The sequence below is a fragment of the Somniosus microcephalus genome, chromosome 4 (assembly GCF_052327205.1).
Source record: "Somniosus microcephalus isolate GS21.2 chromosome 4, FLI_Smic_1.0, whole genome shotgun sequence".
Classification (NCBI taxonomy): domain Eukaryota; kingdom Metazoa; phylum Chordata; class Chondrichthyes; order Squaliformes; family Somniosidae; genus Somniosus; species Somniosus microcephalus.
The window spans coordinates 81,416,388-81,560,566 of record NC_140990.1 but is presented as its reverse complement, the minus strand read 5'-3'; the positions used below and the strand labels follow the sequence as shown (position 1 = coordinate 81,560,566).

Genomic DNA, 144,179 nt, shown 5'->3' with positions numbered 1-144,179 from the left:
TTATACACACTCAGGCACTCTTCACTTTACTGTTATACACAATCAGAGGCTCTCTTCACTTTACTGTTATACACACTCAGGCGCTCTTCACTTTACTGTTATACACACTCAGGCGCTCTTCACTTTACTATTATACGCACTCAGGCTCTTTTCACTTTACTGTTATACACCCTGAGGCACTGCTCACTTTACTGTTGTACACACTCAGGCACTCGTCACTTTACTGATATACACACTCAGGATCTATTCACTTTACTGTTCCACACACTCAGGCGCTCTTCACTTTACTGTTATACACACTCAGGCATTCTTCACTTTACTGTTATACACACTCAGGCTCTCTTCACTTTACTGTTATACACAATCAGAGGCTCTCTTCACGTGACTGTTATACACACTCAGGCACCCTTCACATTATTGTTATAAACACTCAGGCTCTCTTCACTTTACTGTTATACACACTCAGGCTCTCTTCACTTTACTGTTATACACACTCTGGCTCTCTTCACTTTACTGTTATACACACTCAGGCGCTCTTCACTTTACTGTTATACACACTCAGGCGCTCTTCACTTTACTGTTATACACACTCAGGCTCTCTTCACTTTACTGTTATACACACTCAGGCTCTCTTCACTTTACTGTTATACACACTCAGGCTCTCTTCACTTTACTGTTATACACACTCAGGCTCTCTTCACTTTACTGTTATACACACTCAGGCAATCTTGACTTTACTGTTATACACACTCAGGCACTCTTCACTTTACTGTTATACACTCTCAGGCTCTCTTCACTTTACTGTTATACACACTCAGGCAATCTTGACTTTACTGTTATACACACTCAGGCACTCTTCACTTTACTGTTATACACTCTCAGGCTCTCTTCACTTTACTGTTCCACACACTCAGGCACTCTTCACTTCACTGTAATACACACTGAGGCAATCTTGACTTTACTGTTTTACACACTCAGGCACTCTTCACTTTACTGTTATACACACTCAGGCTCTCTTCAATTTACTGTTACACACTCTCAGGATCTATTCACTTTACTGTTTTACACACTCAGGCACTCTTCACTTTACTGTTATACACACTCAGGCTCTCTTCACTTTACTGTTATACACAATCAGAGGCTCTCTTCACGTGACTGTTATACACACTCAGGCACCCTTCACATTATTGTTATAAACACTCAGGCTCTCTTCACTTTACTGTTATACACACTCAGGCTCTCTTCACTTTACTGTTATACACACTCAGGCTCTCTTCACTTTACTGTTATACACACTCAGGCTCTCTTCACTTTACTGTTATTCAAACTCAGGCACTCTTCACTTTACTGTTATACACACTCAGGCTCTCTTCACTTTACTGTTATACATACTCAGGCTCTCTTCACTTTACTGTTATACACACTCAGGCGCTCTTCACTTTACTATTATACACACTCAGGCACTCGTCACTTTACTGTTATACACACTCAGGAACTCTTCACTTCACTGTTCCACACACTCAGGCTCTCTTCACTTTACTGTTATACACACTCAGGATCTATTCACTTTACTGTTCCACACACTCAGGCTCTCTTCACTTCACTGTAATACACACTCAGGGTCTCTTCACTTTACTGTTATACACACTCAGGCTCTCTTCACTTTACTGTTATACACACTCAGGCACTCTTCACATTACTGTTGTACACACTCAGGCTCTCTTCACTTTACTGTTATACACACTCAGGCTCTCTTCACTTTACTGTTATACACACTCAGGCTCTCTTCACTTTACTGTTATACACACTCAGGGTCTCTTCACTTTACTGTTATACACACTCAGGCACTCTTCACTTTACTGTTATACACACTCAGGCACTCTTCACTTTACTGTTATACACACTCAGGCTCTCTTCACTTTACTGTTATACACACTCAGGCTCTCTTCACTTTATGTTATACACACTCAGGCACTCTTCACTTTACTGTTATACACACTCAGGCGCTCTTCACTTTACTGTTATACACACTCAGGCTCTCTTCACTTTACTGTTATACACACTCAGGCGCTCTTCACTTTATGTTATACACACTCAGGCGCTCTTCACTTTATGTTATACACACTCAGGCGCTCTTCACTTTATGTTATACACACTCAGGCTCTCTTCACTTTACTGTTATACACCCTCAGGCATTCTTCACTTTACTATTATACACACTCAGACACTCTTCACTTTACTGTTATACACACTCAGGCTCTCTTCACTTTACTGTTATACACACTCAGGCTCTCTTCACCTTACTGTTATACACACTCAGGCTCTCTTCACTTTGCTGTTATACACACTCAGGCACTCTTCACTTTACTGTTATGCACACTCAGCTCTCTTCACTTTACTGTTATAGACACTCAGGCTCCCTTCACTTTACTGTTATGCACACTCAGGCTCTCTTCACTTTACTGTTATACACACTCAGGCTCTATTCACTTTGCTGTTATACACACTGAGGCACTGCTCACTTTACTGTTCTACACACTCAGGCTCTATTCACTTGACTGTTATACACAATCAGTTACTCTTCACTTTACTGTTATACACACTCAGGCACTCTTCACTTTACTGTTATACACACTCAGGCTCTCTTCACTTTACTGTTATACACACTCAGGCACTCTTCTCTTTACTGTTATACGCACTTAGGCTCTATTCACTTTACTGTTATACGCACTTAGGCTCTATTCACTTTACTGTTATACACAATCAGGCACTCTTCACTTTACTGTTATACACACTCAGGCTCTCTTCACTTTACTGTTATACACACTCAGGCACTCTTCTCTTTACTGTTATACGCACTTAGGCTCTCTTCACTTTACTGTTATACGCACTTAGGCTCTATTCACTTTACTGTTATACACACTCAGGCTCTCTTCACGTTACTGTTATACACACTCAGGCGCTCTTCAATTTACTGTTATACACACTCAGGATCTATTCACTTTACTGTTATACACACTCAGGCACTCTTCACTTTACTGTTATACACAATCAGAGGCTCTCTTCACTTTACTGTTATACACACTCAGGCTCTCTTCAATTTACTGTTATACACACTCAGGATCTATTCACTTTACTGTTATACACACTCAGGCTCTCTTCACTTTACTATTATACACACTCAGGCACTCTTCACTTTACTGTTATACACACTCAGGCACGCTTCACTTTACTGTTATACACACTCAGGCTCTCTTCACTTTACTGTTATACACACTCAGGCTCTCTTCACGTTACTGTTATTCACACTCAGGCACTCTTCACTTTACTGTTACACACACTCAGGCTCCCTTCACTTTACTGTTATACACACTCAGGCTCTCTTCACTTTACTGTTATACACACTCAGGCACTCGTCACTTTACTGTTATACACACTCAGGCACTCGTCACTTTGCTGTTATACAAACTCAGGCTCCCTTCACTTTACTGTTATACACACTCCGCCACTCTTCACTTTACTGTTATACACACTCAGGCTCTGCTCACTTTACTGTTATACACACTCAGGCTCTCTTCACTTTACTGTGATACACACTCAGGCTCCCTTCACTTTACTGTTATGCACACTCAGGCTCTATTCACTTGACTGTTATACACACTCAGGCTCTCTTCACTTTACTGTTATACACACTCAGGCTCTCTTCACTTGACTGTTATACACCCTGAGGCACTGCTCACTTTACTGTTATACACACTCAGGCACTCTTCACTTTACTATTATACACACTCAGACACTCTTCACTTTACTGTTATACACACTCAGGCTCTCTTCACTTTACTGTTATACACACTCAGGCACTCTTTTCTTTACTGTTATACACACTCAGGCTCTCTTCACCTTACTGTTATACACACTCAGGCTCTCTTCACTTTGCTGTTATACACACTCAGGCACTCTTCACTTTACTGTTATGCACACTCAGCTCTCTTCACTTTACTGTTATACACACTCAGGCTCTATTCACTTTGCTGTTATACACACTGAGGCACTGCTCACTTTACTGTTCTACACACTCAGGCTCTATTCACTTGACTGTTATACACAATCAGTTACTCTTCACTTTACTGTTATACACACTCAGGCACTCTTCACTTTACTGTTATACACACTCAGGCTCTCTTCACTTTACTGTTATACACACTCAGGCACTCTTCTCTTTACTGTTATACGCACTTAGGCTCTATTCACTTTACTGTTATACGCACTTAGGCTCTATTCACTTTACTGTTATACACACTGAGGCTCTCCTCACTTTGCTGTTATACACACTCAGGCTCTCTTCACGTTACTGTTATACACACTCAGGCACTCTTCACTTAACTATTATACACAATCAGGCACTCTTCACTTTACTATTATACACACTCAGGCTCTCTTCACTTTACTGTTATACACACTCAGGCGCTCTTCAATTTACTGTTATACACACTCAGGATCTATTCACTTTACTGTTATACACACTCAGGCACTCTTCACTTTACTGTTATACACAATCAGAGGCTCTCTTCACTTTACTGTTATACACACTCAGGCTCTCTTCAATTTACTGTTATACACACTCAGGATCTATTCACTTTACTGTTATACACACTCAGGCTCTCTTCACTTTACTATTATACACACTCAGGCACTCTTCACTTTACTGTTATACACACTCAGGCACGCTTCACTTTACTGTTATACACACTCAGGCTCTCTTCACTTTACTGTTATACACACTCAGGCTCTCTTCACGTTACTGTTATTCACACTCAGGCACTCTTCACTTTACTGTTACACACACTCAGGCTCTCTTCACTTTACTGTTATACACACTCAGGCACTCGTCACTTTACTGTTATACACACTCAGGCACTCGTCACTTTGCTGTTATACAAACTCAGGCTCCCTTCACTTTACTGTTATACACACTCCGCCACTCTTCACTTTACTGTTATACACACTCAGGCTCTGCTCACTTTACTGTTATACACACTCAGGCTCTCTTCACTTTACTGTGATACACACTCAGGCTCCCTTCACTTTACTGTTATGCACACTCAGGCTCTATTCACTTGACTGTTATACACACTCAGGCTCTCTTCACTTTACTGTTATACACACTCAGGCTCTCTTCACTTGACTGTTATACACCCTGAGGCACTGCTCACTTTACTGTTATACACACTCAGGCACTCTTCACTTTACTGTTATACACACTGAGACTCTCTACACTTTATTGTTATACACACTCAGGCTCTCTTCACTTTACTGTTATACACACTCACGCACTCTTCACTTTACTGTTATACAAACTCAGGCTCTCTTCACTTTACTGTTATACACAATCAGTTACTCTTCACTTTACTGTTATACACACTCAGGCTCTCTTCACTTTACTGTTATACACACTCACGCACTCTTCACTTTACTGTTATACACACTCAGGCTCTCTTCACTTTACTGTTATACACACACAGGCGCTCTTCACTTTACTGTTATACACACTCAGGCATTCTTCACTTTACTATTATACACACTCAGACACTCTTTACTTTACAGTTAGACACACTCAGGCACTCTTCACTTTACTGTTATACACACTCAGGCTCTCTTCACTTTCCTGTTATACACACTCAGGCACGCTTCACTTTTCTGTTATACACACTCAGGCACTCTTCACATTACTGTTGTACACACTCAGGCTCTCTTCACTTTACTGTTATACACACTCAGCTCTCTTCACTTTACTGTTATACACACTCAGGGTCTCTTCACTTTACTGTTATACACACTCAGGCTCTCTTCACTTTACTGTTATACACACTCAGGCTCTCTTCAATTTACTGTTATTCAAACTCAGGCACTCTTGACTTTACTGTTTTACACATTCAGGCACTCTTCACTTTACTGTTATACACACTCAGGCTCTCTTCACTTTACTGTTATACACACTCAGGCTCTCTTCACTTTACTGTTATACACACTCAGGCTCTCTTCACTTTACTGTTATACACACTCAGGCACCCTTCACTTTACTGTTATATACACTCAGGCACTCTTCACTTTACTGTTATACACACTCAGGCTCTCTTCACTTTACTGTTATACACACTCAGGCTCTATTCACTTTACTGTTATACACCGTGAGGCACTGCTCACTTTACTGTTATACACACTCAGGCTCTCTTCACTTTACTGTTATACACACACAGGCTCTATTCACTTTACTGTTATACACACTCAGGCTCTATTCACTTTGCTGTTATACACACTCAGGCTCTATTCACTTGACTGTTATACACAATCAGTTACTCTTCACTTTACTGTTATACACACTCAGGCACTCTTCACTTTACTGTTATACACACTCAGGCTCTCTTCACTTTACTGTTATACACACTCAGGCACTCTTCTCTTTACTGATATACGCACTTAGGCTCTATTCACTTTACTGTTATACACACTGAGGCTCTCCTCACTTTGCTGTTATACACACTCAGGCTCTCTTCACGTTACTGTTATACACACTCAGGCGCTCTTCAATTTACTGTTATACACACTCAGGATCTATTCACTTTACTGTTATACACACTCAGGCTCTCTTCACTTTACTATTATACACACTCAGGCACTCTTCACTTTACTGTTATACACACTCAGGCACGCTTCACTTTACTGTTATACACACTCAGGCTCTCTTCACTTTACTGTTATACACACTCAGGCTCTCTTCACGTTACTGTTATTCACACTCAGGCACTCGTCACTTTGCTGTTATACAAACTCAGGCTCCCTTCACTTTACTGTTATACACACTCCGCCACTCTTCACTTTACTGTTATACACACTCAGGCTCTGCTCACTTTACTGTTATACACACTCAGGCTCTCTTCACTTTACTGTGATACACACTCAGGCTCCCTTCACTTTACTGTTATGCACACTCAGGCTCTATTCACTTGACTGTTATACACACTCAGGCTCTCTTCACTTTACTGTTATACACACTCAGGCTCTCTTCACTTGACTGTTATACACCCTGAGGCACTGCTCACTTTACTGTTATACACACTCAGGCACTCTTCACTTTACTGTTATACACACTGAGACTCTCTACACTTTATTGTTATACACACTCAGGCTCTCTTCACTTTACTGTTATACACACTCACGCACTCTTCACTTTACTGTTATACAAACTCAGGCTCTCTTCACTTTACTGTTATACACAATCAGTTACTCTTCACTTTACTGTTATACACACTCAGGCTCTCTTCACTTTACTGTTATACACACACAGGCGCTCTTCACTTTACTGTTATACACACTCAGGCATTCTTCACTTTACTATTATACACACTCAGACACTCTTTACTTTACAGTTAGACACACTCAGGCACTCTTCACTTTACTGTTATACACACTCAGGCTCTCTTCACTTTCCTGTTATACACACTCAGGCACGCTTCACTTTTCTGTTATACACACTCAGGCACTCTTCACATTACTGTTGTACACACTCAGGCTCTCTTCACTTTACTGTTATACACACTCAGGCTCTCTTCACTTTACTGTTATACACACTCAGGCTCTCTTCAATTTACTGTTATTCAAACTCAGGCACTCTTGACTTTACTGTTTTACACATTCAGGCACTCTTCACTTTACTGTTATACACACTCAGGCTCTCTTCACTTTACTGTTATACACACTCAGGCTCTCTTCACTTTACTGTTATACACCGTGAGGCACTGCTCACTTTACTGTTATACACACTCAGGCTCTCTTCACTTTACTGTTATACACACACAGGCTCTATTCACTTTACTGTTATACACACTCAGGCTCTATTCACTTTACTGTTATACACCGTGAGGCACTGCTCACTTTACTGTTATACACACTCAGGCTCTCTTCACTTTACTGTTATACACACACAGGCTCTCTTCACTTTACTGTTATACACACTCAGGCACTCTTCACTTTACTGTTATACACACTCAGGCACTCTTCACTTTACTGTTATACACACTCAGGCTCTATTCACTTTACTGTTATGCACACTCAGGCACCCTTCACTTTACTGTTATACACACTCAGGCACTCTTCACTTTACTGTTATACACACTCAGACTCTTCACTTTATTGTTCTACACACTCAGGCTCTCTTCACTTTACTGTTATACACACTCAGGCACTCTTCACTTTACTGTTATACACACTCAGGCTCTATTCACTTTACTGTTATACACCGTGAGGCACTGCTCACTTTACTGTTTTCGACACTCAGGCACTCTTCACTTTACTGTTATACACACTCAGGCTCTCTTCACTTTACTGTTATACACACTCAGGCACTCTTCACTTTACTGTTATACACACTCAGGCACTCTTCACTTTACTGTTATACACACTCAGGCTCAAGTCACTTTACTGTTATACACACTCAGGCTCTCTTCACTTTACTGTTATACACACTCAGGCTCTCTTCACTTTACTGTTATACACACTCAGGCGCTCTTCACTTTACTGTTATACACACTCAGGCGCTCTTCACTTTACTGCTATGCACACTCAGGCTCTCTTCACTTTACTGTTATACACACTCAGGCACTCTTCACTTTACTGTTATACACACTCAGGAACTCTTCACTTTACTGTTATACACACTCAGGATCTATTCACTTTACTGTTATACACCCTCAGGCTCTCTTCACTTTACTATTATACACACTCAGGCACTCTTCACTTTACTGTTATACACACTCAGGCTCAAGTCACTTTACTGTTATACACACTCAGGCTCTCTTCACTTTACTGTTATACACACTCAGGCTCTCTTCACTTTACTGTTATACACACTCAGGCGCTCTTCACTTTACTGTTATACACACTCAGGCGCTCTTCACTTTACTGCTATGCACACTCAGGCTCTCTTCACTTTACTGTTATACACACTCAGGCACTCTTCACTTTACTGTTATACACACTCAGGAACTCTTCACTTTACTGTTATACACACTCAGGCACTCTTTACTTTACTGTTATACACACTCAGGCTCTCTTCACTTTACTGTTATACACACTCAGGCACGCTTCACTTTACTGTTATACACACTCAGGCTCCCTTCACTTTACTGTTATACACACTCAGGCTCTCTTCACTTTACTGTTATACAAACTCAGGCACTCTTGACTTTACTGGTTTACACACTCAGCCACTCTTCACTTTATTGTTATACACACTCAGGCTTTCTTCACTTTACTGTTATACACACTCAGGCACTCCTCACTTTACTGTTATTCACACTCAGGCTCTCTTCACTTTACTGTTATACACACTCAGGCACTCTTCACGTTACTGTTATACACACTCAGGCTCTCTTCACTTTACTGTTATACACACTCAGGCACTCTTCCCTATATTGTTATACACACTCAGGCACTCTTCACTTTACTGTTAGACACACTCAGGCACTCTTCACTTTACTGTTATACACATTCAGACTCTCTTCACTTTTCTGTTATACACACTCAGGCTCTCTTCACTTTACTGTTATACACACTCAGGCTCTCTTCACTTTACTGTTATACACACTCAGGCTCCCTTCACTTTCCTGTTATGCACACTCAGGCTCTCTTCACTTTACTGTTATACACACTCAGGCTCTATTCACTTTACTGTTATACACCCTGAGGCACTGCTCACTTTACTGTTATACACACTCAGGCACTCTTCACTTTACTGTTATACACACTCAGGCTCTCTTCACTTTACTGTTATACACACTCAGGCTCTCTTCACTTTACTGTTATACACCCTGAGGCACTGCTCACTTTACTGTTATACACACTCAGGCACTCTTCACTTTACTGTTATACACACTCAGGCACTCGTCACTTTGCTGTTATACAAACTCAGGCTCTCTTCACTTTACTGTTATACACACTCAGGCACTCTTCACTTTACTGTTATACACACTCAGGCTCTCTTCACTTTACTGTTATACACATTCAGGCACTCTTCACTTTACTGTTATAGACACTCAGGCTCTCTTCACTTTACTGTTATACACACTCAGGCACCCTTCACTTTACTGTTATATACACTCAGGCACTCTTCACTTTACTGTTATACACACTCAGGCACTCTTCACTTTACTGTTATACACACTCAGGCACTCTTCAGTTTACTGTTATACACACTCAGGCACTCTTCAGTTTACTGTTATACACACTCAGGCTCTATTCACTTTACTGTTATACACCCTGAGGCACTGCTCACTTTACTGTTATACACACTCAGGCACTCTTCACTTTACTATTATACACACTCAGGCTCTCTTCACTTTACTGTTATACACACACAGGCTCTATTCACTTTACTGTTATACACACTCAGGCTCCCTTCACTTTACTGTTATACACACTCAGGCTCCCTTCACTTTACTGTTATGCACACTCAGGCTCTATTCACTTTACTGTTTTACACACTCAGGCTCTCTTCACTTTTCTGTTTCCACACTCAGGCTCTATTCACTTTACTGTTATACACACTCAGGCACTCTTCACTTTACTGTTATACACATTCAGACTCTTCACTTTACTGTTATACACACTCAGGCACTCTTCACTTTACTGTTATACACATTCAGACTCTTCACTTTACTGTTATACACACTCAGGCACTCTTCACTTTACTGTTATACACACTCAGGCACTCTTCACTTTACTGTTATACACATTCAGACTCTTCACTTTACTGTTATACACACTCAGGCTCTATTCACTTTACTGTTATACACCCTGAGGCACTGCTCACTTTACTGTTATACACACTCAGGCACTCGTCACTTTACTGTTATAAACACAGAGATTCTGTCTCCAACTTCTCTGTTATAACCACACTCTCGAACTTTCCTGTGACACATTCACTCTTTCTTTCCACCTATTCTGTTAGTTACGCACACAGAAAACCAGGGCAGAGAGGAAAGATGGAGAGCTTGCATTTGTGGGAGAGGAGATGAGGGATCACCCGGTGTCCTGAGGTATATTTGGTCACCGCTGGATTCAGGTTGTGTGACAGTTGGACAAAATCAAATTCTGATGGAATATCATTCTAGTTTGGTTCAGGCCAAGTGAGCGAGTGTAGCCCTCCTCTCGGGGAGGGTGCTGTAGAATGTATGTTTTGTTTTGTATTCGCCCCTTTAATAGAGTCCCGAGTCCAAATGGTCCACACAGACCAATGAAAGAGTCGGCCCAGCACTGGGGTAACCACTTGCAACCCTTCTCCAATCTGAGCCACACCCATTTACCCTGGCCCTCTCTCTCCTGTATCCCTGACGATCTTTCTCCCGGCTCTGCTCTATTCCCTCTTGTACCATCTCCATGAACTGCTGTGTACAGCCAGTGACCTTCAGATCTCCGATCCCTGTTCCCCTGCAGTTTTGCTCCACGTCCTTAACCGGATCCTCGGACTCTTTCGGTGCCTCCCCCGGGAACATCTCCAGAGGTTTCTGGCCCGACCCGAGTATCTTCCGGCATTCTCCTTCTGATGCAGTGCTGCTTTCCCTCTGAACTTCTGGAGTCCAGCCGCGAGGTCTCCTGTGGTTGAATATATGATCGGGCTGAGGAACGGAAGTATTAGGTGGCCCTTCTGAAGGGCTGGGAAGGCAGTTTGGCAATGGTTTCAGTTGTTGTTTAAACTGTGTCTCTGCCCCAATCTCTCTCCCCTCAAAGCGACAAATAATTTCAGCCACCATTGCTGTGTCTCTCGGCTCTGTATCCTGTCCCCAGGCTTCGAGAATATCTGTTGGTGCAGGGCCCTCTGAAGACTTTCCGAGCTGACCCCTCGGTGACACAGGCCTGAGTCAGGGGTCACAGGCTGCACACACGGGGAATCTTTAGCGCTGAGCGGAGCCTGGAGACTGCCCGTGACCTCTGACCCTCACTGAATGTGAAAAACACCCAATCGCGGTGCTGTGACATGCGAAAAGCATTGTGGCGTCATCCAGTGCAGGGCAAAGCGGCGGCGGCCATGTTTGTGTGACGTGTAACTTCAATTCCCACCAAAGAACCGGTCTCCCTTTCTTAATAAAAAGCAGAAAATATGCGACAGAGATAAAGATACAGACAGCGATAATTGAAGCGGTTGGCGAGTTGCGCATATGCGAACAGTGCTCCCAGGGAGCAGCACGGCCCGTGGTCTACATAGGGCCTATTCTAACCCGCTGTGCATTGTGGGAATCTCTGTCCTTCATGGCCGCTTAAATCACTGACAGGGTGTGAGCCAACAGAACCACTGAATGGCAATTTATTCCAGCCACCCTAGGGGAAACTGCCAAGCAGAGTTTTCCTTACAGGCCAATAGCACTTCGTCAGATTTATTGCAGATTAACTAACGCACGGAAGTTCAATGAGGCACCCAGTGACCGGAACAGCAAGAATAGCGAAAGCGTTCAGAAATCTCTCTATTTTCTCCACAGATCTCCCGAAACATTCAACGAATTTTCTCGTTCATGTCCTCTCCCATTCGTGTTTCCAAAACCTCTGTTTTCAAGCTTGGAAAGTGGCATCTACATATGGTGAAACTTAAATAGAGTAATGGGTCGGAGGATTTGCCGAGCACCTCAATACATTAATTTCTTGGTTTTGAAGGAATACACGAGATGAAATAACACACATAGGTAGAATATGGGAACCAGATCCTGTCCCATTAACGGAGCGACCAGCAGACGGTTCCTGGCGCTGTCAGCAACCTGTTTCTCGGAGCTGATCTTAAATTTATTCACTGACCTGTCTGCAGTTCCTGTTTATGGGAAGTTGGGTTAGAGCAGTCCTGAATTAATATGCCGTGCAGCAGTAAAAGTTTTACATCGTTAAACTAAAGACTGGAAGAAGAAAGTCCATACGATTAGTAAAGAGTGGAGACAAGGGATGAGAAGAGACAGGCAGGCACGGAAAATGCATCGAAAGACAAAAGGTGAGTTGTGGCACCACAGACATGATTGCTGAAGTTCATTTTCAGTATAAATGCGAGTTGAAATCACAAACTAATATAATTCGGCCAGGGGACCTCACCTGTTCTTGTTGAGTGCTGCGTTTTGTTGTACTTTTAAGGAGGTTCCTGTGACTCTCACTGTGGAGGCTGAATTATTGCTTCTGGTTATCGGTGTGAGAGCGCCCTCTCAGTGTGGGTTTTTGTACACTAGGGACGTTGAATAGTTACAATTAATGCTCATTGAGGTTCAATCCAGATATTGGGCTTCTGTTGGCCACTGCTTCAAGGAGTCTCCAGAACTCAGTTCGGCAGAAAACCTTCCTGGTTTCCCATGGAAACAGAATGAAAGTGAGAGTGACTGCCCTTGATATCAAGGCAACATTTGACCGACTGTGGCATCAAGGAGCCCTAGTAAAACGGAAGTCAATGGGAATCAGGGGGAAAACGCTCCACTGGCTGGAGTCATACCTAGCACACAGGAAGATGGTTGTGGTGGTTGAAGGTCAATCATCACAGCCCCAGGACATCGCTGCAGGAGTTCCTCAGGGCAGTGTCCTAGGCCCAACCATCTTCAGCTGCTTCATCAATGACCTTCCCTCCAACATAAGATCAGAAATGGGGATGTTCGCTGATGACTGCACAGTGATCAGTGCCATTTGCAACTCCTCAGATAATGAAGCAGTTCATGCCCGCATGCAACAAGACCAGGCAATGACGACCTCCAACAAGCGAGAGTCTAACCACCGCCCCTTGACATTCAACAGCATTCCCATCACCGAATCCTCCACCATCAACATCCTGGGGGTCACCATTGACCATAAACCTAACTGGAGCAGCCACATAACTACTGTGACAACAAGAGCAAGTCAGAGGCTGGGTATTCTGTTCCGGATGTCTCACCTCCTGACTCCCGAAAACCTTTCCACCATCTACAAGGCACAAGTCAGGAGTGTGATGGAATACTCTCCACTTGCCTGGATGAGTGCAGCTCCAACAACATTCAAGAAGCTCGACACCATCCAAGACAAAGCAGCCCGCTTGATTGGCACCCCATCCGCCACCTTAAACATTCACTCCCTCCACCACTGGCGTACCTTGGCTGCAGTGTTTACCATCTACAAGATGCACTGCAGCAACTCGCCAAGGCTTCTTTGGCAGCACCTCCCAAACCCGCAACCTCTTCCACCTAGAAGGACAAGGGCAGCAGGCGCATGGGAACACCACCACCTCCAAGTCACACACCATCCTGACTTAGAAGAATATTGCCGACCCTTCATCGTCGCTCGGTCAAAATCCTGGAACTTCCTCCCAAGCAGCTCTGTGGTAGTACCTTAACCAATCGGACTGCAGCGGTTCAAGGCGGTGGCTCACCACCACCTTCTCAATGACAATTAGGTACGCCCACATCCCATGAACGATTAAAAAAATACGGATGACAGACAGACAGGCAGATAGGCGGACGGACGGACAGAACGTACTGATAACACATTTTTATTTCTTTACGATATTATTTTTCTATTCCTCGGTTTATACACAGGGAGACGAAGAGAAAGGAAGAGAAAACAACAGATTAATGACAAGACATTAATATATAGACAGGTGGATATAGAGATACAGAAAGACAGCGAGACAGACAGTCTGATAAAAAATTGTGCAGGCAGAGACATCAATGAGTGGAAGACAGTTGTGTAAATAGTGGAATGGACAGACAGACACAGTTGTATAAATAAATAAACCAGCCAAATAACAACGTTGGAAGGGCCCAAATAACGCAAACCCCAAACTCCATAATGGCCGCAGTCTCCCCACACTGGGACTCGCACTTCACCCGGTGCCTCCTCTCAGTGGCAGCTTTCGGGCTGAAGGGGAGAATTGGAAATGTTTCCGTCAGCACACGGAGACCCCGTCATTTCCTGAGTCAAACCAAGCGCCTGGTTTCAATGAGCTGCCGATGATCATTGAGGCTGTCTGTGTTTATCATCACTGCCCGCGGCCCCGCCACACAGGCTCCCGGACATCTGATCATCCGATCCCGGGAATGGGGGCGGATTCTGTCTGACTGTTACCGGCCTCACCCACAATGTCATGGACAGAAATAAACCCTTCGATTGAAGGTTATTCTTCAAAAGGATTCCCAATTTAACCGTGTTTTGAAACCGCTGCTCACGGTTAATAAGGAATCGATTTCAGGGGGTTCTTGATAATAAAACAGAATCCATTTTATAGCAATGGAAACCTGACACAATATTGTCGCAATGTCACTACCTCAGAGTAACCCATTAACGTCAGTGTACTCTCCAAATATTTTGCCTCTGTCTATGTGTCTGTGTCAGTGTGTCTATGGGTGTGTTTATCTGTCTGTGTGTCTATGACTGTGTTTATCTGTCTGTGTGTCTCTGTGTGTGTTTATGTGTCTGTGTTTCTATGTGTATTTTTATCGCTCTGTGTGTCATTGTGTGTATTTATCTGTCTGTGTGTCTGTGTGTGTATTTTCCGGTCTGTGTGTCTTTGTGTGTGTTTATCTGTCTGTGTGTCTCTGTTTGTGTTTATCTGTCTGTGTGTGTGTTTATCTGTCTGTGTGACTGTGTGTGTGTTTATCGGTCTGTGTGTCTATATGTGTGTTTATCTGTCTGTGTGTGTGTTTATCTGCCTGTGTGTCTATGTGTGTGTTTATCTGTCTGTGTGTCTATGTGTGTGTTTATCTGTCTGCGTGTCTATGTGTGTGTTTATCTGTCTGTGTGACTGTGTGTGTTTATGTGTCTGTGTGTCTATGTGTGTGTTTATCTGCCTGTGTGTCTAAGTGTGTGTTTATCTGTCTGTGTGGCTGTGTGTGTGTTTATGCGTCTGTGTGTCTATGTGTGTGTTTATCTGCCTGTGTGTCTATGTGTCTGTTTATCTGTCTGTGTGTCTATGTGTGTGTTTATCTGTCTGCGTGTCTATGTGTGTGTTTATCTGTCTGTGTGACTGTGTGTGTTTATGTGTATGTGTGTCTATGTGTGTGTTTGTCTGTCTGTGTGACTGTGTGTGTTTATGTGTCTGTGTGTCTATGTGTGTGTTTATCTGCCTGTGTGTCTATGTGTGTGTTTATCTGTCTGTGTGACTGTGTGTGTTTATGTGTCTGTGTGTCTATGTGTGTGTTTTTCTCTCTGTGTGACTGTGTGTGTTTATGTGTCTGTGTGTCTATGTGTGTGTTTATCTGCCTGTGTGTCTATGTGTGTGTTTATCTGTCTGTGTGACTGTGTGTGTTTATGTGTCTGTGTGTCTATGTGTGTGTTTTTCTGTCTGTGTGACTGTGTGTGTTTATGTGTCTGTGTGTCTATGTGTGTGTTTATCTGTCTGCGTGTCTATGTGTGTGTTTATCTGCCTGTGTGTCTATGTGTGTGTTTATCTGTCTGTGTGTCTGTGTGTGCTTATCTGTCTGTGTATCTATGTGTGTGTTTATTTTCTGTGTGTCTATGTGTGTTTTAATCGGTCTGTGTGTCTTTGTGTGTGTTTATCTGTCTGTGTGTCTATGTGTGTGTTTATCTGTCTGTGTGTCTAGGTGTGTGTTTATCTGGCTGTGTGACTGTGTGTGTTTATGTGTCTGTGTGTCTATGTGTGTGTTTATCTGTCTGCGTGTCTATGTGTGTGTTTATCTGTCTGTGTGACTGTGTGTGTTTATGTGCCTGTGTGTCTATGTGTGTGTTTATCTGCCTGTGTGTCTATGTGTGTGTTTATCTGTCTGTGTGTCTGTGTGTGCTTATCTGTCTGTGTATCTATGTGTGTGTTTATTTTCTGTGTGTCTAGGTGTGTTTTAATCGGTCTGTGTGTCTTTGTGTGTGTTTATCTGTCTGTGTGTCTATGTGTGTGTTTATCTGTCTGTGTGTCTAGGTGTGTGTTTATCTGCCTGTGTGTCTATGTGTGTTTACCTGTCTGTGTATCTGTGCGTGTGTTTATCTGTCTGTGTGTCTATGTGTGTGTTTATCTGTCTGCGTGTCTATGTGTGTGTTTATCTGTCTGTGTGACTGTGTGTGTCTATGTGTCTGTGTGTCTATGTGTGTGTTTATCTGCCTGTGTGTCTAAGTGTGTGTTTATCTGTCTGTGTGACTGTGTGTGTGTTTATGTGTCTGTGTGTCTATGTGTGTGTTTATCTGCCTGTGTGTCTATGTGTCTGTTTATCTGTCTGTGTGTCTGTGTGTGCTTATCTGTCTGTGTGTCTATGTGTTTGTTTATTTTCTGTGCGTCTATGTGTGTTTTAATCAGTCTGTGTGTCTTTGTGTGTGTTTATCTGTCTGTGTGTCTGTGTGTGTTTTTCTGTCTGTGTGACTGTGTGTGTGTTTATGTGTCTGTGTGCCTATGTGTGTTTATCTGCCTGTGTGTCTATGTGTGTGTTTATCTGTCTGTGTGTCTATGTGTGTGTTTATCTGTCTGTGTGACTGTGTGTGTTTATGTGTATGTGTGTCTATGTGTGTGTTTATCTGTCTGTGTGACTGTGTGTGTTTATGTGTCTGTGTGTCTATGTGTGTGTTTATCTGCCTGTGTGTCTATGTGTGTGTTTATCTGTCTGTGTGACTGTGTGTGTTTATGTGTCTGTGTGTCTATGTGTGTGTTTATCTGTCTGTGTGACTGTGTGTGTTTATGTGTCTGTGTGTCTATGTGTGTGTTTATCTGTCTGTGTGTCTGTGTGTGCTTATCTGTCTGTGTATCTGTGTGTGTTTATTTTCTGTGTGTCTATGTGTGTTTTAATCGGTCTGTGTGTCTTTGTGTGTGTTTATCTGTCTGTGTGTCTATGTGTGTGTTTATCTGTCTGTGTGTCTAGGTGTGTGTTTATCTGTCTGTGTGACTGTGTGTGTTTATGTGTCTGTGTGTCTATGTGTGTGTTTATCTGTCTGCGTGTCTATGTGTGTGTTTATCTGTCTGTGTGTCTGTGTGTGTGTGCGTGTATGTGTGTGTATGCGTGTATGTGTGTATATGCGTGTATGTGTGTGTATCTCAGTGTACGTGCGTGTTTTCAATGCACTACGTCAAGCATGTACTGTCCGCACGAGGGCGCTCTCTGATCACTTTTCAAAGATCCTGATCTGCATCTACAGAAAATGACTGTTTCGAGAGGTGCAAATGAGCGGGGAGAGGAAACCCCAGTTGATCTGATGAGATCCCTGCGCTCTTCCAGTTTCTTCAATTCCAGGCCCGGTACAGGCAGTGATCATAGGATCTTGATTCTGGAGATCAGACTGGAACCATGGAGGTGAAACTCTGCCTGACTCTGGTTATTGTCCTGATCACAGGTCGGTGATATTGGAACCATCCTATAACATTCTCCAATCCCCATCTCCACCTCCGCGTGATTATTCTCTTTCTGTTACTCTGTATAACCCGCGGTGTGCCCGCTGTTTATTTTCAGAGATCAGTAACGGAGACTCGGTGCTCCAGTCAGAACAAGGAGTCGGATCAGAAGAGGGTGAAGATTCAGCAATAACCTGCAGTTACTCTGTATCGGGTTCAGCTACAAACTATGGCTTCTTCTGGTCTCGCCAGTATCCCCACCAAGCCCCTCACTATTTGCTCAGAGCCGATAGTTATTGGAACAACGAGACAGCTCCGGGCTTTGAACACTTCAGCGGGAATCTCAACCGGACACAAGGCAGTTTTCACTTATCCATGAAAGACTTGAAGGTCACAGACATCGCCGTGTATTACTGTGCCCTGAGACCCACAGTGAATAAGGATCCCTCGGCCCTCATACAAAAACAGGTCGGCATAGGGGAAGGAGGGTGAGATGGGATGGGTTGTCGTGCTGTACCTCAGGAAAATACCAGGGATTGACTCCACGAGAGGTTATACAGAAAATGTAATGGGAAAATACAGCCTGATCCGATCGGGTTTCTCCAGTTATGTCAGTGCTGTCAGTGTTGGGATAAGAGAAATGTCTCAACCATTTTAACCCAGTTTGAAATTAAGACATTTCCACCACACTGTTGGCACAGACCTTCAGATCTCTGGGGTGAATAACGGGTTAAATGTCTACAAGTAGGTGTCCTGGGGGTGGTGAAGATCCGTCAGGTCATATTTTAAAAAGCTATCTCACCGGTGCCGAGGGCTGTCCACTTGTCATGTCCCTCGTAGTCTTGGGGCTCCGACAAGTAATGGAGCACATTGGCTGTGGTGGGAACGAAGTGATGCCGGGAATTGAACTGCTTTAGATTATTTTTCGCTTTTCACCTTACTGAGAGAGAGAAAAATAAGAGAGGGAGTGAGAAAGATACCGAGTTAATCAGTAAATGTCACCGAAACAAAGACACAGAGAGAGAGATAGAGAGAGGGAGAGAAATGGAGAGGAAAAGACACCGAGTTAAATAACGTGAGCGACAGCAAGACACAGGTATAGAGAGAGACAGAGAGCGACAGAGACAGACAGACAGACAGAGGGAGCGAGAGACTCACTCACAGAGCTCGGCAAGGAAAGGGTTTGCAGGGAGCCATCAATAATTGGTCCATAACTAACACTGATTGGTGCACAGCTTATGTCAGTTCCGAGAGACCAGCCAATCCTGTCCCTGGGAAACGCCCCCATTCTCCCAATAAGTGACGTCTCTCCCATATCAGAGGTTACTCTTTCATGTCAGACTAGAAGGGCCAACAGATTTAACGCGATCTGCTATTTTATGTCTAAATTTAAACCAGACACCAGGTGCTCCCCATGTTCCTTACTGATAATAATGGTCGCGCTGTCCAGTGAGTACATGTGTAAATGGTCACTGTGTGTTTCACGGATTATATTTACACCCAGACTTTTGACACATTCTGTGTTTTGTTACAGGAACGAGTGGCAAAGAATCAGTGTCCCAGGATCCGTCTGAATTAACGGTTAAGGAAGGACAGACCATAATACTGAATTGCAGTTACTCGGTAGCTGCTGCAACTCTGTTCTGGTACATCCAGAATCCCGGGGAAGCTCCGAGACATTTACTGAGGATATATAGCTCGGGAACGGTAGACCAGTCTCCAGATTTCCCAGGCCGGTTCTCTGCTGCTTTGCACAGAGACAGCAAAACGGTTCCTTTAAATATCACCGCGTTTCTTGTCTCAGACACCGCCGTGTATTTCTGTGCCATGAACCCCACACTGCTGTAGAGATATAGCGGATCCCGTACAAAAACCCACACTGAGAGTTCCAGTTAGTGATCACCAGAGGGCGCGCTCACCCCGATAAACAGCAGCGATAATTCAGCCTCCACAGCGAAAATCACGGAGATTCTTAAAAGAGCGACAAGTTACAACACTCAATAAGAACAGGTCAGGGCCACTGGGGGATTTTTAGGTGATTTCAGCTCGTATTTATAATAAAAATGAACTTCACAAATCAGTGACTAGTGGGGTACCGCAGGGATCGGTCCTTGGACCCCAGCTATTCACAATATATATTAATGATCTGGACGGGGGAACTAGATGTAATATCTCCAAGTTTGCAGACAACACAAAGCTGGGTGGGCGTGTGTGCTGTGAGGAGGATGCCGAGAAACTCCAGTATGATTTGGACAGGTTGGGTGATTGGGCAGATGCATGGCAGATGCAATATAATGTGGATAAATGCGAGGTTATCGACTTTGGTATCAAAAACAGGAAGGCAGATTATTATCTAAATGGCAATAGATTGGGAGAAGAGGAAGTGCAACGAGACCTGGGTGTCCTTGTGCACCAGTCGCTGAAAGTAAGCATGCAGGTGCAGCAGGCAGTTAAGAAGGCAAATGGTATGTTGGCCTTCGTAGCGAGAGGGTTTGAGTACAAGAACAAGGATGTCTTGCTGCAGTTGTACAGGGCCTTGGTGAGGCCACATCTTGGGTATTGTGTACAGTTTTGGTCACCTTATCTGAGGCAGGATGTTCTTGCCATGGAAGAAGTGCCGCGAAGATTTACCAGGCTGATACCTGGGATGGCAGGAATGACGTATGAGGAGAGATTGGGTCATAAGAACATAAGAACATAAGAAATAGGAGCAGGAGTAGGCCAATCGGCCCCTCGAGCCTGCTCCGCCATTCAATAAGATCATGGCTGATCTGATCCTAACCGCCAATCTACTATCACAGAACCATCTCCTGAATCTAACAGAATTAGACACACGAAATAGGAGCAGGATCAGGCTACACGGCCCCTGGGCCCGCTCCGCTACCCACAGGGCCATGACCGATCCGAACCTAGACTCATGTCCAAATTCCTGCCCGCTCCCCGTAACCCTTAATTCCCTTTACTTCTAGGAAACTGTCTATTTCTGTTTTAAATTTATGTAATGATGTAACTTCTACAGCTTTTTGGGGCAGCATATTCCATGGACCTACCACCCTCTGAGTGAAGTAGTTCCTCCTCATCTCAGTTTTGAAAGACTATGCCCCCTAGTTCTAGTTTCACCCATCATCGGGAACATCCTCCCCACATCCACCTGATCCAACCCCTTCACAATCTTATATGTTTCAATAAGATTGCCTCTCATTCTTCTGAACTCCAATGAGTAGAGTCCCAATCTACTCAACCTCTCCTCATATGTCTATCCCCTCATCCCCGGGATTAACCGAGTGAACCTGCTTTGTACTGACTCGAGAGCAAGTATGTCTTTTCTTAAGTATGGACACCAAAACTGTATGCAGTATTCCAGGTGCGGTCTCACCAATACCTTGTACAACTGAAGCAATACCTCCCTATTTTTATATTCTATCCCCTAGCAATGAAAGCCAACATTCCATTGGCATTCTTAATCACTTGCTGCACCTGCATACTAACCTTTTGAGTTTCGTGCACCAGGACCCCCAGATCCCTTTGTACTTCAGTACTTTCAGTTTCTTGCCATTAAGATAATAACTTGCTCTACGATTTTTCCTGCCAAAGTGCATAACTCTCACACTTTCCAGTATTGTATTCCATCTGCCAAATCTCTGCCCACTTACTTAGCCTGTCTATGTCCCCTTGCAGGTTTATTATGTCCTCCTCACTCACTACTTTCCCTCCCATCTTAGTATCATCTGTAAACTTTGATATGTTACAATCGGTCCCCTCCTCCAAATCGTTAATATAGATTGTAAAGAGTTGGGGACCCAGCACTGGCCCCTGCAGAACACCACTAGTTACTGATTGCCAGTCTGAGAATGAACCATTTATCCCAAATCTCTGCCTTCTGTTAGATAGCCAATCCTGTATCCATGCCAGAATATTACCCCCAATCCCGTGATTTTTTATCTTAAGCAATAATCTTTTGTGTGGCACCTTGTCAAATGCCTTTTGGAAGTCTAAATAAACTATGTCCACTGGTTCCCCTTTATCCACCCTATATGTTACTTCCTCAAAGAACTCCAGCAAATATGTCAAACATGACTTCCCCTTCATAAAACCATGCTGACTTTGTCCTATTAAATTATGATTGTCCAAATGTCCTGTTACTGTCTCCTTAATAATGGACTCCAAAATTTTACCTACCACAGATGTTAGGCTAACCGGTCTATAGTTTCCAGCCTTCTGTCTACTGCCCTTTTTAAATAAGGGTGTTACATTAGCAGTTTTCCAGTCTGCCGGGACCTTTGCTGAGTCCAGGGAGTTTTGGAAAATTATTACCAATGCATCCACAATCCCTACTGCCACTTCCCTCAAGACCCTAGGATGTAAGCCATCAGGTCCAGGTGATTTATCCGCCTTGAGTCCCATTATTTTACCGAGTACCACTTCCTTAGTGATTTTGATCGTGTTTAGCTCCTCCCCCCCATAGCCCTCTGTTTGTCCAGTGTTGGAATATTCTTAGTGTCCTCTACTGTAAAGACTGATACAAAATATTCATTCAGTGTTTTTGCCATCTCCATATTTCCCACCATTAATTTCCCGGTCTCATCCTCTAAGGGACCAACATTTACTTTAGCCACCCTTTTACTTTTTATATAACTATAAAAACTCTTACTATCTGTTTTTATATTTTTTGCTAATTTACTTTCATAATCTATCTTCCCTTTCTTAATCAATCTTTTTGTTATTTTTTGCTGTCTTTTAAAGTTTTCCCAATCCTCTATCCTCCCACTAGATTTGGTTACCTTATATGCCCTTGTTTTTAGTCGAATACTATACTTAATTTCTTTACTTAGCCACGGATGGCTGTCTTTTCTTTTACACCCTTTTCTTCTCAGTGGAATATATATTTTTTTGGAAGTTGTAAAATAACTCCTTAACTGTACACCATTCTTACCCTTTAATCTATTTTCCCAATCCACTCTACTCAATTCCGCTCTCATACCTTCACAGTGATATACCTATCAATTCGTCCAATAAAAAGCGACGAGTTAGGAACGTAACTAAAGGTTTTTATTGACTAAATAACAGAGCCCACCCTCGTGGGTGATCGGGTCCAACAAGGAGGAATACCAGCCAGTCGACTACCTTTATACCTGGGCAGGTAGGTGGAGCCATGGGCGGAGTCGGAGGTGGTCAGCCCAGGTATAACAGCGCGACAAGAGGCGACCTCGTATCGTGATACAACAGTGATAACGGCGATAACAATACAACAGTGATAACTATAGTGTAATGATAAAAGTGGTTTACCACATTCACCCCTTGTTTAGATTTGAGTCCGGCGGGGTGAAGTGTACTACCAGTTCTGGTATGTCAGTCTGTCCGGAGGCCTCGTAAGCCTCTCCGATCATCGCAGCGGCGGTGCTGCATTATCCGGTGTTAGTGCTGGTGTCTGCGTGGTCGGCGAAGGCTCGTGGGGTTCCGGCATGCCGTCTACCTGGGCTGGAATTGGGGGGGTGGTGGGGGGGAGTAAAGGTGGTGTCTCCGGAGTGCCCGAGGGTGCGAGGTCTCGTAAGGAGACAGTGTCCTCCCGCCCGTCTGGGTAAGCCACGTAGGCGTACTGGGGGTTGGCGTGCAGGAGGTTCACCCTTTCGACCAGGGGGTCTGTTTTATGGGCCCTCACGTGCTTTCGCAGCAAGACGGGCCCCGGAGAGGTCAGCCAGGTTGGTAGAGTGGTTCCCATAGTCGACTTCCTGGGGAAAACAAACATTCGTTCATGGGGGGTGGCGTTAACGGCAGTGCAAAGTAGTGACCGGATGGAGTGCAGCGCTGTCGGGAGGACTTCCTGCCAGCGGGAGGTTGGGAGGCCCTTAGACTTTAAGGCTAAGAGGACGGCCTTCCATACCGTCGCGTTCTCTCTTTCCACCTGGCCGTTCCCTTGGGGGTTGTAGCTGGTGGTCCTACTTGCTGCAATACCTCTCGCTAGTAGGAACTGACGGAGTTCCTCGCTCATGAAAGAGGAGCCCCGGTCACTATGTATATAGTTTGGGAACCTGAACAAGGCGAAGAGGTCGTTCAGGCATTTAATGACCGTGGTACTGGTCATGTCTGGGCAGGGGAAGGCAAAGGGGAAACGGGAGTACTCATCAACAATGTTGAGGAAGTACACATTACGGTCAGAGGACGGGAGGGGCCCCTTAAAGTCGATGCTCAGGCGCTCGAAGGGGCGGGTGGCCTTGATCAGGCTTGCTCTGTCCGGCCTAAAGAAGTGCGGTTTGCACTCGGCGCAGGTCTGGCAGTTCCTGGTTATGGTCCTGACCTCCTCGATGGAGTAGGGCAGGTTGCGGGCCTTAATGAAGTGGTAAAGTCTGGTGACCCCGGGGTGGCAGAGGTCGTTGTGGAGGGTCTGAAGTCTATCACTTTGCGCGCTGGCGCATGTAATTCGTGACAGAGCATCGGGGGGTTCGTTCAGCTTACCTGGCCGGTACAAGATATCATAATCGTAGGTGGAGAGCTCGATTCTCCACCTCAAGATCTTGTCATTCTTGATTTTGCCCCTCAGCTTGTTATTAAACATAAAAGCGACCGAACGTTGGTCGGTAAGGAGGGTAAATCGTTTGCCTGCCAGGTAGTGCCTCCAGCGTCGTACCGCCTCCACAATCGCCTGGGCCTCCTTCTTGACCGACGAGTGTCGGATCTCAGGGCCCTGTAGGGTCCTTGAGAAGAAGGCCACCGGTCTCCCCTCCTGGTTAAGGGTGGCGGCTAGGGCGAAGTCGGATGCATCGCTCTCGACTTGGAAGGGGATGGACTCATCCACTGCGTGCATAGTGGCCTTGGCAATGTCTCCCTTAATGAGGGAGAAGGCTGCGCACGCTTCCTCCGTAAGGGGGAAGGATGTGGACTTCATGAGGGGTCTGGCTTTGTCCGCATAATTGGGCACCCATTGGGCATAGTAGGCGAAGAGCCCCAGGGTTCTCTTAAGTGCCTTAGGGCAGTGGGGGAGGGGTAGCTCCATGAGGGGGCGCATTCTTTCGGGGTCGGGGCCGATGAGTCCGTTCTCTACTACACAACCAAGGATGGCAAGGCGCGAGGTGTTAAACACACATTTCTCCTTATTGTAGGTGAGGTTCAGCCGTTGGGCTGTACGGAGGAATTTCTCCAGATTCACGTCGTGGTCCTGCCGGTCGCGGCCGCAGATGGTGACGTTATCTAGGTAGGGGAATGTGGCCTGCAGTCCGTTCTGGTCAACCATCCGGTCCATCTCCCTTTGGAAGACCGAGACCCCGTTGGTGACACCGAAGGGGACCCTAAGGAAGTGGTATAGGCGCCCATTCGCCTCGAAGGCGGTGTACTGGCGGTCCTCGGGGTGGATAGGGAGTTGGTGGTAGGCCGACTTAAGGTCGATGGTCGAGAATACGCGGTATTGTGCAATCTGATTGACCATGTCAGATATGCGGGGAAGGGGGTATGCGTCCAGCTGGGTGTATCTGTTTATGGTCTGGCTGTAGTCGATGACCAGGCGATTTTTATCGCCGGTCTTAACGACCACGACCTGGGCACGCCAGGGGCTGTTGCTCCCCTCGATGATGCCCTCCTTCAGGAGACGCTGCACCTCAGAGCTAATGAAAGCTCTGTCCCCAGCGCTGTACCGCCTGCTCTTGGTAGCGACGGGTTTGCAGTCGGGGGTGAGGTTAGCGAACAGGGAAGGTGGCGGCACCTTGAGGGTGGATAGGCTGCAGGTGTTACGCGGTGGGCGGTTTAACCTTCGCTGGTTGTCGACTGTGAGTGGGGGGAGGGGTCCACCGTATGCTAGGGTTACACTTTGGAGGTGGGATTGGAAGTCCAGCCCTAGTAGGACGGCAGCGCAGAGCTGGGGGAGGACGAGGAGTTTAAAGTTTTTATACTCTGTACCCTTAACCGACAAGGTCACAGCACAGTAGCCGCTAATGTCCGTGGCGTGGGACCTCGATGCCATCGAGATTCGGTTGCGCGTTGGCAGGACAGGGAGGGAGTAGTGGCTCACCATGTCTGGGTGGATGAAGCTCTCCGTGCTTCCGCTGTCGAACAGGCAGGTCGTGGCGTGGCCGTTTACTTTGATGTCCATCATCGACTTGGACAGGTGGTGTGGGCGGGCTTGATCCAGAGTGACGGAGGCTAGCGTGTAGGTAAGCGAGTCGTTGTCATCTGCGGGCGAGGCGGTCGTCGGGTCCGGGGGCCCGGTGGCAGTCGGGCGTGGTGGGTAAAATGGCGTCTCCCACGAGGTAGGACAAAATGGCGGAGAAGATGGCTGCCCCCATAACTCACATGAGGCACTATTGGGGTCGGTTGCCTTGATCAAAGATGGCCGCCCCCATGACTCACGTGTGGGGATACTGGCCTCAGTTGCCGTGAAAGAAGATGGCCGCCCCCACAGTTCGCATGAGGCACTGCTGGCCTCTGAAGATCCGCTCCTGCAGGCCTTAGAGACGTGGCCTTTCTTCCTGCAGGTTGTGCAGGTAGAGTTCCTGGCTGGGCAGCGCGACCTCGGGTGCTTCTCCTGGCCGCAAAAGAAGCAGCCGGTGGCCCGATCGCGGGTGCCCGATGTCGGAGCCGGTACCAGGGGTGGCGGGCCCGGTCGGGTCCGGGACGCCGACACTGAGGTAGGTCCCGGGGGCGGCGCTGCGAAGGGTATTGCGGTAGGGGTCGGGCCCGAGTCCCAGGGTCGCGAGCAGTACCTGGAAAACGCCTCCTGGTCCTGATGGGCCACCTCCAGGGAGAGAGCGAGGGCTTCAGCTTTGTCCAGGTCGAGGTCTTTAGCTTCAAGCAGTCTTTGCCGTGAGTAGTCGGACCGTAGGCCTTTCACAAAGGCATCGCGGATATTATCCTCCGTATTTTCAACAGCCGTCACCGCTTTAAAGTCACAGTTCCTGCCGAGTGCTCTTAGCGCCCGTAAAAATTCAGCTACAGACTCTCCTGGCTGTTGCGGGCGGGATCTTAGGAGGTGCCTGGTGTACATGTAATTTACCGGGCTGCGGTACTGCTGTTTCAGTAGGTTGATAGCGGCCTCGTACGTAGTCGTGTCCTGTATGAGTGCGTATACTCTCGGGCTCGCTTGGGCGTTCAGAAGTCTTAGTTTGGATCTCTGCGGGGCGCCGGATTCTTCCAGGTAGGATTCGAAGCAGTCCAGCCAGTGTTTGAAGTTGAGGGCTGCGTTTGCTGCCTGTGGGTTTAGATCCAGGTACGGTGGTTTGAGGGCTTGCAGCCAAGCCGGCTGGTGTGGCTGTGCTTCTGGGAGGGCTTCTGGCTGGCCAGTAGTAGACATCTATTACCACACACAGTCTCCTTTATTCAAGCTTAGCACGCTTGTTTGAGATCCAACCTTCTCACCCTCTAATTGAATATGGAATTCAACCATGTTATGGTCACTCATTCCAAGGGGATCCTTTACTAGGACATTTTTAATTAATCCTGTCTCGTTACACAGGACCAGATCTAAGGTTGCTTGCCCCCTGGTCGGTTCAGTTACATTCTGCTCAAGAAACCCATCCCTAATACACTCAATGAACTCATCCTCAAGGCAGCCCTGCCCAATTTGATTTGTCCAATTAATATGATAGTTAAAATCCCCCATAATTATAGATGTTCCCTTATTACAAGCCTCAACTATTTCCTGATTGATACTCCGTCCAACAGAGTTGCAACTGTTCGGAGGCCTATAGACTACGCCCACTAGTGTTTTTTTCCCCTTATTATTCCTTACCTCCACCCAAACTGTTTCATTATCCTGATCTTTTGACCCAATATCATTTCTCTGTATTACAGTGATTCCTTCCTTTATCAACATAGCCACCCCAACTCCCCTTCCTTCCTGCCTGTCCTTCCTGATCGTTAAATAACCTGGTATGTTTAATTCCCAGGCATTGTTACCCTGCAGCCATGTTTCCGTAATGGCCACAAGATCATACCCATATGTAGTTATTTGTGCCATTAACTCATCTATTTTGTTACGAATGCTACGTGCATTCAGATAGAGAACTTTCAAATATGTTTTGTGACACTTAGTTCCTGCTTTTGCCCTTTTTATTACTTTACTTTTTACTCCATACCTTCTGCCCCTTCCTGACACGCTCTGGTTTTTAATTTCCCCACTGCTACCTAAGTCTATGACCTCCTCTGTTGTCATTTTTATTATTTGCTCTCTAGGAACCTCCCCCCCACTAGTTAGTTTAAAGCCCCCTCTACAGCCCTAGTTATATGATCCGCCAGGACTCTAGTCCCAGCACTGGCCAAGTGAAGCCCGTCCCAATGGAACAGCTCCCTCCTGCCCCAGTACTGGTGCCAGTGTCCCAGGAAGCAAAACCCATTTCTCCCACACCAGTCTTTGAGCCACGCATTTAACTCTCTAATTTTATTTGTCCTAGCCAAATTCGCTCATTACTCAGGTCATAATCCAGAGATTATTACCCTTGAGGTTCTGTTTTTTAATTTGACCCCTAGCTGCTCATACTCCTTTAACAGAACCGGCTTCCTAGTCCTATCTACGTCGTTTGTACCAACATGGACCACGACAACTGGATCCACCCCCTCCCACTGCAAGTTTCTTTCCAGCCCAGAGGAGATGTCCTTAACCCTGGCCCCAGGTAGGCAACACAGCCTTCGGGACTCACGCTCTCGGCTGCAGAGAACTCCATCTATCCCCCTAATAATACTATCCCCTACCACTACAACATTTCTATTTACTCCCCCCTCTTGAATGGCCCCCCATTCCACGGTGCTGTGGCTAGGTTGCTCATCCTCCCTGCAGTCCCTGCTCCTGTCCCCACAGGGAGTAAGAACCTCGAACCTATTGGACAAGAGCAAGGGCTGCAGCTCCTCCAGCTCTACCTCCTGGATCCCCATACCTGCCTCACTCGTAGTCACACCGTCCTGTCCCTGACCATGGGCTCCATCTGAATTAATTAACTTCATAGGTGTGACCACCTCCTGATACACAGAGTCCAGGTACTTCTCCCCCTCCCTGATGTGTCGCAGTGTCTGAAGCTCAGACTCCAGCTCATCAACACGGAGCTGGAGTTCCTGTAGCAGCAGACACTTGTCACAGACCTAATCACTGTGAGCCTCAATGGGGTTCACCGGCTCCCACATCTCGCAACAGTAACACATCACCTGCTGCATTCTATGTAATTAAGTAAATTTTTTATTGTTAGTTATGGACACCTCTGCCCGATTTTAAATGCTAGTATCCCCTTTAATTAATTGGATTTAAATTAAATCAATCCCTCTAATTACACCAGTTAAATGGTTTACCAACAGTCACTCTGCACCAGAAAGGCCTTATTAACTACAACCCACAGAGTTAAAGTTTGAAAAGAGCACCTAACACCCCACTTACTCTAACTCACACTTACCCAAACTCACAGCACTCTTTGATGACTCGCACTCAGTGCTTGCACGCACTAGGACTGGTCTTTCTATACTGTTTGTTTGTTTACAGCCAAATGAGTCACTCCTGCTGATTGGTTAGAAAACTGGTTTCCACTGCCTGCTGTGCCAATTTACTCCTACTGCAGTGTAACCTTGTTTCACTCTTCTTAAACCAACAGAATCCCAAACATTTAACTTTTCCCCTTTACTTAAACTGCTTAAGTAATCTTATCAAGAATGATTTAAAGAGAAATAACAATTAAAGAACTCTCACACTTACCCAAACTCACAGCACTCTTTGATGACTCGATTGGGCTTGTACTCGTTGGAGTTTAGAAGAATGAGAGGGGATCTCATTGAAACTTATAACATTCTAACGGGACTAGACAGACTAGATGCTGGAAGGATGTTACCGATGGTCGGGGAGTCCAGAACCAGGGGTCACAGTCAAAGGATAAGGTGTAAACCATTTAGGACAGAGATGACGAGGAATTTCTTCACTCAGAGAGTGGTGAACCTGTGGAATTCTCTACCATATTCTCTAATATATTCAAGAAGGAGTTGGATATATTTCTTAAGGCTAAAGGGATCAAGGGATATGGTGAGAAGGCAGGAACAGGGTACTGAATTTGGATGATCAGCCATGATCTCATTGAATGGTGGAGCAGGCTCGAGGGGCCGAATGGCCTACTCCTGCTCCTATCTTCTATGTTTGTATGTTTCTATGTCTGTGGCGCATTAACTCCTCTTTTGTCCTTTCTCCATTGTGTACATTTCTGGGCACCACACGTTAGGATGATGTCAAGGCCCTGGAGAGGGTACAGAGGAGGTTGACCAGGATGGTACCAGGGATGAGGGACTTCAGTTATGTGGAGCTATTGGAGAAGCTGGGATTGTTCTCTTCAGATCTGAGAAGGTTAAGGGGAGACCTAAATAGAAGCATTCAGAATTATGAGGGGTTTTGACAGAGCAAATATTTCCTCTGGCAAATGGGTTGATAATCAGAGGGAATAGATTTAAAATAATGAGCAAAGAAACTGGAGGGGAAATGAGAAGATATTTCTTCACAAAGAGGGTTGTTAAAATATTCAAGGCAATACCTTAAAGGGTGGTGGAATCAGATGTCATGGGAACTTGCAAAAGGCAATTGGACATGTACTTGAAGAGGACTAATTTGCAGGGTTACGGAGAAAAAATGGGATGTGGGACTAAACAGGCACGACGGGCGGAATGCCCCATTCTGTGCTGTAAGATTCTAGGAATCTACGATGCTCCTTCCGTGCCTGCCGGCAATATTGTGCAGTCCTTTACACATCTCCCCTGTCAGTGTCCCGGACCCATTGACCGCGGCCTGTACATAGGGTTTATTTGATCAGAGTATGTTGCTGGGCCAGAGACAGTTTATACACAAGGATCATATTTCACAAGACAGTGATTGTGTTCTTTACAACAGGCCCCAAGCACAGAGTTCCCCCAATGCCCATTGTCCTTCAGAATGTCTCTTTAATGCTGGATTTTTTTCTGTCACCATTAACAATCCTGATTTTCCGGGTTCCATTAACCAGGCAAGGATTTCGCTCGCACCCCCGGTCCCTAAAAGCGGAACCATTCCCCTATAAGGACACTGACTGTAGCCCAGCTCGGGGTGTTCCCATTCACTGGCAGCCAGCTCACCACCTACTGGTCTCACAGCACCACTGGGGACACAAGGAAGTGAGGTGAGAGCATCCTCAGACACGACAGCAGATTATTGAGGGCGGGGGTTAGAACGGGAGTCTTCAAATATCCACGGGCAGCGACAGTGCGGCACCTCAGCATCTGGGCTGTGTGGGGGATTTTCTGACAGGTTACTGTGGAGCAAACACATTTCATCTTTTCTCTCATTTCCAAACATGTTTTGAATCTGAATTTTAAACAGCAGCCGGTCTGAACTTTTCCTGTTTGAACATGTTTTTTAGATCTGAGTCTTGGAGATTCTGTCACTCAGCCGCTGTCCTCGGGAGTTAAGATAAAAGGAGTGGCGGTGACTTTAAGCCGTAGCTGTGGCACTAAATGGAGCACCATTTATTGTTTATGTTGGTACCGGCAACACCCAGACACACAGCCCGAGGTTATACTGTGGAAGGATCATGGTGGAGTTTAGCATAAAGCAGATTTTGAAAAAAAACGTTTCTCTGCAGAAATCCAGACCTCGACTAAATTCGCCAGTTTAACCATCTCGGTGCTGCAGCTGACCGACACTGCGGTTTATTACTGCGCCCTGAGACCACACTGATGAATACCAGTTAAACCCTGATACAGAAACCCTGCCGCTTTGTAGATCAGAGGCTCCGCCTGCTGAAGCTCACTTTGTGCTGTTTGCGGTTCCGGCCATCCTGAGAACTGTTCCCAAAGTCTCTCTTTTGTTGGTTGGGTTCAGTCTGTGCAGTTTCCGCCTTGTATTTCCTGTTACTCGCTGGCAACAGTCTCACCTGAATCACTGCCACCTTCATCTTCAGACTATTGACTGTTGCGCTTTTCCCTGTTTTCTGGATAGTTTTCTCTGAGTTTGCGCATCAGCTGGGGAATGGGAATCTCGCGAGGTCAAAGTTCGGCCGAGACTTCTTTATTCTCAAGGTGTTTGACTCCTCAATGGTTTATTACATCGTCACTGAATGTGTTCCCGCCGTTCAGTTCATGTCCTGCCGACTGGAGCGCCAGGTCTGAAGGCGATTCTGACTCGGAATGAGAACTGGTTTATATTTGTTTCACCAAGATTGAAAGTTCAGGTGCCCATTACATGAAAAGGGTTTGGAAGCACCGTCCCGTCGAATATCTATCATGAAATCAGCAGCACGATTATTTTTATTAATAATAAACATGATGTTTGCTGTTCCGTGCTGTCAATTGGATTGTTGCTGATTTCTCTCTTTTTATATCGACACTCTCCTGTGAAAAGTACTGACAGTCTCCGTTTCTCACCACACTGCCCGCTATCCTGTTGACCTTGTCACATTCCGGCAGTGTGTTTGTACGGGGCTCCCTCTGGTTCACTCTCTGTATACAGTTAAAGGCCGATCACCTTTACTGTGCATCAATAAGGTCTGTTCCGTGTACTCCACTATGGAGTCTCGTGCTTACTCGAAACGTGTTGCTGTGAACCAGGGCAGAAAGGAGGTAGACTGTTAACAACCACCATTTCCCTCCCCGTGTGATTTATTTCCGCGCCTCATGTTACTCTCAGGCAGACTTTAATCTAGCGGGTTCAGCAGGTATTTAGGGAAGGGGCTCATATTCCCCTCCGAGTTATTGACAACACAGTCGGATGATGGCGATAAGATATTATCTCGAAGTGACAATATATCGGTTTGAATGTAGATGAAGATGTTCAGTTTATTTCACTCACTGTCACTAATCAGACTGAGGCGGTTGACGGGGGTCGGGTTTGATTAGCCTTCTGATGGGGACACACAAGGGGAAGAGTTCCTCTGCTCATTCTGTGGAATTCTCCTCTGAAATTGTTTTAACGAAATCGCAATCGCATTCTTTTAGAATGCGTTCATTATTTCGTTAGTAATAGCGACCAGAGGAAACCTCAAACACAATGTGGACACCTCGGTGTAAACACGAATGTTACAGGAGAATGAAGTTAATGCTCTCGATGAGTCGTCACACACCAGCCTAAAATAAACACTCAGTGTGACAGATTCGGCCCCGGTGAATATAATCCCACAATTAAGCAATGCTGAAGTTTTCCTCAGACTAAGGAATGCCCTCATTGAGTGACGGCTCCACAGGTCGATAGTTTATGCTGTGACTGTCAGTGTATCTGATCAAACCCGCTATCAACCGGAATTATAGAGACAAACCTTGCCACTGTCTGCGGCAGCCCCGCCCACAGCTTCCGTTCGCTGCTCTCGCACTGACCCGCCTTGCCTGACCTGTGTCTTTGGAGAGATTGCTGCCGCTGTTACGGGACTGTAAACAGGAAGGAGGTTTTTGTACAGTGTCTGCCGCGTTTCCTCTCAGTGTGCGGCTCTATCGTACAGTAATACACCGCGGTATCCGCGCTCTCCGCGCTCTCAATTACCAATTGGCCGCGTTCGTCCGCAGTGGAAAGGTCCAAATTAATTCGCCCACTTCTCTTTTTACCAGCTGATGTCCGCATTATTACCCACTCCAGTCCCTGACTGGATCGCTGTTTGTACCAGTGCATGACGTAAAAGCTGGACATGTCATAGCTGCAGTTTATCTGCACCGAATCGCCGCTCCGGACTGTTATCGCAGCGGGAGACTGCAGCACCTGGTCAGCGAGACATCGACCTGTAAAACATTCAGATAATGAAACACCGGAGCAACGTGAATAAAAAAACACTGCGGGTTATTGAGCTCAGCTCCTGTACCTACATGTTAGCAGCACCAGAATAACGAGTGAAACATTCACTTGTACCGAGTAATACATCCTTGTAATTAAAATGTCAAGAGGAAAGCGGCATCAGAAGATCCCGAACCGAGTGAAGACATTGAACAGGCGGCTGATTAAAGTCAGCGCCGCCCAGTTAAAGTCTCAGTCACGTGGGTTTGCTGCTCTTGGATTGGCTGGAAATGGAGATTGTTCACCCGCGGTTCACATCCGGACATGTCAGTGGTCTAATGACCGGCAAGTTCCTCTCCTCCTTGTGGAGGGAAGTGAGGTGAACCCCATCCCTTTGTGACAGTGACTCTCTAAATGGACATTCCTGGCGCTGTGTGTTTGGAACCAAGTCAAACTCTATACAGCCCTTTCTTAACAGAATGTATGGAGCCTCTGGATCTGTGCCCCACAAAGGAGTCAACGCATCCAGGACAGTCTGATAAACCCTATCGTTACAGAATGTATGGAGGCTCTGGATCTGTGCCCCACAAAGGAGTCAACACATCCAGGACAGTCTGATAAACCCTATCGTTACAGAATGTATGGAGGCTCTGGATCTGTGCCCCACAAAGGAGTCAACGCATCCAGGACAGTCTGATAAACCCTATCGTTACAGAATGTATGGAGGCTCTGGATCTGTGCCCCACAAAGGAGTCAACACATCCAGGACAGTCTGATAAACCCTATCGTTACAGAATGTATGGAGGCTCTGGATCTGTGCCTACCGCAGTAACCGCTGATACCCCGCCTTTCTCTTACAGAGCGGACAGCAGCAATCCGGCTGCTCAGCATCTGGATTGTGTGTGAGGCATTTCTGACAGCCGAGCTGGGCTGCTGTCTGTGTCCTTGTAGGAGAATGGTCCCACATTTAGAGTCCAGGGTGGGAATGAAACCCTTGTCTCGGACTTGTAACCGGGAAGCGCAGGATTATTAATGGGTTTGGTTTACATAAGAACATAAGAATTAGGAGCAGGAGTAGGCCATACGGTCCCTCGAGCCTGCTCCGCCATTCAATAAGATCATGGCTGATAATCGACCTCAACTCCACTTTCCCGCTCAATCTCCATATCCCGTGATTCCCCTAGAGTCCAAGAATCTATCTATCTCAGCCTTGAATATACTCAAAGACTCAGCATTCACAGCCCTCTGGGGCAGAGAATTCCAAAGATTCACAACCCTCTGAGTGAAGAAATTCCTCCACATCTCAGTCTTAAATGGCCGACCCCTTATCCTCAGACTATGCCCCCTAGTTCTAGACACTCCAGCCAGGGGAAACATCTACCCTGTCAATCGCCTTCAGAATCTTATATGTTTCAATCAGATCACCTCTCATTCTTCTAAACTCCAGAGAGTATAGATTTATTGCAGGGTCAATTCATTCTCTATAATTCCGTTAGTTTTACCGTCAGGACACTGTTAACCGTGACTCCAGTGAGCTTTCCCCTCACGAGTCAGTTCACTGGTGAAATATCAATGTTGTCGGAATGATTTATAGATCCCTGATATTAGAATGATGACGTTTGCTGTTACTGAACAAACAGCTGAACAGATTAAAGAATAAACTCTCCCTGTAATTTAAACAGCGTTTCAAGTATTGTCCCCTTTCGTGGTTTGTACTAAAATGTTGTTTAAGTTCTACCTTTAAGTTCTGACCTTTTTCTGCCTTTAATGATTTATTTAAAGATCCATAATCTTCAGATTTTTGATTAACAAATGAGAGAGAATGGAGGAAACAGCCTAGCGGTGTTTTCGGGAATTTACCGCTCATCTGTATAAAGTGCCCGGGAGCAGAGCGCGGGGACCGGGATTGAGGCCCCCAGGGTGAGGTGCATGTTCTCATTACCAGGAGCCCAACATCAGCGGGGCTTGAAAAACTCTCCTTACAACTATCTCGCATATTAGCAAATGATGATGAACAGAAAAAGAAACACAATACAGGCAGTTTCGCTTTGTTTTTCGCCTCTTTAACCTCGATTTCCAGCACCAGTACAGTTAATGGCTTCAGAAATCAGATCTCAGGGTATGTCTTTCATTCACATTTTAATATTCCTTTCCCCATCTTCCACATCCTTCCACTCTCTTGTCCTACCCACTGGTTAATATCAAAATTCAATCCTTCGATATGGTGCATGTATTTTTGTGATGATTATTGACCGATGTACCGACCCAGCTCATTGTAGATTTCAAACAATAATCTTCAATTCATTCTAAACTGTACAAATCTATTGGCGAGACAACATTTAACTCACTGCCCGGGGCCGGAGCCAAACAATGGATAATGTGAGCTGACGCCCTCTGGTGGATATTCTGAGAACAGTCCAGATGTCGGCGGACAGGGTGTGAGGAATCCTGTGTGTATTCACTGACCTGTCTGCAATTCCTGGTTATGGGAAGCTGGGTTGGAGCGGTCCTAAATTAATATGCCGAGCAGCAGCAAACGTTTTACATCGTTCAACTGCAGATTGGAAGAAGAAAGTTCATACGATTATAGGTAAAGAGTGGAGACAGGGGATGAGAAAGACAGACAGGCACGGAAAGGACATCGAAAGGAAAATATGTGTTCAGGCACTACAGATGGATTTGTGAATTTCATTTTTATCATTTTGAAATCACCAACGAATGTAATTCCGCCAGTGGACTTCACCTTTTCATGTGGAGTGTTGTATTTTGTCGACATTTAGAAGGTCCCTGTGACTATCACTGTGGAGGCTGAATTATCGCTGGTTTATCGGCGTGAGAGCGCCCTCTGGTGAGCACTAACTGCAACTCTCAGTGTGGGTTTTTGTACGGGCTCCGCTATATCTCTGGAGCAGTGTGGGGCTCAAGGCACAGAAATACACGGCGGTGTCGGAGATCAGGGCATTGCTGATCGTTAGCTCGGTAATCTTGCTGCTTTTACTAATCGTAGAAGAGAATCGGTCAGTGAAATCGGGGTTCCTGTTTACTATTCCTGCATAGAGATAAAACACGTTCTGTGGAGGCTGTCGGGGTGCTGACTGTACCAGTACACATAAGGGTCAGTAGTGGTTGTTTTCAAGGTGCAGTTTAGTGTGACATTACTTTCCTCTTCAACCGTTACTTCAGGAACCGGCTGTTCCACTGCGTCTTGGTGGCTCCATTCTAATATAAAATAATAGTAATAGTCATCTCCATCACAATCATTATCAGGATCAGTTAACCAATAATCATAGCTGGGTTGCAGCCGTTAGGGGGAGAATGGATTTTAACTGGGGAGGAAATACTTACTGAGAAGTGATATGATGATGAGGAGCGGTGCGAGGCGGTTGCACATGACGGCCCCTGAGTCTGTAACTTTGCAGTCCTGGCAATCCTCTGTCGGAGCAGAAATACAGATCCCTGCCACACTGCACCACTGCAATGCCAAAGAAGTAACCGAGGCAGTAATCTCTCCGATAAGAGAAGGCGGGTCAGAGCGAGAGCAGCAAAGTGAAGCTGTGGGCGGGGCTGCCGCGGGCTTGTTACTGCAGCTTTGTCTCCCATCATTTCCAGCTGGTAACGGCCAGAAACACGTGACCACGGCGCCCTCTGGCGGTCACTCTGTGAACTTTACACTGTCAGGATAATAGATTGAGCAAAGTGTGAGTTTATCTATGGCGAACTTTCCAGCGTCCGGGTTTTGGGAGAGGCGGTTCAGACATATTAACCATTTTTGAATCTCTTTCTTTACGGCTTTCTTATAGCTTTAAGATTCATGTTTCTCACTCGTTGTTTCTCACTTTCTTAATTTTCTTTCCCCCTCCTTTCCACATTTGCTGTCCACTACACCTATTATTACATTGATTTTTCTCTTTCTTTCATATTTTCTTTACTGCCTTCGCTTTGTTTTCCGCTGTCTGTTTCAAAATTTCTTCATTTCAGAATTTCTTTAAATCTCTCTCTTCTATATTTCCTATTATATTTCTGTGCTCAGTCCCTCTACCCTCCGATTATTATAACCGGGCCCCTCCCAATCCCGTTGCTCCAAACACAGCAGAGCCTCGCTCCCCCTCGGGGCAGGTTTCTGTGCGGACTCTCCGCCTGTTTGTTACACTGTGGGCTCACGGAGCAGCGATAGGTGGCGCTGTCTGTCACTCGCGCGTCACTCACAGTCAGGGCACTGAGTTCATTGCCTCCCCCTGATTGAAGCAGTGACCCTCCCGTGTTGATCGGCCCCGCTTGTGGCCATCACCAGGTGCTGGAAGGTCTGATCCGGGTGCTGTCTGTACCAGTGCAGGACGCTAAACGCAGCGGCAGCGGAGCAGTTGATGGATACAATTCCCTCTTCACTAACAACCACCCGCCGAGGGAGCTGCTCACCTCATCCTCACCGCTCACATCCGCGCAGATCAGAGTGTAAATCAGCAGGGAAACTCTGTAAACCCGGAGCATTATCCGATCAGATAAAGAGGAGGCTGAAAGAATTGCACACAGAGCTCGGGTTAGAACTAGGACACGGATAACACAGTAAGGAACATGGGGAGCACAGGGTGTCTGGTTTAGATTTAGACATAAAATAGCAGATCGTGTTAAATATTTTGGCCCTTCTAGTCTGACATTAAAGAGTAAACTCAGATGTGGGAGAGACGGTCCTTATTGGGAGAATGGGGGGCGTTTCTCAGGGACAGGATTGGCTGGTCTCTCAGAACTGACACCAGCTGTGCACCAATCAGTGTTAGTTGTGGACCAATTACTGATGGCTCCCTGCAAACCCTTTCCTTGCCTAGTTATGTGATTGAGTCTCTCGCTCCCTATGTCTGTCTGTCTCTCTCTCTCTGTCGCTATCTGCATCTCTCTATATCTGTGTCTTGCTGTCGCTCACGTTATTTAACTCGCTGTCTTTTTCTCTCCATTTCTCTCCCTCTCTCTATCTCTCTCTCTGTGTCTTTGTTTCGGTGACATTTACTGATTAACTCGGTATCTTTCTCACTCCCTCTCTTATTTTTTCTCTCTCTCAGTAAGGTGAAAAGCGAAAAATAATCTAAAGCAGTTCAATTCCCGGTATCACTTATTTCCCACCACAGCCAATGAGCTCCATTACTTGTCGGAGCCCCAAGACTACGAGGGACATGACAAGTGGACAGCCCTCAGCACCGGTGAGATAGCTTTTTAAAATATGACCTGACGGATCTTCACCACCCCCAGGACAGCTACTTGTAGACATTTAACCCGTTATTCACCCCAGAGATCTGAAGGTCTGTGCCAACAGTGTGGTGGAAATGTTTTAATTTCACACTGGGTTAAAAAGGTTGAGACATTTCTCTTATCCCAACACTGACTGTTACGTCTCCAAATAGACTTTGGGATTGTGTTTTTGTCTCCCCCTAGTGTTCGACTATATACCTCCCTATTGTTCATTTGTGTCATGTGACGTTTCGTTGCCGTGTGCTTGTGCACTGACAGTTGAGTTTGAATTTGAATCGGAAAGCCAGTAAAAAGGGAGCAGCCTCATGGAAACTACATGTCTGGGGGTGTTTACTGTATCTGATGCTTACCTTCTCGGTTTCCCCCTTAGTTGGCATAATCTGTGAGCAGCTTTTATCACATGTTCTTTATGTTCGATCTATGCCACCATTTATTGATATTTGTGATACAAATCGGCCTTGTTTGATGTTACAATTTCTTATTTCTTATTTACTCTGTAGTTTCACCCTGTATTATTACATTGGATTATAACAATCAACGCCTCCTGTTTGGTGATGAGGGTTTAGCTATCTGTCGAATCATGGTCATGAGGAGGACAGAATAATGACAGCACTGACATAACTGGAGAAACCCGATCGGATCAGGCTGTATTTTCCCATTACATTTTCTGTATAACCTCTCGTGGAGTCAATCCCTGGTATTTTCCTGAGGTACAGCACGACAACCCATCCCATCTCACCCTCCTTCCCCTATGCCGACCTGTTTTTGTATGAGGGCCGAGGGATCCTTATTCACTGTGGGTCTCAGGGCACAGTAATACACGGCGATGTCTGTGATCTTCAAGTCTTTCATGGATAAGTGAAAACTGCCTTGTGTCCGGTTGAGATTCCCGCTGAAGTGTTCAAAGCCCGGAGCTGTCTCGTTGTTCCAATAACTATCGGCTCTGAGCAAATACTGAGGGGCTTGGTGGGGTCATTGGCGATACCAGAAGAGGCCATAGTTTGTAGCTGATCCCGATATAGAGTAACTGCTGAATCTGCACCCTCTTCTGATCCGACTCCTTGTTCTGACTGGAGCACCGAGTCTCCGTTACTGATCTCTGAAAATAAATAGCGGGCACACAGCGGGTTATACAGAGTAACAGAAAGAGAATAATCACGCGGAGGTGGAGATGGGGATTGGAGAAGGTTATAGGATGGTTCCAATATCACCGACCTGTGATCAGGACAATAACCAGAGTCAGGCAGAGTTTCACCTCCATGGTTCCAGCCTGATCTCCAGAATCAAGATCCTATGATCACTGCCTGTACCGGGCCTGGAATTGGAGAAACTGGTAGAGCGCAGGGATCCCATCAGATCGACTGGGCTTTCCTCTCCCCGCTCATTTGCACCTCTCGAAACAGTCACTTCCTGTAGATGCGGATTAGGATACTTGTAAAGTGGTCAGAGAGCGCCCTCCTGCGGACAGTACAAGCTTGACGTAGTGTATTGGAAACACGCACGTACACTGAGATACACACACATACACGCATATACACACAGACACACAGACATATACACACATAGACACATACAGACACACAGGCATATACATACACATATACACGCACACACACACATACACGCATACACAAAGACACACAGACATATACACACATAGACACATACAGACACACAGGCATATACATACACATACACACACACACACATACACGCAAATACACACATACACACATAGACATATAGAGACACTGATATATACACACACTGACAGATACACACGCAAAAATACACACGCAGACATATATATGCACAGATACGTATATGCACAGAGAAACATATACATACACGCAGACATATATATACATGCAGACATACACACACACGCACACAGACGTATATATACTCACAGACATATACACACCCGCAGAAACATAGCCATAAGTACGCCAGCATAAACCCATAAACACACAATGGTTTCTATATTGTGGAGTTTACCGACACACAACCGATAAACACACACATAGACACACAGACAGATAAACACGCACATAGACACACAGACAGATAAACACACACATAGACAAACAGACAGATAAACACACACACAGACAGATAAACACACACATAGACACACAGACCGATAAACACACACACAGACACACAGACAGATAAACACACACATAGACAAACAGATAAACATACACAGACACACAGACAGATAAAAACACACATAGACACACAGACAGATAAAAACACACATAGACACACAGACAGATAAACACACACATAGACACACAGACAAATAAACACACACAGACACACAGACCGATAAACACACACATAGAAACATAGGCAGATAAACACACACAAAGACACACAGAGCGATACAAACACATGGAAACAGACACATAAACACACACAGAGGCACACAGACAGATAAACACACACAGAGACACACAGACAGATAAACACACCCATAGACACACTGACACAGACACATAGGCAGAGGCAAAATATTTGGAGAGTACACTGACGTTAATGGGTTACTCTGAGGTAGTGACATTGCGACAATATTGTGTCAGGTTTCCATTGCTATAAAATGGATTCTGTTTTATCATCAAGAACCCCCTGAAATCGATTCCTTATTAACCGTGAGCAGCGGTTTCAAAACACGGTTAAATTGGGAATCCTTTTGAAGAATAACCTTCAACCGAAGGGTTTATTTCTGTCCATGACATTGTGGGTGAGGCCGGTAACAGTCAGACAGAATCCGCCCCCATTCCCGGGATCGGATGATCAGATGTCCGGGAGCCTGTGTGGCGGGGCCGCGGGCAGTGATGATAAACACAGACAGCCTCAATGATCATCGGCAGCTCATTGAAACCAGGCGCTTGGTTTGACTCAGGAAATGACGGGGTCTCCGTGTGCTGACGGAAACATTTCCAATTCTCCCCTTCAGCCCGAAAGCTGCCACTGAGAGGAGGCACCGGGTGAAGTGCGAGTCCCAGTGTGGGGAGACTGCGGCCATTATGGAGTTTGGGGTTTGCGTTATTTGGGCCCTTCCAACGTTGTTATTTGGCTGGTTTATTTATTCATACATCTGTGTCTGTCTGTCCATTCCACTATTTACACAACCGTCTTCCACTCATTCATGTCTCTGCCTGCACAATTTTTTATCAGACTGTCTGTCTCTCTGTCTTTCTGTATCTCTATATCCACCTGTCTATATATTAATGTCTTGTCATTAATCTGTTGTTTTCTCTTCCTTTCTCTTCGTCTCCCTGTGTATAAACCGAGGAATAGAAAAATAATATCGTAAAGAAATAAAAACAAGTTATCAGTACGTTCTGTCCGTCCGTCCACCTATCTGTCTGCCTTCCGTACTTTTTATTCGTTCATGGGATGTGGGCGTCCCTAATTGCCATTGAGAAGGTGGGGATGAGCCACCGCCTTGAACCGCTGCAGTCCGTGTGGTTAACCCACTGCCACAGAGCTGTTTGGGAGGAAGTTCCAAGATTTTGACCGACTGACGGTGATATATTTCTAAGTCAGGATACTGTGTGACTTTGAGGGGAACGTGGAGGTGGTGGTGTTCCCCTGCGCCTGCTGCCCTTGTCCTTCTAGGTGGTGGAGGTGGCAGGTTTGGGAGGTGCTGCCAAAGAAGCCTTGACTAGTTGCTGCAGTGCATCTTGTAAATAGTACACACTGCAGCCACGGTACGCCAGTGGTGGAGGGAGTGAATGTTTAAGGCGGTGCATGGGGTGCCAATGAAGCGGGCTGCTTTGTCTTGGATGGTGTCAAGCTTCTTGAGTGTTGTTGGAGCTGCACTCATCCAGGCAAGTGGAGAGTATTCCATTACACTCCTGACTTGTGCCTTGTAGATGGTGGAAAGGCGTTGAGGAGTCAGGAGGTGAGACACTCGTCGCAGAATACCTAGCCTCTGACCTGCTCTTGTTGCCACAGTATTTATGTGGCTGGTCCAGTTAGGTTTATGGTCAATGGTGACCCCCAGGATGTTGATGGTGGAGGGTTCGGCGATGGTAATGTCATTGAATGTCAAGGGGCGGTGGTTAGACTCTCGCTTGTTGGAGATAGTCATTGCCTGGTCTTGTTGCATGCAGGCATGGACTGTTTCATTATCTGAGGAGTTGTGAATGGCGCTGAACACTGTGCAGTCATCAGCGAACACCCCCATTTCTGACCATATGTTCGAGGGAAGATCATTGATGAAGCAGCTGAAGATGGTTGGGCCTAGGACACTGCCCTGAGGAACTCCTGCAGCGATGTCCTGGGGCTGTGATGATTGACTTTCAACCACCACAACCACCTTCCTTTGTGCTAGGTATGACTCCAGCCAGTGGAGAGTTATCCCCCCGATTCCTATTGACTTCAATATTACTAGGGCTCCTTGATGCCACACTCGGTCAAATGTTGTCTTGATATCAAGGGCATTCACTCTTACTTTCATCCTGTTTCCATGGGAAACCAGGAAGGTTTTCTGCAGAACTGAGTTTTGGAGACTCCTTGAAGCAGTGGCCAATAGAACCCCAATATCTGGATTGAACCTCAATGAGCATTAATTGTAACTATTCAACGTCCCTAGTGTACAAAAACCCACACTGAGAGGGCGCTCTCACACCGATAGCCAGAAGCAATAATTCAGCCTCCACAGTGAGAGTCACAGGAACCTCCTTAAAAGTACAAAAAAAACGCAGCACTCAACAAGTACAGGTGAGGTTCCCTGGTCGAATTATATTAGCTTGTGATTTCAACTCGCATTTATACTTAAAATGAACTTCAGCAATCATGTCTGTGGTGCCACAACTCACCTTTTGTCTTTCGATGCATTTTCCGTGCCTGCCTGTCTCTTCTCATCCCTTGTCTCCACTCTTTACTAATCGTATGGACTTTCTTCTTCCAGTCTTTAGTTTAACGATGTAAAACCTTTACTGCTGCGCAGCATATTAATTCAGGACTGCTCTAACCCAGCTTCCCATAAACAGGAACTGCAGACAGGTCAGTGAATAATGTTAAGATCAGCTCCGAGAAACAGGTTGCTGACAGCGCCAGGAACCGTCTGCTGGTCGCTCCGTTAATGGGACAGGACCTGGATCCCATATTCTGCCTGTGTGTGTTATTTCATCTCGTGTATTCCTTCAAAACCAAGTACTTAATGTATTGAGGTGCTCGGGAAATCCTCCGACCCATAACTCTATTTTAGTTTCACTATATTTAGATGCCACTTTCCAAGCTTGAAAACAGAGGTGTTGGAAACCCACAACCGAATGGGAGAGGACATGAAGAGAAAATTCGTTGAATGTTTCGGGAGATCTGTGGAGAAAATAGAGAGATTTCTGAACGCTTTCGCTATTCTTGCTGTTCCGGTCACTGGCTGCCTCATTGCGTTCGTTAACCTGCAATAAATCTGATCAAGTGCTATTGGCCTGTAAGGAGAACTCTGACTGTATGGCAGTTTCCCCAAGGAAGGCTATAATAAATTGCCATTCAGTGGTTCTGTTGGCTCACAGTGGCAGCACGGTGGCATAGTGGTAAGCACTGTTGCCTCACAGCGCCAGGAACCCGGGTTCGAATCCGGCCTCGGGCGACTGTCTGTGTGGAGTTTGCACATTCTCCCCGTGTTTGCGTGGGTTTCCTCCGGGTGCTCCGGTTTCCTCCCACAGTCCAAAGATGTGCAGGTTAGGTTGATTGGCTATGATAAATTGACCCTTAGTGTTAGGGGGATTAAATACATGGGGTTATGGGGATAGGGTGGGATATGTGTCGGTGTAGGCTTGATGGGCCGAAATGGCCTCTATCTGCACTGTGGTGTTTCTGTGATTCTGTGACACCCTGTCAGTGATTTAAGCAGTCATGAAGGACAGAGATTCCCAAAATGCACAGCGGGCCAGAATAGGCCCAATGTAGACCACGGGCCGCGCTGCTCCCTGGGAGCACTGTTCGCACATGCGCAACTCGCCAACCACTTCAATTGTCGGTATCTTTATCTCTGTCGCATATTTTCTGCTTTTTATTAAGAAAGGGAGACCGTTTCTTTTGTGGGAATTGAAGATACACGTCACACCGCACGTCACACAATCATGGCTGCCGCCGCTTTGCCCTGCACTGGATGACGCCACAATGCTTTTCGCATGTCAGAGCACCGGGATTGGCTGTTTTTCACATTCATTGAGGGTCAGAGGTCACGGGCAGTCTCCAGGCTCCGCTCAGCGCTAAAGATTCCCCGTGTGTGCAGCCTGTGACCCCTGACTCAGGGCTGTGACCACGGGGTTCAGCTCGGAAAGTCTTCAATGGGCCCTGCACCACCCGATATTCTCGAAGCCTGGGGACAGGATACAGAGCCGGGAGACACAGCGATGGTGGCTGAAGGTATTTGTCGCTTTGAGGGGAGGGAGAGAGATTGGGGCAGAGACATAGTTTAAACAACAACTCAAACCATTGCCAAACTGCCTTCCCAGCCCTTCAGAAGGGCCGCCCAATTCTTCCGTCCCTCAGCCCGATCATATATTCAACCACAGGAGACCTCGCGGCTGGACTCCAGGAGTTCAGTGGGAAAGCAGCACTGCATCAGAAGCAGAACCGGAAGATACTCGGGTCGGGCCAGAAACCTCTGGAGATGTTCCCGGGGTCGGGAGGCACCGAAAGAGTCCGAGGATCCGGTTAAGAACGTGGAGCAAAACTGCAGGGAAACAGGGATCGGAGATCTGAAGGTCACTGGCTGTACACAGCAGTGATGTTCACTGAATTCATGGAGATGGTACAAGAGGGAATGGAGTAGAGCCGGGAGAAAGGCCGTCAGGGATGCAGGAGAGAGAGGGCCAGTGTAAATGGGTGTGGCTCAGATTGGAGAAGGGTTGGAGTTGGTTACCCCAGTGCTGGGTCTACTCTTTTATTGGTCTGTGTGGACCATTTGGGCTCGGGACTCTATTGAAGGGGTTAATCCAAAACAAAAAATACATTCTATAGCGCCCTCCCCGAGAGAAGGGCTACACTCGCTCATTTGGCCTGAACAAAACTAGAATCTTATTCCATCAGAATTTGATTTTGTCCGTCTGTCACACAACCTGTATCCAGCGGTGACCAAATATACCTCAGGACACCGTGTGATCCCTCATCTCCTCTCCCACAAATACAAGCTCTCCTTCTTTCCTCTCAGCCCTGGGTGTCTGTGTGCGTATCTAACAGAATAGGTGGAGAGAAAGAGTGAATGTGTAACAGGAAAGTTCGAGAGTCTGTGTTTACGTCTGCGTCTGCGCTCACTCAGAGGTCGAACCCCAAGCCATCGTAAACACCTTCACCAAAGCATACGAGAGCATGGGCCTTACACTAAACATCCGTAAGACAAAGGTCCTCTACCAACCTGCCCCCGCCACACAGTGCTGCCCCCCGATTATCAAAATGCACGACAAGGCCTTGGACAATGTGGACCACTTTCCATACCTCGGGAGCCTACTGTCAACAAGGGCAGACGTCGACGAGGTAGTCCAACACCGCCTTCAGTGTGCCAGTGCAGCCTTCGGTCACCTGAGGAAGAGAGTGTTTGAAGACCAGGACCTCAAACCCGGCACTAAGCTCATGGTCTACAGGGCAGCAGTGATACCTGCCCTGCTGTATGCCTCAGAGACATGGACCATGTACAGCAGGCACCTCAAAGCACTGGAGAGGTACCACCAATGCTGCCTCTGCAAGATCGTGCAAATCCATTGGCAGGATAGGCGCACCAATGTCAGTGTTCTTGCTCAGGCCAACATCCCCAGCATCGAAGCTCTGACCACACTCAATCAGCACCAATGGATGGGTCACATTGTCCGCATGCCCGATACGAGACTCCCAAAACAAGCGCTGTACTCAGAGCTCCGGCACGGCAAGAGAGCTCCAGGTGGGCAGAGGAAACGCTTCAAAAAAGTGCCCCATCCCCACCGACACCTGGGAATCCCTGGCCCAAGGCCGCACAAAGTGGGGGAGGAGCATCCGGGAAGGCGCTGAACACCTCGAGTCTCTTCGCCGGGAGCAAGCGGAAGCCAAGCGCAAGCAGCGCAAGGAGCGCACATCAACCCAAGAACCCCACCCACCCACCCCCTTCAACCACCATCTGCCCCACCTGTGACAGAGACAGTAGGTCACGCATTGGACTCATCAGTCACCTGCGAGCTCATTTTTAATGTGGAAGCAAGTCATCCTCAGTTCCGAGGGACTGCCTAAGAAGAAGAAAAAGATAACAGAATAGGTGGAGAGAAAGAATGAATGTGTAACAGGAAAGTTCGAGTCTGTTTTTATAACAGAGAAGTTGGAAACAGAATTTTGTGTTTATAACAGTAGAGTGAAGAGGGCCTGAGTGTGTATAACAGAAAAGCTGGGGAGGGAATCTGTGTGTGTAACAGAACAGGTGGAGAGAGAGTTAGTTTGTGTGTGTAACAGAAAAAGTGAAGACCGTCCATGTGTGTGTATAAAAAAAAGCCTGTGTGTCGGATAGGCCACAGACTCTTAGAATCATTTCCAGGCTTTGTGCTACCCAGTGTGTCTGTGTCAGATGTCTAACAAACGTGTGCTTTACTCTGTATCTAACAACTGTGTACCTGTCGTGGGAATGTTTGATGGGACATTGTAGAGGGAGATTTACTCTGTATCTAACCCGTGCTGTACCTGCCCTGGGAGTGTTTGATGGGACAGTGTAGAGGGTGCTTTACTCTGTATCTAACCCGTGCTGTACCTGCTCTGGGAGTGTTTGATGGGACAGTGTAGAGGGTGCTTTACTCTGTATCTAACCCGTGCTGTACCTGCCCTGGGAGTGTTTGATGGGACATTGTAGAGGGTGCTTTACTCTGTATCTAACCCGTGCTGTACCTGCCCTGGGAGTGTTTGATGGGACAGTGTAGAGGGAACTTTGCTCTGTATCTAACCCGTGCTGTACCTACCCTGGGAGTGTTTGATGGGACAGTGTGGAGGGAGCTTTACTCTGCCATGTGCTGTAGTCTATGAGGCTGTGATGGAGCAGAGCCCTGCTCTTCATTAGAGCCTGACCTGTGACTATAACAGACCATAATATTAGAGGAGACAGCGAGGTGCGCTCGGGCGCTGTGCAGTCATTCCGCCTCTGGGTCTTGACATGAAAAGGCAGGGGTAAAGGCCTCTTTACTCTGATAGGGCACTGGGTGGCGCAGTTGCTCCTTAACCGAAGGGACTTGGGGTCAAACAACCCAGGCAGGACGGGTGAAAAATACCTGTCAGGGAAACAAAACAAACTGTGATAGGGAAAATGGAGCGGTGTGGAGGAGCCTTGGAGAAAGGAATTCAGCAAAATCCAAATAAGTCCATTTGTCATTCCAGATTTATTAACAATTTCACAGAGAAGAATCTACAGTGACGTTTTTAAAACGTTAACACAAAGTGAATATAACAACTGAGCGTCACATTGAGACCAGAACACAGGCGGTCTGAGCTGCCAGCTGTCTGTACAACTGCAACAGACACCAGAGAGAGAAAACAGGGGCTCTACATAAAGGGAAGGGAACAATTGTGAATTAGGAATGAGAAAAGTGACTTATTTACACATAAAATATTCAAACAACGGTGAAACTCTAAGATACATTTATATTATAGCCACGATTATCTCAAACATTTCAAACAGAGAGACGGAAATCCCGGTAATGATTTTCTCAGCTACACATTCGGATCTATTAACTGAAGGCATTTGACTCTGAGAATCACCAAGAGGGCATATTTTATTTTCAGGACACAGAGATGTTAATAAACAGATGAGGAAAATCCACTGCGGCTGAAATTCAACCGTTCACTTGACCTGTAAAAGAGGGATAAAAGAATGAAACAGAGATTTAGTGATTTGGGGCATTTATATCAGGGTTTTTTTTATCAATGAAACTTTTAGAGATTTGTCCAACCGCTTCAGTCAGATCGAAGTGTGAGTGGATTGAATCTTCTCACCTTCATTAGAGTGACGGCAGCGCTGTAGGAAATGCTCAGGAAGAACAGGATGATGAATGTGGAAGCGGTTGTCCAGATGTTGCTGCTCTCTTCCTCATAGTCTTCAATCAAGATGTGGTCTGAGGAATCTACAGGGATGTAGAGGAGGAAATATATTCAGATCCTTTATTAATCCAAGATATCATATTATTATATATTCCCTTCTTTTCCTTAAGTATAAGTTTGTTCTCTAATTTAATTTTAAAGTATATCTTGTGTTAAGTTAATCACTCTCAGCAATATATCTCTGTTCCTAACTCCACAGTCGCTCTTCCTTTATGATCCTCCTATAGTCCATGTTGGAAAATTTATTCAATGACACACGCTAATTGATTTTGCATCAATTTCATACAATCTAACATTCAGAAATAATATAATGAAATATCGAGGGAGGTTTACTGATTGATATCGATTATTTTAACGATAGGTTTAGATAGCTACTTACTTGGAGACGGTCAAGGGGGCTGGGTAAGAGAGCAGATGTGAGTTATAATCTTGTTTATTTATTGGTTATGGCAATGATCTGAATATAATTAACTTGTATCAGTTTCCAACACGAACAATGATTCAGTGTATGTGTAGGACCAGAATAGAGAAATGTGAGATGTTATGCTATCAAGAATTATTAATTCAGAACAATCATTGGAAACTGTGTTCATTCAAAAAGTGCATTTTAAATCTACATTCGTCTGTAGCCTGGCATTTTTTGCGTGCATTCATGTTTGCGTTTGTGTGTATGACAATCTCTTGTTTTGTTTTAGTCTGTGTTTGTGTGTTAATGTGTGTGTTGCTCTGTAAGTGAGTCTGTGTGTGTTCAAGTGTAATTATCTGTGTGTTGGTGTGTAAGTTTGCATGTTTGTGTAATTCTATTTATGTGTATTTATGTGTATGTATATGATTATGTGTAAGTGCGCATGTACTTTTGTAAGTTTGTGTATGTTTATGTGCAAGTCTTTGTATAAGTGTATGTGTTTATTTGTAATTGTGTGTGTGTGTGTAAGTTTATTTGTAAGTGTGTTTATGTTTAAGTGTGTGTGTGTTTTTGAGTAAGTGCGTCCATGTGTAAGTTTATGTGTACGTTTATGGTTATGTGTAAGTATTTGTGTATGTTCAGGTTGAAGTGTGTGTGTGATTATGTGTAACTGTGTGTTTGCATATAAGTGTGTGTGTGTTGAGTGTGAGTTTATGCATGTGTAAGTGTGTTTATGTTAATGTGTGTGTTTGTGTGTGTTTTAATGCGTGTGTTTGTGTGTGTTTTGTTTAAGGGTGTGCGCGTGTGTATTTCCACTACTGTTCAAAGTTTCAGAGAGTATCAATAACTGGGCCTAACAATCACGATGTGTATTATATTCTGGGTATGTGTAATATTCTATGACAATGTGTTAATGCGTGCGTTTATGTGTAAGTCTCTGTGTGTGTTTATGTGTAAGTGTGCACTTACACAAAACACACACATATACACAAAATCGTAAACGCACTTACATATAAACACACACACACTCACTTTTACATGCATTCTTCCCCGCTCTGTGTAAATGTGTTCTGTGTGAGACACAATGTGACGTCAACCAATGAGACTCAAACCATCAGGGACACAACCATAAGAAATCCACAGAGGATTAAATCACCAGTTCAAAATTCGGCAATTAAAATTCAATTTGTTACTTTATGAAAAACAGGGACAGATATACCCCAAACACTAGTTAAAGCTAAGTTGTTGAATAAATATTTATTTTACAATATGATTTACATCTGGCAATTTTAACATTTTTAGACTGTGAGTTAAAGCTGACTTTTTACTGATGTCAACTGTGTTCATATAATAGAGATTGGTTCACCTCCCCTCTCTATGTTGGGGGTGTGGGGGTACAGTGGGTTAACAATTACCATTCCTGCTCATGCTCGTGGGGGAGTGGGGGTACAGTTAATTAACAATTACCCTTTCCCCTCTCTCTGGTGGGGGAGTGGGAGGTACAGTGGGATAACAATTGCACTTTCTCCTCTATCTGCTGGGGGACTTGGAGGTACAGTGTGTTAACAATTACCTTTTCCCATCTCTCTGGTGGGGGAGTGGAGGTACAGTGGGTTAATAATTACCCTTTCCACTCTCTCTCTGGTGGGGGAATGGGGGTACAGTGGGTTAACAATTACCCTTTCCACTCTCTCTCTGGTGGGGGAATGGAGGTACAGTGGGTTAACAATTACCCTTTCCCCTCTCTCTGGTGGGAGAGTGGAGATATAGTGGGTTAACAATAACCCATTCCCCTCTCTCTGGTGGGGAGTGGGGGTACAGTGGTTTAACAATTACCAATTTCCCTCTCTCTGGTGGGGGAGTGGGGGTACAGTGGGTTAACAATTGCCCCTTCCCCTCTCTCTGGTGGGGGAGTGGGGGTACAGTGGTTTAACAATTGCCCTTTCCCCTCTCTCTGGTGGGGGAGTGGGACTTTCAGTGGGTTAACAATTGCCCTTTCCCCTCTCTCTGGTGGGGGAGTGGGGGTACAGTGGGTTAACAATAGCCCTTTCCCCTCTCTCTGGTGGGGGAGTGGGGGGTACAGTGGCTTAACAATTGCCCTTACCGCTGCCTCTGGTGAGGAGTGGGAGGTACAGAGGGTTAACAATTACCCTTTCCCCGCTGGTGGGGGAGTGGGTGGTACAGTGGGTTAACAATTACCCTTTCCCCTCTCTCTGGTGGGGGAGTGGGGGTACAGTGGGTTAACAATTACCCATTCCCCTCTCTCTGGTGGGGAGTGGGGGTACAGTGGGTTAACAATTACCCTTTCCCCTCTCTCTGGTGGGGAGTGGGAGGTACAGTGGGTTAACAATTACCAATTCCCCTCTCTCTGGTGGGGGAGTGGGGGTACAGCGGGTTAACAATTGCCCCTTCCGCTCTCTCTGGTGGGGGAGTGGGAGTACAGTGGGCTAACAATTGCCCTTACCACTGCCTCTGGTGGGGGAGTGGGGATACAGTGGGTTAACAATTTCCCTTTCCCCTCTCTCTGGTGGGGGAGTGTGTGGTACAATGGGTTAACAATTACCCATTCCCCTCTCTCTGCTGGGGTTGTGGGGGTACAGTGGGTTAACAATTACCCTTTCCCCTCTCTCTGGTGGGGGAGTGGGGGTACAGTGGGTTAAAAATTGCCCTTTCCACTCTCTGTGGTGGGGTGCGGGGTGTACAGTGGGTTGGCAATTGCCCTTTCCCCTTTCTCTGGTGGGGGAGTGGCAGTTACATTGGGTTAACAATTACCCTTTCCCCTCTGTCTGGTGGGGAGTGTGGGTACAGTGGGTTAACAATTGCCCTTTCCCCTCTCCCTGGTGGGGAGTGGGGGTACAGTGGGTTAACAATTACACTTTCCCCTCTCCCTGGTGAGGGATTCGGAGTATGGTAGGTTAACACTTGCCCTTTCCCCTCTCTCTGGTGGGGTATGGGGGGTACAGTGGGTTAACAATTGCGCTTTCCCCTCTCCCTGGTGGGGAGTGGAAGTACAGTGTGTTAACAATTGCCCTTTACCCTCTCTCTGGTGGGGGAGTGGGGGTACAGTGTTTTAACAATTGCCCTTTCCCCTCTCCCTGGTGGGGGTACAGTGGGTTAACAATTGCCCCTTCCCCTCTCTCAGGTGGGGGAGTGGGGGTACAGTGGGTTAACAATTGCCCCTTCCCCTCAGGTGGGGGAGTGGGGGTACAGTGGGTTAACAATTGCACTTTCTCCTCTATCTGCTGGGGGACTGGGAGTTACAGTGGGTTAACAATTATCTTTTCCCCTCTATCTGGTGGGGGAGTGGGGGTACAGTGGGTTAACAATTACCCTTTTGACTCTCTCTCTGGTGACGGAATGGGGGTACAGTGGGTTAACAATTACCCCTTCCCCTCTCTCTGGTGGGGAGTGGGGGTACAGTGGGTTAACAATTACCAATTCCTCTCTCTCTGGTGGGGGAGTGGGGGTACAGTCGGTTACCAATTGCCCCTTCCACTCTCTCTGGTGGGGGAGTGGGGGTACAGTGGTTTAACAATTGCCCCTTCCCCTCTCTCTGGTGGGGGAGTGGGAGTTACAGTGGGTTAACAATTGCCTTTTCCCCTCTCTCTGGTGGGGGAGTGAGAGGTACTGTGGGTTAACAATTGCCCTTACCGCTGCCTCTGGTGGGGGACTGGGGGTACAGTGGGTTAACCATTGCCCTTTCTCCATTCTCTGGTGAGGAGTGGGAGGTACAGTGGGTTAACAATTACCCTTTCCCCTCTCTCTGGTGGGGGAGTGGGGGTACAGTGGGTTAACAATTACCCTTTCCCCTCTCTCTGGTGGGGGACTGGGGGTACAGCAGGTTAACATTTGCCCCTTCCCCTCTCCCTGGTGGGGGAGTGGGGGTACAGTGGTTTAACAATTGCCCTTTCCCCTCTCCCTGGTGGGGGAGTGGGGGTACAGTGGGTTAACAATTGCCCTTTCCCCTCTCCTTGGTGGGGAGTGGGGGTACAGTGGGTTAACAATTGCCCTTTCCCCTCTCTCTGGTGGGGGAGTGGGGGTACAGTGTATTAACAATTGCCCTTTCCCCTCTCTCTGGTGGGGAGTGGGTGTACAGTGTGTTAACAATTGCCCTTTCCTCTCTGGTGGGGGAGTGGGGGAACAGTGTTTTAACAATTGCCCTTTCCCCTCTCACTGGTGGGGTAATGGGTGGTACAGTGGGATAACAATTGCCCTTTCCCCTCTCCCTGGTGGGGGAGTGGGAGTTACAGTGGGTTAACAATTGTCCTTTCCCCTCTCCCTGGTGGGGAGTGGGAGGTACAGTGCGATAACAATTCCACTTTCCCCTCTCCCTGGTGGGGGAGTAGGAGGTACTGTGGGTTAACAATTGCCCTTTCCCCTCTCTCTGGTGGGGGAGTGGGGGTCATTGGGTTAACAAATGCCCTTTCCCCTCTCTCTGGTGGGGGAATGGAGGTACAGTGGGTTAACAATTGCCCTTTCCCCTCTCTCTGGTGGGGGAGTGGGAGGTACAGTGGGTTAACAATTGCCCTTTTTCTCTCTCTGGTGGGGGTTACAGTTCGGGTTCGTGTGTGGCCTCATTTCAGATCCCAGAGGGTGCGATGCTGCAAAATAAAACTGGCCCCAATTCTAAAGCGATGGACAGCACGAGAAACAGGGACACCGAGATCTAAATGTGCTGCGTTTGTTTGTCTGAAATGGGAACTTTTTGATTGCCCCCACCGGGAGGAAAGTTGCTGAAGTGACTTTGAGGAATCCTGTCATGAAAGAGCTTCACTCTGTCTCTAACCCGTGGTGTATCTGAGCGGGGAGCGCTGGCTGTACAAGCCTTGGGCCCGAGACCGGCAAATATGCTGCTTCAGATAAACAGCCCTCCCCTTGGCAAAAATGGGAAACAAGATTAATTGAGCGGCTGTGTGTGTAACTGACGATTGGAAGAAAAGGCCTTTATTGGTTTTATTCAAGAACTGAAATGCAATCGAGAGATTCTCATTGACAAGAATTGACGGTGTCCATCAGAACAAGGGAAATGTTGACAAAACTGGGTTTACCGCTGGATTTATTGACAGTTCTGTTGATGATCTTCAAGGGGATCGCTTCATGTCCCACCACACAGGAGTAGGAAGCGCCGCTGGCCCACTCCTCCGCTGCAATGGATAACAGGCTGTACATGAAGAAGGAACTGCTGCCGTTCTCCGCCATCACCTCGGTGTTCTTGTAGTTGCCGGAATTCACCGGCTTGTCATTGACGGTCCACTTGACGAAGATCTCTCGGGGGGAGAAACCTCTCACTAAGCAGGTGAGGGTGACGAACCTCTGAGCGGAGACTTCTTCTGCCGGGGGCAGGAGGACAGACACGGCCGGTTCCCGCGGATCTTTAGCTGCAGAACAATCACAATAAAGGTCAATAAACTGGAGAATTCCAGAGACAGTGAAACCGGCCGTTAGACGTGAGAGAAATGTGCTTTGTGCTGAATGTTAAAGGATCCCCTTTTCCCCCCTCTGTGTCTTGTCCGGTTTTCTAGCCCGGAGCAGAGGGGGATACAATCCCTCTCTCTGGGGGCTTGAAGAGTTGGACTGGAAAATGATATAGAATTTACAGCATAGAAACAGACCATTCGGCCCAACTGGTCAATGCCGCTGTTTATGCTCCACACGAGCCTCCTCCCATCTTACTTCATCTAACACTAATAACATATCCTTCTATTCCTTTTTCTCTCATTGACTTATCCAGCTTCCCTTTAAATGCATCATCTCGGGTCCCAGAGGGTTTAGTTAGTGGAATTACCCATTGAATTATCAGGGCGGTCCATTAAAACACTTAATAGAACGAATTGCGCCTTTGCACCATCACCGGAAATAGTCAGTGTCTCACTTATTGCTACAATCTCACCGCTCACCTTTTTCCTTGTGGATGGAACCTCTTATAGGAGTCGGCATATCCTGATGGCTCACCACGCAGGTGAACTCATCCCCTCTCAGCCAGGCTTGTGTCGAGATGTTGAAGTTGCTGATCACGCTGTTGGGAGCCTCTCCGGGTTGGACAGCAATCTCTGATTTCAATGTCTCCTTTTCTCGAGTCCAGGACACGTTGACTCCATAAGGAGCATTAGACACGACGCAGGTTAAGGTCACCGTCGCCTCCAGTAAGTCCTGTTCTAGTGACGGTTGCGGAAGAGTGATTTCTGGATCGTTGCATTGGGTCTCATCTGTGAAGCAAAAATGAAAGTCAAACAAAGCTTCATCTTCAGAATCAGGACACCAGTATTCCGCCTTCACTCTCTCAGGGAGAATAAATCACCTTTGAGATAGCAACCTCTCGTTGTTGCTTAAACACCATCGTTATTGGAAGGACAACGAATTGACAACGATTCCGGGAGACTCTTTAACATTTTCTGTGTATTTGCTCCCAGAGCCACCTGGAATGGGCTGTGAAGCAAATACCCGGCGTAAAAAGTGAATACATTCGGGCGCAATTGTGTTACGCACTGAATAGCGCTCTTCCTGAAATCCCTTCTACGCCCGTCTACAGATCCTTGTGCCCGAACTTCCCGCTCATTATAATGTCTCCGCCCCCAGGGTCAAGAGCTCTACACGAAAAGTACACTGGTTCAAAACGAGTGTCAAATGAAACCCAGGATTATAGGTGCAACAGGAAACAAAGTTAACTTTCTGGTGTCTTGTTGCGATTATGGGGTGATGAAAATGTGCGGGAACCAGTTGCAGCCCCTTCAGAGGAGAAGTGAAAGTTCGGGTGAATGGGGTTCCAAGGGGTCTTTGTGGAGAATAATTTGTAATGCCAATGTGAAGTAATTTGTTAATTTCTGTCAGTAGTGAGCACTTAACATGTCTGGTGAGAGAGTCAGAAGGAAATATGACCGCAGGGCAGTAATAACAACATAGGAACAGGAGTAGGCCATTCAGCCCATCGAGCCTGTTCCACCATTCAGTGAGATCATGGCCGATCTGCCCCTCAACACCATCGACCCGCCTTGTTTCTGTAACCCTTGATACCCTTGCCTAACAAACATCTGTCAATCTCAGTTTTGACATTTTCAATTGAGCCCCAGCCTCAACAGCATTTGGGGGGTGAGAGTCCCAGATTTCCACTACCCTTTGTGTGAAGTGCTTCCTGACATCACCCCTGAACGGCTCAGTTCTAATTTTAATGTTCTGCCCCTTGTTCTGGACTCCCGCACCGGAGGAAATAGTTTCTCTCTATCTCCCCTATCAATTCCATTTATCAACTTAAACACCTCAATTAGATCACCTCTTAATCTTCTATAATCAAAGGAATACAACCCTGTTCTGTGCAACCTGTCCTCATAATTTAACCCTTTCAGCCCCGGTGTGATTCGGCTGAAATTGTCTTGCACCCTCTAAAGCCAGTGTATCCATCCTGATGTGCGGTGCCCAGAATTGGACGCAGTTCTCTAAAGAGGGTAGATGTCCTTTCTAGCAGTGGGTCCCGGGACAGTCACCAGTGAAGGGTTCCAGACACCTACTGCCGCTCCGAATATGATCAGCCAACCAGGATAAACCTGAGACCGAGGACACCTCATGTATTCTCTGACATCAGAGCAGAGGTAAATCTTCGGCGAGGTTATGGAATCCAGAACCGTGAGGAATCCTGATTCAGAAGATCGTGGGTTCAAGTCTCACTCCAGAAACTTAAACACAAAATGTGAACTGACACTCCCAGTGCAGTACTGAGGGAGCGCTGCACTGTCGGAGGTGCCATCTTTCAAAGGAGATGTTAAACAGAGGCCCCGTCTGCCTTCTCAGTTGGACGAAAACGATCCCATGGCACTATTTCGAGGAAGAGAAAGGGAGTTCTCCCAGGTGTCCTGGCCAATACTTATCCCTCAACAAACATCACCAAATAATAAGATTATCTGATCATTATCATGTTGCTGTTTGTGGGACTTTACTGTCTGCAAATTGGCCACCACGATTTCTACATTACAACAGTGATCACATTTCAGGAAGTATTCCTTGGCGGGAAAGCGCTTCGGGAAAGGCACTATGTAAAGGCATTTCATTCTTAAACATAGAAACATAGAAGATAGGAGCAGGAGTAGGCCATTCGGCCCCTCGAGCCTGCTCCGCCATTCAATGCGATCATGTCTGATCATCCAAATTCAGTACCCGGTCCCTGCTTTCTCCCATACCCGTTGATCCCTTTAGCCTTAAGAAATATATCCAACTCCTTCTTGAATATATTTAATGAATTGGACTCTACTGACATCTGCGGTAGAGAATTCCACAGGTTCATCACTCTCTGGGTGAAGAAATTCGTCCTCATTTCTGTCCTCAATGGCCTACCCCTTATCCTTAGACTGTGACCCCTGGTTCTGGACTCCCCAACCATCGGGAACATCCTTCCTGCATCTAGTCTGTCCAGTCCTGTCAGAATTTTATAAGTTTCAATGAGATCCCCTCTCATTCTTCTAAACTCCAGCGAGTACCAGCCCAATCGACCCAATCTCTCCTCATATGTCATTCCTGCCATCCCAGGTATCAGCCTGGTGAATCTTCGCTGAACTCCTTCCATGGCAAGAACATCCTTCCTCAGATACGGCGACCAAAACTGCACACAATACTCAAGATGTGGTCTCGCCAAGGTCGTACAACTGCAGCAAGACATCCTCATTCCTGTACTCAAACCCTCTCACTACAAAGGCCAACATACCATTTGCCTTCTTAACCACCTGCTGCACCTGCATGCTTACCTTCAGCGACTGGTGCACAAGGACACCCAGGTCCCGTTGCAATCCCCCTTCTCCCAATCTATTGCCATTCAGATAATAATCTGCCTTCCTGTTTTTGCCACCAAAGTGGATAACCTCACATTTATCCACGTTATATTGCATCTGCCATGCTTCTGCCCAATCACCCAACCTGTCCAAATCATCCTGGAGTTTCTCGGCGTCCTCCTCACAGCACATATGCCCACCCAGCTTTGTGTCATCTGCAAATTTGGAGATATTACATCTAGTTCCCTCGTCTAGATCATTAATATATATTGTGAATAGCTGGGGTCCAAGGACCGAGCCCTGTGGTACCCCACTCGTCACTGCCTGCCACTCAGAAAAAGACCCGTTTATTCCAACTCTTTGCTTTCTGTCTGCCAACCAGTTCAATATCCAAGTCAATACCTTGCCCCCAATCCCATGTGCCTAAACTTTACACGCGAATCTCTTATGCGGGACCTTATCAAAAGCCTTCTGAAAGTCCAAATACACCACATCCACTGGTTCTCCCTTATCTATTTTACCAGTTACATCCTCAAAAAATTCCAGTAGATTAGCCAAGCACGATTTACCTTCTGTAAATCCATGTTGACTTTGTCCGATCCTGTCACTGTTTTCTAACTGACTGCTGTTACATCTTTTATAATTTAAAACAAAAATTAATTGATGGGATGTGGGCGTCGCTGGCTACACCTGCATTTAGTGCCCATCCCTAATTGCCCTTGAGAAGATGGTGGTGAGCCGCCTTCTTGAACCGCTGCAGTCCATATGGTGTAGGTACACCCACAATGCTGTTAGGAAGGGAGTTCCAGGATTTTGGCCCAGCAACAGTGAAGGAATGGTGATACAGGTCCAAGTCAGGATGGTGTGTGGTTTGGAGGGGAACTTGTAGGTGGTGATGTTCCCATGTGTCTGCTGCCCTTGTCCTTCTAAGTGGTAGAGGTCGCGGGTTTGGAAGGTGCTGTTGAAGGAGCTTTGGCGAGTTGCTGCAGTGCATCTTGTAGATGGTACACACTGCAGCCACAGTGCGCCAGTGGTGGAGGGAGTGAATGTTGAAGGTGGTGGATGGAGTGCCAATCAAGCGGGCTGCTTTATAATGGACTCTAGCATCTTCCCCTCTATCAATGTCAGGCTTACCGGTCTGTAATTCTCCGTTTGCTCTCTACCACCCTTTTTGAATAGTGGGGTAACATTAGCTACCCTCGAATCCATGGGTACTGTTCCAGATTCCATCGAATGTTGGAAGATGACCAGCAATGCATCTACTATTTCTAGGGCCACTTCCTTAAGTACCCTAGAATATAGATTATCAGGCCCTGGGGATTTATCGGCCTTCAATCCCATCAATTTCCCTTACACCATTTCCCTACAAATACTGATTTCTTTCAGTTCCTCCCTTTCATCAGACCCTATGTTCCCCGACACCTCTGGGAGGTTATTTGTGTCCTCCTTTGTGAAGGCAGAACCAAAATATGTATTTAATTGGTCTGCCATTTCTTTGTTCCCCATTATAAATTCCCCTGATTCTGACTGCAAGGGCCCTACGCTTGAGTTCACCAATCTTTTTCTCTTCACATATCTATAAAAGCTTTTACAGTCAGTTTTTATGTTGCCTGCAAGCTTACTCTCATATTCTATTTTCCCCTTCTTAATTAATCCCTATGTCCTCCTTTGTTGAATCCTAAACTGCTCCAAATCCTCAGGCTTACTTCTTCTACTTCTTCTAAATTCTTCTATTTGATATTGGAAGAAAACACAAACAGCATGATTGTAAATTAGAAATAGAGCTTTCTCGGGGTAAACCTGAGACTAAGGACACCTCACTCATTGTCTGACATCCCAGCTGAGGGAAACCTTTCTGGAAGTGCTGGAATCCTGAACCGCAAGGAACCCTGAGTCAGCACTGACATCGGAAGGGAACACAAACTGTATGATTGGAAATTAGAAATAATTCTGTGCTTTTTACTAATTCCAGTAAAATTCCTGACTGAGATCGACGCTCAGAATGATCTGGGACTTCTCGGGGTTGTGTCTCTTACCCTGAGATCTGGAGATGTTTCTGCTTTGGGTGACCCCTTGATGAGAGACCTGGCAGGTATAGACCGAGCCGGCGAACCACTGCCCGACGGGGAATGTCAGCCGACTGGTCACCGAGAAGTTCCCGTTCACTTCAAAGACAGGAGAGGTGATGATTCCCGAATCCAGGAGTTGTCCATTCTTCAGCCAATTCACAGTCAGTGACTTTGGATGGAAATCGATGATTGAACACACGGCGGTTGCAGACCTGCTGCTGATGATTTCTTCACTGGAACTCAGGGTGAGGATCACAGTTGGATGATGTACCACACGATCTGCAAGAACATACATTTTATTGGGATTATTTGTTCCAATCCAAACAATTAAGAACTGTAAAGCGTTTTTTTTACATAGAATCTAAAACACAGAAACAGGTCACTCGGCCCAACAGGTCGGTGTCTATGCTCCACATGAGCCTCCTCTCTCCCTACTTCATCTCCCCATCAACATAACCTTCTATTCCTTTCTCCCTCCTGTACTTATCTAGATTCCCCTGAAACGCATCTCTGCTGTTCACCTCAACCACTCCCTGTGCTGGTGAGTTCCACATTCTTCCCACTCTCTGGGTAAAGAAGTTTCTCTTGAATTTCCTTTTGGATTTATTAGTGATTATTTTATATTTATGGCCCCTAGTATCGGGCTCCTCCTCGAGCAGAAATATTGTCTCTACATCTAACCTTTCAAACCCACTTCATAATTCTAAAGACCTCTATTCGGTCACCCCGAGAGAAAAGATCCCAAGCCTGTTCAATCATTCTTGACAGTTACAATTTTTCAGTTCTGGTATCGTCCTTGTAAATCTTTTTTTGCACTTCTCCAGTGCCTCTGTATCATTCTTGTAACATGTAAACCAGGCCTGTACACAGTACACTAAGTGTGCTATGTAGACCAGACCTGTACACAGTACACTAAGTGTGATTATGGAAATCAGACTTGTACACAGTACACTAAGTGTGATTATGGAGACCAGACTTGTACACAGTACACTAAGTGTGATATGGAGACCAGACCGGTACACAGTACTCCAAGTGTGATATGGAGACCAGAACGGTACTCAGCACTCTAAGTGTGATATGGAGATCAGACTTGTACACAGTTCTCTAAGTGTGATATGGAGACCAGACCGGTACACAGTACTCCAAGTGTGATATGGAAACCAGACCTGTACACAGTACTCTAAGTGTGATATCGAGACTAGATCTGTACTCAGTACTCTACATGTGATATGGAGACCAGACCTGTACACAATACTCTACGTGTGATATGGAGACCAGACCTGTACTCAGCACTCTACGTGTGATATGGAGACCAGACCTGTACACAATACGTGTGATATGGAGACCAGACCTGTACACAATACTCTACGTGTGATATGGAGACCAGACTTATACACAGTAATCTAAGTGTGATATGGAGACCAGACCTGTACACAGTACTCTAAGTCTGGTCTAACCAAGGTTGTATTGAAGTTGAACATAACTTCTCTGCTTCTCACAGTTTCCCCCTGTATCCCACAACACTAACCTGGCATTTTGACGCTCCAGTCCGACCCACTTTGTCGAACCTGGCAGTAGATTGTGCTGCTCCCCACCTCTGACTCGGTGATGGTTAACTGGCTGCTCAGGGTGTAGGTTCCCTTCTTGTTGAACACTGACGGGTAGGTCTTCAGTCCAGTGGTGATCGGCTCTTTATCTTTCTTCCAGGAAAGGCTGGTGATTTCTGGGAAGTAATCCATCGCCAAACAGCCGTACGTGACTGGGCCGCCGGTGTTGTGTTGTTCACAGGACGAGAGCAGGGCGTACAGAGTGGGAGGAGATTGTGTCGCTGGAAAAGAATGGCCAATTGAACAAGTTAGACTCTGTAATCCGTGCTTACAACATAACCAGACAACTCGAAATGTGACGACAGGATGAACTGATTCCATAATTTGCCGATCAAACCTAGATCAGTATTTGAGTTTCTGTGAGTTGTGAGACCCAACGTGAAACTTCATGTGACTCCAGTCTTGAACATAAGAAAAGTCAGAAGTCTGAAAGGGGCATTCTGTCCATGAGGCCCCTTTATACCGAGTGAATGCCGGAATATTGTATCGTGAACTTTCTCCAGCTCTTGATCCCCTGTTATGGAAAACTCCTCTCATTCCCCAACCACTTTCACATTAGACTCTTTCACATTCTGTCCACTGAGCTCCTCTCTACATCCTTTTGCTGTCATCTTCTTATTATCAGCACAGAATCAGGCCATTTCGTTACATCAAAGTCTCATCATCTCTCCATTGTAAGATGCTGCCTTAAAACCTACCTCTTTGACCATACTTTTGGGCAACTGGCAGAGTAACTACCCACCATACTAAGGAAAAAAATTGATATCTCCTTACGTGGCTCGGTGTCAGATTGTATCTGCTTACACTCCTGTGAATCGCCTTGGGAGGTTTTACTACTTTAAAGGCGCTATATAAATGCATGTTGTTGTTTTCAGGGGATACACTTTTTTGAATAGCGGTGGGATTCGTTCTCCTAATCACACAACTCCTACAGCTAGATATACTAGTTGTATTACCTTTAAAACAAATCCCAGCATGTTTATAGAGCATGACCAGAATTATAAAATAATACAACTTTACAGCACAGAAGGAAGCCATTCGGCCCATCACGCCTCTGAAAGATCTCTCCACCAATTCACTGCACCTTCTAATTCCCAATTTCTCAAATGTTCAACTTTATCAAGCTATTATGGATTATGCATGCAGCCCTCTTTCTGATAGGACATCCCCTGTCTAACAGCCCCCTGTGTAGAAAAGTGGAATAATACGTTTTCCCTTCATTCTGTTGCTGCTGATTTTAAATCAGTGCCATTTACTCACTAACTCACCGACCCGGGGAAATATGTTTCCAGTATCCCTTCATAAAACCCTTCATAATTCCAAAACCCTTCTATCAGACCTCATCTAAATCTTCTCTGTTCCCTTGACAATAAAGGACGTTTACAATAAATGGTTGAAGTCTCCTTTAAAATGTGAACGGAATAATTAAGCGTACAGATTTGAATAGGGAACTTTTGCACAGCCTGGTTTCTAAGATTCAAGCTTTAGATGAATCGGGATTGATTCGATTCTCTTTCCTTCTCAGAATTGGAGGAAGAACGATGCAGTGTGATTTGTGCTCTATCCCATTCTACTGAATGGATGTCTCCTGACTTTCCTCCTCCCACTCACTCAATTAAATAATCTGAATTAAATACGATTCCCAAAGCCGGTTATATGGAACAATGCTCTTTAAATGCTCCAGTTCATTTTCCAAATTACTTTCCAACCACCCACCAGTGAGAACAGGCGCTGCTTTCTGGGTCGTTACAATCACTTCTTGTTGCTGTTTATACCGAACATAATCTAAACATTGGGACAGGTTTCTTCTCTAAATATCTAATATTGGCAATCCTTAAACATTATAAATCGATTGGTTATCAACGGGTTCTATGCAAGTAACTCATGTGCTGACTGCTGATGTGGGCAACTCTCGCTTCTGGTTTGTGCGGATAACTCAAACATTGCGGCTTATTGGTCAGATACTGAAAGTTCGGTCTACAGTGTGAAGTAACAGAGAGTGTTGATGGTAGTGCTGCAGTAAATGTCGTACATATAGACTTACAAATGGCATTTTATAAAGTATCTCAATAAAGAATTATTCGAAAAATAGAAGCACATGGGATTAAAGGGGTGGAGGTAACTTGGGTACGTAATTAGCTGAGGGAGAGGGGGCAAAGCGTCGTGGCGACGGATGTTTTTCTGACTGGAGAGAAGTATGAAGTGGGGTGCCCCTTGGGTCGGTATTAGGTCCATTGCTTTTCCTGTTTCCTATATAAATTACCTGGACTTGTTTATAGGGTGTACAGTATCCAAGTTCACGGAAGAAACAAAACTTGGCAATGTAGTTACTAGTGAGAAGGCTAGCAGCGGACTTCAGGAGGACATAGAAAGACTGGTGAAATCGGCAGACATGTGGGTGATGCACTTTAATGCGGATAAGTGTGAAGTGATGCACTTTGGGAGGAACAACTGGGAGAGACAGTATAATTTAACTGGTACTATTTTGAGGGTGGTGCAAGAGCAGAGGGACCTGAGGAGCATATTCCCAAATCTTTGAAGGTGGCAGGGCAAGTTGATCAGGCGGTTAACACATTGTGTGGTATACTTGCCAATGTAAAAGGGGCATTGAATACAAATACAAGGAAGTCCTGCTAAACCGTTACAAATCAATGGTTAGGCATCAGATGGAGTAGTGTATACAATTCTGACCACCACAATGTAGGAAGGATGACAAGGCCTTGGAGAGGGTGCAGAGGAGGTTGACCAGGATAATACGAGGGATAAGAGACTTCAGTTACGTGGAGAGGTTGGAAAAGCAGGGATTGTTCCTTAGAGCAGTGAAAGTTACGGGGAGACCTAATAGAGGTGTTCAAAATTGTGAGAGGTTTTGTCAGAGCAAGTAGGGAGACACAGTTTCCTCTGGTGAGTAGGTCGGCAACCAAATGTCACAGATTTAAAATAATTGGCAAAAGGACTAGAGGGGAAATTAGGGCAATTTGTTTTATCAAACAGAAGGTTGTTAAGTTCGGGAATGCACGAGGCAACTGGACATGTATTTGAAGAGGACTCATTGGAGGGTTACGGGGAAAAAGCTGGGATTTGATTCGGCAGCTCTTTCAGAGCCAGCAGAGGCAAGACGGGCCGAATGGCCGCTTCTGTGCTCTGAGATTCTGTGATTCTACACGGCTCCGCGGAATTAGTTCTTCCCGATTTAATGGAAGGAAACGCTTAATAATGTTGAACATCTTTATCAGATCTATTTAATTGTTTGTTATAATGAAAGAGGATATTTAAAATAAAGGAACTGAGGAATTTGACTCAAATTAATTCAAGCGGATCCCTTCACAGAGTCTTCAAGCTTGTTGTGAATGACGACTCGTCGTAGGCTGGCTGTTTCTGTTTAACTGTTTCACAGAGGTGCGGCTCAGTGACTGTGAGCCTTGTGCTGTGACCCAGTCCAGTAGCTGAACCTCACCCGAGTTTGTTACCTTCTAAAATAAAACAATTGAACGAAATAACTCTTTCGAAGATAAGGTTCCCATGATGGTTATTTGGAGCGGGAGTCTCGACATTCTCCATTTAAATTCTCAAAATACCTTCCAGCCTCCCATCAGATCAGAACAGGCGCTGCTTTCTGGAGCGTTACAGTCACTTCCTGAAACTGTTTATTCTGAGATCAGGATAAGGCCAATCTCATGCAATCATCATCTGATACTCTAAATGTTTAAAGTTTATCGATTCATTAAAAATTGGACAGATAATGTCTTGCAATAAGGTTAAACACAATTAATGTGCGACTGTTTCATCGGAACAATGGAAAGTTTTATTTTTATATATCTGCTTCGAGAACTCGCACTTTATTAGTTCGATGCAGATTAAGGTTCCTTGAACAACACGGGACAAAGCACTCACAGATCTGTTACAGTACAGATAATACAGAGTAAAGCTCCCTCTGCACTGCCCTGTCATACGCTGAATGGTCAGATATGGCAAGGGATTGAATCCGAGCAAAGCCAAGTCTATACTGCACTGTCAAACACTCCGGGTATGGCACCGCGCTGGAAAAATACAGAGTAATCTCCTTCTTCACTGTTCCATCAAAGAGTCACGGGCAGTTACAGCACGAGTTAAATACAGAGTAAAGCTCCCTCTACATTGCACAATCAAACATACAGAGGGCAGATACGGCACGGGTTAGAAACTCATTAAAGCTCCTTCTACAATCTGCCAGAAGGGTTTCTGAATTGCTCCTTCTGAATGTCACAAACTGAGTTACTGAGCCCTTTTCTGAGGCGCCTCCTCAAACTTAAAGTCAAACTATCGCATTTCTCACAGATACAAGCTTCGGAAAGGAGTCGAATTGTACTCCATGAGATATAAGAGAACAACCCAGCAGGTTTACAACCAGTCAGGAGGATTCCTGATTCTCACACAGTGGGCAGGCGCACAGAAACAGAACAGACAGAAACGGTGCAACAATCGAGCTCTCAGCTGATAGATCTGTTCAATCTGTCAATTTCAGTGAAGCTGATTTCTAATTGCTCCTTTGTAAATTTGCGGCCACTCATGTCTGCACGTTTTTTGAATTAAACTGATATTAATATGATAAACGTTATTTGACTTCCAGCCATTTCTCCTTCCTTGTCTATAATCTTACAAACAGAGTAAGATGTAGTTTCCCTGTAAACAAGTTTAATGAAATAATTCACATTCCAGGGTAATTTGCTGCATATAACAGGGACTCCGTGACAGAGTAAGAATTGAACAAACCAGGAGACATTTACATTGAAAACCGGTTACTCACTGGTTTAATGTAATTTCATAATTAAATATAACCTGGAAAATAATCAAGGCAAAACACGAAGTTAATTCATTAAAATCTGCGGCGACACCTTCTCGAGCTGAGCGCAGCTGAGAAAGACATGTATTGTTTCTAAATTAATTTTAGACATAATTTAAAATTCTCTCCAACCCTTAAGATTTTGCAGTAACTGTAATCCTATCCAGTATACAACGCAATTGTGGGAGGTCATTTATGCTTAATAAATTCGCCCTGATATTTTACTCTAAGTTAATATTGATGTTAGCTGATGATATGCTGCAGTATAATAAAATTAGTTAATATTAACTTTAATCCTGTTTCTGTCTGGTAACTTGTGAACTGTTAGGTTTTCAATTAAATAAACATGGCACTTATCAATATTAAAATATGAAGACTCATTAATAGTTCAAGACATTCAGACAAATATATTAATTTCACTTAAATCAAATCACATTTGAATAGTTTAAAATGGTCACTAACTTCGAATACAATCCCACTCGCTATCTACACACTTGTAAACTCTGCATGTTTCTGAACTCTCTGATACAACATAAACTCCATCTTTTCTCAGAGTGGATTTCACATGATGGATTTAGGAGTGGACTATTTTACATAGCTCAAAGTCTGGCCATGGTCACATCTCACTAACTACCGATGGACTGTAGCACCGTATGTTTACTAAAGGAGGGCTCTCGGGGTTAAACATTGCCCTAAATCTTAACGATAAAAAATATTTTTATGAATTAAGAGACAACCGGCCAGTTTGCAGTCAGTAACAGATTCTTCGCTATTTAATAACACAGACAATCTGTTTATATTTTACTCCCGTAATTCACACAATGCCCGTTAATTAATTATTAAATATATTCTGCTATTTATTGGAAATCAGTTCCAGAATGATCAGTGTAAAACTGGCGGAGAACAAATCATTCAGACCATCTGCGACACTGAAATTTAATGAGCAAATGGAGGCGAGATTTTGTTGATCAATTTAACATTAATGAGAATTAAACATATCTCTCAGATGTAATCTGTTCACGGTCTATAATTCTATCCCCTATACAGCACAGCTATGGGAGACAGGATGTTGTTGTTAAATTCAAAACTAATATTAATCTTTTGTAATTAATTAATCTGCTTTAATGTCAATGGGTTATTTTTCCGTCTTCAGCCTTACGCAGTCTGTACCTTCCTTGAATTTAAATAGAATCATATGAACAATTCTTTGACTGCCAGCGACCTTTACCACTCAGCCTATGATCTTAAAACTGTTTAAGATTAGTTTAGTGATTATTGTCTCGCTATCAAAGAACAAATAATATTGAAGGAATAGCATGGTTTCCGCTGCATAGTACGAATTTAATAACCCGGAAGATTTATTACATTTACAAACTGCAATTTATAACTCGCATTTAATGCATAATTAAATACAATCTGTAATTCATCTGTGTAAAACAGGGAGATAACAATTAATTTCAAACCCTCATTAAACTGAACACTGCGGTGGAAATCAGTCTGCTGTTATTAAAATAGTTTCAGACATCATCAGAAACCGTATCCAGCGTCTACAATTTCCCGCTCGCGTTAATTGTGACCAGTGCACAGCAGAATTGTGAAAGGCGAATAAAGTTTAATGCATTAATATTAATTCAACAGCATATTGAGTGATATTGAGCAATATTACCGCATGATAATCGTTTGAGTTATATTAATTTAGCTCTCCTTCAACTTGCAAATTGTTAATTATATAATTCGTAATTACAGTAACGTTTCACCTATTAAATATGAGCACCGTAAACCATAGATTAATAGTTGAAACTGTAATACACACTTAAATAAAAACATGCATTAAATTATTTTGAATGATTTTTGATTTATAAAACCTACTTGCTGTCTGCCTACAATCATCTTTCAAACAGTTTTAAACAGATCAGAAAACCTGCAGTAGTTCGATGTCACCGAGATTAAACATTGCAGAAACTCCAAACAGTTTCACAAATTTTGTTATTCAAAGTAAGCCAGGCACACACTCTCCTCAGCAGATAAACAGCAACTCACATCACCGAGGGTCTGAATCCCGCAACAGAACGTTTTGTGGAGAAGCAGCTTATTTCTATAAACCCTTTCAGCAGAATCAAATGTAACATTGCAAAAAAATTCAGTACAGCATCCAGCGAACGCATCTATCACTGAACGAATTAATTATTGAAATAAACATAAATGTAAAATAATGACAGCAGAATTATGAGTAGCTGGATCATGTTTAATAAATTAATATTAATCTAGCATATTATTTTAATATTGTGTGATATTACAACATTATACCAACTTAATTATATTAATTTAAATCTGATTCGGGCAACAAATGTGTTAATTATGTAGTTATAAATTACAATAACATTTCACATCTTAAATATGAGCATTCGTCAACTTTTGATTAATAGATGATATTGAAATTATCACAAATAAAATACCGTAAAAATATTAAATTTATTTATAACCTCTAATTATTTCTGTGTTCTGCTTAAAATCTTCTTTCAAACGTAATTAAAAATCATCTTTGCATTTGATCAGAAAACCTGCAACCACGAGATGTCACCGAGATTAAACATGTTAGATTCGGCAAAGAGTTTAACAACCGTTAGATATTTAAAGCAACCCAGGCGCACAGTCTCATCAGCAGATAAATACCAAATCACATCAATCGGGGGCTCAATCCCTCAACAACATATTATTTCTGGAGAAACTGTTTAATTCTATTTATCCCTTTGCAGCAGAATCAAATGAAACATTGCAAAAAATCTCAATACAGCATCCACCTAACCCACGTTTCAGTGAATGAATGAATTACTGAAACAAATACAAATATAAAATAGATCAAGAAATACAACAGTTACTGAAAGAATGAATGTTTCTTACCTGCAGTCACCGTCACCATGGTGCCTTGTCCCCAGTAGTCCATGACGCCACAGTGTTACACTCCCTGGGCTGGGTCACACAATAACCGGCTCTGCGTAAAACAGACAGAAATCCAATATTAGTTTAAATATTCACATCCCAGAGGCAAACTAAAGTCATTATGTGCCCATGGATACTTTTCACTCTTTATAAAATGCCCTGATGTTTTATATTTCAGAGTAACCCATGAACAGTTATTGAATCACCAATTGATCAAAGATTAATTATCACAGTTTATCTATATTAAACTGTGCTAGTAGACAGAGCTGGACACAAGTAGGTCTTCACTGCATCTACAGTTGGATTGTGAAAGCGAGCACTGACGCAGACTCACTCAATTAGTGCTGAAGGTTTTTGTATTGAGAGTAACTGCTGTGCCACCCAGGACAGGACGTGTACCCCATGCACAGTAATAGATGGCGGTGTCTTCGGTCCTCAGGTTCTTCATGTTCAAAGCGAAGATGTTGTTTGAAGTATCTTTGGACGCAGTAAACAGGCTCTGAATCCCTGGGGCGTAGTTACTGTTTGATGCACTGTGGTAGTAAACCAGCCACTCCAGCCCCTGTCTGGGAAGCTTCCGGACCCAGTACAACCAGGCGTGGCCAAGAGTGAACCCGCTGGTTTTGCAGGTCAGTCTCAGGGAGCCTCCGGGACTCCTGGTCTCTGCCTCTGGCTGAGTCAACACGACATCCGACTGGACACCTGTAAAAACAATCAAAATCCCCGAGGATTAATCCTGGTGAAATGATTCCTGACTCTGTGACATTCCAGAGAGAGACTGACACTGAGACAGTAACAGTGAGAGACTTGGACAATAAAAACTACTCACCGGATAAGAAAGCCAGCAACAGACTGAGAGAAATCGCCGACCTCATCCTCCTGGCAATGTGTGGGAAATGCTCCTGACAAGAACTCACTGAGCAAACCCGCTCCCGGACTGTGGTATTGCGGTCCCAGTGACCGGCAGTTAAATACCCGGTAGAAGGGGGCGAGGTTACAGGCGCCGCCTATTGATCCCCTGATAGAGGCGGATACTGGATCCACGTCACACCTTCCACATCACCAACAGAATGGACTCACATCTGGACTGTCAATGAAATCCCCTTATTTCCTCACTCCTTCACAGCGGATGTGAATCTCTAATATTAAATTACATTATCAGAGTCTAAGGAGACTGCCAGTATGAGTTATTCCACCTTCCGCTACACATCCCTTCACTCTGTACCAATAAGGTATCCTTTCGGTCTATGTATCTGAATGCGGGAGGTGGGTAATGTGATTCTATTTACAATGTGGATGGCTATAGTTACACTGGTATCAGGAACACAGTATATCAGAACATAGCGGTCTGTTACAGAATATCTCAAGAATAAATGCTTCATCTCCCGCTGAAACAGATCACAAACTGGGCATTTCTCTGCCCTTTGGTAGCGGGGCTCTGAGAGGGCTTGTTTGTAATTCAAATCAGCACAAGTAAACCTGCACCGTGCGCGGCTGCTAATCGGTAATAAAGGAGCCCTTCGTTTCAATCAGGCTCACAACTGTGTGAGAATATTCAAGGAAGTGCAGCGGGTTCGAGACAATTCCATCTATTGTTTTATTTCCTTTGCGATTCCCACTGATCTCATTACACCGTGGGTGTGGAGTCATTACAATCTCTCTCCAGCACTTCGTGCAGTGCTCAATAAACCGACTGAATTATCTAGAATTTTCTTTATTAGAATTTTTTTCAATGAATTAGCGCACGGATCAATTTACTTTTTCCTGACCCTATTTTATAATAGTGCCAGCAAGGAATTTACCGAAAATCATCCTTTAGATGTTATAACTTGTCAAACGTTTCTTTCTTGTAACAGCGGTGCAGAATAATTGAATGTTCAAGTAGTTAAATCTCCGCTTGTTTCTCAATTCATATTCACGCCAATCTGACCCACACAGCCCAGCCGACTGCAGTCAGCGAGACTCGAAAACCCAATGTCATTTACAGGAAGCATCTGGGGTTCTGTGTAGTGGATCAAAGATCTGCTTCCTCACTACTGACTCCTTGGCTGAAAGTCAACTTCAAACCCTGAACATGGTCAATTAGGCCGATTTATATACAAACCTACCCAGCAACAGTACTGGAGTTAATGTTAATTATTTAGTTGTGTAACTATTTGTAACTGTTCCAACCTCTCAGGATAGGAAATATATCCAGCGTCTCAGACATCCTGTCAGTAGCAACAGACAGCTGGAGGGTCTGTCCAGCACGTTACAATCCTTAGACAGACAGACGGACAGGCAAACAGACAGACAAACAGACAGACCACCTCAGAGAGTATGCAGCTGAAGGGGTAAACTTGCACGTTGGCGTGGATGGATGGATGTTTTTGTTTATTCGTTCCTGGGATGTGGGCGTCGCTGGCAAGGTCAGTATTTATTGCCCATCTCCAGTTGCCCTTGAGAAGGTGGTGGTGAGCCGCCTTCTTGAACCACTGCAGTTCGTGTGGTGAAGGTACTCCCACAGTGCTGTTAGGTAGGGAGTTTCAGGATTTTGACCCAGCGACGTTAAAGGTTCGGCGATATACTCCGAATCAGAATGGTGTGTGCCTTGGAGGGGAACCTGGAGGTGATAGTGTTCCATGTGCCTGCTGCCCATGCCCTTCTAGGTGGTAGAGGTCGCGGTTCTGGAAGGTGCTGCCGAAGAAACCTTGGCGAGTTGCTGCAGTGCATCTTGTAGATGGTACACACTGCAGCCACAGTATGCCGGTGGTGGAGGGAGTGAATGATTAAGGTGGTGGATGGGGTGCCAATCAAGCGGGTTGCTTTGTCCTGGATGGTGTCGAGCTTCTTGAGTGTTGTTGCAGCTGCACTCATCCAGGCAAGTGGATAGCATTCCATCACGCTACTTACTTGTGCCTTGTAGATGGTGGAAAGGCTTTGGGGAGTGAGGAGGTGAGACACCCGTCACAGAATACCTAGCCTCTGACCTGCTCTTGTTGCCATAGTATTTATGTGACTGGTCCAGTTAAGTTTCTGGTCAATGGTGACCACCATGATGTTGATGGTGTGGGATTCGGCGATGGTAATGCCATTGAATGTCGAGGGGCGGTGGTTAGACTCTCGCTTGTCGGAGATAGTCATTGCCTGGCTCTTCTGTGGCGCGAATGTTACCTGCCACTAATCAGCCCAAGCCTGAACGTCGTCCAGGTCTTGTTGCATGAGGGCATCGACTGCTTCATTATCTGAGGAGCTGTGAATGGCGCTGAACACTGTGCACTCATCAGTGAATAATCTTCATTTCTGACCTTATGTTGGAGAGAAGGTCATTGATGAAGCAGCTAAAGATGGTTGGGCCTAGGACACTGCCCTGAGGAACTCCTGCAGCGATGTCCTGGGGCTGTGATGATTGAATTTCAATCACCACAACCATCTTCTGTTGTGCAAGGTATGACTCCAGCCAGTGGAGGGTTTTCACACTGACTTCAGTTTTACTAGGGCTCCTTGATGCCACATTCGGTCAAATGCTGCCTTGATGTCAAGGGCATTCACTTTCACCTCACCACTGGAATTCAGCTCCTTTGCTTATGTTTGGACCAAGGCTGTAATGAGGTCGGGCGCCGCATGGTCTTGGCAGACCCCAAACTGGGCATCAGTGAGCAGGTTATTGGTAAGTGCCGCGTGATAGCACTGTCGATGACATCTTCCATCATTTTGCTGATGATTGAGAGTAGACTGATGGGGTGGTAATTGGCCAGGTTGGATTTGTCCTGCTTTTCGCGGACAGGACATGCCTGGGCAGTTTTCCACATTGTCAGATAGATGCCAGTGTTGTAGCTGTACTGGAACAACTTGGCTAGAGGCGTGGCTAGTTCTGGAGCACAGGTCTTCAGCACAATAGCCGGGATGTTGACAGGGCCCATAGCCTTTGCTGTATCCAGTGCGCTCAGCCATTTTTTAATATCACGTGGACTGAATCGAAATGGCTGAAGACTGGCTTCTGTGATCGTGGGGATCTCGGGAGTAGGCCGATATGGATCATCCACTCGGCACTTCTGGCTGAGGATGGATGCTAACGCTTCAGCCTTGTCTTTTGCACTCATGTGCTCGGCTCCATCATCATTAAGGATGGGGATATTGATGGAACCTCCTCCTCCTGTTAGTTGTTTAATGGTCCACCACCATTCACGACTGGATGTGGCAGGACTGCAGAGTTTGATCTGATCTGCTGATTGTGGGATCACTTAGCCCTGTCTGTAGCATGCTGCTCCCGCTTTTTATCATGCATGTGGTCCTGTGTTGTAGCTTCCCCAGGTTGGCAACTCATTTTTAGGTACGCCCGGTGCAGGCTCTTCTACACTCCTTATTGAACATGGGTTGGTCCCCTGGCTTAGTGGTAATGGTAGAGTGATGGGTATGCCGGGCCATGAGGTTACAGTTTGTGGTGGAATACAATTTTGCTGCTGCTGATAGCCCACAGCGCCTCATGGATGCCCCGTTTTGAGCTGCTAGGTCTGTTCTGCATCTATCCCATTTACCACGGTGGGACACACAACACGATGGAGGGTGTCCTCAGTGTGAAGATGGGGCATCGTCTCCACAATGACTGTGCGGTGGTCACTGCTAACAATGTTGTCATGGACAGATGCATATGCAACAGGTAGATTGGTGCGGACGAGGTTAAGTAGGTTTTTCCCTCACCACCTGCCACAGGCACAGATATCCTTCATGACTCGGCCAGCCTTGGTGTGACCGAGCCACTCTTGGTGATGGATATTGAAGTCCTCCAACCCAAAGTACAATCTGTGCCCTTGCTGCTCTCAGTGATCCTTCCAAGTGGCGTTCGACATGGAGGAGTAATGATTCATCAGCTGAGGGAGGGCGGTAGGTGATAATTAGCAGAAGGTTTCCTTGCCACTGCTTGAGCTGAAGCCATGAGACTTCATGGGGTCCGGAGTCAATGTTGAGGACTCCCAGTGTCACTACTTGCGGACTGTATAACACTGTGCCGCCACCCCTGGTGGGTCTGTCCTGCCGGTGGGACAGGACATACCCAGGGATGGTGATGGAGGAGTTTGGCTGAAAGGTATGATTCTGTGAATATGACTATGTCAGGCTGTTGCTTGACTAGTCCGTGGGACAGATCTCCCAATTTTGGCACAAGTCCCCAGATGTTGGTGAGGAGAACTTTGCAGGGTTGACTAGGCTGGGTGCACTGTTGCCATGCCCATATCCGGTGCCAAGGTCGATCATCTGGTTTCATTCTTATTATGTTTTGTAGCGGTTGTATACAATTGAGTGGCTTGCTAGGCCATTTCAGAGGGCAGTTAAGAGTCAACCACATTGCTGTGGGTCTGGAGTCACATATAGGCCAGACCAGGTAAGGGCGGCAGATTTCCTTCCCTAAAGGACATTAGTGAACCAGATGGGATTTTATGACAATCCGATAGTTTCATGGTTACCATTATTGGTACCAGCTATTAATTCCAGGTTTATTTAATTAACTGAACTTAAATTCCCCAGCTGCCGTGGTGGGATTTGAACTGACGTCGCTGGATCATTAGTTCAGGCCTCTGGATTACTAGCCCAGTGACATTACCACTACTCTGCCGTATATAGGAATGGATGTGTAGTTGGATGCCTGAATGTTTTGATTACTAGACCGATGAACGGATGGATGGACGGATCGATGGATGAGTGGATGAATGGATGGATGGATGGATGAATGGATGGATGGGTGGATGGATGGAGCTGAAAGATGATGTATGACATCCTCATGTTTATGATGGTCTACTTCCTAACATGATGCAGTTCCTTGACTACTTTTGTATCAGTATGGCGCCTCCTGATTTTCTGTGTCATTTTAACCTCTGCGGTATCCATAACCAAAGACCTGAACTTCACCAAGAGAAGCGTGAAAGTATCATAGGGTTACTGATAGTCCCTCTTTGGCGATGGGAAAAAATCCTCTCCAAGATATAAAGCGAGCACATGACTGGGTTGAGAAGAGGCACGTGTAATATTTGGAACATGTGGTCCTTTCATATACAACAAAGAACTTCATATATCCTCAGTACGATAGCAAAATACTGCAGATGCTGGAAATCCGAACTACATTTCCTCCCACCCCGCCTTCTGTAAGGACTCTATTCCATTCTCCCAGTTTCTCCATCTCCACCGTATCTGCTCCGACGATGCCACCTTCCACGCCAGTGCTTCCGACATGTCTTCCTTTTTCCACAACCGAGGATTCCCCGCTACCGTGGTTGACATGGCCCTCGACCGTGTCCGTTCTATCTCCCACACTTCTGCCCTCACCCCTGCCCCTCCCTCCCGGAACCACGATAGGGTTCCCCTTGTCCTCACCTTTCACCCCACCAGCCTCCACATCCAATGGATCATCCTCTGCCATTTCCGCTACCTCCAAAGTGATCCCACCACCAAACGAATCTTCCCCTCCCCTCCCCTTCCAGCATTCCGTAGGGACTGCTCCCTCTGAGACACCCTAGTGCACTCCTCTATCACCCCCAACAGCCCTTCCCCTTCGCCTGGCACCTTCCCGTGCAAGCGCAGGAGATGTAACACCTGCCCCTATACCTCCCCCCTTCCCACTGTCCAGGGCCCCAATCACCCCTTCCAGGTGAAACAGCGATTTACTTGTACTTCTTGCTATCTAGTATACTGTATTCACTGCTCACGATGTGGTCTCCTCTACACTGGGGAGACCAAATGCAGATTGGGTGACCGCTTTGTGGAACACCTCCATTCAGTCCGTAAGGGTGACCCTGAGCTTCCGGTCGCCTGTCATTTTAATGCACTGCTCCATTCCCACTTGGACCTCACCATCCTTGGCCTCTTGCATTGTTCCACGGAAGCTCAATGTAAACTCGAGGAACAGCACCTCATCTTCCGATTAGGCACTTTGCAGCCTTCCGGACTCAATATTGAGTTCAACAATTTCAGATGATAAGCTCGGCCCCTATTACATTTTTACTTATATTTTTTTTCCACCCCTTTGTTTTGGATCTTCCCTTCCCCCCCTTTCCTTTTTTTCTCTCTCCCACACCGCAGCTGTCTCTTATCCTGCCAGTACACTTCACACCTAATCTTGCTGTCTTTTGTCTCCACTGTCCTATTACCATCTCGTCTGGTTTTGAATACCTCTTAATGTCTCTTTTACTTCTTTTACTTCTTTTGTTCGATCGCAGCCCTGCCTTCGATCTATTTTATTTCCTTTCCAGTTTGAAAAAGGGTTAAACCCGAAACGTCACTCTAATTTCTCTCCACGGATGTTGCCTGGCCTGCTGAGTTTTTCCAGCATTTTCTGTTGTTATTTAATATATCCTCACCCGGGTTACTTCAATCACATTGCAAACAACGAAGATCATTGGATGCATGTTTTTCCCCTTCCCTACCTAAATCCTTGCTCCTCTGTGAGACTGGTGCAGTCACACTATTCTGAACACACGGATGAAAGAAACACGAACTGTGCCTTTGTTTACCGCCATATATTCATTATAAGCCTTTGCCTCATCAAATTATATCCTGTGAGTATTGAACATTGTGGTCGCAAATTACCTTTCTTTAAAGTATTTAAAAATAATAAACCTGTGGAAAAAATGTTTTAATTTTAATTAATTCACCACTTACCTTGTAAAAAGCAGGCCTTATGACTGCTTTATAAATGTGTAAATTCTGGAGACTTACCCTCCCGGGAAAACCTGCAAAATAACCTAAGTTCGATGCGCACGCGCTGCCTCTCCTGCACACGCGTTCCAACTCTGATCTCCTACTTTCAGGGGAACGGAAGTGCCGGTTTCCCACACATGCGCAGTGTATGCAGGAAACCGGCACTTCCATTGGGCTTACGGGTGAGTACCCCATGTGTACTCACCCGTGGAGACCCGAATTTCTGGGTACATCATCTAAGCAGGGCTGATTCGGTGAAGGTGCTGCATATGTATGATAGCAAAATACTGCAGATGCTTGGAATCCGAAATAACAACAGAAAATGCTGGAAAAACTCAGCAGGCCAGGCAACATCCGTTTGAGAGAAATTAGAGTTGACGATTCGGGTCGAAAAAGGGTTTCGACCCGAAACGTCAACTCTAATTTCTCTCCACGGATGTTGCCTGGCCTGCTGAGTTTTTCCAGCATTTTCTGTTGTTATTAAGGTGCTGCATATGTTTACTGGATCACAAGTTTTGAGCAATATTACACCGTCAGTGCTCTATGGAATATGGTTAATGTGAGGCCCTATTTCTCAGAAGGTTGTAATTTCGTTGTGTGACTTGTTTATGTTCAGTGTTTTTTTATAGATTCATGGAAAACAGGTCTCACGGCTGCTGTCTCGGGATAATCATTTCAGCACTGGACTCAGAAATGGCCTGGGCTGATCCACCGATGGGGGCCTCACTCACCTGCATAGGTACATTGTTCAGATCTTCCTTTCATGAAATCATTGTATTATTTCACAAGTTCCTTTGCATTTTTTCTGTTATCTGTCTGTTTTATTACCTCTCTTTACAATGATGTTTCCCCATCAGTAGAGTTTTTCCCTCTGCTCTTGTCTCCCCATCGCCCCATTCCCTTTACAATCCACATATTCCCGAACATTATCATGCTCACTTGTGAGACTGTGTAGCTTGAAGTCTGTGTGTGCAGTCTGACCTTTATTTACCCCCTATATTTGTTTTACTCTGTTTCACTGCGCTCAGTCACACCTTTATCTTTCGCCCTCTATTGTTGTCTCTCTGTATCACTGTTCTCACTCTCACCTTTACTTAGCTCGATCTGTTGGATTGTCTCGGTATCACTGTGCTCAGTCTCACCTTTACGTAGCTCGGTCTGTTGGATTCTCTCGGTATCACTGTGCTCAGTCTCATCTTAATCTATCGCCCTATGTTGGTGTCTCTCTGTATCACTGTACCCAGTCTAACCTTTACTTAGCTCCATCTGTTGGATTCTTTCGGTATCACTGTTCTCAGTCTCACCTTAATCTGTCGCCCTGTGTTGGTGTCTCTCTGTAACACTGCACTCAGTCTCACCTTTACTTAGCTCGGTCTGTTGGATTCTCTCGGTATCACTATGCTCAGTCTCACTTTATCTACCTCCATCTATAGATTTCTCTTTGTATCGTTCACTGTGCACAGCCTCACCTTTGTATCTATAAACAATCTGGTATCAGTAAAAGTGATCGTGATGCTGTCGGATTCTTGTAAAAAACCCAGTTGGTTCACCAATGTCCTTTAGGAAAGGAAACCTGGCATCCTGTCTCGGTCTTTGTCTATATGTGACGCCAGTCCCCACACCAATATAGTTTACTCTTAACTCTCCTTTGAAGTGACCTGACAAGCCATTCAGTGGAAGCAAACCGCTCAGACGAGTAGAACTGCAGTGGTTCAAGTAGAAGGCCCACCAGAAAGGGGCAACTTGGCGATGGGCAAGCGACGCCCACATCCCGAGAATTAATAAGGAAGCGAAAGCTTTAACAGGCAGTAGCATTAATTTTTGTTTGCTCGCAGAGATTGATTGATACGCTTTCGTTAGGAAAGGTTATTAAGTGTTACGGGATCAAGGAGGGTAGCTGGAGTTGAGATACAGATGCGTCATGATCTAATTGAATGGTGGAGCAGGCTAGAAGGGCTGAATGGCAGACTGCACTTCCAATATTCCTGTAAGACACATTGTGCCGAAAGGCAGAGCAAGATCCCACAAACAGAAATGTGACGATGACCAGATAAGAGTTTGATTTTTGTTAGTGTCGGCTGAGGAATAACTATTTGCCATGACACGGGTAGAAATCCCTCCAATCTTCTTCGAATAGCTCTGCGGGTTCTTTTACATCCACCTGAGAGGAGAGACTGAGCCTTGGTTTAAGGAGGGTGACTATCAACTCATGTTACTTGCTCAAGTTTCTGGAGTGCGGCTTGTGCTCTGCAAACTTATGACTCAGAAGACAGAGTGTTGCCTCTAAGATAAGGCTGGCACAAAACGGCCGTGTGAAAGCGAGACGGATTTTACTGTGAGGGCTTGGCATTTTATATTTTCTTTCACATTTCTGGCCTCCTTGAGATTCGGGCCTAGATTTTAATTCTTGCAACATCAAGCAGGATGTAGAAGGAGCGCAGAACACGGTGTGAGATCTTGAGTGTTGACGTAGGGGAAGTAGAGACGAGATGCACTCGCTGATTCCAATGCTCGGGAGAGGCGACACTTTGCTCGCTTCAGACGCCATCAGTTGCGTTGCCCGGGCGGTGAAAGAGCACACGGGGCACTCTCGGTTGAAATGGAGACCGTGTTATTGCCGCTGACTCTCTGGGTTTATTCCCAACGTATGTACCTTGCCGCTTTCTTAAGGTTAGTCTGTGTGTGTGTAACAAAAGGATGGATTAAAATTCCAGCTTAAAAACAAAATATTTGCAGGTGTTGCAAGAATTATGGAGACCACAGCATTAACCACTCGGTTATGTGACTATCCCGAGTTAGGGTTTTTTGGTCATTTTTCCACCGAAAAAAATTGGAATAAGAGCTACTTTTTAAATATATTTACACAAGTTGAAAATAATCAGAGAGATGAAAAACAACCAGAGGGGAGCTGAGTGCTTAATGCAGCGAGTTGTTATGATCTGGAATGCATGGCCTGAAAGGCTGGTGGGAGCAGGTTCAATAATAACTTTCAAAATGGATTTTAATATTTACTTCAAAGGGAACGATTTGCAGGGCTTTGTGGGAGGGCAGGAGGTAGGTGGCAACGCCGGCACGGCAGATATTTAGTGGCCGTGGTTAGTTGACCTGCTCCACAACGAAGTTGTTTGCTCGGCCACTTCAGCGGGCGTTCAGAGCCAACCACATGATGCGGGATAGGAGCCCCATGTAGACTGAATAGGACGGCAGGTTCCCTTCCATTAACTACTTTGTTGCGCCATTTGGGTTTATGCAAACATTCATCAGTTTTCACAGTGTTTTCTGGCGATGGTCCAGCAATTGCCGGATTTATTAAATTCAATCTCACAATCTGCTCTGTTGACATTTAAACCCATCACCTCTAGGTTGATGTTGGTTGAGGGATAAACATTGCCGGGGATACTGGTGAGAACTGGTGCTGTGGGATCTTTTACGTTCGCCTGAGAGGGCCTCGGCTTAACGCCTCATCCGAATGTCGGGACCTCCGACAGTGCAGCGCTCCCTTAGTCCTGGCACTGGGAGCATCGGCCCAGATTATGGGCTCAAGACTCTAGAGTGGGACTTGAACCCAGAGGCGAGAGTGCTACCGTTGAGCCAAGTGTGGCACCTATTCAGTTTCCATGAAAAATCATTACCTTCTGATTATCCTGTTTTAATAGAGGGGCACTCGATCGGGGTATTGAGGCAAACGCCGGGCATTATCTCGGCGGCCGAAGGGGACGCCGTGGAACTGCGGTGCGAGACTGGCGCAAATTTGCCCGAGCGGGACTTGCTGTTGTGGTTTAAACAAGAGGAGATAGAGAGCGGCCCCCTGGTGCTGATACTGAGCACCAAGCGGAAGCAGCGCAACAAGGGCAGGTATGAGCTGATCATCCGCAACAAGAAGAAAACATCCTTAAGAATCCAGAAAGCCGAGATTAAGGACAGCGGGATTTATTACTGCGTCTCCTAGCGACAGGAGCCGACATTAGAGACGCTCATGTTCAGAGACAGGGTCAGGGTCATTGTGGAGCCAAGTAAGGATCAATACTAATATTCTCCTTTTCATTCACTTTCTTCTTCATTCTTTTTAACGGTTTTTACTTCCTGCCCTGTCTCTCCACCACAACACCCAAATATCAACTATGTCCTGAGGATCTGAACCCATAGGCGCCAATAGGCCCCTGCCTGGATCTTTCACCGATTGCTCGCTCTTTCATATGACCACCGGAACACAGGAGCCGGAGAAGGCCGTTCAGCCCATCGGGCCTGTTCCGTCAAATCATTGCTGATCTCTACCTCAACTCCATTGGACCTTATCCCTAACAGTTGACAATTTCAATTGACCCCGAGCATCCTCAGCCATTTTGGGGACGAGAATTCCAGAGAAATGTGAAGTAACACATTATGGTAGGAAGAATGAAGAGAGACAACATAAACGAAGTGATACAATTTTAAAGTAGGTTCAGGATCAGAGAGACCGTTGAAGGTGGCAGGACAAGTTGAGAAGGCTTTTCAAAAAGCGTATGGGATCCTCAGGTTTATTAATAGATGCATAGAGTACAAAAGCAGGGATATATATGCTAATCCTTTATAAAACACTGCAGTATTGCATTCATTTCTGGGCACAAAACTTTAGGACGGATGTCAAGGACTTAGAGAGGGCGCAGAGGGGAATCACTAGAATGTTACGAGGGCTGAGGGACTTCAGTTATATGGAGAGGCTGGAGAAGCTGGGGCCGTTCTCCTTAGAGCAGAGAAGGTTAAGCGGAGATTTAATAGAGGTGTTCAATAGGTTTTGATGGAGTAAAGAAGGAGAAACTGTTTCCAGTGGCATAAGGGTCGGTAACCAGAGGACAGAGATTTAAGGTGATTGGCAATTGAACTAGAGGCAACGTGTCGATTGTTTTACGCAGCAAGTTGTTGTGATCTTAAATGCACTGCCTGAAAGCGTGGTGCAACTTTCAAAGGGGAATTGAATAAATGGTTGAAGGGAAAAATATAGAGTTATGGAGAAAGAGCAGAGGACTGGGACTGACTGAATTGCTCTGTGAAAGTTCTGGCACAAGCACGATTGGCAGAATGGCCTCCTTCTGAGCTGCAATCTTCTACGATTCTGTGATTTCCACTAACCTCTGTGTGAAAAACTCTTTTTGATTTCACTCTCGAACGGCTTAGCTTTAATATTAAGGTTGTGCCCCTTTGTTCTGGATTCCCCTACCAGAGGAAATAGTTTTTCTCAATGGATTCCCGTTAGTATTTTAAACAGCTCAATTAAATCATCCCTCAACCTTCTAAACTCAAGGGAATCCTGTAGTCATAATTTAGCTATTTAAGCCAGAATATAATTCCCCTTTTATCAATTGTCCTTTGCACCTGTACTTGGGTCTTTAATAATCCGTGTATCTGGACTCCTATAACCATCTATGCGGAACAAAAGTTTTTCTCAGTTTCTGCACGCTGTGGGAGTATTAACCTTCAGGGGTCGCTGACTTTCACCATTATTTTTCCAAATCTGCTGCTCGTTAACCTGTCTTGTTTATTCCACCAAAACCAGCCCTGTTGAAAATTATATTAATCCAATGGTTAAACGAACATTTATTTTGCTGTTGCTATGTCTGGCGGGTCCTGTGCAGATGTACGTTTTCGAAAGGTAGTGAAGGTTAATATATATTCTTCTATTTCTATGTTAATAGTGTTCCAGATAGTGACGTTATCAAATTCCAATTACAGAGCTCAGCAAATATTCCAGGCCAAAAAACCACCTCTTCTTCCCTCCAAGAGGCGCTCTGACTGAGGGCGGCGACCTGACTGAGGGCGGCGACGCAGCCGCAGTTTGCTTGGTGACGGATTTCTATCCGAAAGAAATGACCGTGTCCATGAAGTCTTCGTCCTCCGCAGTCAGGGGGTTGGGATCAGCCCCTCTGTACACGGGAGACGGCAGATACACAGCGGCTGATTTTCTACCGATAGACAGATGGAGACCCGGGGATGTGAACGATTGCAAGGTGGAACACGTCACCGCGCCTGACGGGACCGCCCTGCAAACAGATTATGGAAAAGGTGTGTTTCAATATTTTATTGATCCCATGATCCATTGGACTTTATTAATCCCGAGCAGCAGATAACAGCCGTGGCGCAGTTATTGCGCTCTCGCCTCTCAATCTGAAGGTGTTGGTTTCGAGTCCCACTCCAGAGACTTGAGCGCATAATCCAGACTAAAACTCCTGGTGTAGTACTGCGGATGAGACATTAAACCGTAGACCGCGTCTGTTCTCTCAGGTGGACATAAAAGATCCCACGCCAACCATTTCGAATAAAACCTGGGCAATATTTATCCCTCAGCCAGTATCACACAAAAGAATGATCGAGTCATTTAACTTATTGCTGTTTGTGGGAGCTTGCTGTGTGCAAACTGCCTGCCGCGTTTCCTACATTACAACAGCGATTACATTTCAAAAGTACTTCAATGTCTGTGAAGCGCTTTCTTACGTCGGAAAGGTGCTACAAATTGAATTATTTGTTATTTAACAACCAAAGGTCACCGGGAGGAAGAAAGAAGGGTTCATATCGCACGCTAACTTTCCAAATGAAGTCACTGTTTTGTTGGCAGTTGCTGCAGTCAGTGTCTCACACTTCAGAGACCCACAAAGGGCGAGTTCGTTCAGTGCGTTGAGCGAGGGGTCCTTGTTGGTCAGATATGCGGGACAACTACCGACACCTCGTGATACCTCTCACCCCAACCTGCACAGGCCTTCAGGGTCTCGGCTGTACCTTTCCGACAGGCAGCACCATGGACAATGCAGCGCTTGGCCCCGTCCTGTACCGAAGTGTTAGCCTAGATTATATACTGGCACCCGGGACTGGGGGAAACCATTGAAGTTCATCCAGGAGACGGAATACAGCGCCGTGAAAGTGCGAGTATTTCTATCTCTGGTGAATGTCGATATGTTCTTCTTTGATTTCTCAGCGAGTTGTGAATCATGTGGATATTCTATACATTTCTGTTTAGGACCGGAGCTGCAGGACTGTTCAGAGAAGATCCCTCGGAATCAATCCATCGATTCGCGAACTGAAAGGATGCCACAGGCCGCGGGTGCGTTCAGGTTTTTATTCACTATCAAATGAATAAATTGTCGGATTGAATATTTCGTCCCACGGGTAATAGCAGATCCCTAACTATATCGAATGAGTTGGTTATCATGTCCCAATCCAAGGATTTCAGCACAAGGTCAACTGAGGGAGCGCTGCACCGTCGCTGCACCAACTTTCGGATGAGACGTTAAACGGAGGCCTTGTCTACCCTTCCAGGCGGATGTAAAATATCCCATGGCACTATTTTGAAACAGAGCAAACGTGTTCTCCCCGGTGTCCTGAGCCAATATTATGACGTGAACCACCAGGCTAACAGCAGAATATCTGGTCATTATCATATTACTGTGTGTGAGATCCTGCTGAGCGCAATCTGGCTGCTGCGTTTCCCTACATTACAACAGCGACTACACTTCAAATCTCTTTCTTTCACCATTCTGCTTTTATTTATTGTGTCTTCCCCCATTATAATAATCCGAGGCGTTGAGGAGTTTAAACATTCACATTTCCTTCTCCCCGCCCCCATCTATTATCAAGAAATTAATGGAACGTGCTTTGCAAATAATCTTTCTGGAAACACAAACAGCATATACGGATTTCTATACATAGAGGGGAATACATGCACCTAGGTACGAAACACACACTGTCAAACACACAGACATACGTACAAACACAAATACGCACACATAAATGACACACATACCCACATAGACACAAAACACACAGATAGACACACACACACACAGAAAGACACATACACACAGATAACCGACACACACATACACATAGAAAACAGACACACACATGCACATATATATAGCCACACACAGTCACGGATACAAATACACACACACACATACACAAACGGATAGACACATGTGTAAATATATGCGATTGTGCTGAATCTTTTTGAAAATAACATTCTGTTGATATGTTGTCAATTCAATATTGGGTGAAGTTGTTTTAATCTCACTGTTCTATCTCCCGCGAGGCAGGGTTGACTGATATGGGATTGTCCCTGCTCTTCATCAGACTGCTCTTGGTCAAAACACTCGTCATCAGTGTGCTCATGACTGCACGTGAGTGGCACGTAAGGTAAAATTGTTTGAAATGCACAGATGAGCAGGGCGTGGGAGAGCTGAGATTAAGTGAGGCACTTCTAAATGTTTGCACGCTCATAGCACTCGGATACAAACAGACCACGATATCTGAAACTTTGAATTGCAACACTCTTCAAGTGAAATACACTATCGGAATTCGAAATCTATAGCACTTCTGAATTCTTTTATCTCTATTAATTCTTCTAACTGCAGCCCAGATATAAATGAAGGACAAAAGTAAACCCGTCGGGCATATGCAACAATCTAACAGCTATAAGGAAAATTCCCCCCCTGTCTTCAGTCCAAAAGTTATAAGATATAATTAATTCAATTTTTATTTCCGATCATTGGTTTTTTTTGTCCGGTATTAACCACTGGGCCACTGCCTAATGTCAGGCCGGACAATATTGGGAGACTCACGCTTCGAACTTTTTTCAGTTGGCAATATATTGACAATCTGTTGCTATTTGGAGTTAGGATGAATTATTGAGCTACAAAAGAGGAGTGTTATGATGTCAAACGCAGGCTATGCTTGACCTGGGATTGCTGAATTGAAAAGGGTACATGGACCTTTAGTCTGTATGTAACCATATTATGTCTGAGTTTAGAGTATTTGATGGAACAGAATAGATGAGATATATTCCCCATATAAGCGATGATGAACCCGAAATCGTGGTGTTTTATGTGGCAGAAAAAATGAAGCTTCGAGTTGTGCTGTACGTACCCTGGGAGTGTTTGATGGGACAGTGTAGTGGGCACGTTACTCTGTATCTAACCGGTGCTGTACCTGCCCTGGGAGTGTTTGATGGGACAGTGTAGAGGGGGCTTTACTCTGTATCTAACACGTGCTGTACCTGCCCTGGGAGTGTTTGATCGGACAGTGTAGAGGGAGCTTTACTCTGTATCTAACCCGTGCTGTACCTGCCCTGGGAGTGTTTAATCGGACAATGTAGAGGGAGCTTTATTCAGTATCTAACCCATGCTGTACCTGCCCTGGGAGTGTTTCATGGGACAGTATAGAAGGAGCTTTACTCTGTATCTAACCCATGCTGTACCTGCCCTGGGAGTGTTTAATCGGCCAGTGTAGAGGAACCTTTACTCTGTATCTAACCCGTTCTGTACCTGCCCTGGGAGTGTTTGATCGGACAGTGTAGAGGGAGCTTTACTCTGTATCTAACCTGTGCTGTACCTGTCCTGGGAGTGTTTGATGCGACAGTGTAGAGGGAGCTTTACTTTGTATCTAACCCGTGCTGTACCTGCCCTGGGAGTGTTTGATGGGACAGTGTAGAGGGAGCTTTACTCTGTATCTAACCCGTGCTGCACCTGCCCTGGGAGTGTTTAATCGGACAGTGTAGAGGGAGCCTTGCTCTGTATCTAACCTGTGCTGTACCTGCCCTGGGAGTGTTTAATCGGACAGTGTAGAGGGAGCTTTACTCAGTATCTAACCCGTGCTGTACCTGCCCTGAGAGTGTTTGATCGGACAGTGTAGAGGGAGTTTTACTCTGTATCTAACCCGTGCTCAACATCCCCAAATGAGAGCATTTTGCGATAGAGGAAGCTGCTCCGTCTTCCAAAACTTTCTGAGCCCGATATTTGAGTCTCTAGTGGCACGCTGTAAATTGAAATTTACATTGCATTTAACCCACGCAATACCTGACATCAGTGATATTGGTGGGACAACGTAGTGGGAGCTTTACCCTGCATCTGAGCGATGTTGTATTGGAAAGTGAGATGGCTGTGGGAGTGTCGATGGCGCGTAACACTTCACTTAAAGCAAATGGTAACTGACGTGGAATCGCTGGAGCGAAAGAAAGAGAGAGAGAGAGATAAAGAGACACAGACACACGCAGAGACAGACACAGAGAGAGAGAAGAGACGGAAACAGAGGGAGTGAAAGAGTGAGATAGCGACAGCGACAGTGAGAAAGAGAGAATGGGAAAATTGAATATTCACGTATAACCCAATAATTGTTATTAGCGCTCCAAACATCTTGATTTTGCACTTACTCCGATTTCCTTTTATCCTTCTCCAGAACGGCATGGGCGGACTTTCAGAAACAGGAGTCTCATGATGGTACAACCGGCAGAAAGCACATTGTGCTTTAACCTTTGTCAGAAATAATCGTTTTAATTACAGCCAAACAGTTTTGAGCTTTCCTCAGTCACTTTCTGTCGAACGCCCTTGTTCTTTCTCGTGCCACAGCATTTGTGAACCGACTGTGAATTTAGTCTTTAAAGGCAGAGATTCCTGCTGGTGTTTGTGCACGGACTGCGTCACTGTGAACGTTACTTTGCTTCACTTCGTTTATAATGACATTCTTTCGATTTTATTGATGTTAAAACGTGGTATCAGACAGTTGGAATTTAATAAAAGGATTTAAAATTAAGGTGATCTTTTGTTCTGTCGCATTCCGTTAGATTCCTGATCTGTCTCCTTATTTTGGTCAGAGGTGTTTATACTCAATTTACATGTATTTTGTGAAATTTATCAATCTAAGTATTTTGTCTACCTCTCTTTGTCTAACTTCTTTCTGTTCCGATTCCCACATGTTATGTCCATGCAGATTACTAAACTCTTATCCCAGTGTCTGTAACTACTGATAATTCGCATTATCTCGCTGTGTCCACGATGTGAAAATGACCACAACCTGCACCAACCAGTTTAGTTAAACATCCGGTAAAATTGGGAGAATTTTAGAACTAGGACGACGGGATGACAGTTACTGTTGCTTCGCTGAAAGTGTCAGCGAGATTTGATTTAAGGGCCCTCCGCTGCTAAATACTGCATTAAGGTGAAAGCAAACGCCCTAACTTTATCAGAAAATATGTGAATACACTGGAAAAAGAGTCACCCCGAAAAAAACTTTGAGTTTGAAGGGCAAAAATTGATGTAATATTGTTTAATATTATTTTACTTACATCAGAGGATTCCCTTCTACTGAACCTGACGATAGTGCCCAGACTCCATTAATGGTACAAAAACTAATAATTATTGAATAGAGCAGCAGGTCCATCAACGAATCTTAAAAGCTCTTGGCCGCTGAGATCTCCCAGTAAAGCGTTGACCTGTCCTTCACTGTCAGATGTTGACTGTCTTACCTTACATTTCACGCGCTTTCTGGTTGAATGTAATATTTCCAGGATTGCTATCCTCTCTGTCTTTTTTCAACTGCAGTCATCGCTTTACAACAACCCTTCTCCCACTCTCACACACACCGAAAGGGTTACAGAAAAATTATAATATCTGATGCTATCGAAGATTATGCTGCCAAATTCCACTTGCCTTAATAAGCACCAGATGGAAACCGTTGCTCAGGGTTCCCAACCGCAAGATATTTCATCATGGAATTTGATTTTTATCAATACAACTGACATCCTGCTGTTCTCGGTTTTTCTTGCACCCAAAAAACTAGGTCATCAAAAGCCCTGTTTTGCAGGATGTGGTAAAGAGAAGATGCAACAGAGAGATTGAGCGGCTAAATGAAGCTTACTAATCTTAACGGAGCAGCTCTGGGTTCAGCCTATGCAGCAGGCTCAGAGGTAGAGAGTCCTTAAGGATCTGGGCTGAATTACTGTTTGCAGATTGGTGCAAAGCGCCTCCAATTCGCTCCCTTAAAAGACCCCATTGTTCAGGCGCGAGGGCCAGTCAAGTAATTAATATCATTTTAGTCAGCCTGGATTTGAGACCCCAGGACTTGCAATATTTAATATGCTGTATATAGCAAACAATGACTGATAGGAAAATGCGCTCTGGTCGATCCAGACCGACCAACACGTCACAAATTGCCAACGAAGTAATTTTGAAATATAGTCACAGTAGTCAGGTAGCAAACGCGGTAGCCAATATGTGCAAAGCAAGATCCCACAACGAGCAATGTGATGATCTGTTTTTGTGATAAATATTGGCCCACGACTACGTTGCTTTTTTCGAAACAGTGCCTTGGGATCTTTAACATTCACCTGAAACAGCAGACTGGTCCTTGGTACAACATCTCATCTGAAAGACGGCACCTCCCTCAGTACTGGCATCGGGAGCGTCGGCCCTGGGTTATGGGACTCGAGCCGTTGAAGTGGGTCTTGAACCCACAAGCTTCTGATCCAAAGGCGACAGTGAGAGCGACTGAGCCACGGCTGACACTTACAGACAAGGGTGGGTTCCCTTGAACTGTCTGTAAGTGTCAGCCGTGGCTCAGTCAGTCTCACTCTCACCTCTGAGTCAGAAGATTGAGGCACTTTCTGCGGCAGTTTTGTTTCACTGAGATTTTATAGCACTGTGATACTCAACCCGCAGAAATATTCGGCCAACTTCTGGATTTCAGCTCGAGTGATCGTTAAAGGAAACTTTTTTTTGCGTTGGTCCGACCGGCCTCGAATCTTCCCTTGGCAAAATCCGCCTCCGCTTTCCTGCTGTGTCCCGGTACAAAATAAATCGCGGAGCTTGGTCCGTGTGCTGCTGGTACCAGTACAGATGGGAGTCACTGTAACTTGTGTAGTTACAGTTTATTTTCACAACCTCGCCTTCAGTGACATGAGGGTGTGACACCGAATCTGACTGAATCTCCCCTGAAATAAAAGTTAACTGAGGGTTAAATACAATATTGAGATAGAAAGCGTATTAACATCACATTTACGCAAACAGATGCAAGGCATGGCCATACCTACCGATCACCAGCCACATTATAACGAGGTGACGGTAAGACATGGGCTCTATTGTGTGTTAAGTGACAACCGTTGGCAGTTCTATTTCCTGTTGCAATCTGTTATACGGAGTAAAGTGAGAAACTGTTCGACAGGAAGGTATAACAGAAGGTGTGGAAGTAACTGTTTCTGATAAAAATACTGAACGCATTACTTGGGTAACAACATTTTAACAGGAGTAATGGGTGGTCATATGCATATTCTCTACTTCCCCATACGTCATCTGACCGCATCACTCAAAATGTCACTCAGTACATTGAAGGAGGAAAGGCACAGATTAGGGGAAATGGTAGAGGGGAGGAGTTGCCTTAGTGATTAAGGATGAAATCACTTCAATTATAAGAGAGAAGAAATAGAGAAGGAATTAGGACTGTACTGGGTGTTGTGTACAGGCCTGCTTATGAATTGGTAGATTGTATAAATGCAGAGAATAAACAAGCGTGTAGTAAAGGCAGATTAGTTATATTGGGGGATTTTAACTTTCACATTGATTGGGATAAGCAGATTAGTTCATGACAGAAAGGTAGTGAATTTCTTAAGTCTGTTCAGGATAGTTTTTTGCAATAATATGTCCGAGAACTAACAAGGGGGCAGCCAGACTTGATTTAGCACTGAGTAATGAGCCAGATTTAGTTAACAACCTAAAGGTGTGTGAATATTTATCTAATAGCGATCATAATATGACCGAGTTAATTGCAGTGTTTCAAAGGGAGGTACACGAAACAGCTACTAAATTGTACATTTAGGTAATGCCAACTTCAATGGGATGAGACAGGCGTTGTCCACAGTAAACCTGGCAAATCTGTTACATAGAAACATAGAAGATAGGAACAGGAGTAGGCCATTCGGCCCTTCGAGCCTGCTCTACCATTCAATGAGATCATGGCTGATCATCCAAATTCAGTACCCTGTCCCTGCCTTCTCCCCATATCCCTTGATCCCTTTAGCCTCAATAAATATATCCAACTCTTTCTTGAATATATTTAATGAACTGGCCTCCACCGCCCTCTGTGGCAGTGAATTCCACAGGTTCACCACTCTCTGGGTGAAGAAATTCCTCCTCATTTCAGTCCTAAATGGCTTACCCCTTATCCTTAGACTATGACCCCTGGTTCTGGACTCCCCGGCCATCAGAAACATCCTTTCTGCATCTAGTCTGTCCAGACCTGACAGAATTTTATAGGTTTCGATGAGATCCCCTCTCAATCTTCTAAACTCCAGTGAGTATTACCCCAATTGACACAATCTCTCCTCGTATGTCATTCCTGCCATCCCAGGTATCAGCCTGGTGAATCTTCACTGCACTCCCTCCATGGCAAGAACGTCCTTCCTCAGGTAAGGTGACCAAAACTGCACACAATACTCAAGGTGCGGTCTCACCAAGGCCCTGTACAACTGCAGCAAGACATCCTTGTTCTTGTACTCGAACCCTCTTGCTACGAAGGCCAACATACCATTTGACTTCTTAACCACCTGCTGCACCTTCATGCTTACCTTCAGCGACTGGTGCACAAGAACACCCAGGTCTCTTTGCACTTCCCCTTCTCCCAATCTATTGCCATTCAAATAATAATCTGCCTTCCTGTTTTTGCCACCAAAGTGGATAACCTCACATTTATCCACATTATAGTGCATTTGCCTTGTTTCTGCCCAATCACCCAACCTGTCCAAATCTTACTGGAGTTTCATGACATCCTCCTCACAGCATACCTCCCACCCAGCTTTGTGTCATCTGCAAATTTGGAGATATTACATCCAATTTCCTCGTCCAGATCATTAATATATATTGTGAACAGCTGGGATCCTAGGACCGATTCTTGCGGTACCCCACTAGTCACTGCCTGCCACTCGGAAAACAACCCGTTTATTCCAACTCTTTGCTTTCTGTCCGCCAACCAGTTCTCTATCCAAGTCAATACCTTGCCCCCAATCCCATGTGCCTTAATTTTGCACGCTAACTTGGCAAATCTGTTACATAGAAACATAGAAACATAGAAGATAGGAGCAGGAGTAGGCCATTCGGCCCTTCGAGCCTGCTCCGCCATTCAATGAGATCATGGCTGATCATCCAAATTCAGTACCCTGCCCCTGCCTTCTCCCCATATCCCTTGATCCCTTAATGGGTAAAACGAGAGAACATCAGTGGGAGTTGTTCCAAAAGGTAATGTGATACTGTAGCGGTACCACCGAGTGTCCCTTACTTGTTACACATAATTCCCTTTAACTTTAACTATGTTTATATACAGTTTGCATGCATGGGGCGTTGCCCCTTTAAGAACGCGACCTAATGCAATGACATCACGTCGCGCACCACATGACTCACCCAAATGCGGGCTAACGCGATGACGTCACGTTGTGCATCACGTGACTCACCTAAACGCGAGCCGGCCCAGCTCGGCCTCCCACTCCTGCGACAATCGCCAGCCTAGCTCGGCCTCCCACTCCTGCGGCAATCGCCGGCTCAGCTCGGCCTCTCGCTCCCACGACTTCGGCCGCAACAGCTGGCTGCAGTGCCGGGTGCCGGGAGAATGCGATTACGTCACCTCGCCACTCACGTGACTGCCCAAGCACGGGAAAATGCGATGACGTCATCACGCAATCCACGGGAACTGCCGGGTCAGTCCTCGTGGCGTCCCCACTGGGGAAAGACCTGCTCCATGACTCTCCTGCATCGTTCTACGTTGTTTGCTGTATTTCATCTAATTCAACATTAAAATCCTGTTTGTTGTTCTTCCGATTCAAGCTCCGTTATTTGTTAGGAATACACCTATTCCTACATTGGTGACCCAACGACGTGAGGACAGGAACTCATCGAAACCTACAATTGGTGACCCCGTTTTCCGTGAACATTTTTCACGGAAACAGTGCACAGCCTGAACCCCATCTCTGTGAACGATTTCAAAGAGGAAGAGCACGGCGAACAACATCCGACAAGCAACAACCGATGAACACCAATTCCTACAATTGCTGACCAACGACAGATGGTGACCCCGTCTTTGCGAATGTATTCGCAAAGGAAGCGCAGCCTGGAGGTGATCCCGTTTTTCACAAACGTAACGCAGTTGGACCCCAATTTTTTGTGAACGATTTTCACAAAATAAGCACGCCATGGAAGCACCAGCCGTTTCGCTGACGCAAACCGCAATTCAGGGAGCAACAACCACCCTCGTGCTTTATTCAGGTAGAAGCCCCGTTCGCCAAGAACATTGATGCTGTGCAGACCAACGAGGTCTCCATATTCAACAGCTCTGCCGCCTTACGGATCATCTTCCTCCACGACCTCTCCTAACGCAACAGCAAGTATGAATCCCTCCAAGCGCGGGTTCCGCAGATTTTCGGGCCCACAAGATCGGAGTGCGCCCCCGCGGAGATGCCACGAGGACTCGCTCCTCATGAACCATGAGGACGCACACCTCGCAACCCACGAGGACCCATCCCTCGCAAACCATGAGGACCCATCCCTCATGAACCACGAGGACCCATCCCTCGCAAACCACGAGGACCCATCCCTTGTGAACCACGAGGACCCATCCCTCGCAAACCACGAGGACCCATCCCTCATGAAACATGAAGACTCATTCCCCGCCGACGACGCACCAGCCCATCAGCCTGCTGGTTGTGTTTTCTACCATGCTTTTCAGCACGAAAGCGAAGCGTTGCCACCCTCCCGGCAGTTTTCACCCTCAATCAACAATAACTAGAAGCATTGCCACCCTCCCGGCAGTTTTTCCCCTAAACCAACAACTAGAAGCATTGTCGCCCTCTCTACAGTGTTCCCCTCAACAAACACAAACATCGAGGACGGGTCCAACCGGCATCCCGCAGCCACGATCAGCCACGCGAAAGTTGCTGTCATCACCGATCACTGATCAATGCAGCAACGGTTCACTCACTTCTGTGTTACCATAGTAACACTACGGCACGCACTGTTCCGTGCGTTCCCAACTGATGAAGAGTTCGTTCGCCTGTCGGCGAGTTCACCGACCTGCCAGGACCCACGTTATTTCCTCCTGGATTGCCCGTTCGGCGTTCCTGCAGATTTCGTCAGACTGAGGACCTTCTTCCAACAATGATGGAGCCATGGTCTACGTCTGCCCAACCTGCCAGTCACTATTATGTGACCAGCTGTTTTGCCCCAGCGCGCGCTTCAAACCACGGGCTGCAGAGGTCACACATCTCCACGGTCCTTCGCATGACTGAATACGTTTTATTCGCCATGACGCATGCAAGGATCCACTCACAACCAGCACCTTTTGACCTCGCCCGCCAAGTCCAGACAGCACGACCGCCGAGACCTTCGGACATCCATCGTCGTTACGGCAGGCCAAGCACGATCGCCCACCCGACCGCCAGTCACCCAGCAGTCTCTGTCTCAAGACTGCAGGAGTCGTTCGAACAGCCTCGTCAGACCACCTCATCTTTTGTCGTTCATTAAAGCGAATTCTGGGGGAGCACATGTAGTGCTACCACCGAGTGTTCCTTACTTGTTATACATAATTCCCTTTAACTTTAACTATGTTTATATATAGTTTGTATGTACGTGGCATTGCCCCTTTAAGAACGCGATCTGACGCAATGACATCACGTCGCGCATCACGTGACTCACGCAAACGCGGGCTAACATGATGACATCCCGTCACGCATCATGTGACTCGCCTAAATGCGAGCCGGCCCAGCTCGGCCTCCCACTCCCGCGACAATCACCGGCCTAGCTCGGCCTCCCGCTCCTGCGGCAATCGCCGGCTCAGCTCGGCCTCTCGCTCCCGCGACTTCGGCCGCAACGGCTGGCTGCCGGGAGAACGCGATGACAACATCGCGCCATTCACGTGACTGCCCAAGCGCGGGAAAATGTGATGACTTCATCACGCAATCCACGGGACTGCCGGGTCAGTCTTCGTGGTGTCCCCACTGGGGAAAGATCTGTTCCACAACTCTCCTGCATCGTTGTACGTTGTTTGCTGCATTTCATCTAATTCAACAATAAAATCTTGTTTGTTGTTCTTCTGAGTCAAGCTCCATTATTTGTTAGGAATACGCCTATTCCTACAACACCAGATTATACCCCTAATGAGCAAGAGCTCTATTTGCCAAAGAACAGCCATGGACGATTGAAGAGGTAAGGGACAACATATAACTAGAAGAAAAGGCATACACAAAAGCTAGCACGAATCATAGAGCCTGGAAAAAATACCAAGAACAAAAAAGGGTCTCACCAAGGCCCTATACAACTGTAGCAAGACATCCTTGTTCCTGTACTCAAACCCTCTTGCTACAAAGGCCAACATACCATTTGCCTTCTTAACCGCCTGCTGCATCTGCATGCTTACCTTCAGCGACTGGTGCACAAGGGCACCCAGGTCTCATTGCACTTCCCCTTCTCCCAATCTATTGCCATTTAGATAATAATCTCCCTTTTGAAACAAGGGTACCACAGTCCTCCGGCACCACACCTGAAGCCAGAGAGGATTGGAAAATGATGGTCAGTGCCTCTGCTATTTCCTCTTTTGCTTCGCTTCACAGCCTGGGATACATTTCACCCGGGCCGGGGATTTATCCACTTTTAAAGCTAATAAACCCCTTAATACTTCCTCTCTCACTATGTTATTTCATCTAATATTTCACACTCCTCCTCCCTGATAGCAATGTCTGTTTCGCCCCTCTCATTTGTGAAAACAGACACAATGTATTCATTATGAATCCGACCAACGTCTCCCACCTCCACACACAGATTACCCTCATGAACTCCCATACGCCCTACCCTTTCTTTAGTTATCCTCTTACTCTTAATATATTTATAAAACATCTTTGGGTTTTCCATAGAGATGGAGGTAAAAAGGGAGGGGTGGTCAGAGTATTGATTAAAGCAACGATTACAGCAGTGAGGAGGGATGATATGTTGGAGGGATCATCAAACGAGGCCTTATGGGTCGAATTGAAAAACAAAAAAGGGGCGATCACAATGCTGGGAGTGTACTATAGACCGCCAAAGAGTGAGAGGGAGATAGAAGAGCAAATGTGTCGACATATTTCTGAGAAGTGCAAAAATTATAGGGCAGTAATAGTAGGGAATTTCAACTACCCCAATATTAACTGGGACACAATTAGTGTGAAGGGTATAGAGGGTGTGGAATTCCTAAAATGCATCCAGGGGAACTTTTTTAGCGGGAAGCTTGAAAAAGCTTCAGAGACCAGGTAAGGCCTCAGACCGTGGGTGTCGGCGGGAGGCGCGAGCGGGAATCTTGAAAAAGCTTCAGAGACCAGGTAAGGCCTCAGACCGCGGGTGTCGGCGGGAGGCACGAGCGGGAAGCTTGAAAAAGCTTCAGAGACCCAGGTAAGGCCTCAGACCGCGGGTGTCGGTGGGAGGCGCGAGCGGGAAGCTTGAAAAAGCTTCAGAGATCCAGGTAAGGCCTCAGACCACGAGTGTCGGCGGGAGGCGCGAGCGGGAAGCTTGAAAAAGCTTCAGAGACCCAGGTAAGGCCTCAGACCACGAGTGTCGGCGGGAGGCACGAGCGGGAAGCTTATGAAAGCTTCAGAGACCCAGGTAAGGCCTTAGACCACGGGTGTCGGCGGGAGGCGCGAGCGGGAAGCTTAAAAAAGCTTCAGAGAGCCAGGTAAGGCCTCAGACCGCAGGTGTCAGCGGGAGGCGCGAGCGGGAAGCTTAACAAGGCTTCAGAGACCGAGGTAAGGCGTCAGACCGCGGGTGTCAGCGGGAGGCGCGAGCGGGAAGCTTAAAAAGGCTTCAGAGACCAGGTAAGGCCTCAGACCGCGGGTGTCGGCGGGAGGCGCGAGCGGGAAGCTTAAAAAGCTTCAGAGACCCAGGTAAGACCTCAGACCGCGGGTGTCGGCGGGAGGCGCGAGCGGGAAGCTTAAAAAGCTTCAGAGACCCAGGTAAGGTTTACCAATCTCCAGTCTCCGACCTCAGAGGGAAGGAGAGAGGTAAAAAGTAATCCAAGTGTGACGTCACCAGAAAGTGGGTAAGTGATTGGTTGGTGAGTATTTCTCTCTTTTGAAGCTTAAACTCTGTGGTTTATAGTTTCTAAGGTGCGATATTCATCATCTAGAATCGGGGCAGCGGGTATTTAATAATAAAATTAATAAATTTAATTAATTACATAGAATGGGAGATCAGGTGATGTGTTGCTGCTGCAATATGTGGGAGCTGGTGAACACCATTGATGCTCACAGTGATCACATTTGCAGTAAGTGTTGGCTGCTCGAGGAATTCTGGCTCCGCGTTGAAGAGCTGGAGTCCGAGCTTCAAACACTGAGACCCATCAGGGAGGGGGAGAGTTACCTGGACTCTGTGTATCATGAGGCAGTCACACCAATTAGATTAATTAAGTCAGATGTAGTCCATTCAAGTGGGGGGAGATAAAAGAAATGTTGTAGTGGTAGGGGATAGTATCGTTAGGGGGATAGATAGAGTTCTTTGCAGCCGAGAGCAAGAGTCCTGAAGGCTGTGTTGCCTGCCCGGTGCCAGGGTTAAGGACATCTCCTCTGGGTTGGAGAGAAACTTGGAGTGGGAGGGGGAGGATCCAGTTGTCGTGGTCCATGTTGGTACCAACGACATAGATAGGACAAGGAAGGAGGTTCTGCTGAGGGAGTTTGAGCAGCTAGGGGCCAAATTAAAAAGCAGAACCACAAGGGTAATAATCTCTGGATTACTACCTGAGCCATGTGCAAATTTGGCTAGGGTAAATAAAATTAGAGAGTTAAATGCGTGGCTCAAAGCCTGGTGTGGGAGAAATGGGTTTTGCTTCCTGGGACACTGGCATCAGTACTGGGACAGGAGAGAGCTGTTCCATTGGGGCGGACTTCACTTGGCCAGTGCTGGCGAATCGAATAACTCGGGCTGTAGAGAGGGCTTTAAACTAATTAGTGGGGGGGGGAGGTTTTAAGAGAGCGAAAAATAAAAATGACAGCGGAGAAGGCAATAGAGCAAGGTAGCAGTGGGGGAATTAAAAACCAGAGCGTGTCAGGAAGGGACAGAATGTATAATGATAAAGGTAAAGTACTAAAAGGGGTAAAAGCAGGAATAAATTGTCAGAAAACATATACAAAAGTTCTTCATCTGAATGTACGCAGCATTCGTAACAAAATTGACGAGTTGACGGTACAAATAACTACACATGGGTATGATCTGGTGGCCATTACGGAAACATGGCTGCAAGATAATCATCACTGGGAACTAAACATACAAGGGTGTTTGACAATTAGGAAGGACAGACAGGAAGGAAAGGGAGGTGGGGTTGCTATGTTAATCAAGGATGGAATCACTGCAATAGTCAGAAATGATATTGGGTCAAAGGATCAGGATAGTGAAATAGTTTGGGTGGAGATAAGGAATAAGAAGGGGAAAAAGTCACTAGTGGGCGTAGTCTATAGGCCTCCTAACAGTTGCAACTCTGTTGGTCGGTGTATAAATCAGGAAATAGTTGGGGCTTGTAATAAGGGAACAGCTATAACCATGGGGGATTTTAACTTTCATAATGACTGGACTAATCAAATTGGGCATTGCAGCCTTGAGGAAGAGTTCATAGAGTGTATTAGGGATGGGTTCCTTGAGCAGTATGTAACTGAACCAACCAGGGGACAGGCAATATTAGATCTTGTCCTGTGTAATGAAACAGAATTAATAAAAAATGTCCGAGTAAAGGATCCCCTTGGAATGAGTGACCATAATATGGTTGAATTCCAATTCAGTTTGAGGGTGAGAGAGTTGGATCTCAAACCAGCCTACTGAGCTTAAATAAAGGAGACTATGAAGATATGAGAGTAGAATTGACTAAAGTGGACTGGGAAAACAGATTAAAGTGTAAGTCGGTACAAGAGCAGTGGTCTACATTCAAGGAGATATTTCACATCTTTCAAGATAAATATATTCCACTGAGGAAAAAGGGGAGTAAAAGAAAAACAGTCATCCGTGGCTTAGTAAAGTAATAAAGGATAGTATCCGACTGAAAACAAGGGCATATAAAGTAGCCAAATCTAGTGGGAGGATAGAAGATTGGGAAGCATTTAAAAGCCAGCAAACAATAACTAAAATATTAATTAAGAAAGGGAAGATAGATTATGAAAGTAAACTAGCCAAAAATATAAAAACAGATAGCAAGAGTTTCTACAGCTATATAAAGGAAAAAGGGTGGCTAAAGTGAACGTTGGTCCCTTAGAGGATGGGACCGGGAAACTAGTGGTGGGGAACATGGAGATGGCAAAGACGCTGAACAAATATTTTGCATCAGTCTTTACAGTAGAGGACACTAAAAATATCCCAACACTGGATAAACAGGGGGCAATGGGGGAGGAGGAGCTAAAAACGATTAAAATCACTAAGGAGATGGTACTCAGTAAAATAATGGGACTTAAGGCAGATAAATCCCCCGGACCTGATGGCCTACATCCTAGGGTCTTGAGAGAAGTGGCGGTAGAGATTGTGGATGCATTGGTGATTATTTTCCAGAACTCCCTGGACTCAGGAAAGGTCCCGGCAGATTGGAAAACTGCTAATGTAACACCCTTATATAAGAAGGGAAGTAGACAAAAAGCTGGAAACTATAGACCAGTTAGCCTAACATCTGTGGTTGGCAAAATGTTGGAGTCCATTATTAAGGAAACAGTAACAGAGCATTTGTATAAACATAATTTAATAGGACAGAGTCAGCATGGTTTTATGAAGGGGAAGTCATGTTTGACAAATTTGCTCGAATTCTTTGAGGATGTTACATACAGGGTGGATAAAGGGGAACCAGTGGATGTAGTGTATTTGGACTTCCAAAAGGCATCTGACAAGGGAAAGCAATGAGTGAGGATGACATAAAAAACCTGCAAAAGGACATAGACAGGCTAAGTGAGTGGGCAGAGATTTGGCAGATGCAATATAATGTTGAAAAGTGTGAGGTTATGCACTTTGGGAGAAAAAATCAAAGAGCAAGTTATTATCTAAATGGAGAGAAACTGCAAAGTGCTACAGTACAAAGGGATCTGGGGGTCGTGGTGCATGAAACACAAAAAGTTAGTATGCAGGTGCAGCAGGTGATCAGGAAGGCCAATGGAATCTTGGCTTTTATTGCAAGGGGGATGGAGTATAAAAACAGGGAAGTCTTGCTGCAGTTATACAGGGTATTGGTGAGGCCACACCTGGAATACTGCGTGTAGTTTTGGTTTCCATATTTAAGAAAAGATATACTTGCTCTCGAGGCGGTTCAGAGAAGGTTCACTCGGTTGATTCCGGAGATGAGGGGGTTGATGTATGAGGAAAGGTTGAGTAGCTTGGGACTCTACTCATTGGAGTTCAGAAGAATGAGAGGCGATCTTATCGAAACATATAAGATTGTGAGGGGGCTTGATCAGGTGGATGCGGGGAGGATGTTTCCACTGATGGGTGAGACTAGAACTAGGGGGCATAATCTAAGAATAAGGGGCTGCCCTTTTAAAACTGAGATGAGGAGAAACTTCTTCACTCAGAGGGTAGTAAATCTATGGAATTTGCTACCCCAGAGAGCTGTGGAAGCTGCAACATTAAATAAATTTAAAATGGAGATAGACAGTTTCCCAGCAGATAAGGGAATTAGGTGTTACGGGGAGAGGGCAGGGAAGTGGACGTGAGTCTAGATTCGGATCAGCCATGATCCTATTGAATGGCGGAGCAGGCCCGAGGGGCCGTATGGCCTACTCCTGCTCCTACTTCTTATGTTCTTATGTTCCTATGTTCTTATGTTCTTATGTTGTTATATGTAGCAAGCCCAACAAGGGAGGGGGCGGTTCTTGACTTAAATTATGATTATCCAAATGTCCTGTTACTGTCTCCTTAATAATGGACTCCAAAATTTTACCTACCACAGATGTTAGGCTAACCGGTCTATAGTTTGCAGCCTTCTGTCTACTGCCCTTTTTAAATAAGGGTGTTACATTAGCAGTTTTCCAGTCTGCCGGAACCTTTGCTGAGTCCAGGGAGTTTTGGAAAATTATTACTAATGCGTCCACAATCCCTACCACCACTTCCCTCAAGACCCTAGGATGTAAGCCATCAGGTCCAGGTGATTTATCCGCCTTGAGTCCCATTATTTTACCGAGTACCACTTCCTTAGTGATTTTGATCGTGTTTAGCTCCTCCCCCCCTATAGCCCCCTGTTTGTCCAGTGTTGGGATATTCTTAGTGTCTTCTACTGTAAAGACTGATACAAAATATTCATTCAGTGTTTTTGCCATCTCCATATTTCCCACCATTAATTTCCTGGTCTCATCCTCTAAGGGACCAACATTTACTTTAGCCACCCTTTTTCTTTTTATATAACTATAAAAACTCTTACTATCTGTTTTTATATTTTTTGCTAATTTACTTTCATAATCTATCTTCCCTTTCTTAATCAATCTTTTTGTTATTTTTTGCTGTCTTTTAAAGTTTTCCCAATCCTCTATCCTCCCACTAGATTTGGCTACCTTATATGCCCTTGTTTTTAGTCGAATACTATCCTTAATTTCTTTACTTAGCCACGGATGGCTGTCTTTTCTTTTACACCCCTTTCTTCTCAGTGGAATATATATTATTTGGAAGTTGTAAAATAACTCCTTAAATGTACACCACTGATCATGTATCGTCTTACCGGTTAATCTATTTTCCCAATCCACTCTACTCAATTCCGCTCTCATACCTTCATAGTCCCCTTTATTCAAGCTTAGCACGCTTGTTTGAGATCCAACCTTCTCACCCTCTAATTGAATATGGAATTCAACCATGTTATGGTCACTCATTCCAAGGGGATCCTTTACTAGGACAATTTTAATTAATCCTGTCTCGTTACACAGGACCAGATCTAAGGTTGCTTGCCCCCTGGTCGGTTCAGTTACATACTGCTCAAGAAACCCATCCCTAATACACTCAATGAACTCACCCTCAAGGCAGCCCTGCCCAATTTGATTTGTCCAATTAATATGATGGTTAAAATCCCCCATAATTATAGATGTTCCCTTATTACAAGCCTCAACTATTTCCTGAGCGATATTCCGTCCAACAGTGTTGCAACTGTTCGGAGGCCTATAGACTATGCCCACTAGTGTTTTTTCCCCCTTATTATTCCTTACCTCCACCCAAACTGTTTCATTATCCTGATCTTTTGACCCAACATAATTTATCTGTATTACAGTGATTCCTTCCTTTATTAACATAGCCACCCCACCTCCCCTTTCTTCCTGCCTGTCCTTCCTGATCGTTAAATAACCTGGTATGTTTAATTCCCAGGCATTGTCACCCTGCAGCCATGTTTCTGTAATGGACACAAGATCATACCCATATGTAGTTATTTCTGCCATTAACTCGTCTATTTTGTTACGAATGCTACGTGCATTCAGATCGAGAACTTTCAAATATGTTTTGTGACACTTAGTTCCTGCTTTTGCACTTTTTATTACTTTACCTTTTACTCCATACCTTCTGCCCCTTCCTGGCACGCTCTGGTTTTTAATTTTCCCACTGCTACCTAAGTCTATGACCTTCTCTGTTGTCATTTTTATTATTTGCTCTCTAGGAACCTCCCCCCCACTAGTTAGTTTAAAGCCCTCTCTACAGCACTAGTTATATGATCCGCCAGGACTCTAGTCCCAGCACTGGCCAAGTGAAGCCAATCCTAACGGAACAGCTCCCTCCTGCACCAGTACTGGTGCCAGTGTCCCAGGAAGCAAAACCCATTTCTCCCACACCAGTCTTTGAGCCACGCATTTAACTCTCTAATTTTATTTGTCCTAGCCAAATTCGCTCGTGGCTCAGGATTATTACCCTTGAGGTTCTGTTTTCTAATTTGACCCCTAGCTGCTCATACTCCTTTGACAGAACTGGCTTCCTAGTCCTATCTACGTCGTTTGTACCAACATGGACCACGACAACTGGATCCACCCCCTCCCACTGCAAGTTTCTTTCCAGCCCAGAGGAGATGTCCTTAACCCTGGCACCGGGTAGGCAACACAGCCTTCGGGACTCTCGCTCTCGGCTGCAGAGAACTCTATCTATCCACCTAATAATACTATCCCCTACCACTACAACATTTCTATTTATTCCCCCCTCTTGAATTGCCCCCCGTTCCAAGGTGCTGTGGCCAGGTTGCTCATCCTCCCTGCAGTCCCTGCTCCTGTCCCCACAGGGAGTAAGAACCTCGAACCTGTTGGACAAGAGCAATGGCTGCGGCTCCTCCAGCTCTACCTGCTGGATCCCCGTGCCTGCCTCACTCATAGCCACACTGTCCTGTCCCTGACCATGGGCTACATCTGAATTAATTAACTTCATAGGTGTGGCCACCTCCTGATACACAGAGTCCAGGTACTTCTCCCCCTCCCTGATGTGTCGCAGTGTCTGAAGCTCAGACTCCAGCTCATCAACACGGAGCTGGAGTTCCTGTAGCAGCAGACACTTGTCACAGCCGTAATCACTGTGAGCCTCAATGGGGTCCACCGGCTCCCACATCTTGCAACAGCAACACATCACCTGCTCCATTCTTTGTAGTTAATTAAGTTTTTTATTGTTAGTTATAGACACCCTCTGCCCGATTTTAGATACTAGTATCCCCTTTAATTAATTGGATTTAAATTAAATCAATCCCTCTAATTACACCAGTTAAATGGTTTACCTACAGTCACTCTGCACCAGAAAGGCCTTATTAACTACAACCCACAGAGTTAAAGCTTGAAAAGAGCACCTAACACCCCACTTACCCTAACTCACACTTACCCAAACTCACAGCACTCGCTGATGACTCACACTCAGTGCTTGCTCGCACTAGGACTGGTCTTTCTATACTGTTTGTTTGTTTACAGCCAAATGAGTCACCCCTGCTGATTGGTTAGGAAACTGGTTTCCACTGCCTGCTGTGCCAATTTACTCCTACTGCAGTGTAACCTTGTTTTACTCTTCTTAAACCAACAGAATCCCAAATATTTAACTTTTCCCCTTTACTAAAACTGCTTAAGTAATCTTATCAAGAATGATTTAAAGAGATATAAAAATTAAAGAACTCTCACACTTACCCAAACTCACAGCACTCTCTGATGACTCGCACTCAGTGCTTGCTCACACTCGGACTGGTCTTTTTATACTGTTTGTTTGTTTACAGCCAAATGAGTCACCCTTGCTGATTGGTTAGAAAACTGGTTTCCACTGCCTGCTGTGCCAATTTACTCCTACTGCAGTGTAACCTTGTTTTACTCTTCTTAAACCAACAGAATCCCAAATATTTAACTTTCCCCTTTACTTAAACTGCTTAAGTAATCTTATCAAGAATGATTTAAAGAGAAATAACAATTAAAGAACTCTCACACTTACCCAAACTCACAGCACTCTCTGATGACTCGCACTCAGTGCTTGCTCGCACTGGGACTGGTCTTTTTAACACTGTCGAGATACTGGAGGTAAACACACAGTAAGTCAATTTATGGGGCAGTTTCCAGCGCCCATTTATGGGGCGATGTATTGCAGGGATACTGATCACAGATGTCAGTAACCAAATATTGTCCACTTCAGGTTAAATCGTGCTGATTCGTTTGCTTTTTTACATGTGTCAGGGAAGCCAGTTGATTGAAACTCGTTTAAAACAACATGAAACCACACAGATGCCGAATATTAATTACCGCACCACATAGGCTGGAGATTCTTCTCATGATTCCCATCCATCCAATATACTGTGGCATTTTTTAATGTAACTGGTGCCATTTTAAACTCTTACTGAGCTACTGTTATTATCTTTAATTATTAATGCAAGTTGAAATCACCAACCAATATAATTCCGCCAGGGGACCTCACCTGGTCTTGTTCAGTCATGTGTTTTGTTGCCCTTTCAAGAAGTTCCTTGTGACTCATTGCGGAGGCTGGATTATTTCTTCTGCTTAGAGGCATGAGAGTGCTCTCGGGTGATGTTGCGGAGCTGGAAATAGGTGGGCTTACTTATGCCACAGATGTGCTGTTGGAAGTTCACATCAGTGTCAATTATGACACCAAGCTTGCGAACAGTGTGGTTCAGCCTCAGGCAGATGCTCATGAGAGGAATGGAGTCAGTGGCCAGAGAACGGAGTTTATGGCAGGGACCAAAATCAATGATTTTGGTCTTCCCAATATATAACTGGAGAAAATGTCTGCTCATCCAGTACCGGATGTTGGACAAGCAGCCTGACAACTTAGAGACCGTGGAGGGGTCGAGAGAAGTGGCAGTAAGGTAGAGTTGGTTTTCATCCTTGTACATGTGGAAACTGATGCTGTATTTTCGGATGATGTCACCAAGGGGCAGTAGGTAGATGAGAAATAGGAGGGGCCAAGGGTAGATCCTTGGGGGACACCAGAGTTAATGATGCGGGAGCGGGAAGAGAAGCCATTGCAGGTGATTCTCTGGCTATGATTAGATAGATAAGAATGGAACCAGGCGAGTGCAGTCCCACCCAGGTGGACGACAGTGGAGAGGCTTTGGAGGAGGATGGAGTGGTCAACCGTGTCAAAGGCTGCAGACAAGTCAAGAAGGACAAGGGGCGATCATTTACGTTTGTCACAGTCACAAAGGATTTCATTTGTGACTTTGATGAGAGCCAGTTCGGTACTGTGGCAAGTGCGGAAAACTGATTGGAGGGATTCAAACATGGAGTTGCGGGAAAGATGGACATGGATTTGGGAGGCGACAACACGTTCAAGAATATCTCTCCATAGAGATAAAACACATACTGTGGAGGCTTTCCGATGTTCTGAATGTACCAGAACACATAAGTGTTATGGTCTCTTGTTTTCAAGGTGCAGTTTAGTGTGACATTACTTTCCTCTTCAACCAACATTCCAGGAACCGCAGTTTCAGTGGGTGTTGGTGGCTCAATTCTAACATGAAATATTTATAATAATCATATCATTATTTTACCAATAATACCATCTGGGTTACCGCAGTCAGGGGGGGAATGCATTTTTACTAGGATGGAAATATTTGCTGAATAGTGATATAATGTTGAGGAGCGGTGAGAGTCGGTTCCATATGATCCTCCATGAGTCTGTAACTCTTCAATCTGAGAAATCCTCTGTCGGAGCAGAAATACAGATCACCACCCCACTTCACTGCTGATCTAACCAATGTCAAACAGGGAACAGCGACAACAATCTTTGCAATAGCACAGGGCAGGCAAACCGGGTCTGAGCGACAGCACTAAATGGAAGCTGTGGGCGGGGCTGCCGCGGGAAGTGTTGTCACGCTTGGGATCCACCTGTGAGGAAATGAATTCAATAATAAATTAGGTCTCCTGGGAATGGTGGTAAAATACTATCATGGATTGAGCATTTGTAACGGACAGAAGGCAGAGAGTAGGACTAAATGGGTTGTACTCTCCTCCCTACGTGTCTGTGTCTGTACACAGTTAGACAGCCAGCCAAACTCCTTTCAATAACAACATGGGATTCAGGATGTAGCGTCCAAGCTCCGGTGTTTAATAATGCCACACTTGCATGAGGTCAATGAAACAATACAAATCAGTTGCATTGGGTTGGAGTAAAACTGAGAAAGACAAAAGAAAGAAATGCACCTTGTTATATACATGAGATATAACTAACATTTAAACATGAATATGTAATGAAACCATTCAACTCACAGGCAATACTTTCGAAGGTGTAACGATGTAAGATTACAGTGGATTAACTTGCAGCATGTTCCATGCTGTGGTGTAACCTCCTTGTTTGCTATCACTATACTACTTCCTGTTGAGTGACCCTACTGGTCATTTCCCTTTACTGCCACCTACTGGCGGCAACAAAACAAACTCCTGCAATTATAAGGCAGAACACTCCCCGCCTGGCGTCTATTAGACGCCACTACTTATAAACATGCAGAACTGTGGAATCAATAACACTCAGTCCTCCTTAGGTAAGAGTAGTACGACCTCTGAGATGGGTCTGAAGAACTTTTTGACCGTCCCTTGAACAGTGGCCTTCACATCTAGTTCTGGGCTGATGAGCTTGAATGATTTTTGTGCCGTATGGTCAGCTTGGTCAGGTTTATGTAAGAAAGCTGGCCCAGTAAACCACATTGTACTGGAGAGCTGGGAGGCAGGCACTGACCTGGTGGCGAGGTCAGCTGGATTCAGCTCTGTGGGCACATAGTGCCACTGGTTGGGGCATGTTGATTGTCTTATTCGCTGAACTCTGTTGCGTACATATATGAAGAACCTCTCTGACTCATTGGAGATGTAACCGAGCACAACTTTGCTGTCACAGTAGAATTTCACTGCATCAAGCTTGAAATCTATCTCATCCAGGATGAGATACGCCATCTCCACCGCTAATACTGCAGCGCATAACTCCAGGCATGGTATGGTGAGCTCTGGCCAGGGTGTCAACTTCACCTTTCCCAGGAGCTTTGGCCTTCATCATCCAGGGATCTCAGGTAGGCTACCGCGCCAATAGCTTTCTCGGACGCATCTGAGAATACACACAACTTGATGCATTTGGATTTGGAGAGGGTGTCTGGTGAGTAGGTGCGTGGGATATGAAGATTTTTTAAGATTTTTGAGAGACTTTCTCCATGTCTCCCATTCTGTTAACCTGCCTTCGGGAAGTGGAGAGTCCCAGTCGCTCGTGTCTGTGCAGAGTTCTCATAGTAGGGCTCTTCCCCGAATAGTCACGGGGGCCACCGTGCTGAGAGGGTCAAAGAGCGAGTTGACCATTGACAGCACTCCACGGCATGTAAATGGCTTGTCACCTACAGACACTGCAAAGGTGAAGGTGTCAGATTCAATTCCCCAACGTAAACCAAGGCTTAGCTGGGCTGGCATGGTTTCGTCACTGAGGTCTAAGTCTTTAATGCCCTTGGCGAGATCCTCAGCTGGAAAGGCCTTCATCACTGCTACACTGTTTGAGGCAATTTTGTGCAGCCTCAGGTTGGACTGTGCTAATGAAGCTTGAGTTCACTTCAGCAGGTTGATCGCTACTGCTTCTGAAGGTAAGGATATAAGGCCGTCAGCCACATAAAAATGTCTCTCCACAAACTGTCTTGTGTCTTTTCCATGCTCGTGTTCTCCCTCTTTGGCTGCACTTCTGAGCCCATAGATGGAGACTGCAGGGGAGGGGCTGTTGCCAAAAACGTGGACCCGCATCCTGTATTCAGTGATGTCCTTTGACATGTTGTTGTCGCGATACCAGAAGAATCTCAGATAGTTCCTATGGTCCTCTCTCACCACAAAGCAATAGAATATCTGTTGGATGTCTGTGGTTACTGCTACGAGCTCTTTCCTAAAGCGAATCAGCACACCAAGGAGGGTGTTGTTTAGGTCTGGACCCGTGAGCAGAACGTTGTTGAGTGAGATGCCACAGTGCTGAGCGCTGGAGTCGAAAACTACTCTTATTTGACTAGGTTTCTGGGGGTGATAAACTCCAAAAATCGGGAGATGCCAGCACTCTTCTCTTTCTTTGAGTGGAGGTACTAATTCAGCATGGTTACTCTCGAAAACCTTTTCCATGAAGGCAATGAACTGTTCCTTCATTTCGGGCTTTCTATCTAATGTGTGCCGCAGTGATGCGAGGCATGACAGTGCCTGATCATGATAGTTAGGCAGAAGAAGCCAGGGTACCTTGAAGGGGAGAGGCGCAACCCAGCTGTTCGCCTCATCTTTGTGAAATTCTTTCTTCATAATATTCATGAAAGCTTTGTCTTCGAAGGAGAGAGCACCTTTGTTACCATCTTTTGTCTTTTCAAACACGGTGTGCCCCAGTTTGTCGACAGCTCTGGTGTCAGCCGAGCACCTCCATGCTGTGTGAGAGAAATCACCTTGTTGCTCCCCGCCGTAGCTCGCTCTCTCTTTCGGGTGGATGTGACTTGGGCAGGGAGTGAGGAAAGAGGGTCGTCCACTTTCTAGCACGTTGGTCTTAAAGGTGCTTACATTGGGCTTGTGAGCTTGGCCTAGGCCCACTTCTCCCACGAGCACTCAACCTAAGTCGAGTCTTTGGGCAAAGGGGGCATCATGTGGTTCGTTAACTTGCTCTCTCACCTTATGCACCCTCACCACAGCTCTCCCGAGCAGGAGGAGAATCTGGGCCTTTGGATCCAATGCTGGGATGCGTGATGCTATGGGCTTTAGGTGGGCATGGTGAAGTGCTGTCTCAGGCGTTGGTATCTCCGATCGGTTGTTCGGGATTTCACTGCACTCTATCAGTGGCAGTAAGTCTATGCTCACCCCTTCACTCACTGCCTCGGCACAGAACCCTTCTGCTTTCCTTCCTGCCATCTCCAAGAGTCCGGCACAGGTTTTCAGTGAGTAAGGGGCTGGGCTACTCTCGACACCAAATATGTCAAAAAAGTCTGACCGTGCGAGTGACCTGTTACTTTGGTCATCGAGTATTGCGTACATGTTAACTGAGTGGTCACGCTGTCCTTGTGGGTAGACTCTTACAAGGCATATTTTGGAACACGATCGTCCTGTGAGGCCTTGGCCACACACCTCAGTGCATGTGGAGCTCACCGTTGGTGCAGTGGTAAGGGTTGCCTTTCTCTCATCTCCGGGCTCAGAGTTTTTGATGGTTGGCTTTTCCGTTGTGGGGGTAGGACCTGGGTGCATAGCTGTGCTGTGGCGGTCACTCTCACACTCTCTGCATCTCAATGCTACCCTATAGTCTCTCGCAGTGTGGGAAATGGAGGCGCAACACCTAAAACATATCCCATTATCTTTGAGGTAGACTCTGCGCTCATCTATGGTCTTGTTTCTGAAGCCTCTACATTTTGCGAGCGGATGAGGCTTATGATGGATGGGGCAGTGTTTTCTGGGATCGTCTTCATTCTTTGCTGCATCTATGCTGATGTCGGTCTTTGCAGTGACATCCGTCTTATGCACAGATATAGGCATTCCTGTGCCTATGTACTTTGACATGGGCTTCTCATACTTTGAGGGTCCACTACAATAGCTGGACAGGGCAAAGCTTGGGTCATTTCTAATTCTGGCCTCTCTGCAGATAAAGTTCACAAAGAAGGAAAATGGGGGAAACCGCATGTGGTTGTCTTCTTTGAATTTTGAGCCTACGTTGATCCATTTTTCTTGGAGAGGGTGGGGCAACTTCTCCACTATTGGGTTGATGCCACGAGCAGTATCTAAATAGGTGAGCCCAGGTAAGTATCCGTCTGTTTTGGCTGCCAGTAACTCCATTAACAGGTCTCCGAGTTCTCTAAGCTTAAGGTAGTCGCTGTTACCTATTTTAGGAGAGTTTTGCAGTTTACTGAAGAAGGCTTTCTCTATCACCTCAGGAGCGCAGTGACACTCCCTGAGTCTTGCCCAGACCATTCTAAGGGCTGTGCTTGGGACATTTGTGTACACAAGCCGGATCCTACGGGCATGTTCTGACGATTCCTTGCCCAGCCATAATGACAATAAATCCAACTCCTCACTAGCACTCAGGCTCAAGCCGCCTGTGGCATTAAGGAAGGATGACTGCCATGCTCTAAAACTCAAATTTTGTGAGACCTGTCCTTACAAGTTCTCTACGTGCCAAATATTGGGCAATGGCTGTCATATTAGGAGTCTGTGCATGGGTTGCCAGAGTATGATCACATCGGAAGGGCTGTGATTGGATGGGAGACTGCCATGCCGGATGACCTGTTCTAGCCTTTAAAAAGGGCTCTTTTTTAATGTGAGGAATTTTGGCATAAGTACCTTCCAAGTGGTTCGGAGCGGCGGATTGAGGCACAGGTTTCTTTGGGAGCACTGCAAACTCTCCTTCGTGTGACCAGTCGTCAATAACAAGGAAGGGGTCGTCATCAGTGTAGCGTGAATGATCCACCTGAGTGACCTCATGTTGGGCTGGTGATGGCAATTCCGTGTTCTCATGCAATGGTTCAAAGTTTGGGAAGGAGGAGAGGTCTGTGCATGTCCTAGCCTGCTACTGGACATAGTCACTTGTCCGCCTCTCAGTGCTTTGAGGTGATGCAGGACGAGCAATGCTGTGGTGCTCTCCCACCTCTGCTTCTAGTGCCGCTTCCCATATCTCCAACTCAGCAGTAGCGGCAGCTGCTTCTTTCTCAATGTGTAGTGCTTCCAACGTGGCATCCAATGTAGCAGCCTCTGCTTGTAGTTGGACCTTCGCTTTCTTCACAGCCAGTTCCTGTTTAGCAAAGGTCACGCGAGCCTGTGCTGCTTTAGCTTTAGCCCAGGCTCTAGCTGCTACTACACTGGCAGTTGATGATCTAGATGAGCGTGTGCTTCTTGAGCTGGTCACAGATCTCTGCTTGTCTTGGAAGCTCTTGCCGTCCATGATTGCACCGTGCTGCACTGCGAATGTTGCTTGTTGCGCCAGCTGATGCCTTGCCTTTTTACTGTACTGTCCTCCCTACGTGTATGTGTCTGTATGCAGTTAGACAGCCAACCAAACTACTTTCAATAACGACATGGGAGTCAGGATGTAGCGTCCAAGCTCCGGTGTTTAATAATGCCACACTTGCATGAGGTCAATGAAACAATACAAATCAGTTGCATTGGGTTGGAGTAAAACTGAGAAAGACAAAAGAAAGAAATGCACCTTGTTACATACATGAGATATAACTAACATTTAAACATGAATATGTAATGAAACCATTCAACTCACAGGCAATGCTTTCGAAGGCATAACGATGTAAGATTACAAAGGATTAACTTGCAGCACATTCCATGCTGTGGTGTGACCTCCTTGTTTGCTATCACTATACTACTTCCTGTTGAGTGACCCTACTGGTCATTTCCCTTTACTGCCACCTACTGGCGGCAACAAAACAAACTCCTGCAATTATAAGGTAGAACACGGGTCATTTTCGGGTTGGCAGGCTGTAGCTAGTGGGGTACGGCAAGGATCTGTGCTTGGGACTCAGCTATTCACAATTTACATCAATGATTTGGATGAGAGGGCCAAATGAAGTATTTCCAAGGTTGCTGTTGATACAAAGCTGGGTGGGAATGTAAGTTGTGAGGAGGATGCAAGCAGGCTTCAAGGGGATATAGACCGGCTAAGTGAGTGGTCAAGAACATGGCAAATGGAATATAACGTGGAGAAATGTGAAGTTATTCACTTCTGTATGAAAAATGGAAAAGAAGGGAATGTTTTAAATGGTGAGAGATTGGGAAATGTTGGTGTTCAGAGGGAGCTTGGTGTCCTTGTACATGAATCACTGAAAGTTAACATGCAGGTTAGGCATGCAATTAGAAAGCAAATGATATGTTGACCTTTATTACAAGAGGATTTGAGTAAAAGAGTAAAGACGTCCTACTGCAATTATATAGGTCCCTGGTGAGACCACACCTGGAGTATTGTGTACAGTTTTGGCTGCATTACCTAAGGAAGGATATACTTGCCATTGAGGGAGTCCAACGAAGGTTCACCAGACTGGTTCTTGGGATGGGGAGATTGTCGTCTGAGGAGAGATTGAGGAGTCTAGGCCTCTATTCTCTATAATTTAGAGGAATGAGAGGTGATCTCATTGAAACATGCAACATGCTTACAGTACTTGACAGGGTAGATGCAGGGAGGATGTTTCCCCTGGCTGGGGAGTCTAGAACCAGGGTCACAGTCTCAGAATTAGGGGTCGACAATTTAGGACTGAGTTGAGAAGAAATTTCTTCTCTCAGAGGGCGGTGAATCTTTGGAATTCTCTACCCCAGAGGGCTGTGGAGGCTCAGTCGTTGAGTATATTGAAGACAGAGATCAATAGATTTTTGAATATTAAGGGAATCAAGGAATTTGGGGGTAGTGCAGGAAAGTGGAGATGAGGTAGAATATTGGGTTTGATCTTATTGAATGGCGGAGCAGGCTCGAAGGGCCAAATGGGCCACTCCTGCTCCTATTTCTGATGTTCTTATGTTCTTATATCCCCTTCGGAAAGTACAGAACTCTGCATCGCTATAAGGGCTGCGCTACTTTCACATTCATAAAAATTCGGGCCAAGCAGGCTCACCACAGGGATTGCAGAATTATTATATTAATCAAATTGACCGAATTCTTCATCAGTGAAGTGGGTTAAAACCAGGAGCTGAAGCAAGCGGTGGGGAATAGAACAAAATGGCAACCGATTCGAATGTTCTGGAAGCGCACAGCTCATTATACTTAACTAACTTGTGAAATTATTAAACTGTAAGGGTTTGTCTATCATTAATGAGCAGAAATATGAGATAAAAATAAATGTCACCTTAATTTATGCTGAGAAAGTCTCAGTCAGTATTGGTTGATGTAAGGTGACCGGCGGTTACCGGCGGCTCTGACAGCGCCACCTGGTGGGCGGGTTTAAAGTATCTCCTTTGAGCTGATCTCACAGAACACGGCTACTGTACGAGGTGTCCCGAGGCCCTTCTCACTGTGGGCCTCAGTGCACAGTAGTACACGGCGCTGTCAGTTGATAGTTTTCGACTTCGTCCTTTCCAAATGAAGGTCTTCGAATTACGAGAGTGGGTGCCTTGCTCTGGTTCTGACGATAAATCTCCATGTAAGAGGTGAGTTCAGAAGTTGAATAGTTGCAATTAATGCTGATGGACGTTCCTTCCGGATATTGAGCTTCTGTTGGCCACTGCCTGACCGGGTGTCTAGAACTCAGTCCTACAGAAAACATTCCTGATTACCAAGGACACTGAATGAAGAACAGATAATATATTTCTCCTTCATTAAGAATATATCTGTCTGTCTCTCTGTGTATACACAGGGAGACAAAGAGAAAGAGAGATAACGCAATATATTAATGACTGTATAAAGATAGATAGAAAGTTGGATAAACAGAGATAGCGAAACAGGGAGCGAAGGACAGAGAGACAGAGACAGAGAGACAGACAGAATGAAGGAGCGAGACAGACAGAGAGAGAGAGACCGAAAGAGAGAGAGAGAGAGAGACACAGGGAGACAGAGAGAGACAGGGAGAGAAAGAGGGAGAAAGAGAGAGAGACAGACAGATAGACAGAGAGAGAGAGAGAGAAGGAGAGTGATAGAGTGACAGAGAGAGAGAAATAGAGAGAGACACGGAGAGACAGAGAGAGGGACGGAGACAGAGTGCGAGCCAGATAGACAGACAACTAGACTGATCTAGAGATCGATGAATGGAAGACAGTTGTATCAATCGTGGAATGGACAGACAGACACAAATGTATAAATAAATAAACCAACCAAATAACAACGTTGTTAGGCTCCAAACCACGAAAACCCCAAACTCCATAAAGGCCGCAGTCTCCCCACACTGGGAGCACACACTTCACCCGGTGCCTCCTCACAGTTGCAGCTCTCGGACTGAAGGGGAGAATTTGACGTGTTTCTGTCAGCACACGGAGCACCCGTCATTTCCTGAATCAAACCAAGAGCCTGGTTTCAATAAGCTGCCGGTGATCATTGTCGCTGTCTGTGTTCATCATCACTGCCCGCAGCCCCGGCATACAGGCCCCCGGACATCTGATCATCCGATCCCGGGAATGGGTAGGATGCTGTCTGGCCGTTACCAGCCTCACCCACAATGTCCTGGACACATCCCAGAACTGCTCGGAAGTTCGATTGCCGTTTATTCTTCAAAAGGACTGTCATTTTAACCTTGCTCAGAAATCGATGTTCATGCTTAATGAGGAATCGATTTTAGGGTTTTCTTGTTGACGAAAAATGTTTCATTTGATAGAAATGGAAGTTTTAACACGATGTTGTGGCAATGTCACTACATCAGAATTTTACATTAAGGACTGGTTACTCTCCAAATTTTTAGTCTGTGTCTGTGTCGGTGTGTGGTTATCTCTCTGTGCGTGTTTCTGTGTATCTGTGTAGCCAATGATCTATGTCAGGCGTGTATGGTGACCACTGCCCTGATAAGCTGTTAAAGGACTTTCATCTTAAACACCTCAGCTGACTATACACGAATAAACTCCATAATATATCAACTATTGTGTGTATCTGACTCACCACCACCTTCTCAAGGGCAATTAGGGATGGGCAATAAATGTTGGCCTTGCCAGCGACGTCTACATCCCATGAATGAATTAAAAATTGCCTGTATGTATTATTATGTGTGTATATGCCTTTGTGCGTGTAAATGCCTGTGCCGTGCAAATGCCTGTGCGTATATGACTGTGTGTGTATTGTTTTGTGTATATATCTGTGTGTACATTTCTATGTGTGCGTATGTCTGTGTATATTTATTTTATGTTTACATGTAAGTGTATGTATTTCCAAAGTACTGTGTCATGCTCGTATTGTCCACAGGAGGGCGCTCTCCAATCACTTGAAAAAGATAATGATTCCCATCTGCAGGAAGTGGCTATTTAGAGAAATACAAATCGACGGGCAGAAGAAATTCCAGTCGATCTGATCAGATCCCCACGTTGTTTCAGTTTCATCTATTTCAGTACAGGCAGTAATCAAAGTCTCTCGTTTGCGGCGTTCAGACTGGAACCATGGAGGTGAAACTCTGCCTGACTCTGGTTATTGTCCTGATCACAAGTCGGTGATTATTGGAACCTTCCTACAATATCCTCAAATCTCATACAATTCATTCTCTTTCTGTTGCTCTATCCAACCCGCTGTGTGCCCGCTGTTTATTTTCAGAGATGAGTAACGGAGACTCGGTGGCCCAGTCAGAACAAAGAGTCAGATCAGCAGAGGGTGAAGATTCAGCAATAACCTGCAGTTACTCTGTATCGGGATCAGCTGCAAACTATGGCTTCTTCTGGTATCGCCAGTATCCCCACCAAGCCCCTCAGTATCTGCTCAGAGCTGATAATTATGGGAATAAAGAGACGGCTCTGGGCTTTGAACACTTCCGCGGGAATCTCAACCGGACACAAGGCAGTTTTCACTGATCTATGAAAGGCTTGAAGATCACAGACAGCGCCGTGTATTACTGTGCCCTGAGAGCCACAGTGAATAAGGATCCCTCGGCCCTCATACAAAAACAGGGCACAGGCCGGCATCAAGGGTCTACTCCAGGAAAATACCGGTGATTGACTCTCCCAGAGGTTATAGAGCAAATTAATGGGAAAATACAGTCTGACCCGATCGGGTTCCTCCAGTTAAATTTATTGCTGTCAGTGTTGGGATACATTGAATTTCTCAACCTTTTTAACCCACGATCAAATTCAGACATTTCCACCCCCAGTGTTAGCTCATTCCTGACTCTGGGATCAGTAACAGGATCGATCTCTACAAGTGAATGTCCGGGGTGTGGTGAGGATCCGCCAGGTCACATTTTAAAATATATCTCACTGGTGCCGAGGGCTGTCCACTTATCACGTCCCTCGTAGTCTTGAGGCTTCGACTAGTAATGGAGCTCATTGACTGTGGTGGGAACTGAATGATGCCGAGCATTGAATTGATTTAGGTAATTTTTCTCTTTTCTCCTTAATGAGAGAGAGAGAGAGAGAGAGAGAGGGGGAAAGGAAGACACCGAGTTAAACACAGAGAAAGACACCGACCTAAACAGAGCGAGTGACACCGAGGCAGAAAGAGAGAGAGAAAGGGAGAGACAGAGACAGAGAGCTAGGCAGACAGAGAGTGAGAGACAGAGAGACAGAGCGAGAGAGAGAGTCACTGACTCACTCTCATAGCTTGGCAAGGATAAGGTTTGTAGGGAGACATCAGCAATTGATCCACAACTAACACTGATTGGTGCACAGCTGGCGTCAGTTCTGAGAGATCAGCCAATCTTGTCCTTGGGAAACGCCCCTCAGTCTCCCCCGATCTGAATTTACTCTTCAATATCAGATTGAAGTGTCAACATATCTCAAACATTGTTATTTTCCATCGCAACCTGGACCAGACACCACGTGCTCGCCATGTTCCTTATTGGTAATAATGATCATGCTGCCCGGTGAGCCTATGTTTAAATGGTCCAGCCTTTTGACACATTCTTTATTTTGTTACAGGAACGAGTGGCAAAGACTCAGTGTCCCAGCATCCGCCTGAATTAATGGCTCAGGAAGGACAGACCATTATACTGAACTGCAGTTACACGGCAGCGTACACTGGCTCAACTCGCTTCTGGTACAGCCAGTAACCTGGGAAAGCTCCCAGATAGTTAATAAAGCGATATAGCTCGGACAAGTCTCCAGATACCCCAGACAGGTTCTCTGCTGCTTTGGACCAACACAAGAAAACGGTTCCTTTAAATGTCTCCGGGGCTCTTGTCTCTGACTCTGCCGTGTATTTCTGTGCGCTAAGCGCTCCACACTGTTACAGGGGCACAGTCAGTCCGTGCATAAACCAGCAAAGGGCCCTTACCTCCTCTCCCTGAATCATATCTGGGACCTGGATTGTGATCAGATAATAGAACGGAAACCAAATTATTACGACGTGTTTGGCCGAATGGCCTGTTTCTGTGCTGTAATTGTATGTAATGTCCCCATTTATATCGACTGTGGGTATTTCTCATGGTCAGTGAGCAACACTTTTAACGGGACCCTCCGGCACTTATACATAACCATTTCCCTTCATTGCCCCCACCGCACATTCTGCCCCTGTTAAAGGGCCGACATTGGGTTTAATCCCACACAAGTTCTTTGTTGTGATGAGAACACTTTCACTCCGTTCCCCGCTCCCCGCTGTGACGTCATAAATTGGAGAACAAAGGAGCTGTGAACTGATTGGACGAATTGGAGAACAAAGGACACGTGTGCCGATTGGATGAATTGGAGAACAACGGACCCTTGAGCTGATTGGATGTCACCTGTTGACTCTGTCAGGAATAAACCATTCGGCAGAGAGACCGGATATTACTCAATATCTTCCCAGCTCTTGACTAAAACAATTACAGGTTCAACCCGTTCTGTTCAAATCCGCCATCAACTCTCTGTGACATTTTACTCAGTCTTCACAGCTGCAGCTCTATTAACCGGTAAGTTCACAAGTTACACAAACTTCCTCTTGCAGGTTTCACTAACATAGAGAATCTATTAACTGTGTTTCTCTATACTTGCAATGTATTCCGTCACCTTTAATATATTAGTTATAATTAAATGACAGTAAGAGCTTACAATTCTGTATTTCTAAATTTCTGCAGATGTTAGTGGTGCGGACTCGGTCTCACAGGGGCCGGTTACAGCGATGCAGTTTGAAGGAGACTCGGTGACCATCAATTACAATTATTCGACCACTGCTGCTTACTATTCCTTACAACTGTACCGTTAGGACCGGGACAAAGGCCCCACATTCTTGATCTACATCCTTTCTGCTGGGGATGTTTCCAAAGCAGAGGGTGTGGTGGCTCGATTTTCCGCATCTCTCAACACTTCGAAAAGTAAGAGGAATTTCACCATCGGTGGCATGCGGCTATCTGACAGCGCGGTGTATCACTGCGGGCTGAGAGACACAGTGACAGGAACTTGAGGGAGCCCCGTACAAACACACTGCCGGAATGTGACAAGGTCAGTGGGATAGTGGACAGTGTGGGGAGAAACGGGACTTTCTAAACTTGTCACCAGAAGGTTCTGATTTAATATATCCCCAAATAAACATAAAACCGAGGGAAACTGATAGACATTGGGGAAAGTTTCCTCTGGTGCTTCTGGGCTGAATACATCTTGAACATAGTGAAAAGATGTCATTAGAGAATTTATACTGTAGTGTATGTGCCTTTAAGAGCCCCATGTGTGCTGTAATGCCGGTAATGGCCACTCGGGCTATATAAGCCTGTATATTGTGTTATATCCGTTAGTTCCCCTCCAGACTTTGTTTAGTAACAACTATGAAACCAACTCCTGTCTTCAGTGTCTCTATCAACACACAGACACAACATATACCAGTTCATAAATTAAAGATATTGCGGCAGAAACATTGCCCAAACAATTTGACGTTGTGTTCCAGCCGTTCAACGAGCTGTACAAACCAGACAATCCCAGCAGCGGGTCTATAACACCGAGGGAACGCGCTGATTGTGCGCAGGAAGTAGGATCAAAAACTTTGTATTTACATAAAGCCTTATCCAGTGTGTCCAGATTCCCCAAAGCGCTTCTGGTGTGTGGTCAAGTAATCATTGAGTTACACATTTAGACTGATTGGTATGTGAATAAACCACCTCTCATGGTTATTTGGATTGATTGAAATTTTAAAACTTGTTTTTTCGTGTTACTAGCAACACCTTTGCTATCAATCACAATTTATTTCTTTTTTAAGCTCTAATAGCCAGGGTACCGCGAAATTCACCTTCCTTATTTTTATCAGGTGTTTTCTTAAGAGTCGGTCCCGGAGCACCAAGTGCAATGTTTGGGTCACCCACCAGGGGGCGGCAGGACCCCAGCCTTTCCCTTCAGTGAAGTCCCAGCCCTCCATGAGGGCAGCGCCTTTATTTGCTGCATCAAATCATTGAAGTTAGTCAACTGAATATGGTCAACTAGTTGGCTGTCGGGGCTTCCTGCAATGGAGAAGAAGTATTGTGAAAGTCAAACAGAGGACCCATCAAGTCACCAAATTGGTACAATATTTGTTAAAAAAGCAAGATGATTACACAGTGAATTTGTCCGATCGCAGCCCTGCCTCCGATCTAGTTTCTTTTCTTACCAGTTTTGAAGAAGGGTCCAACCCGAAACGTCAACTCAAATTTCTCTCCACGGATGTTGCCTGACCTGCTGAGTTTTTCCAGCATTTTCTGTTGTTATTTCGGATTTCCAACATCTGTAGTATTTTGCTATCGTACGAATTTTATATAACTTTATTGAACCACCACTGACGGTGAAGGAAGGGGAGCGGATACAATGATCAGTGTGAGGCGATGTCAGTCAAGTGTTGAATTGGCTCACGAACTGTTTTTAAGTTCATTCTCCGGATGTGGGCGTCGCTGGAAAGGCTGGCATTTATTTTTCGTCTCAAGTTTCCCTTTTACAAGGGACTGTCTTCCTGGGCCACGTCATAAAGCAGTTAAGAGTGAGTCACATCGTTATGGGTCTGGAGTCACCATCTCAGGACAACTGGAGAGCGGCGATAATCGCCAGCGACACCTGCAGCCCGAGAATGAATTAACATTCCACTACTGTTTATCCAATCAGAGTGAGTCTCTCTCTCATACGTCCAAACACCTCAAGGACTCTTAGCAAACGGTCCAGATTGGCTTAACCTGCAGCACATGATTTGTCATTGAAGAATATTGCCGCGAGCTGCTCAGTCCAAATACTGGATCAGCTTCCCAGCAAACGAGAGATATTGGAAATCAGCTCGACCCGGAGAGGCCCACACTGGCGGGGATTGTCGAAGATCATGCATTTCAAATTCACCCTTTCGACTACACTCACCTCCTTAACATTTGATGCGTTTTTAAAGGATGTTATAGGACAAACATTTGTCAAGCACAGGTTCTTATTAAACTCTAATCAATACTTTTAATCTTCCAACCAGATCTGAGTCAGGGAGCTTCTGTGTCTCAGGATTGATCGGCTGTAGTCCTGAAAATGGGACAGACTTTCAGAACGCAATGTAGCTATTCGACAACAGCAGGCCGGTACGAACTGTACTGGTACCGAAAGTATCCCGATGCTCCCCCAGAGGTGATCGTGTGGAGAAGTTCCAGCAACAGTCGGGTAAAGGAAAAAATATTGGGAATCGCTTCATTTCTGAATTAAACACATCATTAAAATTGACTATTTTAACCGTCACTGATCTCCAGCTTAGTGACACGGCGCTGTACATCTGTGGATTCGCCCTATCCCTCCGACACAGTGATATAACTTAGTTCTCCTCTCGTACAAAAGCTGCCTGCGGTCTGTTTTGGCGGAGGATGAGTTTCAGTGCGGTCAGATAGAGCTGCATCACAGATTGCAATTCCTGTGGGCTGAATCATTGAACATAAAGAGGTAATTCGGCCATGGTGCCTGTGTCGGCTCTTTAAAGAGCTATCCAATTAGTCAAATTCCGTGATAATTTTGCCCAGAGCCCTGCACATTTTTGCTTTTCAAGTATATATCCAATTCCCTTTCGAAAGCTAATTTTGAATCTGCTTCCACCACCCTTTCAAGTAAGTGTTACAGATCATAACAACTCACTGTGTAAACAGATTTATCCTCCTCTCCCCTCTGTTTTTTTGCAAATTATCTTAAATCTGTGCCTTCCAGTTACCTTACCCGCCTGCTTCTCCCTATCTACTCTATCAAAACTCCTCATAATTTTGAATACTTCTATTAAATCTCCTCCCAGCCTCCGCTGCTCAAATGAGAACAAATGCAGTTTTAAGTTTCTTCCATGTAAGTGAAGTCCTTCATCACTAGTACCATTCTAGTAAATCTCCTCTGCACCTTCACTAAGGCCTTGCATCCTTCCTAAAGAGTGCTGCACATACTAAGAACATAAGTAATAGGAGCAGGAGCACGCCTTTCGGCCCCCCGAGCCCGCTCCGCCATTTTAATGACTACTATACAATCGCTTCCTTCACCCAATTAATTAATATAGGCTGAAAATAGTTGAGGCCCCAGCACTGATCGCTGTGGCACCCCACTAGTTACAGATTGCCCTCCTGAAAATGACCCATTGATCCCGACTCTCTGTGTTCTGTTAGTTAGCCAATCCTCTATCCAATCTAATATATTACCCCTAACACCATGAGCTCTTATCTTATGCAGTAAACTTTTATGTGGCACCTTGTCGAATGCCTTTTGGAAATTCAAATACGCTACATCTACTGGTTCCCATTTATCCACCCTGATCGTTACCTTCTCAAAGAACTCTAATAGATCTGTCAAACGCGATTCCCCTTTAATAAAACCATGTTGACTCTCTTTGATTGTATTATGATTGGACGCAATACTCCAGCTGAGGCCGAAGCAATGATTTATAAAGGTTTAGTATAACTTCGTTGCTTTTGTACTCTATGCATCGCTTATAGAGCCCAGAATGCCATATGTTTGTTTTTAATATCCTCATCACCTTCAAAGACTTGTGGATGAAATAGCCAGAGGAGACCGCTAGATGGCGGGTGAACAGCCAAGTGCAAATTCTTCCCATGGGGCATCTCACCAAGTGGAGCTGGAGATTTCTGAGCAAAGACAACTGAAATTATCAGCTGCGGGGAAGGTGGCTGACAGGTGGTTGGGACTAGGTTCCCACTTCAATATATATCGAGGGACCTGCAGTTTTCCACTCTGTCTTGATGGAGGTACAGATATAACGGCGGCAAACCAATGTCAAAACATACCAAGACTCCAGGAAACCGCCTTCTTTCTTGTTGCATTCAAGATAACATAAACTTAAATTAATCTTTCATCGACCACCGCACCAGCCCCCCGCCCCCCCCCCCCCCCCCCTCCGCCTCCACCAAAAATACAGAAGCGAAGTTAACCATTTTCTTTTTCTTTTTTTCTTTTCCCACCAGGCTTGTTGAAAAGCACAACATTTTTCTCACACAAATGGTAAGCTGAAATCTGGAATTGTCAACCCCGAAGGCTGTGGATGCTGGGGGGCAATTGGAGCTTCCAAGGCTGAGGTAGATTGAGTCAAGGATGTTCCAGATGGTTTTCTTCACTTCGGATCAACTTATTGATATTCTTGTGTCCAGGCAGCTGACCGATTAAATATAATGTCTGATACAGATGTGAAATACAGTATTGTGTAACATGTAAACAAAACAGTTAAGAAAGCTGCAGCTGTGACGAATGAATAAAAAGTAACAGCCAACATGTTTGCAGGGAGTTGATGGCGGAGTTGAACAAAACGTGTTGAGCCTGAAATTGCTTTAGTCAAGAGCTGGGAAGATGTTCAGTAATATCCGACCTTTCGGCCACTTGGTTTATTCCTGACAGAGGCAGCAGATGGCATCAAATCAGCTCACAGCTCCTTTGTTCTCCAATTCATCCAATCAGCTCACAGCTCCTTTGTTCCCCAATTCATCGAATCAGCTCACAGCTCCTTTATTCTCCAATTGATCGAATCAGCTCACAGCTCCTTTGTTCTCCAGGTCATCCAACCAGCTCACAGCTCCTTTGTTCTCCAGGTCATCCAACCAGCTCACAGCTCCTTTGTTCTCCAGTTCATCCAATTCATTGAGAGGAGGTGAGAAGCCTTTGCTGGTATTCAAAAAAGGTGGTAGAGAAAAGGCGGGGAATTATAGACCGGTAAGCTTGACATCGGTAGTGGGGAAAATGCTAGCGTCCATTATAAAAGATGTAATAGCAGAGCACTTGGAAAGCAGTGACTGGATCGGGCAAAGTCAACATGGATTTACAAAAGGTAAATCATTCTTGACTAATCTACTGGAATTTTTTGAGGATGTAACTGGTAAAATAGACAAGGGAGAACCAGTGGATGTGGTGTATTTGGACTTTCAGAAGGCTTTCGATAAGGTCCCGCATAAGATTTTAGCATGCAAAATTAAGGCACATGGGATTGGGGGCAAGGTATTGACTTGGATAGAGAACTGGTTGGCGGACAGAAAGCAAAGAGTTGGAATAAACGGGTCATTTTCCGAGTGGCAGGCAGTGACTAGTGGGGTACCGCAAGGATCGGTCCTAGGACCCCAGCTGTTCACAATATATATTAATGATCTGGACGAGGGAATTGGATGTAATATCTCCAAATTTGCAGACGACACAAAACTAGGTGGGAGGGTATGCTGTGAGGAGGATGTCGTGAAACTCCAGCACGATTTGGACAGGTTGGGTGATTGGGCAGAAACATGGCAAATGCACTATAATGTGGATAAATGTGAGGTTATCCACTTTGGTGGCAAAAACAGGAAGGCAGATTATTATTTGAATGGCAATAGATTGGGAGAAGGGGAAGTGCAAAGAGACCTGGGTGTTCTTGTACACCAGTCGCTGAAGGTAAGCATGCAGGTGCAGCAGGCAGTTAAGAAGGCAAATGGTATGTTGGCCTTCGTAGCAAGAGGGTTCGAGTACAAGAACAAGGATGTCTTGCTGCAGTTGTACAGGGCCTTGGTGAGACCACACCTTGAGTATTGTGTGCAGTTTTGGTCGCCTTACCTGAGGAAGGACGTTCTTGCCATGGAAGGAGTGCAGCGAAGATTCACCAGGCTGATACCTGGGATGGCAGGAATGACGTATGAGGAGAGATTGTGTCGATTGGGCTTATACTCACTGGAGTTTAGAAGATTGAGAGGGGATCTCATCGAAACCTATAAAATTCTGTCAGGCCTGGACAGACTAGATGCAGGAACGATGTTTCTGATGGCCGGGGAGTCCAGAACCAGGGGTCATAGTCTAAGGGTAAGGGGTAAGCCATTTAGGACTCAAATGAGGAGGAATTTCTTCACCCAGAGAGTGGTGAACCTGTGGAATTCTCTGCCACAGAGGGCGGTGGAGGCCAGTTCATTAAGTATATTCTTAAAAGAGTTGGATATATTTCTTAAGGCTAAAGGGATCAAGGGATATGGGGGGAAGGCAGGGACCGGGTACTGAATTTGGATGATCAGCCATGATCTCATTGAATGGCGGAGCAGGCTCGAAGGGCCGAATGGCCTACTCCTGCTCCTATCTTCTATGTTTCTATGTTTCTATGTTTTTCCACGGACTGACTGCGCCCCTGTAACAGTGTGCGGCTTAGCGCACAGAAATACATGGCAGAGTCAGAGACAAGCGCCCCGGAGACATTTAAAGGAACCATTTTCTTGACTTGGTCCAAGTCAGCAGAGAGCCGGTCTGGGAAATCTGGAGACTTGTCTCCGGACACCGAGCTATATCGCTTCAGTTAATATCTCGGAGCTTCCCCGGGATACTGGATGTACCAGAAGAGAGTTGAAACAGTGTACTCTGCCGAATAACTACAGTTCAGTATTATGGTCTGTCCTTCCTGAAACATTAATTGAGGCGGACCCTGGGACACTGAGTCTTTGCCACTCGTTCCTGTAAAAAATACAGAATGTGTGAAAAGTCTGGGAGTAAATGAAACCCATGGAAGACACACTGACCCTTTAAACATGTACTCACCGGACAGCACGACAATTATTATCAGTAAAGAACATGGGGAGCCCATGTTGTCTGGTTTAGAATTCGGCAGAAAACAGCAGATCGCGTTAAATATGTTGATCTTCTAGTCTGATATTAAAGAGTAAACACAGATCAGGGGCAAGATTCACTTATGGAGAAACTGAGGGGCGTTTCCCAGGGACAGGATTGGCTGGTCTCTCAGAACTGATACCAGCTGTGCACCAATCAGTGTTAGTTGTGGGCCAATTACCGCTGTCTCCCTGCAAACATTTCCATGCCTAGCTATGAGTGAGTCTCCCTCTCGCTGCCCCCCCCCCTCCCTCTCTCTCTCAATTCAATACAATTCAATTCAAATCGCTTTATTGGCATGACAAGTTACCTCTTATGTTGCCAAAACATCGGAAAACATTCATGTTTGTTCACAAAAATACAGATCTATCCATACAGTGTATAAACAGATATATCCCTGAGTGTATAAATATACTTTCATCTAATTTATATATACTCTTCTTATATTTAGTGGTTGTCCCTCTGTTTATGGCAAGCTGTAACATAGTGTGCCGCTAGTGTTACGCAATTTCTCTCTTCCCCTAGTAGGTGTGGGAGTTTTTGGTCGTCATTCAAATTTCTGAATTCCGGGCATATTTTTGTGAATTTTGGGTAGAAGTTCTCCCTTATGCCCTGATATTTTCTACAAGCTGTGAGGAAGTGCATCTCTGTCTCCACCACTCCCTGACTGCAGTGAGAGCATATCCTGTCCTCTCTTGGTAGCCGGGTCTGTCTATGTCTACCTTTTTCGATCACCAGGTTATGTTCACTAAGTCTGTACATTGTCAAAGTTTTTCTCAGTTTGCTATCCTTTACCATGGTCAGGTAATCAGCCATGTTGTATTGTCTGTTTAGGGCCAAGTAGCAATTGAGTTTGCTTTGGGTTTTTGTTGTTTCTGCCCAATATGACAGATATTTTTCCTTTTGCTTAGCGACGATTGTGTTGGGTCAAATTCTTTGTGTTACGCTGTCACTGTCCTGGGGCTGGTTATTGTTAGTAGTGTTAGTAGTTACTTCACTGAGTCCCAGGTCTAGTTGACTGAGGGTATTCTTCTTTATGGTCCTCTCTTGGCATTTCAGGGCTTCGTAATGATAGCATTGGGGGTTGCTCATTTCTAGGTGTTTCCAAAATTTGATGGCTCTTTTTTGGATAGTGATTATTAATGGATATTGGCCTAGTTCTGCCCTGCATGCATTGTTTACGGTTTTCCTTTGAGTCCGGAGGATACTTTTACAGAATTCTGCATGTAGGATCTCAATTGGGTGTTTGTCCCATTTTGCAAATTCTTGTTGTGTTAGCGGTCCCCACACCTCACTGCCATAGAGTGCAATTGGTTCAATTACTGATTTGAAAATTTTGAGCCAAATGCTAATTGGGATTTCTATTTGGATTGATTTTTTAATGGCATAGAAAGCCCTTCTTGCTTTCTCTTTCAGTTCATTCACAGCCAGTTTGAAATTTCCCGTAGAACTGATTTTTAAGCCCAAGTATGTGTAGTTAGTGGTTTGTTCAATTTTGGTTGTTCCTAGTGTGAAATTTATTTTGGGTCCCTGATGTCTGGATCTTTGCTGGAACACAAGGACTTTGTTTTTTTGGGGATTTATTGTCAGGGCCCAAGTCTGGCAGTACGACTCCAGCAGATCCAGGTTCTGCTGTAGACCCTCCTTAGTTGGTGACAGCAGAACCAGGTCGTCTGCATAGAGGAGGAATTTAACCTTGGATTCATATAGGGTGAGGCTGGGTGCTGTAGATTGTTCAAGTAGTTTTGCCAATTCATTTATGTAAATATTAAAGAGTGTCGGTGAGATTTGTCTCTTTGCCTCTCTCGCTCTCCCTTTCTGTGTCTCTATCACTTTATTTCTCTCCCTCTTTCTATCTCTTTGTGTATCTGTGTGTGTCTCTCTCCATCCATCTATCTATCTGTTACCTGTTTTCATTCTGTTTCCATGGGTAACCAGGAATGTTTTCTGCAGGACTGAGTTCTGGAGATTCCATTGAGCAGTGGCCCATTGAAACCCAATCTCTGGAAGAAACCTCAATGAGCATTACTTGTAATTATTCAACATCCCTAGCAAGCTATTACCTAGAGCTTTACCCTCAGAGGCAGAACAAGACTCCCACTTTCGTAATTCAAACGCATTCCTTTGGAAAGGGTGAGGGACCTGGGAGTTAATGTGCATAGGTCCCTGAAGGTGACGGGACATATTGAGAGAGTGGGTAGCAAAGCATATGGGATCTTGGGTTTCATAAATAGAGGTATTGAGTATAAAAGTAGAGAAGTTATGTTGAACCTTTATAAAGTGCTGGTTAGGCCACAACTGGAGTATTGCGTCCAGGTCTGGTCACCACACTTTAGGAAGGATGCAAAGGCACTTGAGAGGGTGCAGAGGAGATTTACCAGAATGGTTCCGGGGATGGGGGATCTTAGCTACAAGGACAGGTTGGAGAAGCTGGATTTGTTTTCATTAGAGCAAAGGAGGTTGAGAGGTGATTTGATAGAGGTGTACAAGATTACGATGGGTTTGGATAGGCTAGACGGGGAAAGGCTGTTCCCACTAGTTGATGGTACAAGGACTAGGGGACACAGATTTAAGGTTTTGGGCAAGAGATACAGGGGGGACATGAGGAAAAAGTTTTTTATGCAGCGAGTGGTGATGACCTGGAGCTCGCTGCCGATGTAAGTTGTGGAAGCGGAGACACTCGATGTTTTCCAGGGGAGACGGGATAGGCACTTGAGGGGAATAAACTTGCAGGATTATGGGGATAGAGCGGTGGAATGGGACTGACTGGATTGTGCTACAGAGAGCCGGCACGGACTCGATGGGCCGAATGGTCTCCTTCTGTGCCGTTATGAGTCTAATTTTTTTTTATTCATTTATGAGATGTGGGCGTCGCTGGTAAGTCCAGCATTTATTGTCCATCCCTAATTGCCATGGAATGTCAAGGGGCGATGGTTAGACTCTCGTTTGTTGGAGATAGTCATTGCCTGGCACTTCTGCGGCGTGAATCTTACCTGCCACTTATCAGCCCAAGCCTGAACGTCGTCCAGGTCTTGTTGCATGCGGGCATGGACTGCTTCACTTTCTGAGGTGTTGTGAATGGCACTGCAGTCATCAGCGAATATCTCAATCTCTGACATTATGTTGGAGAGAAGGTCATTGATGAAGCAGCTGAAGATGGTTGCGCCTAGGACACCGCCTTCAGGAACTCCTTCAGCGATGTCCTGGGACTGTGATGACTGACCTTCAATCACCACAACCATCTTCCTTTGTGCTATGTATGACTCCAGCCAGTGGAGTGTCCCCCCCCCCCCCGATTCCCATTGACTTCAGTTGAACTAGGGCTCCTTGATGCCACACTCGGTCAAATGCTGCCTTGATGTCAAGGGCAGTCACTCTCACCTCACCTCTGGAATTAACTCCTTTGTTCATGTTTGGACCAAGGCTGTAATGAGGTCGGGAGCCGGGTGATCTTGGCGAAACCCAAACTGGGCATCAGTGAGCAGGTTATTGGTGAGAAAGTGCCGCTTGATAGCACTGTCAATGACACCTTCCATCACTTTGCTGATGATTGAGAGTAGACTGATGGGGCGGTAATTGGCCAGATTGGATTTGTCCTGCTTTCTGTGGATAGGACATGCCTGGGCAGTTTTCCACATTGTCGGATAAATGCCAGTGTTGTACCTGTACTGGAACAACTTGGCTAGAGGCGTGGCTAGTTCTGGAGTGCAAGTCTTCAGCACGATAGCCAGGATGTTGTCCGGGCCCATAGCCTTTGCTGTATCCAGTGCACTCAGCCGTTTCTTGATATCGCGTGGGGTGAATCGAATTGGCTGAAGACTGGCTTCTGTGATGGTGGGGACCTCAGGAGGAGGCCAACATGGATCATCCACTCGGCACTTCTGGCTGAAGATGGTTGCAAATGCTTCAGCCTTGTCTTTTGCACTCACGTGCTGGATCCACCATCATTGAGGATGGGGATAGTCATGGAGCCTCCTCCCCCCGTTAGTTGTTTAATGGTCCGCCACCATTCACGACTGGATGTGGCAGGACTGCCGAGCTTTGATCTGATCCGTTGAATGTGGGATCGCTTAGCCCTGTCTATAGAATTCTGCTTCCACTTTTTAGCATGCATGTAGTCCTGTGTTGCAGCTTCCCCAGTTTGGCACCTCATTTTTAGGCACGCCTGGTGCTGCTCCTGGCATGCTCTTCTACATTCCTTACTGAACCAGGGTTGGTCCCCTGGCTTGATGGTAATGGTCGAGTGCTGGGCCACGAGGTTACAGATTGTGGTGCAATACAATTCTGCTGCGGCTGATGGCCCACAGCGCCTCATGGATGCCCAGTTTTGAGCTGCTAGATCTATTCTGAACCTATCCCATTTAGCATGGTGGTAATGCCACACAACACGATGGAGGGACAGGACTTCATCTCCACAATGACTGTGCTGTGGTCATGCTACCAATACTGGCATGGACAGATGCATCTGCGGCTGGTAGATTGGTGAGGACGAGGCCAAGTAGGATTTTCCCTCGTGTTGGTTGTCTCACCACCTGTCGCAGGCCCAGACTGGCAGCTATGTCCTTCAGCATTCGGTCAGCTCGGTCAGTGGTGGTGCTACCGAGCCAATCTTGGTGATGGACATTGAAGTCCCCCACCCAGAGTATATTCTGTGCCCTTGCTACTCTCAGTGCTTCTTCCAAGTTGTGTTAAAGTTAACGACTGTTTCTCTGTCATTCTGGAAACGTCCAGAAATATCGCTGTCTTCACCCTGACTGAGCTGCGGCTTGCTGACAGCGCCGTGTACTACTGTGCACTGAGGCTCACATTGAGAAGGACCTCGGGACACATTGTACAATAACCGTGTTCTGTGAGATCAGCTCAAAGAAGTTGCTTTAAACGCGGTCACCAGGTGGTGCTGACAGAGCGCCGATTCCCACCGCCGGGCACCTTACACCATTAGTACTGACTGACACTTCCTCAGTATAAACTAACATGAAATTCCTTTTGATCTCATGTTTATTAATGTTACACATTCCTTTCCAGTTTTATGATTTCAAAAGTTAGTGAAGTTGAAACAAGATGTGCGCCTCCAGAACCTCGGGATCGGTTGCAATTTTGCTCTATTTCCAACCGCTAGTTTCAGCCCCTGGTTTTAACCCACTTCACAACAAAATTTTGTTAATTTTTGAATAATATGATAATTCTGCAAATCCTGTCACGAGTCTGCTTGCCCCGAATTTGTAATGAATGTGAAAGTAACGCCGCCTTTATAGAAAGAGAGAGGTATATAATTTCCAAAGGGGACATTGGGGCAGTAATTCCTCCCCAAACGCGAGTATGGAAGGGGTACTCACGCGTCTGGCCGGAGGAAATGCCGGTTTTCAGCATGCACAGCGCATGCGCTGCAAACCGGCATTTCCTCTCCTCTAACCCAAGAGGTGAAGAGGCTAGCGCGTGCGCTGTAGGGGGCAGCGCGTGCGTCTTGGATTGCCTCTGTTTTGGGGGATTTGCGCATGTCTAAAGGCCTACGGTCTTTACGCTTGTAAAAAGCACACGTAAGTATTTATTTTTACAGGTAAGTGGTGTTTTAGTGTAATTTAGAATTTTTTTCCCCACAGGTTTATTATTTTAAAGAATCTACAATAAGGTAAGTTTAGTTTTAGACCCTTTTTATTAAAAAGTTATTTTTTCAAAAAAAAAATTATTGTTTAAATTATTTTTTTTAACTTATTTTTACTTAATTTAATGATTGGGATTTTTTTTTAATTTTTATTTAAAGTTTAAATAGTGTTTTGGGCCCCCGTAGTTTTCATGAGTTTGACAGTTCTTACTCTCAAACTCATGAATGAACCTTCCCCTCCCCTGATTAGTTGTACAGTGCTCACCTGATCCCAGCCGGCACATCGCACTAACTACGCCGCTGGATCAGGTAAGCACTGCCATCTGAACCGGGCCTGTGACAGGAAATGCAAGCAGGCCCGGGCTTCAGATGTCAGCGCGCAGGGTGAGTGCAGATCGGGGGCTTGCACGCGCGGCAAGCCCCCGACACCAAGTTCTGGGCCATTATTATTGAATTCAGTTCCTCACAGGTGGATCCTACAGGTGATAACACCGCCCACAGCTTCCGTTTCCTGCCCTCGCTCTGACCCACCTTGCCTGCCCTGTGTTATTGGAGAGATTGCTGCCGCTGTTACCTGTTTGGCATTGGTTGGATCAGCAGTGCACTGAGGCGGGGATCTGTATTTCTGCTCCGACAGAGGATTTCCTAGACTGCAGAGTTACAGACTCAGGGAGCATCAGGCGGAACCATCGCGCACCACTCCTCATCATTAAATCGCTTCTTGGTAAGGAATTCCTTCCCAGTAAACATCCATTCTCCCCTGACTGCTGTATTCCTGATGTTATTATTGGTCAAATGATGATGATTATGTTGATTGAGGTTCTGACTATTATTATTATTTTATGTTAGAATGGAGCCACCAAGACACAGTGGAACAGCCACTCCCTGAAATGATGGTTGAAGAGGAAAGTAATGTCAGCCTAACCATCACCTTAAAAACAAGCGACAGAAGCCCTTATGTGTTCTGGTGCAGTCAGTACCTTGGGCAGCCTCCACAGTACATGGTTCGAATTATCGGAGGGATAGAAACCGGAACCCCGACTTCACGGGTCGATTTAATTCCACGTTTAATGGAACTACTAAGATTACCGAGCTAACGATTTGCAAAGCCTTGATCTCCGATACCACCGTATATTTCTGTGCAAGAAGCCCCACACTGCTGCAGCGAAAAAGCGGATCCCGTACAAAAACCCACACTGAGAGTTTCAGTTAGTGCTCACCAGAGGGCGCTCTCACCCCGACAAACAGAAGCGATAATTCAGCCTCCACAGTGAGAGTCACGGAGATTCTTAAACGGGCAAAAACAAAATACTCATCATCAACAGGTGAACTCCACTGGCGGAATTATATTAGTTAGTGATTTCTACTCCCATTTATAATTTAAAAATAACTTCACAAGGCCATCTGTGGCGCCTTACCTCCCCTTTTGTCTTTTGACGCCCTTTCCATGCCTGCCTATCCCTTCTCATATCCTGTCTCTACTCTTCACCCATAATCCTGCGAACTTCCTTCTTCCAGTCTTTAGTTTAACGATGTAAAACCTTTACTGCTTCTCTGTATATTTATTCAGAACCACTCCAACCCAGCTTCCTATAACCAGGAACTGCAGACAGGTGAGTGAATAAACACAGAATTTCTCACCCTGTCCACCGACATCTGAACAGTTCTCAGAATATCCACCAGAGGGCGTCAGGTTTCAGTATTCCTTTTGTGGATCAGACCCCGGGACGTTGAATTAAATGCTGTTTCTCCAATAGTTGTGCAAATGTTGGAATGAATTGAAGATTAATATTTGAAATCCACTTACCACAATGGGCTGGGTCGGTACATTGGGCAATAATCATGACAAAAAGAAATCCATCATATCAAACGATTGCATTCTGATACTAACCAGTGGGCAGGACCAGTGAGGTTCTGAATAAATGTACAGAGAAGCAGTAAAGGTTTTACATCGTTAAACTAAAGAGTGGAAGAAGATGGGGAAAGGAATATCAAAATGTGAATGAAAGACACACATTAAGATCTGATTTCTGAAGCCATTAACTGTGGAGATCGATGTTAAAAGGGCGAATGACAAACCGAAGCCGCCTGTATTGTATTTGTTTTCTGCACCACGTCCTTTTCTAATATGAGTGAAAGTTGAAAGGATAGTTTTTCACGCCCTGCTGGTGTTGCGCTCTTGTTAACGAGGACCCGCCCTGCACCCACTTTCGCGCTCTGCTCCCGGGCACTTAAAGCAGATGAGCAGTAATTAGCTGGAAAGCGCCGGTGCGTTACCCTCTCGGTTCTCTCGCATTGAAAATCCAAAAACTGAAGATTATGGATCCCTAAATTAATTATTACAGGCCCTAAGCCGGTCACACTCACCAGATATAAAGAAAGTAAGCCTTGCACTTATATTGCGCCTTTTACGACCTCGGGAGGTCCCACAACGCTTTACAGCCAATGAAGTGCTTTCGAAGTGTAGTCACGTGTAAAATGTCGTATGCACGGCAACCAGTTGCGCACAGCAAGCGCCCACAAACAGCAAGGCGACAATGACCAGGTAAGCTGTTTTAGTGATCTTGATTGAAGGATAAATATTGGGCTAGACACCGGGGATAATTCCCCTGCTCTTCTTCGAAATGGTGCCATGGGATTTTTTACATCCACTTGAGAGAGCAGACGGGGCCTCGGTTTAACGTCTCATCCAACAGCCAGCTCCTCGGACATTGCAGCGCTCCCTCAGCACTGCACTGGAGTGTCAGCCTAAACTTGATCCCACAACCTTCTGACTCATTGGCTGGTGTGCCAGCACTGAGCCACAGAAGAAACAAGATAACAAGATAAGACATTTTTCACACTCATTCCCATTCTAAAAGCAGAATATTTTATCAATTGGTATTTGTATCAACTGGTGCTTACAGCGTAACTGTAGCATTGTAATGTTTCAGCATAGCTCCCACAATATCATCCTGTTGATTTTAATTATAATTCTCTAAAAGGAGTTAATGGAATATACTGTGAGACTAAACACAACAATCAATAACTTCACTATTAGCAGCAAATCCAGTTCTCAAAGTAATCATTGTTCTGAGTGGGCCATCTTCGGTGCCCCATATATCATTGCAAGTCCCATGACACAGTTCAGTGTTCTGAGCAAAAGGTGGCTAAAAGGTTTTATCGTTTCGGGTCAGCTCCCTGCTGAATCGGTAAGTAAGCAAAGGGTATTTGAAATGTGAGATAGGCAGTTGTATTGCGCAGAGCAGAACCAATGACCAATTTGAATAAACTTGTTGGATATTAGGACCCTGTGGCAGCCCATCCGTGGTGCTGACGTCACGGTTCCAGGCTCTGTCCAACACGGCCATCTTTGTGTGACGTACAGTCGGCCATGATTATGTGACGTACTGTCGGCCATGATTCTGTGACGTACAAGCCGTCTGTGGCCCTTAACTCGCCAGTTGTCCTTTGATGCCCTTTCGCTGCCTGTGTGCAATATTAGGCAGTCCTTTACACATCTCCCCTGTAAGTTTTCCGGACCCTTTGATCGCGGCCTGTACACTAGGTTTGAGGAGGAGGAATTCCTGGAATGTTTTCGGGACGGTTATCTGGACCAATATGTCGAGGAGCCGACTCGAGATCAGGCCATTTTAGACTGGGTATTGTGCAATGAGAAGGGACTTATCAGCAATCTTCTTGTACGAGGCCCCTTGGGTCAGAGCGATCATAATATGATCGAGCTCTCAGTCGAGATGGAGAGTGAGGAAATTGAATCAGAGACTAAGGTCCAGAACTTAAATAAAGGGAATTACGAGGGTATGAGACGGGAATTGGGTAAGATTGATTGGGTGGTGCTTCTGGGGGGATTGACAGTGGATAGACAATGGCAAGCATTCAAAGATAGAATGGAAGAATTCCAGAACATGTTTATACCGGTTTGGCATAAAAATAAACCTAAAAAGGTGACTCAACCGTGGATAACGAGGGAAATTAGGGACAGCATAAAATCAAAAAAAAGGGCATATCAACTGGCAAAAAAAAGCACCAGACCGGAAGATTGGGGGCAGTACAGGATACAGCAAAAGAGGACAAAGGGATTAATCAGGAAGGGGAAAATAGAATACGAAAGTAAACTTGCAGCAAACATAAAGACAGACTGCAAAAGCTTTTATCGGTATATCAGGAGGAAAAGACTGGTAAAATCCCAAGTCGGTCCCTTGCAGTCCGATTTGGGAGAATATATAATGGAGAATAAGGAAATGGCAGACCAATTAAACTCAGACTTTGGTTCTGTATTCACAAAGGAGGACACAAATAACCTCCCAGGAATATCGACAAACATAGGGACTAATGAGAGGGAGGAGCTGACAGAAATTAGTATCTCTAGGGATATGGTGTTGGGTAAGTTGAGGGGACTGAAGGCCGACAAATCCCCGGGGCCTGATAAACTACATCCTAGGGTACTTAAGGAGGTGGCCCTGGAGATAGCAGATGCTCTAAGGATCATCTTCCGGAACTCCATTGACTCGGGAACAGTACCCGTGGATTGGAGGGTAGCTAATGTTACCCCAATATTTAAAAAGGGGGGTAGAGAGAAAGCAGGGAATTATAGACCAGTAAGCCTTACATCGGTTGTGGGCAAAATGCTAGAGTCCATTATTAAGGATAAAATAGCGGAGCACTTGACAAATGGGGAAAGGATCGGACAGAGTCAACATGGATTTACAAAGGGTAAATCGTGTTTGACTAATCTGCTGGAATTTTTTGAGGAAGTAACTGGTAAAATAGATGGGGGAGAGCCAGTGGATGTGGTGTACCTTGACTTCCAGAAAGCCTTCGATAAGGTTCCACACAAAAGATTATCATGCAAAATTAAGGCTCATGGGATTGGGGGCAAAGTATTAACGTGGATAGAGAACTGGCTGGCGGATAGAAAACAGAGAGTTGGAATAAACGGCTCGTTTTCGGAGTGGCAGGCAGTGACCAGCGGGGTGCCGCAAGGATCTGTCCTGGGACCCCAGCTGTTCACAATATATATAAATGATCTGGATCAGGGAATTGGATGCAATATTTCCAAATTCGCTGATGACACTAAACTAGGAGGAGGGGTGGGCTCTGATGAGGATGTCAGGAGGCTTCAGTGCGATTTGGACAGGTTGGGGGAATGGGCGGGTACGTGGCAGATGCACTATAATGTGGATAAATGCGAGGTTATCCACTTTGGGGGTAAAAACAGGAGGGTGGATTATTATCTAAATGGCAATAGATTGGGAGATGGGGAAGTGCAGAGGGACCTGGGTGTTCTTGTGCACCAGTCACTGAAGGAGAGCATGCAGGTGCAACAGGCGATTAAGAAGGCAAATGGTATGTTGGCCTTCATATCAAGGGGGTTCGAGTATAGGAATAGGGATACCTTACTACAGCTGTACAAGGTGCTGGTGAGACCACATCTGGAGTATTGTGTACAGTTTTGGTCGCCCCATCTGCGGAAGGATGTTCTTGCCATGGAAAGAGTGCAGCGGCGATTCACCAGGCTGATACCTGGAATGGCGGGAATGACCTACGAGGAGAGATTGAATAGTTTGGGCTTGTACTCACTGGAGTTTAGAAGATTGAGAGGGGATCTCATCGAAACATATAAAATTATGGCAGGCCTGGACAGGCTGAATTCAGAGAGAATGTTTCCAATGGCAGGGGAGCACAGAACCAGGGGCCACAGTCTAAAAATAGCGGGCAAATCATTTAAAACAGAGATGAGGAAGAATTTCTTCACTCAAAGAGTGGTGAGCCTGTGGAATTACCTGCCACAGAGGGCTGTGAAGGCTAATTCAATAAATATTTTCAAGAGAGAATTGGATATATTTCTGAAGGCTAAGGGGATTAAGGGTTACGGAGAAAAGGCGGGGACGGGGTACTGAACTGGTAAGATCAGCTATGATCTCAGACGAAGATCAGCCATGATCTCATTGAATGGCGGAGCAGGCTCGAAGGGCCGAATGGCCTACTCCTGTTCCTATCTCTATGTTTCTATGTTTAGTTGATCAGAGTATGTTGCTGGGTCAGAGACTATTTTTACACAATGAACAGATGTCACAAGGTAGTGATTGTGCCCGTTAAAACAAGCCCCAAGCACAGAGTTCCCCCAATGTCGATTCGCCTTCCGAATGTCGCTTCATTCTCTTTCACTGCATCTGGAAACTGAATATTAGAGACCTTGAAAACAATCATTACTTAAATGAAATATAACTTTACAAGCACACCACAGAAGGGGACGGTGCATGAAGCATCTATTTAAATTACAGAGAGAGTTTATTATTTATGTATCTTGTGTGTATCTGCCTGTATATTGAAAATGGCCCTGGACTGTCTCATATTGTAACCAGAGACTCGGTTGCTGGACTGAGGGAGTGCTGCAGGGTCTGAGGCACCGTCCTTCGATCAGAGGTTTAACCGAGGTCTCCAGACCGTTCAGGGAGATATTAAAGAATCCCCGGCACTATTGGAATAGGAACGGGGGATCCTCCCGGTGTCCTGGGCCCACATTACACCCTCAATAAACACCACCCAATAAAAACACATGAGCCGACCTCTCAGCTTATTAATGTGGGGCAAAGGCGGGCGGCAGTGTCCACCGACAGAACAGCGCCCCCCTGTACAATGGGGGAGGGGCTTTCACATCGGGCTCAGAGACCAATGAATCGCCAGAAAACTGCAGGTTCCTTATTTAAACCTGTCGCTTATTCATACAACACACAGCCAGAGATCCGGGAACCGTGCGGCCCATCAGTGACCTCCGGGACACCGCCCTGTGGAAATCAACTCGACCCCCTGAAGTATTTCAGTCCAGGGCTGAGGTACAGTCTCCCAGCACAGTCTAGGTCTGAGGTACAGTCTCACAGAACAGTCCCGGTCTGAGGTACAGTCTCCCAGAGCAGTCCAGGTCTGAGGTACAGTCTCCCAGAACAGTCCCGGTCTGAGGTACAGTCTCCCAGAACAGTCCAGGGCTGAGGTACAGTCTCCCAGAGCAGTCCAGGTCTGAGGTACAGTCTCCCAGAACAGTCCAGGGCTGAGGTACAGTCTCCCAGAGCAGTCCAGGTCTGAGGTACAGTCTCCCAGAACAGTCCAGGGCTGAGGGACAGTCTCCCAGAGCAGTCCAGGTCTGAGGTACAGTCTCCCAGAACAGTCCAGGGCTGAGGTACAGTCTCCCAGAGCAGTCCAGGTCTGAGGTAAAGTCTCCCAGAACAGTCCAGGGCTGAGGTACAGTCTCCCAGAGCAGTCCAGGGCTGAGGTACAGTCTCCCAGAGCAGTCCAGGTCTGAGGTACAGTCTCCCAGAACAGTCCAGGGCTGAGGTACAGTCTCCCAGAGCAGTCCAGGTCTGAGGTACAGTCTCCCAGAACAGTCCAGGGCTGAGGTACAGTCTCCCAGAGCAGTCCAGGTCTGAGGTACAGTCTCCCAGAACAGTCCAGGGCTGAGGGACAGTCTCCCAGAGCAGTCCAGGTCTGAGGTACAGTCTCCCAGAACAGTCCAGGGCTGAGGTACAGTCTCCCAGAGCAGTCCAGGTCTGAGGTAAAGTCTCCCAGAACAGTCCAGGGCTGAGGTACAGTCTCCCAGAGCAGTCCAGGGCTGCAGTCTCCAGCTCTCCGTCATATAAACCATCAGCTCCAGGCAGCAGAACGATGGGAATCCTCCTTGTTTTCACCCTGTGTGTCTGTTTACCCCGAGAATAGCGATCAAACAAACCGATCTTGTGTGGATTTAATATAAAGCTGTCCGGGTCCATCCGAATTGCACACACTGACTGGGTTTTAACCCGTTGTGTTTCGGCTCTGATGGTCCATTAAACTCTCTCTGTTTAATTTCCAGGCTCCTTCAGTCAGTCAGTGGTACAGACCCCGTCAGCGGTGACCAGGGAGGAGTGTCAGTCTCTCACCATCACCTGCGTTTTCTGTGGTGGTTATTGGGATTATAATTTACAAAATGGATATTTCTTCAGACAAACCCAGACCGGGACAGAGTGGGAGCTGATCCCGAGCCGAGGGCGATTTGTTGTGAGGACTAATAAGGCAGAAATTACATTTTCTTTGGAAATTCGGGATCTGCGAGTTGAAGACAGCGCCACCAATTACTGTAAAGCTGAGTACCGGTACACAGGCCACACAGTAATGGGCCTCGGCTTCCCGCGATACAAAAACTCTCACTGCAGATTGTCACAGAAACAAGTGAAAAAGCAGAGTTAATCTGCCGTTAAACCCACAGTTCTGCCTCGCACCGTCTGCCCCACAGTGTAGTTTATAATCAAATGGGATTATGACAGTTAACACCTTGAGTTTTGGGAATGCTGAGTGTGTACGGGCGGTGACGTCTTTCCCGGGATTGGTGTCAATGATTAGCGATTGGGAATGACTGATCCCAGTTACAATTCCCGAACACCAGATGGGATCCTGTTCTGACAGCTGGAACCGGGAACCGCGGTCCTCGCGGTGTAACTAATGTCCCCTCATTTCACCAAGTCCCGGGGGATTTGATGCTGACTTGAAACACTGTGTTTACTGGGGGGAACCTCACAGTGGATGAGACCTGAGCAAATACCTGTGTACTGTTAAAATATAAATTCCCCGGGCCCGGAACCTGAATTGTGGGTTTGATCTTATTATGGCTGTAATTTGGTTTAATTTCATTGTAATTTCCTACTTTCAGTTATCTTTTTTTGACATTTTCTCCGTTTCTATGAATCGCCCATCTCCGGCCCGTGTTCCTGGACCATTTTCCTGAGAGCTCAGAATCTCACAAAGAACAGTTTGAACCGACGGGGACTGTGGAACACGGAATATTGTTTATTGATCCCTGGAATAATTGGGCAGCGCCAACTATCTGGTGATGTGTGTCCGGCAGATTGAGGTGTCGGTGGTTCTTGTACCGGGGTGACTGAGATTATATTATAAATATGTGGATGGATCCGGTTCGGTGGTGACTGTCACAGCCGGTAAGTGACTCCAAACCCCGCAGTGTTACAGACTGTCCCGGTTAATGTTCACCGTCAGTTTATTATTGTGATCAGTATCAGCTCAATCCCTTCAAAATAAAACAAAGCGGTTTTCTAAGGATGGGTGGAGTTAATTACGTTTTTCGATTGGGGAGCAGAATATGAACCGGTGGTCGGGTACGTATGTTAATCCGCAGAGAGGAGGTGTGAGACCCCCACGGAGCCGCCATTCTAGATGGGTTGACCCCATCTGGAGCATCATTGGTTTAATGGGGACTCCGTGGATTCATTAACATCCCGGACTCTCTCTCACTCTGATCCCCAGTTGGTTTCATTTGGGCGCAGATATCGACACTCCGGCCTCCGCTCTCGGTGTAAACTGTGACTGTGGGCAGGGCATAGAACATAACAACATAAGAAATAGGAGCAGGAGTAGGCCAATCGGCCCCTCGAGCCTGCTCCGCCATTCAATAAGATCATGGCTGATCTGATCCTAACCGCCAATCCACTATCCCAGAACCATCTCCTGAATCTAACAGAATTAGACACGTGAAATAGGAGCAGGATCAGGCTACACGGCCCCTGGGCCCGCTCCGCTACCCACAGGGCCATGACCGATCCGAACCTAGACTCATGTCCAATTTCCTGCCTGCTCCCCGTAACCTTTAATTCCCTTTACTTCTAGGAAACTGTCTATTTCTGTTTTAAATGTATGTAATGATGTAGCTTCTACAGCTTTTTGGGGCAGCATATTCCATGGACCTACCACCCTCCTGAGTGAAGTAGTTCCTCCTCATCTCAGTTTTGAAAGAGCAGCCCCTTATTCTAAGACTATGCCCCCTAGTTCTAGTTTCACCCATCATCGGGAACATCTTCCCCACATCCACCCGATCCAACCCCTTCACAATCTTATATGTTTCAATAAGATCGCCTCTCATTCTTCTGAACTCCAATGAGTAGAGTCCCAATCTACTCAACCTCTCTTCATATGTCCATCCCCTCATCCCCGGGATTAACCGAGTGAACCTTCTTTGTACTGACTCGAGAGCAAGTATGTCCTTTCTTAAGTATGGACACCAAAACTGTACGCAGTATTCCAGGTGCAGTCTCACCAATACCTTGTACAACTGAAGCAATACCTCCCTATTTTTATATTCTATCCCCTTAGCAATGAAAGCCAACATTCCATTGGCCTTCTTAATCACTTGCTGCACCTGCATACTAACCTTTTGTGTTTCGTGCACCAGGACCCCCAGATCCCTTTGTACTTCAGTACTTTCCAGTTTCTTGCCATTAAGATAATAACTTGCTCTACTATTTTTCCTGCCAAAGTGCATAACCTCACACTTTCCAGTATTGTATTCCATCTGCCAAATCTCTGCCCACTTACTTAGCCTGTCTATGTCCCCTTGCAGGTTTTTTATGTCCTCCTCACTCACTACTTTCCCTCCCATCTTAGTATCATCTGCAAACTTTGATATGTTACACTCGGTCCCCTCCTCCAAATCGTTAATATAGATTGTAAAGAGTTGGGGACCCAGCACTGACCCCTGCGGAACACCACTAGTTACTGATTGCCAGTCTGAGAATGAACCATTTATCCCAACTCTCTGCCTTCTGTTAGATAGCCAATCCTCTACCCATGCCAGAATATTACCCCCAATCCCGTGATTTTTTATCTTAAGCAATAATCTTTTGTGTGGCACCTTGTCAAATGCCTTTTGGAAGTCTAAATACACTACGTCCACTGGTTCCCCTTTATCCACCCTATACGTTACTTCCTCAAAGAACTCCAGCAAATTTGTCAAACATGACTTCCCCTTCATAAAACCATGCTGACTTTGTCCTATTAAATTATGATTATCCAAATGTCCTGTTACTGTCTCCTTAATAATGGACTCCAAAATTTTACCTACCACAGATGTTAGGCTAACCGGTCTATAGTTTCCAGCCTTCTGTCTACTGCCCTTTTTAAATAAGGGTGTTACATTTGCAGTTTTCCAGTCTGCCGGGACATTTGCCGAGTCCAGGGAGTTTTGGAAAATTATTACCAATGCATCCACAATCCCTACCGCCACTTCCCTCAAGACCCTAGGATGTAAGCCATCAGGTCCAGGTGATTTATCTGCCTTGAGTCCCATTATTTTACCGAGCACCACTTCCTTAGTGATTTTGATCGTGTTTAGCTCCTCCCCCCCTTTAGCCCCCTGTTTGTCCAGTGTTGGGATATTCTTAGTGTCTTCTACTGTAAAGACTGATGTAAAATATTCATTCAGTGTTTTTGCTATCTCCATATTTCCCACCATTAATTTCCCGGTCTCATCCTCTAAGGGACCAACATTTACTTTAGCCACCCTTTTTCTTTTTATATAACTATAAAAACTCTTACTATCTGTTTTTATATTTTTTGCTAATTTACTTTCATAATCTATCTTCCCTTTCTTAATCAATCGTTTTGTTATTTTTTCCTGTCTTTTAAAGTTTTCCCAATCCCCTATCCTCCCACTAGATTTGGCTACCTTATATGCCCTTGTTTTTAGTCGAATACTATCCTTAATTTCTTTACTTAGCCATGGATGGCTGTCTTTTCTTTTAAACCCTTTTCTTCTCAGTGGAATATTTTTTTTTGGAAGTTGTAAAATAACTCCTTAAATGTACACCACTGATCATGTATCGCCTTACCCTTTAACCTATTTTCCCAATCCACTCTACTCAATTCCGCTCTCATACCTTCATAGTCTCCTTTATTCAAGCTTAGCATGCTTGTTTGAGATCCAACCTTCTCACCCTCTAATTGAATATGGAATTCAACCATGTTATGGTCACTCATTCCAAGGGGATCCTTTACTAGGACATTTTTAATTAATCCCATCTCGTTACACAGGACCAGATCTAAGGTTGCTTGCCCCCTGGTCGGTTCAGCTACATACTACTCAAGAAACCCATCCCTAATACACTCAATGAACTCATCCTCAAGGCAGCCCTGCCCAATTTGATTTGTCCAATTAATATGATAGTTAAAATCCCCCATAATTATAGATGGTCCCTTATTACAAGCCTCAACTATTTCCTGATTGATACTCCATCCAACAGAGTTGCCACTGTTTGGCGGCCTATGGACTACGCCCACTAGTGTTTTTTTCCCCTTATTATTCCTTACCTCCACCCAAACTGTTTCATAATACAGATCTTTTGACCCAATATCATTTCTCTGTATTACAGTGATTCCTTCCTTTATTAACATAGCCACCCCACCTCCCCTTCCTTCCTGCCTGTCCTTCCTGATCGTTAAAAACCTGGTATGTTTAATTCCCAGACATTGTCACCCTGCAGCCATGTTTCTGTAATGGCCACAAGATCATACGCATATGTAGTTATTTGTGCCATTAACTCGTCTATTTTGTTACGAATGCTACGTGCATTCAGATAGAGAACTTTCAAAGATGTTTTGTGACACTTAGTTCCTGCTTTTGCCCTTTTTATTACTTTACCTTTTACTCCATACCTTCTGCCCCTTCCTGACACGCTCTGGTTTTTAATTTCCTCACTGCTACCTAAGTCTATGACCTTCTCTGTTGTCATTTTTATTATTTGCTCTCTAGGAACCTCCCCCCGCACTAGTTAGTTTAAAGCCCTCTCTACAGCCCTAGTTATATGATCCGCCAGGACTCTAGTCCCAGCACTGGTCAAGTGAAGCCCGTCCCAACGGAACAGCTCCCTCCTGCCCCAGTACTGGTGCCAGTGTCCCAGGAAGCAAAACCCATTTCTCCCACACCAGTCTTTGAGCCACGCATTTAACTCTCTAATTTTATTTGTCCTAGCCAAATTCGCTCGTGGCTCAGGTAATAATCCAGAGATTATTACCCTTGTGGTTCTGCTTTTTAATTTGGCCCCTAGCTGCTCAAACTCCCTCAGCAGAACCTCCTTCCTTGCCCTATCTATGTCGTTGGTACCAACATGGACCACGACAACTGGATCCTCCCCCTCCCACTCCAAGTTTCTCTCCAGCCCAGAGGAGATGTCCTTAACCCTGGCACCGGGTAGGCAACACAGCCTTCGGGTCTCTCGCTCTCATCTGCAAAGAACTCTATCTATCCCCCTAACGATACTATCCCCTACCACTACAACATTTCTTTTAACTCCCCCCACTTGAATGGCCCCCCGCTCCACGGTGCTGTGGCCAGGTTGCTCATCCTCCCTGCAGTCCTTGCTCCTGTCCCCACAGGGAGTAAGAGCCTCGAACCTGTTGGACAAGTGCAGGGGCTGCGGCTCCTCCAACACTACCTCCTGGAT

General features: G+C 45.6%; 1 protein-coding gene and 2 pseudogenes across 2 annotated transcripts in view; 2 read left to right on the top strand and 1 right to left on the bottom strand.

Annotated features, from left to right (window-relative positions):
• Positions 1 to 54,637: 54,637 nt before the first annotated feature.
• LOC147119349 (Ig heavy chain C region-like) lies at positions 54,638 to 70,793 on the bottom strand (annotated as a pseudogene). Its single transcript, XR_015078014.1, has 7 exons — positions 70,719 to 70,793; positions 70,283 to 70,591; positions 69,851 to 69,910; positions 62,049 to 62,348; positions 60,488 to 60,799; positions 55,596 to 55,904; positions 54,638 to 55,076 (listed from the first exon to the last, which is right to left on the bottom strand). The product of XR_015078014.1 is annotated as an Ig heavy chain C region-like (transcript).
• A 9,363-nt stretch (positions 70,794 to 80,156) lies between these two features.
• LOC147119348 (uncharacterized) lies at positions 80,157 to 116,192 on the top strand (annotated as a pseudogene).
• Positions 116,193 to 138,579: 22,387 nt separating this feature from the next.
• LOC147119347 (uncharacterized) overlaps positions 138,580 to 144,179 on the top strand; it is an 8,993-nt gene continuing 3,393 nt past the window's right edge. Inside the window, exons 1-3 of the mRNA XM_085984080.1 lie at positions 138,580 to 138,622; positions 138,767 to 139,046; positions 139,834 to 139,886. Coding sequence (XP_085840206.1) covers positions 138,580 to 138,622; positions 138,767 to 139,046; positions 139,834 to 139,886 — 376 coding nt within the window. The remainder of the gene's footprint in view (positions 138,623 to 138,766; positions 139,047 to 139,833; positions 139,887 to 144,179) is intronic.